The sequence below is a fragment of the Carassius gibelio genome, chromosome A5, assembly GCF_023724105.1.
Source record: "Carassius gibelio isolate Cgi1373 ecotype wild population from Czech Republic chromosome A5, carGib1.2-hapl.c, whole genome shotgun sequence".
NCBI classification, from domain to species: domain Eukaryota; kingdom Metazoa; phylum Chordata; class Actinopteri; order Cypriniformes; family Cyprinidae; genus Carassius; species Carassius gibelio.
The window spans coordinates 11,100,754-11,219,963 of record NC_068375.1 but is presented as its reverse complement, the minus strand read 5'-3'; the positions used below and the strand labels follow the sequence as shown (position 1 = coordinate 11,219,963).

The window sequence follows — 119,210 nt, the reverse complement described above, 5'->3', positions numbered from 1 at the left end:
TGTCCAGGGTTTTTTTTTTCTCTCATGTTTTTGTAATGTCTGGGAAGCCAGAATGTGCATGCATCAACAGAAACATTTATTAGCTGAGCCCTGTTTTTTACATGCCATTTATAGCAAGCCATATTACAGATGCTTTGTCAGATTTAAGTTGAAGCGTGTGCCGAACCGTGTGTGGTGAACCGAACGGTTCGTTTTTTTTTACAAACCGTGCCACCCCTTTTACCTCAATAATCAATCAATCAATTACAGGCCTAAAACAATCATGCCCGAGCAGACGGTTATAAGTACATCTCATCACACCGGCACCTGCGTCTAAATCAGTTGTATGGTCTGGTTTTCAGTCTAAAACAGTTGCGTCAAGTATAAAGAAAGCGGTTGTTTTATGGACATTACATGTAAACTATAGGCTATTTGATTGGATAAATAATAATGAATAAAAATATTGTTTTTTTTTCTCAGATTTTGAAAAATCTTTGCGATTGACTTAAAATGCTTCCAAGATCGACTTGTCGACTGCGGCCGCACTTATTCCACATATTTTCAATTCAGCAGGCTGAGTTGACCAGAGTGGAATATTCAGAAATGAGCTCTCCACTCACGAACTCTGATCGGAACAAATCCGAACCTCACTGTCTGCTGAACTTGCAGAAACATCATAATAGACATAGCCAGACTAGACTATTTTAGTACAAATTTTGAGCTTATTGGCACTTTTTCTTCTCTTATTTTTTCTTGACAAAATTATAATATTTTATTTATTTATTTATTTGCCTAGTTCCTATGTCTATGGCCCAATGACGCTACGATGAGCATTTACTGCTTTTGAAAAATGCGGGTCAGGAAGCGGGTTGGGTACAATACTTTATTTTTCTTTTTTTGCGGTCCAAGTTGCGGGCGGTTTAGTTGAAAACATCGGTCGGGTCCGGGTTGTTTATACATTGACCCGTGCATCACTGACATAGACCGTTTGTCCCCTTGGAATTATAAGAGCCTAGCCTGGTAATACCAGACTCTGCTACTTCACTTTGCTTCGTAGACAGAGTCTGGAATGGCATAATAGAGAAGTGTTTTCTCTCTCGCTAGGGGGCGCTTGTCTGAAGTTTAAAATCATTGCTTATCCGTAAGCCAATTAGATACGTTTAGTTATGACATATGTTATGCGCCTGTACAGCCGCATCGAAGCACAGACATCATGCATCAAACTCAATTCTATGATTGAACTTCCACTGTAAACCTGTTGTAAACATATGATGATGCGAGCGAAATACCGGAGTGAACATGGTTATAAACGACTTTTGCAGATTATGTGAAGTTAATCCCCAGTTTCTCGCTAACTAACGGTAACAATTGATAAATTAAACTTTTCCCAAAACCAGTCGGGAGTAGGGCCACAACATCACCTCCATTTAAAATGTTTATCAAACACTCTTCTTGTTCTGGCTTCAGTTTGAAAAAGAGTTGAATGTTCTCCATAACAGAGCGAATTGCATCCCGTGTCTCGTTTCCCATTTCCCGGTCGTTTCGGTTACGTCACGGCTCTCATCCCGCCCTCTGTTCGTTGATTGGCCCAGCTGTTTCCAGACCGGTGGCAAACAGAAAGCTCTGACGCTGTATCAGACTGAGTACAGAAGCGAAATAAAATTGAGCGGAAGTAGGAAGTCTGACGTAGTCAGGCTAATAAGAGCCTGTCCTCCAAGAAAAAAACGACCATATAGGTTGTTTGTGCAAGCACCTTATTACGACCTATATTTAGTATACAATTGTAGTATAAACACATCCAAAATGGAGAATAGGCTCACAGACACAAGTCACATACACACTGAAATTATATGATTAAACTAGTATATTAATACTCTCTAAGCCATTGGTCTCAAACTCAATTCCTGGAGGGTCACAGCTCTGCACAGTTTTGCCCCAACCCTAATCAAATATACCTGATCCAGCTAATCAAGGTCTTCAGGATTACTAGAAACTTCCAAGCAGGTGTGATTTTGGAGTGGCCCTCCAGGAATTGAGTTTGAGACCACTGCTCTAAGCATATTCACACAGAGACACACATGCACACATATTTTGTTACAGATAAAAATAAATATTTGAAATAAGACAAGTCAAGTCACCTTTATTTATATAGCGCTTTAAACAAAATACATTGCGTCAAAGCAACTGAACAACATTCATTAGGAAAACAGTGTGTCAATAATGCAAATGACAGTTAAAGACAGTTCATCATTGAATTCAGTGATGTCATCTCTGTTCAGTTTAAATAGTGTCTGTGCATTTATTTGCAATCAAATCAACGATATCGCTGTAGATGAAGTGACCCCAACTAAGCAAGCCAGAGGCGACAGCGGCAGGGAACCGAAACTCCATCGGTGACAGAATGGAGAAAAAAAACCTTGGGAGAAACCAGGCTCAGTTGGGGGGTCAGTTCTCCTCTGACCAGGTGAAAACCAGCAGTTCAATTCCAGGCTGCAGCAAAGTCAGAGTGTGCAGAAGAATCATCTGTTTCCTGTGGTCTTGTCCTGGTGGTCATCTGAGACAAGGTCTTTACAGGGGATCTGGGTCTCTAGTTGTCCGGGTCTCAGCTGTCTTTCAGGAATGTAGAGATCCTTTCTAGGTGCCAATCCACCATCTGGTCTGGATACGTACTGGATCCGGGTGACTGCAGTGACCCTCTGATCTGGATACAGACTGGATCTGGTGGCTACGGTGACCTTGGAATAAGAGAGAAACAGACTAATATTAGCGTAGATACCATTCTTCTAAAGATGTAGCAAGTACATTGGGTGTTATGGGAAGTGTTCTCGGTTCCGGTTTACCTAATTACTGCAGCCTAAAAATCTAAAAACCTAAAAACGGATTTGGATATTAAAAGCATATTAGTATGTTATGTATAAGCAAGGTTAAAGAGATGGGTCTTTAATCTAGATTTAAACTGCAAGTGTGTGTCTGCCTCCCGACAATGTTAGGTAGGTTATTCCAGAGTTTAGGGGCCAAATAGGAAAAGGATCTGCCGCCCGCAGTTGATTTTGATATTCTAGGTATTATCAAATTACGTTTTGAGAACGTAGTGTCATAGAAGATTATAATGTAAAAGGAGCTCACTCAAATACTTTATAAGTAATAAGCAATATTTTAAAATCTATATGATGTTTGATAGGGAGCCAGTGCAGTGTTGACAGGACCGGGCTAATATGGTCATACTTCCTGGTTCTAGTAAGAACTCTTGCTGCTGCATTTTGGACTAGCTGTAGTTTGTTTACCAAGCATGCAGAACAACCACCCAATAAAGCATTACATTAATCTAACCTTGAGGTCATAAATGCATGGATTAACATTTCTGCATTTCACATTGAGAGCATAGGCCGTAATTTAGATATATTTTTGAGATGGAAAAATGCAGTTTTACATATGCTCGAAATGTGGCTTTCTAAGGAAAGATTGCGACCAAATAGCACACCTAGGTTCCAAACTGATGACGAAGAATTGACAGAGCAGCCATCAAGTCTTAGACAGTGTTCTAGGTTATTACAAGCAGAGTTTTTAGGTCCTATAATTAACACCTCTGTTTTTTTCAGAATTTAGCAGTAAGAAATTACTCCTCATCCAGTTTTTTTATATCAACTATGCATTCCATTCATTTTTCAAATTGGTGTGTTTCACCGGACCGCGAAGAAATAAAGAGCTGAGTATCATCAGCAAAACAGTGAAAGCTATCCTGATGATATTTCCCAAGGGTAACATATAGAGCGTGAAGAGTAGCAGCCCTAGTACTGAGCCTTGAGGTACTCCATACTGCATTTGTGATGGATATGATACCTCTTCATTCACTATTATGAATTGATGGCGGTCATATAAGTATTATTTAAACCATGGTAATGCACTTCCATTAATGCCAACAACGTGTTCAAGTCTATGCAAAAGAATGTTGTGGTCAATTGTGTCAAATGCAGCACTAAGATCCAATAGAACTAATAGAGAAATACAACCACGTTTAGATGATAAGAGCAGGTCATTTGTAACTCAAGGAGAGCAGTCTCAGTACTATGATATGGTCTAAAACCTGACTGGAAATCCTCACATATAGCATTTTTCTCTAAGAGGGAATATAATTGTGAGGATACTGCCTTTTCTAGTATCTTGGACAGAAAAGGGAGAATTGAGATTGGAATATAATTAACTAGTTCTTTGGGGTCAAGTTGTGGTTTTTTGATGAGAGGCTTAATAACAGCCAGTGTGAAGGTTATGGGGACATAAACCCTAATGACAATGAGTAATTAATAATAGTCAGAAGAGGATCTATGACTTCTGGAAGCACCTCTTTTAGGAGCTTAGATGGTATAGGGTCTAACATACATGTTATTGGTTTAGATGATTTAACAAGTTTATACAATTCTTCCTCTCCTATAGTAGAAAATGAGTGGAACTGTTCCTCAGGGGGTCTATAGTGCACTGTATGATGTGAAAATGTAGCTGATGGCTGAATGGTTACAATTTTATCTCTAATAGTATCGATTTTAGAAGTAAAGCAGTTCATAAAGTCATTACTGCTGTGATGTTGGGACATGTCAACACTTAATTTAGTTAATTTAGCCACTGTGTTATGAGGAAAGAGGACCAGAGAGAGCAATTTGTGGAGCAGATATAGTCTTTAATGAAGGAAACACAGGAGCTTGAAAATACTTGTAAAAAAACAAAAAGAGTCCCAAAGGGAAAAAAACTGGAACCAAAAACTTGTCTCGATCAAAAAGGAGAAAGCAAAAACCACCGGCCGCCCAGGCGGAATCAGTACGGTGAACAGCTCCGCAACAGCACAGTAGGGAGAGATCGGCAGGTCAGGAGATGAGCAGCAGCAATAGTTCTAGGCTCACACTCTCGGCAACCCCAAACAGACAGGGCTAGAACTAAGACAACGACAGGGGACAAGACATACAGCGTTAGCAAGTTTTAGAGGAATAATCTGGCGAGGCAGGTAGAGAGGAGAGGAGAAGAAGTAAGAGTGTTAATCAAAGGAGAAGGGGAAACAGGTGCGGGAAGCCAAGCGCAAAGAGTAGCACAATGAGGAGCAGCTGAAGGAAATTAACAGCAGAGGAAAGGTGAGTGCAAAATAGGAGAGGAGGAGGGAAAGAGTCTAAGTGAAAAAGGGAGGGGGAAAGAAAAAGTGAGCCAGGATCATGACAGTGCCCCCGCCTCAACGAGCGCCTCCTGGCACTCCCGAGGGCGAAGCCTGGCGGGAGTGGAGGAAATCATCAATAAGCGAACGGTCCAGAATGTCCCGGGAGGGGATCCAACTTCTCTCCTCGGGACCATAACCCTCCCAGTCCACTAAGTACTGCTGACCCCGACCCCGGCGGCGGACGTCCAATAACCTATGAACCCTATAGACAGGGGATCCCTCAATCTGCACGGGGGGAGGAAGACCGGGGTGGGGCGCGGATAACCGGCTTAATGCAAGACACATGAAAAACAGGATGGACACAGAGATTGGGAGGGAGTTGGAGGCGGACCCCGACAGGACTGATAATTTTAGAAATTCAAAACGGACCAACGAAACGGGGGGCCAACTTGCGTGAGACCGACTGGAGGGGCAGGTTAAGAGTAGAAAGCCAAACCCTCTGACCGCAAATATATCTAGGGCTCTTGACTCGGCGGCGATTAGCGACTCGTAGGGTCCGGTCTCTAGAACGTCAAACAAGGATCTGACTCTCCTCCAGGTACGCTTACAGCGCTGAACGAACGCCTGAGCCGACGGAACGTTGGACTCAGAGTCCTTGCACGAGAACAAGGGTGACTGATAACCGAGACTCGCTTGAAAAGGAGATAGCCCGGTGGCAGAGGACGGGAGCGAATTATGAGCATATTCAGCCCAGGGCAGTTGTTCAGACCACAATGCCGGGTGGCGAAACGCAAGGCTACGTAACATGCGGCCGATGGTTTGATTGGCTCGTTCGGCCTGACCATTAGTCTGAGGATGGAAACCGGACGAGAGACTAGCGAACGCTCCGACTAAATGGCAGAATTCCTTCCAAAACTGCAACGCGAATTGGGGACCTCTATCAGAGACAACATCAGAAGGAAGACCATGTAGCTTAAAAACATTTTCAACGACAATCTGGGCGGTCTCTTTGGCGGAGGGGAGTTTGGATAATGGAATAAAATGGGCTGCCTTAGAGAAACGGTCGATGACAGTGAGGATAACGGTGTTACCGGCCGACGGGGGGAGACCCGAAATGAAATCTAGAGCGATATGGGACCAAGGGCATGAGGGAATGGGGAGGGGTCTGAGGAGGCCGGCCGGAGGGGAGTCCCCAGACTTAGTCTGTGGGCACACGGTGCAGGTGGCCACAAAACGACGAGTATCCCGTTCGTGGGAGGGCCACCAGAACCGTTGGCCTATGGAAGCCAGGGTGCCCCTAACGCCGGGATGGGCAGCTAATTTAGACGAGTGAGCCCACTGGAGGACTGCCGGGGGGGCGGATGTGGGGACGAAAAAAAGAAGATCGGTGGGACATCGGGGAGTGGCGGAGTGAGAAAGAGCCCGTTTGACTAATCTCTCGATTCCCCAGATGGCCGCACCAATCACGCGCCCCTTAGGGATAATGGGAACGTGTGACTCAGAGCCCTCTGAGGAATCAAAGAGGCGGGACAAAGCATCAGGCTTGACGTTCTTCGAGCTGGGTCGGTAGGAATTGGAAAAGATGAAATGGGTAAAAAACAACGCCCTACGAGCCTGGCGGGCACTCATCCTCCTGGCGGAACGAATATATTTGAGGTTCCTGTGATCCGTCCATACTATGAAAGGAACACAGGAACCCTCCAGCCACTGACACCATTCACCTAGCGCCAGGCGGATGGCGAGTAATTTACGATTGCCCACGTCATAATTACACTCAGAGGGAGATAACCGATGTGAGAAATAAGCACAGGGGAAGCAGCATTTCTCAGCCTTGACGAACAGTCTATTCTCGAGAAGCCTTTGAAGAACGCGGCGAACCTGCTGGACGTGCACCTGGAGGAAGGGCGAGAAAATAAGAATATCATCGAGATAAACTAAAACAAAAATATTGAGCATGTCTCTAAGGACGTCATTGACCAACGCCTGAAAGACAGCGGGGGCATTTACAAGACCGAACGGGAGAACGCGATATTCAAAGTGCCCAAGGGGCGTGTTAAACGCGGTCTTCCATTCATCCCCCTCCCTTATGCGAATCAAATGATAGGCGTTGCGAAGGTCCAACTTCGTGAAGAATTTGGTGCCCTGCAAGACCTCAAAGGCCGATGACATGAGGGGTAATGGATAACGGTTTTTAATAGTTATTTCATTAATGCCCCGATAGTCTATGCAGGGGCGCAAATAACCATCCTTCTTCTTCACGAAGAACAACCCAGCGCCCGCAGGAGAGGATGAGGGAACTATGGTACCTGCGTCCAGGGACTCCGACAGATATTTCTCAAGAGCTTCGCGTTCGGGGCTCGACAGGGAATACAATCTACCATGAGGTGGCGTAGTGCCCGGGAGAAGGTCGATGCTACAGTCATAGGGACGGTGAGGGGGGAGAGAAGCGGCCCAAGAACAGCTGAAAACCATCCGCAGATCGTGATACTCCTCCAGCACCCCAGACAAATCACCTGGGTCCTCCTGAAAAACAGAGACAAGAAACATTCCAAGAGAGAATGGTACACTTTATCCAGTTAATCTGGGGATTGTGCTGTATAAGCCGGGGATGTCCTAAAACTACCGTGAAATATGGGGAATGAAAAGTTAAAAAGGAAATGGTCTCACAGTGGTTACCGGATATAGTGAGTGTTAAGGGTGGAGTTTCATGGTTAACCCTCGGGAGAGATCTTCCGTCTAGAGCAAATAGGGGAGAGGGTGCATCTAACTCCTTCAGGGGAATACCTTGTGCGCGAGCCCATGACTCATCCATGAAATTGCCCTCGGAGTCAATCAGGGCCCTGCAGGAGGTAGAGGAACCAGGCCAATGAAGATGGATCGTGAAGGTTGTGCAGGAGTTAGGAGGAGAGACCAGAGTGGTTGCGCTCGCCAGTAGCCCTCCCCTTACTGATGAGCTCTGGCTTTTAACAGACACACGGTGACAAAATGCGCAGGTGAAGCACAATACATGCAGAGGCGATTGATAACTCTTCGCTCTCGCTCCGTAGAGGATATGCGGATGCCGCCCAGTTGCATGGCCTCAGGTTCGGAGGAGGAGAGTGGAAGGGGATCGGCGGGTAGCAAAGCCAGTAGAGCAGACTCCAGATCTCGAGCGCGGTGGTGCTGGTTGAAACGATTCTTGATACGTAATGATAAGTCAATCAGTGAATCCAGACGAGTAGGAACCTCCCTGGACAAAATCTCATCCTTTACATCGCCGTTGAGGCCCTCCAGAAAGCGAGCGAGCAGCGCCGGCTCATTCCAGCCACGGGAGGGAGAGAGTTTAAGTGAAAAAGGGAGGGGGAAAGAAAAAGAGAGCCAGGATCATGAGACACTGTATTGAATAAATACCTGGGGTTATGTTTGTTTTATTCTAAAGAGAAGAAAAGTAATCAGATCTAGCCGTTTTTAATGCTTTTCTGTAGGATCGGTTAATGCAATATGAAATACCTCTAGTTTTGTTTTCCTCCAGCTGCACTCCATTTTTCGGGCTGCTCTCTTTAGGGTGCGAGTATGCTCATTATATCATGGTGTCATACTGGTTTCCTTAACCTTCCTTAAGCGTAAAGGAGCAACTGTATTTAAAATGCTAGAAAAGAGAGAGTCCGTAGTTTCTGTTACATCATCAAGTTGTTCTGAGGTTTTGGGTATGCTAAGGAATTTCAGAATGTCTATTAATGCTGATCCGAATGCATCTTTTTCATTATCAACATGGATATTAAAATCACCAACTAAACTTGATCTGCAGCCAGAACTAACTCTGATGTAAAATCACCAAACTCTTTAATAAAGTCTGTATGATGCCCTGGTGGCCTGTATACATTAGCCAGTACAAACATCACAGGGGATTTATTATTAACATTTGTTTCTCTGGATAATGTTATATGAAGCACCATTACTTTAAATGAGTTATACTTGAAGACTGCCCTCTGAGAAATCCTGAAAACGTTTTCATAAATTGAAGCAACACCTCCCCCTTTGCCTTTTAGATGTGGCTCATTGTTTATAACAGTAATCTTGGGGGTTGAACTCATTTAAAAGAATATATTCATCAGGTTTTAGCCAGGTTTCTGTCAAATAGAGCACATCTAGATTATGATCAGTGATCATATTATTTACAAAAAGTGTTTTCATAGAAAGGGATCTGATATTCAATAAGCCAAGCTTTATCATTTGTTTATCCGTATTGCATCTGTTTTTTTATTTATTGAACCTCAATTAAATTGTTAATCTTAACTTGGTTTGGACGTTTTTTTTTTTTTTTGTATTTTCTAGTTCGGGGAACAGACACAGTCTCTTTAGTCTGCGTCCGAAATAGAATATTTCTCTACTATATAGTATGGAAAAAGCAGTATGCGACAAATTAGTATGTTTGAATCTTTTGCGTTCATAAAAGAGTAGGCGAGAATTGCAATAACTCTCGCGAGATCCAGTTGTACGTATACTTAATTTGCTTTCTAATATGCCTACTCACCTACTATATAGTAGGGAAAAAGAGTATGTGAAGAAAGAAGTACGTTCGAAACCTTGAACCATAAAACAGTAGGCGAGAAATCCCCGGATGTCCTACTGCTTCAGCCAAGATTCTGAAGGGTTCATCGATGGATGCTTTTCAATCCCAGAATGCCACGAGAAAGGGATAAATCATCATCGAACGTGAAGGAGAGCAGCATAGAGGGTTTTTATAAAAAGGTGAAAACAAAACACAGTTCTCATGTGGTAAAATCATATTTGTTGAGCTACTGAGTAAACTGTTGATTTGTTAAGGTGTAAAGACGCTAGCCAGTAACATTGTAGTATATTTGTAATAAAAAAACAACATCAAAGCATGTTTTATTATGTAAAGCGAACAGCGGATCTCCAGTAAGCACCTGTACATCTCCAAAGTGGATTTGCATGAACCATATACATCTTAAAGACGATTAATTGTCGGTTTAATATGAGACAGAGAAATGTTCTGTGTTTTTATTTAGAATCAACTGTCTACATTGCTTTAGATGAATGTAAGTAATGTAAATAAATAAATCTACATTAAGTAAACATAAGTTATCTATTTCATTTGACCATTAGTATTGTTGACAAATTGTGGAGCTCTTGTGTTGGATAAAGTGAGTGAACACATCAGCATCTATCTCAACATGCAAATGCAGTATATCACAGATAAATCACAGAGACGGACTCTTGTCTGGATGTTACAGGGACAGATGAGACGTGTGTTTATCTGCTGAAGAGAGACTGATGAAGAAATCCTGCCCTCAAAGACTCTCAGAGCGAGGACACTACAGTCTTCAATAAAACATCTTATACATTTTAAGTTGTAGTTTATTAATAAACAGTTATTACAGCACTTTTCTGATTCTGGTTTGCTGTACATTTGATGCAGATCTTTTGTGGTGGAGCAGGTGACAGCAGCATCTGTGGAAAAAACCTGAAAGAAAAATATAAAGTTAGATCATTCTGTTACTTCTAATACAGAAATGAAATGACACTGTGCTGTTAAAATGACTGCTTTTGTTTTGTGTTTGTGCATCTTTGCAGGATCTGAAATGTCTGCTGACGGCTGTGTGCTCTGAGGATGGAGAAGATGGAGTGCAGTGGGTGAAATGCTCCATCACTGCATCTCCCCTTGTTTTCTCATCAGGACCAGGTGTTCCTGTGGACTCTTCATCTTCAGTGACCCCAGAGCCACCGAGAGCATCTAGAGAAAGACCAAAAGACACTGAGGATGTGATTTTGGTCAAGTATGTTCTGCTGGTTTCTGTTCATACAACATCAGTCAATAAAACCTGAGTTTCAGAAGTTTCTAAAGTATCATCAAATAATTTAATGAAGAATCTGAAAGTCAGACTCCATTGACTGATACTGTATGAACACAAACCAGCATGAGAAACTTGACAAAAATCACCTTTTGTGTTTGGACAAAGGATTGAACAGAATGAAGACAAGTCATTAATGACTGAATTTATATGTTTAGATGACCTGACCCTTTAAAACCCCAAATAGAAACTGTATTAAATGTATGCATGCATTAATATTATAGTAGAACGTTAAAGAAAAAAGCTTTAAGAAATAAGCAGCTTTATTAAGCATTTTTCTGCCCAAGACACAATAAAACATTCACAAAATTCAAATTTACATGTATTAATTTGCCAGACACTTTTATCTGAAGTGACTTACAGTGCTCTTATTACAGGCTCTCAATCCCTCTGGAGTCACCGGGAGTAAAGACACACCGCTGGAGATTGATCCAGCAACCTTCTGCTGACCAGTCCAGTTCACTACACCACAGAAATAATGAAGCTATATCAAATTAACATGCAATTGTAAAAATATAAAATTAAATTCAGCAATAAATAGAATGCTGACAACATCATATAAAGTGTTTTACTCTGTGTAAATGTTTTCCAGGTAGTGGTGCTCATGGTGAGCAGACACAGCAGCAGTCAGATCGTCCCGCACATGTTCTCCTGCTCTTGTTCAGGGTTGTGTTGTTCAGGGTCTTCATCATGGTCTTTCTCATCCTCTCTGTGCACTCAGACAAGGACAGCCTCGATGTCCCTATCTCATCATGATCAGATTCAGTCTGACTGCAGCAGTGAGGGATGTGATGGACGGATGTGAGTTCACCGTCTGTAAACCAGTGGTGGACGAAGTACACAAATCAATTACTTGAGTAAAAGTACAGATACATATAATAAAATATTACTCCAATAAGAGTAAAAGTACTCCTTTTTCAATTTTACTCAAGTGAAAGTACAAAAGTACTCGATTTTTTTATGTAGTTAAGTAAAAAAGTACTGAAAGATAGATGTTTGCAATTTTATATAGGCTACTTAATTTAATTTTATATTAGCACATATTTTTTTTATAATCCTACTGCTCAAAATACCTGGGATTTTTTCCAAAATAACCACTATATGGAGTCAAGATATATTTTTGTTGTTGATATGGACTACGTTGATGAGAGTAATGTTCACTGTGAAGCTTACACTATGATGTTCCTGAGAGAAAACAGAGATGACCATCTGATTTTCACCAGTAAGAACAAAGTATTTTAAAATTTGTTGTTTTACAGAACATCACAGTTATATATGACATGATAATAAGGCCTGAAGTTAGGAAGGACATTTTAAAGAAAATATAATTAGATTTTCATAATGATTTCTTCCTTCTCAAACCTTGTCTGTGGTTTAAAAACACCCCTGGCCAAACGGGGTGCATCTCTTCCTACTTTGATAATTACTGTTACCATGTTCTGAACATCACATCCTTACTTTTGTCCCTAGATAGGTGGTTGAATAAAAATATTTGGACATTATTTATACAAATTACCTCAAGTTAGCACCAGCAAGCTTGTTAGCTAGACAGTTAGCATCAGCTAACAATATTTACTTATTTTCAGTACGGTTATGAATAAACATTCATGTCTACTCGTCTAGTTAATCCAAACAATATACATGTATAACGTTACTGTTGATAAACAATATAAAAACAGACGTCACATAGGACATGGATGGTAGCATTTTAGTAAAAACTGTTAACATTACGGCAGCGGGGAATTTGAACATGCATGAGTTACTGTATTTAATCTGTGTTTTTTTATGTTTTTTTTTTTTTTTTTAACCTAAAATTGATGTGTCTGCATCATCTGCACTCGAACATTTGAACAGTGGGTTTAAATAGATCACTCTTTACAACGGATTTAGTTCCTAAACAACTGACAATTTTGACCTAAATATGATTTTCACTTACAATAATTAATCCAAAATTTCGACATTAATATCTTACTTTTAGCAACATCAGACGCACGCGCGCTGATAGGGAGTAACGATATGTTTTATGAAATGTAGTGAAGTTAAAAGTAAGATTTTATGCTTTGGAATGTACTAGTGAAGTAAAAGTAAAAGTTACTCAAAATAAAACTACTCCAGTAAAGTACAGATAGTTGAAAAATGTACTTAAGTACAGTAACGAAGTAAAGCTACTCCGTTACTGTCCACCACTGCTGTAAACATTCAAGAACAGAACAATATCTGAATAAAGTTTTGTCTCATGTGTTGTTGACTTGTATTTTATTTATTGTGACGGTTACTTTTATTTATTTTTTGACTTGTTTATTCATGTCTCCTGTTGTTGTCAGTAAAAAAAATATAGCCTAATTGTTTCATTAACACATACATTATTAATTCATTACTTGACTGAATATTTAGATGTATTCATCTTGGCTGCATTTGTCTAATGTGAAGTTATGCAGAGATATGAAAAAAAAAAAACTAATTACAATTTGTTTTACAAAAAATATATATAATTATTATTCACCATTTATCATTATTATTGTTGATAAGTGTTGGGGTGGGCTAGAAATGCTTTCTGAGGTAATCTTAATTTTTAAGTAGTAATACTTACAGTTTTCAAGTGTAAAATCAACATTCTTCTCCAAAGGCAAGATCTTCAAGCTCAACGTCTTATTTGTGCAGATATTACAAATACTGCAAAAGCTGAGGAAAACCGTACGAGGTAGGGTTCTGAAGTTACTGATGCTATGTAGGGTTTAATCTTCAAGGATTAAACTGTGGGCCATTTCAATAGAGTTAAAACATAAAAACAACACAAATATATTGGTTAAACTACAATAACAATAAAAGGGCATTTGTGTATTCAACAAGACCACAAAAAGGTAAAATATTAGTAAATATTAAACCTGTAGCAGTAAGTCATATATTTGAAGTTGTTGCACTTGTTATAACATCATAGGTCACATGATAATGTAAACATGGCGGAATTCATTCATACTCAACGAGATTTGGCTGTAGAGTACGTACTCTTTTAGCGCTCGTTAAGTAAGTACTTATTGAAATGTAGTACCTACTCGTTAAGTATGCGATTTGGACGCAGCCAGTAGTGTGATATCTAGGTGAAAGAGTCTCTATGTGCTAAGAATCTGCTATGCATCTCGTCACCATGGTAAGCCCGGAGGGGACCAGAGCCTATTACAGTGTCTGACATCATGCTTGCAAGTTCACACACCTTTTTAATGTTATTTTTAGTGATCTCCAACTGGCGAATTCGAACATCATTGGCGCCGGCATGAATAACTATCTTACTGTATTTACTTTTAGCATTAGCCAGCACTTTTAAATTTGCCAAAATGTCAGGTGTTCTGGCTCCCATTTAACATTTGACTATGGTGGCTGGTGTCTATATATTCATGTTCCGTACATTAGAATCGCCAATAACTAGAGCACTGTCATCATGTTTCTCAGTGGGTGCATCACTGAGTGGGGAGAACCTGTTTAATGTTTTAATCAGAACAGAAGAGCTGTGTTTTGACCCACGAGTATGATGCCTCACTGTCACCCAGTTGCCCTGCTGCAGGGGCTCTGTTGCCGGAACCGAACAATGTACTGGAATCCCTGAGCTAGACGCATCCAAAGCCGTATCTAGAGCCCTAACATTCTTACTGTCCTCAATTAATGTTTGGATGTGTGTCTCTAATTCTGAAATCTTCTCTGTCAGCCTAACTATTTCCCTACATTTATCACATGTGAATCCCTCATCAGCGACAGAGATAGATAAACTGTACATGTGGCAAGAGGTGATAAAAAGAAATAGGTGCCACAAAACTTATTGCAAGTCTTCTCTTTTTAAGAGTTTAGATGTCATTTACAGGTTTCACAGTAATCATAATCTGCCCAAATTGTAAAAACTGATATGTTTGTATGAACAAAATGGAACACTTTGACTCATTGATATTTAAAATGCTGTAACAGTTTGGCATGAATCCATAAAACCTTTGAACAGCTGTATTAGCCCATTAGTGGTCTTCCGCTGCCATCTAGTGGTTATAAATTTAATTTTCTAATGCAACACTGTGTTTTAACCTTTATAACTATTAGATGGTTATTTTTTGCCCAATCTCTCTTAAATTTTGCATGCTTGTTTTGAATGAAATTATGCAATATTTTACACAGTCTTGAGAAATTGTCGGCTTTCTGTTTGTATTAATAGGTCTTTGGGTACACTACTTAAATAACACATCATAAAATGTGTATATAAGTTTATAGTTGTCCAAAAGCAAATGTTTAACAACTTTATGATAATGATTGACCTAGACAGGCTAGAGAATTGTACTGCAGTGGTTTTATTGATCTTCAGCTTAAACCCTTGAACTAGTTCGTTACTGTATCAGGTGGTGGAACAAGATTGCGCCTGTGTCTATGGCCTGCCGTCTGTCTCTGCGCACTTTGTTTGTATTTACGTTATTTTTGTCAATTATTATTGCAAATGTCAGCTCTCTACTGGTCTATGACTGCCAAATACTTTTAGACCTTTGACCCTTGATTAAAAACTTGGTGCCATTTGAGCATGATGGCCAAAAAACTTTCTGTCCTCCGTTTCTTACGGGAATACCAGCTCACCTTCACCGTGTGTCAGCTCCACTTTTGCGCTGTAGACACCGAGGAAAACGCAGTGGTTGGCTGGTGAAATTAAGGACTAGGCTGGCGTCTTCCTCTATGACTTTGCCTGGAATCCGTTCGGATTTTCATCGCCTCGGGCTGTGGCGTTCTGCGGATCCGATTGACTCCTATTTGATTCCAGTGGCTGGCTTGGACGTGGGGCTCCCTGTTTGCCATGTTCAGGCTCCTCGCATGAATCAGCAGAATCTCCGGCCACTTGCTCGGACTACACTGGCTGCAAAAGCCCCGGATCCAGCTAGGTTTGCCCTGGTGAATGCTAGATCGCTAGCAAACAAAACTTTCATCTTGAAGGACTTCGAGTCACGCGATCTGGATTTTCTCTGTGTAACTGAAAAGTGGATTCCAGTGGGTGAGTCAAGTGCTTTTTGTGAACTTTTACCACTTGACTGTTTGTACTTTAACTCCCCGAGAACGTCAGGTCGTGGAGGAGGACTGGCAACAGTCTATAAAACAAATTTTAAGTGTAAACAGCTTGCACTCGCTATATATTTGTTTGAACTGAGCGGTGCATCTCCAGTGCTGTGCGCACTCGTATATAGGCCACCCAAATACAACAAGGATTTCATCACTGACTTTTCTCAATTTTTGGCTGAGTTTGTACCAATGTATGACTGCCTCCTTATTGTAGGGGACTTTAACATTCACGTGTGCTGTCCTGAAAAGCCAACGGCAAGAGCCTTTTTAAATGTCATTGACTGTTTTAATCTTGTACAGTGTGTATCTGGCCCCACGCAGGAATGTGGGCACACTCTTGACTTGGTTTTAACTCATGGTTTAACTGTTTCTAGTCTTGAAGTCTGTGATGCTTTCTTCTCTGATCATATGCCTGTTGTATTTGAAATTTCCCTCTCCTGTGTCATAGTTAAACCGTGTGCCCCTGTGCGCCGTGGTCGAATAGTTAACCCTTCCACTGCTGCTCAGTTTTCCTCTGTTTTTAATCTAAATTGTGTCTCTCTTTGTCCTAATACAACTGTTGAAGATCTGTGCGCTGCTTTTAATACTGCTTGCCTAGCAGCATTAGACATGGTTGCCCCTGTAAAAATCAGGGTGTCTAAACCGAGATCTGACCCTTTGCTGAACGATGTCACCCGCGCTGCCAGGCGTGAGTGCAGAAGGGCGGAAAGAAAGCGGAAGAGGGATAAACTCCAAGTTTCATTTTAGATACTCAGAGAGAGTTGGTGTTCTTATCCAAAAATTGTAAAAGCTGAAAAGACCAAGCATGTTTCTAACATTATTTATTCTAATGGTCACAATCCTCGAGTTCTTTTTAATACCATCAATGTCCCACAACGCCAGTGCTTTATGAACCCATTAAAAGTGTGTGAGGAGTTTCTTCACTTTCTTATCCACAGGGTGGAGAGCATTAGGGCCATTATTGGTCCACCTTTGTATGACCCTGGCATTTCTGTAACCTGTTCTGCTGTTTTGAACCAGTTTGAGCCTGTTAGTTTGCCTCTTTTAGAAAAGATTATTGGTCAAATGAAGTTCACTGGCTCCCCCAATGACGTGATTCCCCCTCGTCTTTTTAAAGAGGTTTTTTCTACAGTGGCGCCCTGCACACTTGATATTGTTAATGTCAGTTTAATTACTGGAGTCGTACCTATGAGTTTTAAAGATGCAGTTGTTCAACGCTTGTTAAAGAAACCTGGTCTAGACAGACTTGAGCTCTATTTCTAAGCTCCCTCTGCTTTCCAAAATTATGGAGAAAGTTGTTTATCTGCAGCTGAGCACATTTTTGAATGACAATTGTATAACTGAAATTTTTCAGTCTGGGTTTAAGTCAGCCCACAGCACTGAGACAGCTCTGCTGAGGGTTTTCAATGACATTCTTCTGGCTTCAGACTCTGGTGATACTGTTGCTCTGCTGCTATTGGACCTTACGACTGCGTTTGATACAGTCGACCACCAAATTTTATTGTCGCGACTGGAGAACTGTGTTGGCATTAAGGGGTTAGCCTGGATTATGTCCTATTTGGAAGGCAGAAGTTTTTCAGTTCAGGTCAGTGATGCTGTGTCCTCTTCGGCTCCTCTATCGTGCGGTGTTCCTCAAGGGTCTGTCCTTGGGCCGCTACTTTTTCAATGTACCTGCTGCCTCTTGGGTCAGTTCTTAGAAGTCACAATGTTTCGTTCCATTTTTATGCTGACGACTGCCAAATATATGTGCCGCTAAGTCAGTCAAAAATCCTTTTAGAGTGTCTGAATGAAGTGAAAGCATGGATGGCTATGAATTTTTTTGTATTTAAATGAGAGCAAAACTGAGTTTGTGTTATTTGCTCCTAGCAACTCAGCTGCTGTGGTTCCTGTTGACTTGGGTTGTCTAAACCGAGAAATTAGCCCTGTGTTTACAAACCTGGGAGTCAAGTTAGATGGTCGGTTAAAACTTGATGCCCAGATTATTGCAGTGGTGAAGACCAGCTTTTTCCAGCTGAGGCAAATAGTCAAAGTAAAACCGGTTTTATCTCGACATGATTTTGAAATTTTAATCCATGCTTTTATCACCACTCGTTTAGATTACTGTAATGCACTTTACACTGGTATTAGCAGATCACTTATGTCATGATTACAACTAGTCCAAAATGCAGCTGCTCTTCTTTTAACTGGAACTTGAAAATTAGACCATATCTCACCCATCCTCCAATCCCTCCACTGGCTCCTTGTGCACTTTCGCACTGATTTTAAAATTATTTTATTTGTTTTTAAATGTCTGCATGGCCTGGCCCCCAGTACCTGTCAGATCTGCTCATGCCTTACACCCCCCTTCGTTCGCTCCGGTCAGCTGGCCAGGCACTGCTGGTCGTCCCCAAGACTAAAAGAAAATCCAGAGGTGACCGTGCGTTTGCTGTGGCAGCTCCGAGACTCTGGAATGAGCTGCCTTTGCACATCAGATTGATTGAGTCTCTTCCTGTTTTTAAATCCCATTTTAAGACTCATTTATTTTCTTTAGCTTTTACCTCAGTTTGAGGGTTGACTTCTAGTTTTGTATTACTGTTGCATTTATTGTTATGTTTATTTATTGTTTTATTATTTTTGTTGTGCTTCTGTTGTATGTTATTGTTTATTTTTAGACAGTTTTCAGCACTTTGGTCAACACTGTTGTTTTTAAGGTGCTTTATAAATAAAGGTGGATTGGATTGGATTGTACAGTGGGGATCGAAAGTTTGGGCACCCCTTGCAGAATCTGTGAAAATATGAGTAATTTTAAAAAAAATAAGAGAGATCATACTAAATGCATGTTATTTTTTATTTATTACTGTCCTGAGTAAGATATTGTACATAAAATATATTAACATTTAGTCCACAAGACAAAAGAATTGCTGAAATTATTAAAATAACCCCACTCAAAAGTTTGGGAACCCTTGGTTCTTAGCACTGTGTGTGGTCAACTGATGATCCTCGACTGTCTTTCTGTTTTGTGATGGTTGTGCATGAGTCCCTTGTTTGTTCTGAACAGTTAAACTGAGCAGTGCTCTTCAGAACAATTTTTAAGGTCCTGCAGATTCTTCAGTTTTCCAGCATCTTTGCATATTTGAACCCTTTCCAGCAGTGACTGTATGATTTTGAGATACATCTTTTCAGACTGAGGACATTTGAGGGACTCAAACACAACTATTTAAAAAGATTCAAACATTCACTGATGCTCCAGAAGGAAACAAGATGCATTAAGAGCTGGGGGGTGAAAACTTTTGGAAATTGAAGATCAATTGTACTTAATTTGTATACCGGGAAACATACAAGTATCTTCTGTTGCTTACGAAGGGCAGAACTAAATGGAAAACAATTATATTTCAACAAAATAAGAAAAATTTGGCCATCTTCATCGTGCTCTTAATGCATCTTGTTTCCTTCTGGAGCATTGTTTCCTTGGTTTTATTTTTATTTTTTTAGCTAACAAAGTTTTGGTCTCTGATACTTATAAGCAGATACCTTCTATACTGTGCTTCAAAAGATAAAGAAACATTGAAGTACTCAGCTTATGATATGGTGACCACCTTATTATTGTTCTTTTGAAGGACAATGCAGGACTTGTGAAAGAAATTAATTTTACAACTATTATAATATGGAAATATTTCGTTACATTAGTTGGAAAACCTATTTGCCATTACTTTACATAATAACATGTTTTAAATCGCATGTAAGCTTTATTAATTGTGAGTGGTTCTGTGACCAACATTCAATTCCAGGTTCAACTGATGTAATGTAATTTACTCTATACAGTCTTCTAAATATAATGAACGGAGTAACAGGCTAGTAGGTAAAAATATAATTTTATACCAAAATAAATTTATTTAAATAGTGACTAGTTTATTTTCCTTTATAAAACTATACAAACATTAAATGCATTTTACTGGATTCAACTTTAACGTGTATTTATTTATTTATTTTTGGATCTGGTAAGTTTGATCAGGATATTTTTATCCAATCTAGATGAAGTCCTGGCTGGTGTAGCTCTATTTAACAACTTTTGATGAGGTCCACATTGATTCCTTCAATACGTTTATGCAGTTGTCATCAGCAGAAAAAAATCCTCTCTATGAATGTGCTGTTTGTCTATTTTCATGCTATAGCTAGAATATGATAGCTCCTGCAAATAAAATTTATTTATTTTTCAACTATATTTCTTATTGTGGTAAAACAAATAATACAGACAAAACTGAAATGCAGGACACTGTTTACTTCTTGCAGGGCATGGGACAAAGCTCCTAAATTAAGGATTGTGCCACAAAATGCAGGACAGGTGGTAACCCTAGTTCGGTTACCATGATGTGCTTAGAGCTAAGTGAAGAAACAAAATGTTCAACAGAAAAGAAAAAACAAAACCACCACAAAGACATCTATTAGCATTATTGCAGTCAAAATAGGAGAGGAAGAGAATCTCATTTTAATAGTAAAGAGAGAAGTTTAATAGACAGAATGACGTCACCAAAACAAGTCACAATTATACAGCAGGAAGTACATTGACAGTCAGAGAGGAAGTCTGAATGTTTTTTTTATGTCCCCGAGCCCAACAATATCCATTCACAATCAATTGTGTTTACAGTACTACAGGAGAGAGCATCTGTACCATGTCTAAATAATTACCCTGATAAACTACTAGCGAAACAGGTTACAGTGTGTAGCTATAGTTAATGTTTGAGCCCCACTTCATATCAAACAATGCAAAAAGATACATGTAACAAGTGACATGAGTTTTTTCTTCTTTTTTTTTAAGTTTTTTTGTGTTTTTTACTTTTTTCATAAAGGATGGTTTTAAAAAGGCACAATGGAAGGTTACAAATTAACTGGAGACACAAATAGTTCTAGAATATTCAGTGGAAATTAGAACAATGGAAATATATATATAGTCAAAGGGTTTGTCTGGGCCATTTCATTAGGCCAGGTTTTTGTCTGTCGTAGAGATAATCAACAAATATCACAATACTTGCAGAGATCACTTGTGATGTAATTAAGAAATTATGCATTTTGCTATCATCCATTGAATTACATTAACATATCGTTGGTTTTCAAATATGGAAATGTTCAGGTGTGGTATTCTGTTTATCTTCAAATGAAAGCTTTGAATGATAAACTCCAATATGTACATCACCACTGGGGGAGAGAAAATATTGTTTTTCAGCTTCCCTCTTTTCAACATAACTTTGGCTTTCTGAAAAATTACATTGTACCTAACAAGACATTTTTTAACTCAAAGAAATAATCAGCCAAAAATTTTAATTGTCATCATCATCATGTCTCTCTAAATCTGTATGCCATTTTATCTTGGACAAAAGTACAAATTCTAAACAATGTTCATGCTACTCTTAAAAAAAGAAAAAGAAAAAAAAAAAGAAAAACCTTTTTTTGGAGCTTCAAATCAGCATCATAAAAGTAGTTCATATGACTTAAAATAGCTTTGATTAGTGTAAAATAGTGAATAATTATTTACTAATAATGTTTTTTACCAAAATTTTATGTGATTGTGGTCACACTTTATTTTAATTCTCACTATAAACTAACTATTTAAGGGCTAATACACTAAAAAATAAATTCTGTCTTATTACTTAATTAATTACACACTCTGTTGTCATTCCACACCCGTATGACCTTTGATCATCTTCAAACACAAATTAAGACATTTTTGATGAAATCATAGAGCTTTCTGACCCTCCATAGACAGCAATGCAAGTACCAAGTTCAAGGCCCAGAAAGGTAGTGAGGACACTGTTAAAATAGTTTATGTGAGATCAGTGGTTCAACCTTAATTTTATGAAGCTATGAGAATACATTGTCTCATAGGTTCATACACAAAAAACAAAAACAAAAAACATAATTACTTTATTAAACGTTTTCTTGTGAAAACCTGGCAACCCTGATGGAGACGTAACACGAACCATCTACCAGACCGCAACATCAACAGACGGCAGATACAGCGTTGACAAGCAGATGTGTAAGAGAGTTATGGTAGTTAACTCTAGTTTAAACTAATATAAAAATATCGGTCATAACGTATTTCGAGAAATAACACAGACTGGATGAAGGTGATTATCAAATGCAGTAACGTTATACCGGTAGTTTAAATGTCTGTGCGTTCGGCTGAATGCATATGCCTGCTATCCGCTTAGGACAAATGCACCAGTAGCACTTCAAACGACAAAAACACATGCAATTATGTAAAAATGCATGGTTTTGGTGACTGATTTTGTAAACACGACGTTAAATGAGTAATCGTAAAGAGTTGAGAGAAAACCGGATATAATTTTCAGATATGCCCATCAGATTTTAAAGAGGCAGCACTGCTTTTAAAGTGAAACTTGCTGAAGTCTGTGAAATCACGGAAATGAAAAAGAGAAATCTCTCGACTGTTCTAGTCGCTGATTAACTTTTGTAGCTTGAATAATGATTAATATATATGGTGTATGTATATACAATTTAAAGTTTATGTGAAGATTGTTTTACATTTACTTAAATTAAGTTATATTTTTCAGAGCCTAGATAAAAGTTTAAAAAATAACTTTTTTTTAATTATACTGTAATGGCTAAAATTGAGAGGAAGATGCATTTAATAGAGACATCATCAGCAGTATTATCAAAAATGTGTTAGTAATAAAGAGACTTGTTTAAGAGATGTAATTAAATGCATATTTAAAAAAATCTTAATGTTGTTTCAACATTCATTTGAAGGTGCAGTGTAAAATTATGAAAATATATGAATAATAATTTAGTAATGATTAATAACAGAAAATGCGTGAATAATTAGTTAATAATTAGTATAGATCCCCCCTCCCCCCATAAAGAGATTGGGATGGCCCCTAACCCCTTTGCCCCCCAAATTCTATAATCCGGCCCTCAGATTAAATTAATTGAATAGCCCTGCTCTATGCCTTGTTTACAAGCAAAGACACGTACATAAAACAGTCTTTGTAAACATTTCTGAAGATTTTGACAGAGAGGATGACAGGCAATTTTTTTGCCAAGACTAACTTATTCCAAGCAGAATGTACAGATGATGAAAAAAGATGAATGTTCTATGTCAGCAGCACCACACGAATGTGGCATGGTACTCTCATGAACGCTCGTCGAAGACTGACAAAGAAAAGAAGAAATGTTGAATAAAGTTGTTCTTTTTGCTTTCTTTGCGCACAAAAAAGTATTCACGTCGCTCCATAAAATTAAAGTTAAACCCCTGATGTCACATTGACTATTTTAATGATGTCCTTAATACCTTTCTGGGCCTTGAACGTGGTAGTTGCATTCCTGCCAATTAAGCTCTCAGATTCTCAGATTACATCTGACAATATCTGAATTTGTGTTCTGAAGATGAACAAATGTCTTATGGGTTTGGAATGACATGATGCTGAGTAATTAATGACAGAATGTCATTTTTTGGTTGAACTAACCCTTTAACTATGATTTTTGGCTCAATAAACTGATTTGTTGCCTTATTAATAGTTAGGAAGGTAGTTGTTAAATTTAAGTATAGTGTATGATTAAGGGATCTAAAATATGGCTATGCAAAACAATGCTTTAATATTTGCTTTTTAAGTACTAATAAACAGCCAATGTGCTAGTAAAATGCATGCTAGTCAGAATTGTTCCTTAAATTAAAGTCTTACCATTACCTTCGGAGCCATGGACATTTAACATTATGTCTATGTTTTAAAGACATTGCAACAATGTAAAAACATAGATGTTGGTGTCTTAGAGTAGGATGTGTACACATTATTTTCAGTTTCTGTGGGTGCAATTTCAACCTTAATGGCTTTAAAACACACTAAACCATTGCACATAGAGAGAGAGAGAAAGTGTGAAAGAGAGCAATAAAGATAGACAGAGATAGAGTTACAAAAGGAGAATAATAAAAATTATTAATGTTGTAGTATTTTTTTGTTTTTTTTTTGTCATTTTTGTAGAAGTCAAACTATCACACTGTTGTAAAAATGACTATTTGCTGCTTGGAATTCTTAAGACCAAGCTATAAAAAGGCAATATGAAAAAGTCAAAATTATTGGTTGGATGTTTAAAGAGTTAAACCGACCTGGTGTGTATTAACATTAAAGTTTCTCAAATCTATCACACATATATATATATATATATATATATATATATATATATATATATATATATATATATATATATATATATATATATATATATATATATATATATATATATATATATATATATATATATATATATATATATATAAACTGAGATCATGTTTACAAATTTAGGTGTTTGTTGTTATAATACAAACTGCAGCATATGCCCCGCATATGCTATTTTTCACCAGTCACTACAAATCTATTATCAAAAAAACGAAAATGGATATAACAAATTCTCAAGCAGCAAATAGTACAATGACCATCACTGCAAACCCTTGAGGTCTAAAGCCTGATGGCCAAGGAGCAGAAGAGGTGATGCGTGCATTCACCCTGGTCATTGGGGCGGTGATGTTGATGTTTTCAAGACAGATCGCACCAGAGATACCTCTGTGATTGGCATGTTGATTGACATATGGAAAGTGGAAAGAGTCTACATGGACTCCCCCTGTGAATCATCATCTTCCAGAGACAGAGGCAAGAATAAATCCTAAGAGGTGAAGACAGGTTAGGGTTAAGACAAGGTGAAATAAAGCCAAATTAGAGTTATGTTTATACAATAATTTAGAGTATGGCTGTGTCTAAAATGGAACACTAGAATGCTGTTTATACAAGGTACTTTTTGTTGGATCGGATATCAGTTAGACAGGATCAATTTAAATCTGGCATTGTATGTTATGGCTGTTGCTGTTCAAAACAGCTCAAAAAAGTGTTATAAAAGGACAACAAACATTCCCAGGCTATATGATACTGGATTGGAAATGAAGGTTAAGTTGAATGCACCGCATTATGGAACAGAGTATAGCATACAGTGTGCTGTGGTCACACTGCATTTTTGTGCAAGTAAACATACAGCAAAAAATAAATAAAATGTTAACATGCCATTCCAAACATATTCAGGAAAGGAAAAAGGGACTATTGGTGGTTTAGGTGGTTAACCTACATAGAAACAAGAACTGACAGAACATTACCTTCTGTTTGCGAGTGTTGCCGGGGCTAGTCGGAGTAGAGATGGGAGATTGCTTAGAGATGGGAGTAGAGAGCTGACTACTGGAGCCTGTCCCATTAGCTAGAAAGAGAAAGAAAGTGAAGTGTCAGAGGGATAGATGGAGAGCCACAAACAGAAATATTAATGTAAAAGAAAAGACAAATTGTGGGGTTAGACAGCGTCTCCCCTCCTACTGTGTGTAATCATGTTGTCAACTGTTGTCTAGCCAGCAGCTAGTGTTTGTATCTGTATGCTGGAACTCATTAACACATTTCTTTATGAATAGTGCAGGTTGCTAAGATACACCAGAGCTGTGTTTATATGTGAGGGTAGTGTGATCGTGTGTACTCAAGTACTAAAGGCTGTTTCAAAAACAGAGCTTTCATTTTAAGCAATACGAAAAAAAACAAAAAAAAAAACACTAAGGACCAGGTGCTAAACCTTGAAAACATTTCAGCTAATGAATAAAGTGAAGGGAAGAAGAGCCAGTAAATGTTGGAAAACCTGGATAAGGGGATATATAAAACTTTTCTAAAAGTGCTGATCTTAGCCTTTCATGTGCTAATTAAATGCCCAACTGGTCCAGATTTTTTTTCTAGATTAGCCTTGCTATGTGCTCACGATCTATTACACTTAAAAAAAGCAAAAGGATTTCAAGTAGATCCATAAAAGGTTTTACTGCCAGATGCCACACAAAAACCCTTTAAAAGGAATGATCCCAGTTCAAAACAAGACTTAACTGTTATCTGCTGCATCCGTGAAAGTCAAAATATAACATTTATTATTTTGTACAAAAATTTGTGATAAATTGGTCTTTCAGTGGTGGGTTATATATATATATAATACCTGGTGATTTAAAGAGCAAATAATGTGAAGAACCTACTGTATATTTCAAGAAATCAACAATCATATATTGCTAAAAATGGTTTTTGATAAGAAGAGAGGGTTTCCTGACTAAAATTATAATACTGTTATAGGAAAAAAATAATCTACCAGCTACATAGAGCACACATGTACCATTGAAGAGCACACATGTACCACTCAAAAAAACTTGCATGACAAAACATCAATAAGTCTAAATTTTGCTGCTGTTTTTCATATTAAATGTGAAGAATGACAGCTTGGATGTCAAAATCTTATTAAATTAACAATCCTGACTTGCTATCTACTCACTTGATGTGTCTTTAGAGAGAAAATCCTCTTTACGGATTGCATAGGCTAATGAAAGAGTTTAAAATGTTTTAGTAGTAGTAGTAGTAGTAGTAACTTAAAGCATTCTATAAATATTAATTTCAGTGATGCAAGTATTTGATCAGTTTCGGTACAGTTTTTGTGAAGTGTTCCTGCTCAAGCTCGAGACTGCAAAAAGCCACCCTGTTTGTTTTCTTAATTTTACAAAAGCACATTTTGTTGATACTGTGAGTACACACAAATAAATGTATACACTTTGCAGTTCCGAATGATGTATACTCTTACCTTCATGAGTAAAATTAAAAGGTGCATTTTATGTTTCTTTTTAAGAGAAAGAAAAATGTAAGCGATCACGCTGGCACCTCCAAGTCCTTCAAAGCACACTTCAGTTTCCACTCTTCACACAAACAATTGGGTATTTTTCAACACATTTATCTTACATTTTTTTTATTTATATTGTGAAACTCATTAAGTTTTTTATGTCTCAAATTGTGTTTATTTAAGAAGGGGATGTCGTGGCCTAGTGGTTAGAGAGTTTGACTCCTAACCTTGAGCAAGGCACTGAACCCCCAACTGCTCCCTGGGCACCGCAGTATTAATGGCTGCCCACTGGTGTGTGTGTGTGTGTGTGTGTATGGGTGTGTGTGTGTGTGTCTGTCTGTCTGTCTGTCTGTCCATCTTTGGATGTGTTAAATGCAGAGCACGAATTCTGAGTATGGGTCAACATACTTGGCTGAAAGTCATGTCAGTATCACTAATATGCTCACTGTCTGGTGCTGGTTGCTTGGTGTTTAAAAAAAAAAAAAAGATCTGCCCAGGCCTATATGCACCTGCATACCCTGACACTATGCCCATGAGCTACATACAGTGCACATGTCATGTTATAGCCTAATAAAAATAACTTTAAACTCTGTTTAAAAATAAATAATGATGTGAAATATAGAATAGAAAGTTAATAACTAGCAGAAAAGGGGATGTTGTAAAGACAGGAATAAAAGTAAAAATAATTCTCAAAATGTCTGTTCATTTATTTGTAAAGAGAGAGAGCAGTGAAATACAAAACATACAAGATGGATTTTAAAACAAGGGGGTGAGACAAAGAAACATGAAAATAAATTAAAAGAGATTAAAAAAAGCGTTAGTCCACCAATAAGTGTGCAGTGATACAGTGATACATATATTCTAATTAAAAGCACACAGGCCATGCAAAAAAAAAAAAAAAAAAAATAGCATGCACAAATGAGCTATTCTTACAAACAAATATCGTTGAAACTAATATTTTCTTCATGTCTTTTAATTAAAAACCTAATGAAATCATTATTTGTTCTGTTCTGCTTTTGTCAATGTTTTGTCAATGTTTGGCTTTTAGTTTTGAAGTAATCTACACTGTAAATATAATAATTTACAATTTGATAAAATATTTGCAAATATACACATTTGAAATGTACAATTTATTAATCCAGGAAGCAACAAAAATGTTGATGACAAATGGAGATTCTGCCACCACAAGATGGCAGACAAGTATTGTCACTGCTGTCCGTGGCTTGAGAAGGTCAAAGATGACATATTAAAAGACAGTTTTTGGTGAGCTAGAACTTTACTTAGTTTCAAAGCTTTAAAATTTAATTAGGCTATGGTGAATTAGACCCAAAACTGCAATATAAGTTGCTTTTGTATGTAATTGTAACCCACATTTAGTGAAGAAAAAAATAAATAAATAAAACCTTAGTCACCTGCTTTAACAAACTGTTACAGTTTTGAAGCCCTGGGTATATTTCTGCTTATTTACCGGAAGTAGCAATGCGTGTATGAAATAAATTTCATTATATTATGCATTAAATTCATTCTGAAAGTAACAGCCATTTATGCATACAGAACATTAATTGCACAGGCAGGTGCAAAGAATACACAAACATTAATTATGAGATTATTACAGAATAACAAAAATCAAGCTGTGACAATGAGCTAAAAATCTAATAAAAACATGAACATATAATTCTTTAACTGTGTAAACAGCAATTAAGTGTGCTAATATAATATAATATCATGGAGAAGCTGTTTAGAATAAAACAAAGTGTATTATTGTAAAAAGCCTGTCAGTCATCAATGCAAGAAATTGTGGTGCTTTAGCTGTGATGTGGAATTAACTACTAAACTTCAGTGTTAAGCTTCATTATGGAGTTAAACATGTTGAGCTGACATGAATCACATAATTATTGGCTCACTGGAATCAGCCGGAGACTTGCTGCGTCGCACGGGACCGGGACTCTTAGTAGAGCCTCTCTGTCCTTTGGGAGTCTTCATCACCCGACACTCTACAGCAAAAGTAAAGGAGACAAATAAAAAGTAAAGGTATGCCTTTAAAGGTATGATGAAAAAGGCATACTTGAAGAAAACAACAAGGCAGAGAAATCACAAACTTTTGCTGACAGATTCCATGACATGAGAAAAAAACCTTGAAAAACATTCTGCCCTCACCCCACATTTCCCTCATAAAAATACAAACAACACTATCAACTTTATGAATATATGAATGTATGCATGTATGTATGTATTTATTTATTTATGTGCCAATAAAACAGTCTGAAAAGTGAAAAGAGACATTAAGAAATCCAGTCAAAACAACATGCGAACAGCCATTAAAGAAAATAGCCATTAATAGAAAAATTAATAGAATAGAAAAAAGCTAAAATCTTGTAAAATTACTGAGCACACTACCATTTTTTTAAGTTGAGGCAAAATGGAAATAAAAAAAAATATACACTGTTTTGTTGGTTAGCTCTTGTATTGTTAGTATAGTAACAATACAAATTCTAATATAGCTACTTTCAAGCCTATGTATTTTGTAGATTTGAAATCTAGAGTTTTAAAGAAACATCTTCAACTTTGGTGATGCTGCTCCTATTGCAGGCAAAAAGCAGTATACAGGTATCTCAGTAAATTACAACGTCATCGAAAAGTTCAATTATTTCAGTAAATCAATTCAAATTGTGAAACTTATTATATAATATTAAATAAATTCAGTGCACACATAGAGAAGTAGTTTAAGCCTTTGTTTCTATTAATTTAGATAATTTTGGCTCACATTTAACAAAAACCCACCCTATGAATTCACCCTATTTACACATTTTTACAAATAGTTTATTAATTGTTTGCTCATGTTGTTGCTGTACATGATTTAGTTGAAACCATTCATCATCTGTAAGTGTTTATAAATGTTTACTAATAATTTAGTACCTAGGGCATTGGACTTTTAGCTACTATAATGTACTCCAAGCCTAATGTTTGGGTAAAAGGTGATTAGTTGAGTGTGGCAAAATGCTTGCTAAAGACATAACACACATTGTAATTTGGATGCAAAACATATTTTGCCTCAACACTAAGAATTCTGCTGTATATCATTAAACAGGATATTTCTTGAATCATACATCTACAGATACACAGCTGACCCCTCAACCCTATCCATTCTACCAAACCTCTATCTAACCTTATCCATATCACACCTCAATAGCAGCAAAAGTAATGTGCATTAACAAAAGCTTTTAATCATTGTATAACATCTGTTAAAATAATTTTTAGATTTTCAAGAAGTACATTATCATATGAATTGAAAGTTTAATGAAATTTGTAAGCATTTTAATTAATATGAAATAATATACAGTTAACCGGAAGTTGATTGTTAAAATAAGTTTATTAGTTTTACGATCACCAGCTGGAGTGTCCATGAGCTTCTCCAGAGGTCACTCACTAGTCTCCTGAAGCCAGAACTTTAGACTGAAGGTCTCGAATTCATGGCACCTTTCATTGGCCAAGGCATCGCCCATGAGGCCGTTTCAAACAACCAGTCACAGTTCGTTTGTTTATCGTCACGTTTCGAGGCATGGAAATGTCACCACAATAACAATAACTCTGACATATTTTAAAGATTCTATGCTGTGAACTTTAAATATTTCACATACTTTTGAAAATCCAGCGTTTACTTGATAAGTGCTCATCGTCACATTTGTTAACACAACGGTTTGCTTTTTCATGAGAGGATAAAGCGCCATGGTATCTTTGTTTCCAGGTGGAACGTTAAACAATGCGACACACGTATCTCGTGGAAATCCTGTAGAAGTCAACCAATCCAGTGACGACTTTGACACTCTTGAAGTTTTTACACTTTTTTGTCCCATATGCATCAGATGTTTAGCCAGCAGACAGTGGGCCCGACGTCTGAGGCTGAGACTAATCCCTCATTAACTACATTCCGCATTATCCTTTGCCTGGATTCTTGCTCACTGATTGCATTCACCTGTGTCTTGTTACCTCCATCAGTCTCACATTATATAAGATTCATTCACACACACACACACACACACACACACACTTGACTCAGTATTCTGTAGCGTGGACTTGTGACAATGGGTCATGAAGGGTGTTATCGATTGTCTTCTGGACAACTGTCAGATCAGCAGTCTTCCCCATGATTGTGTAGCCTAGTGAACCAAACTTAGAGACCATTTTGAAGACTCAGGGAACCTCAGGAATGCTGATCTGACAGTTGTCCAGAAGACAATCATTGACATCCTTCACAAGGAGGGTAAGCCACAAACATTCATTGCCAAAGAAGCTGGCTGTTCACAGAGTGCTGTATCCAAGCATGTTAACAGAAAGTTGAGTGTAAGGAAAAAGTTTGAAAGAAAAAGATGCAAAACCAACCGAGAGAACCGCAGCCTTATGAGGATTATCAAGCAAAATTGATTTAAGAATTTGAGTGAACTTCATAAAGAATGGACTGTGGCTGGGGTCAAGGCATCAAGAGCCACCACACACAGACGTGTCAAGAAATTTGGCTACAGTTGTCGTATTCCTCTTGTTAAGCCACTCCTAAACCACAAACAACATCAGAGGCGTCTGTAATAACCTGATTATTCAGTAAATCGGGATATTGTGTTTTTTATTTTGTTCACAAGAATGTATTTTATTTCATTATAATGATGCATTAAGGCATTTTACTGTATTTTATTAGGTGATAAGTAATTGCATAATTTCATAGTTTTAATATAAAAGTTAAATTATGCATTTGCATATATTGTTAAAATTTTTTTTTTAAATAATAATAAAGAGAAATTTATAGGTAGTTTACAAAGAGCAGATATATTTCAATTGTTACTATTCCATGATGCTTTGAGTGTACTATGGGAAAAAAGAGTTCGCGGACATCTTGCGTTGTGAGGGAGTAAGTTGAACTGTTCCCAAAGACGGAGCTGAGAGAGCTGAGCTAGGCTAAAGCTAAAGCTAACTCCGTCGTGTCTGTACGGATTACCTCACCGAGAGCCGCAAGGAAGCAGACAGTGTTGCTGCCGGAGATTCAGCATTCACCTGCAGTGAGGACAACAGGAAAGGGGGATTCCTTGTGCATACATTCTGGGTTCCTTGAATCGTGAGGACGGGGATTTTCTTCGGACTGGTAGGATTATTGTTGAGGTGTTTTCAAATGTGTGTTTATTATGTGTGTGTGTTTGTCCTTTCAGCACTGTAAAATATATTCACCAGTTACGTGGTAACCAAAGGTACATATTTTTAATTATTTATTTAATTATTTATGAGTTATTTAATTAATATTATATCTGGGAAACATCTCATTAGTGTTTTAAAGGTGAGGATCATATTTATTCATAAGACATTCATAAGAATGTCTCTTTTGCCAGTTTGTTATTTAGAGTTTAAAGGGGGGGGGGGGGGGGAGACACTTATCAACAGTATATTATTTCATATTAATTAAAATGCTTACAAATGTCATTAAACTTTCAATTCATATGATAATGTACTTCTTGAAAATCTAAAAATGTTTTTAACAGATGTTATACAATGATTAAAAGCTTTTGTTAATGCACATTACTTTTGCTGCTATTGAGGTGTGATATGGATAAGGTCAGATAGAGGTTTGGTAGAATGGATAGGGTTGAGGGGTCAGCTGTGTATCTGTAGATGTATGATTCAAGAAATATCCTGTTTAATGATATACAGCAGTATTCTTAGTGTTGAGGCAAAATATGTTTCTCATCCAAATTACAATGTGTGTTATAGCAAGCATTTAGCCACACTTAACTAATCACCTTTTACCCAAACATTACGCTTGGAGTACATTATAGTAGCTAAAAGTCCAATGCCCTAGGTACTAAATTATTAGTAAACATTTATAAACACTTACAGATGATGAATGATTTCAACTAGATCATGTACAGCAACAACATGAACAAATAATTAATAAATTATTTGTAAAAATGTGTAAATAGGGTGAATTCAGGTAATTCGGGACACTTTTTGCCATTGAGATTACTTTTCATAAACCTACTAATGATTTGTAAATGTTTATAAACAATGAATAGTTTCCACTTTAAATGACTAATTAAGCTTTTTTCACATTTAGGTAACTAGGTAATACGTGAACTGAAGTTTCATGACATTTGTTAGCGTTCAAACATACATAATGAAAAGCTTAATTGTTAAATCAATCAATAATCATTATAATTCCTTTTAAAATAATTAGCCTGAGCATATGAATTGAAAGTGTAATGACATTACCCAAAGATCCATTAAGCATTATATAATGTTTCATAATGATTTATTGAAGCTTTTGATCATTGTAAACCATTTGTCAAAATCATCTGAAGATTTTCGAAAAGTGAAATGGAATGTTTAATGACAATTTAGATTAAATAATGATCTGTTAATCATTAGGTAATGTTAAATAAGTATATTAGAAAATATCAATAAGCACATTAGCTCATATTTCTAGATATTTAAATATTAAATAACTAACAATCTGTTAAGCATTATATACTATATGTTAATGATATATTAATTAACAAAAAAAAGTATCAAAGTGTTACAGGCTGTTTATTAGTACTTATAACACATATTCTGCATGACCATATTCTACAACCTTAATCCTATCAATCCTTAAATTTAACATCAACCTTACTAACCATTAACAAGCAGCAAATTACGAGTTTATTGAGGCAAATGTAATAGTTAATGGTTTGTTAATAGTGAGAATCGCACCTTAAAATACATTGTGACTGTCAATATTAATTTCTCATTTAATAATTAAATGATATGACCAACCGTTTTCATCCAGGGAGAAGTCATCCTGTGCATAGCGAAATTTTTCTGGTCCACAGGCAATGAAAACATCGTCATCACCAAAGAAATCTTGCAAGCAAGTGACCTAAAATAAATAAACATGAAAGAAAGATATATGAAAAACTGTATTTCTGTAATTAAGTAATTAAGATATGGCAGTTTTTTTTTAAGATACATTACTATAAATGGAATTTAAAGGAATGTAACTCTATGGTCCTGGTTTGGAATGCAGTCATGAAAGAGAGCATGCCCATCATTCAAGTACCATGCATTATATGAATGCAAATACCAGAGAAATTAGAGAACTTTGAAACTGCCTGCAACAAGGAATGTGTTCTTTTAAAAGTGAAAATTTCTCTCACAGAAACCATTCAAACATGGCATTTGATAAACAGCAGCAATTTAATCCTTTTGATTCACTATTACAAAGTGTCCTGGCAGGAGTAAAAATCTAAAGCTTTGACCAAAGAGTGACTATTTTCACTGGTAAAAAAAAGACAAACAAACAAATAAACAAACAACAACAACAACAACAACAATTTTTTTTGGCTTTTAAATGAATTTATTTAATATTTATTCAGAATTGTCCACTGAACTTAAAAAAAGCAATTTAATGTAACAATATAACATGTATAACTGTTGATTTGTCATTAATTTCTGCAGTTTTTCTCACTCACATACACTTTTGCCTTTTTCTAGATGTTTTTGCTCATTAGTAAACTGCATATTTTGATTATTACGGTTTCCTGTGTTGTTACTGTAGTCATTCTGTATGTGTTGATTTTAATCTACAACAAAATGTGCACACATTCACATTTTGTCCCCATCGGTATATTACTTTAAAACATAGTAAAACACACACACACAGCCCAGCATTTTGTGGTAAACGTGACCAAGCCTGCTTGGTCAATATCACCTAGTGCTGAGCTTGTCCCTTTTTGACTTTGGCTTTTTGTAAGGCAACATTTTTGCATGCATCTCTACCATGCATTGGCAGTTTGTTTGATGTTCACACACAGACACATTTACGTCTATGACTTTACTACGGTCTTTCAGTTGTTCATAAGCAAGGAAATAAATGTTTTAAAATAAAATAAATCTTGCTGGAGACTGAAATTTGACATTCTGCTAAAATTAGGTCACCACCAGTAAAGAGGCCAAACCCAGTCTATCACTCCAATCTAACACACATACACACACACACTGATATATGACTAAGCTAATCTATGCTGACCTTGCTGTGAACAGCTGGCCAGCAGGGTGCGTGTCTGCATACTTGGATGTGTTTGTGTGTGTGTGTGTGTGTGCTCTAGTTTTTTGTGACATATAAGGACACAACTCTGTATAATGACATGGGTATGACACAGGTATTACAAGGAGAGGGTGACTTATGAGGACATAACCCATGTCCCCATTTTTCAAAACGCTTATAAATCATACAGAATTCGTTTTTTTTTTTTGAGAAAGTAAAAATGCACAAAGTTTCCTGTGAGGGTTAGGGTTAGGTGTAGGGTTGATGAAGACTGATAGAATATAAAGTTTGTACAGTATAAAAACCATTACGCCTATGGGATGTCCCCACTTTTCACAAAAACAAATGTGTGTGTGTGTGTGTGTGTTTGTGTGTGTGTGCGCGTGAATGTGTTTAAATGTGTCAATACTTGTACCTACCAAACTGTATTTTGGGGACAAATTTGTACCCAGAAGTTAAGTACATATGACAAAATCTTAATTCAAGGAAAGTTGTAAAAATGCCCAATTTTGATCCTAGCAAGTCATTTTTTTAATTATTTGAATTGCTCCCATCTGATAGTAGCTACATTCTGTCAATACTGTATGTAGGATAAATACATGTAAGAGACTCTTTTGTCCCAGGGTCTTATGTTATTATTATTATTATTTATTTTGTAATTATTATTATTTTTATTATTATTATTATTATTAAGTTGTAGTAGTAGTAGTAGTATATTGTCATTTTTTTATTATTATATTACTAACTAATATTACCAAACCAATTGTATATATTTAAAGTATTTATACAAACTGTATATAAAAACAATAAAATTACTACAATACTATGACAATCACATAATGCATCAGCTAATACAATTATCATAATTAAACAGGTAAATAACAACAGATTTTTATCTTTTTTATATATATACATTTTCTGAAGAGTAACTGATGCTTGCTTGTACAATAGTGTTAGGATGTTTTGTCTGGTTGCCATGGCATATACAGATGCTGTGTAGATGTTAGGATGTTCTGAAGGTTTTGCTAAGGATGTTGCTATGAGGATGTTGTCTTGGGTGTTCAAAATTAAAATAAGTCTGCTAATTATCACTAATAAGCAAATACTAAAATAAAAACATATCATAACCTGTTCATCTTTCCTGCACTGAAAAACAAAAGGTGGGAGTCTGTGTGACAAAGCAAAACAAAAACTACTATATCTTCTTAAACCTCTTTACTGTCTTATCAGTGTGATATTTACTTGCGGATTCTAATAATTATCCAAGCTGATATTTAAATGCAGACAATACTCCTGTCAATCATGTGGCAGTCAAGCCTCCTGTGCCTGCTGCCCCAGACCCTTTCCTGGGTTGTACTGATTAAATGAGAAACTGGGAAACCCCAAGAGGCAAGTGTGTGTGTGTGTGTGTATGTGTCAAAAATGCTCATAAAAATGGGCCATTAACCCTTTAGAACCTAAGGCTAAAATTGGCCGTTTTCACTCATTTTGGTTTATTGAGTATAAAATTATAACATAATGTGGTATCTTCAAGTGTAAGGTGTCATTTTTTTCAGAAAAAAATAGGCTTTCAGGAAATTACAGTTATTGTACATTATTTAGTGTAATGAGTTAGTAAATAGAATTAAAATAGACAAAAAAATTAAAAACAGGAAGAAATTGTACTGGTTTTTATTTAGAAAAAATCTGAAAACTCATGATCGAAAGAATCTAATGCCTCAATCTTGAAAAAGGAACTATAATACATATATACAAGTATTTTTGAGACACTGGATTGCACGGTTTTCACTCAGGAGCCATTTGTGGTACTCCAGTTCTCCAGGCGTTTTTGGATCCTTCAATCCAGTCATTTAAATGTGGGGCTCTCTGAAGCAGTTCCTGTCTACAGGACTGCAAGCATAGTCCCACATCACATTCCTGGCATGTCCATGGGGTGCTCCTTTTGCATCGTATGCAACTTTGTGAAAGGTCTTGAGTATCACTCACAGGAACAGGCAGATGATCGCATCTCTCTCTCAGCCGGCCATCCAGGGGAACATCTGTGAGCGGAGCAGCTAGCAGCTCCTGAAAGTTTTGCCGTGTCATGAGCTTATCATGGTGGATGGCACACAGCTCTTTGTGTAAAATGAAGCTGTTGGTCACTGCAATATCTAGGAAATGCTGGAAAATGGTCACATATGACTTGTTTTATGGGGCACCGACTTTGTTCTGAGCATCTTGTTGGAGGTGTCAAGTCCCCCCATGTACTTATTATACAGCTACAGCTGCGACCACGGCCCCGGCCCCTCTGAGATGGTGTTGTGTTCGATGTAGATGGCCCATTTGCTTCTTCGTAGATAACTGGAGAAGCCACACTAAAAAAAGAAGCAACATGTGTTACAAACTCACTATATATGTACATAAAAATACTTTTTTATTATGAAGCAATTTATTAGTAAGAAAATTTAAAAAAAAAAATATATAAATATATAATAAATAACTATAATAATAATAATACAATAAAATAATAAAAATAAACCCTGCAGTTACTTACACACATTTGCATACACACAATCACACATACATACATGCACCTACTCACACACACATATACAGATATAGACATAAATGTATGCATGCACAGTCACGCATGCACGTACGTACACACACATCATAGACTGTATAAGACACACACATGCACACATACACAAACAGATACATGTGCACACAGATACACACAAACAGATATACACATAAACAAACACACAGATATACAAATGCACACATTAGCAGTAGCACACACAAACGTATGCACACATGCATGCACACAAACATACATATACACATGCATGCACACATTCGCATACACACACACGCACCTTTACTTACACACACACACACACACGCACGCACACATACTTGCACACACACACACAGATATGTCCATGCACTTACATACACACAGAAAATTATGTATGCATGCACACGCACCCATAGACATAACGCTAACGTTACATGAGCAAATATGAACGCATGCATGCACATGCGCGCTTACAAATGTTTGCAACGCACATATAAGTGTGTGAAACCGTGTTTTTTCGTACAGAAACACGGAGTCTGACTATTTTATTCATTTCTCATCGATTAATCAGCAAGAAACAAATAAATAAGCTTCACTTACCAATCCACGACTGGATCAAAGCCAGCAGCATACGCCTCAGCATCTGAATACAGACTCCGGGTCCGATGAATCATGTTCAGCCTCTTCCCAGGTGTCATCAGAGATCAAATCAATCGCCTCCTCTCATGTAAAACCTTTTTTCGCCATGTTTTTTGTTCGTTTTTGTTTATATTTCACACTCTCAAACTTTCAAACCTGCTGGGCTCTGTATCTCCCGCTTCAACTCCGCCCTTCCCCCTCTCCCCGAAAGCTGCTGTGATTTGCTGCTGGAAAGCATGCAGTTACCGTATTAAGCTGTATATTGTCTTAAAGCGCAAGATGTCTTCTATCAGACGCAATTTGATTTTTTTTCATAGTGCAAACGGTTGCTGAGTTATGAAAACATTAATACCGCATGGTAAATTGTGTCGGCGCCGACACGTTCGGTTTTAAAGGGTTAAAGAAGGCCTCATGGGACACATAATCTTCAAATTGTTCTCAGACACATCCAGTCCAGTACGAAATATAAATCCAAGTTTATGCAAACCTTTTGCTTATTACCATACCCCCACAGGGCACTAAATGACGTCAGGGTTAAAGAGGTCAAAGGTCAAGGGCAGGGGTAGACTGAGGTATGAGATGAATCCATGGAAACAGTGATGTTCCAAAGAAAAATGCTGGGGCATAATGCACATATAAAGATACAGAATAAAACTGCCCATTGCATTACAAACACATTTACAAGCATTCTGTTTGTACTTTCTAAAATCTTGGTTGATTTGCAGTGTGCTGACTTCCATTGAATTTCATAAATGATTAAAGCAGTTTCCAACAGATAGTAGTTTAATTGAAGTTAGTGAACTTGAAACACTAGTTTGCCATTTCAATAGCAAAAAAAAACTTAGCTTAAGTTCAATTATTTTGATAACCTTTAAGAGAAAGAAAATAATTAAAATACATAATAGAAGAGTTTGACATCCTATGTATTAACAGGTGTACACATATGCACCATGTGCATTACAGTGCAACATTATACACAGTATAAGGTAGCAAAATGTCTCTTACAGTCCGCCTGATGCTCTCTGTGATTTCAGCGTCTGTCGTCTCACTGAGGATGGAAACACATGAACAACCTCTCCAGAATTGCTCTGTGAGTCACTTTATGAACATCTGACCATTTGATTTGAGTAAAACTAGCGTCATGTCCAAGCGGCAACGCTCTTCTGAAACCTATGGGTGAAGTCACGGACACTATATCCATGATTTCAGTCTATGGTCAAGTCACATACACAGAACTGTAAAGGTATAAGCGGCATCCCGTCAAAATAAAAGTCTGGCACAATTTTCCGTAGAATGTACACAGTCTACTACTAGTATTACTACTAAAAATTTTTAAGGATTAATCACACAAGATTTCTTCCATGTATTAATTTTAATAGTAAATACCCTTTTTTTGCCAAAAGATTAAGTTTGCTTAATTTTCAATAATTAAAATATAACTGATAAATTAAATGTATGTTTTATGCCTTAATTTGATAACCAGAAAGTACACAACACAGAAATTAAAAAGGGTAAAAAATTAATAAGGCCACTTTAAGAAAACCAAGGTCCTAGAGTTTGGACGAAAGATGGAGAAGCTCATAGTCCAAGTTGCTTGAAGTACAGGTGCCCATTTCACTAAGGAGGTTCAACCAACTCTGAGTTTAAACTTGAACTCTGGGTTGACTTACCCTGAGAAGGGAAACTCTGAGTTTTCGGTTACAGAACAGCTGAAATGAGTTGGTTTAATCAACTCTAAATTGACTCACTCGAGTTAAGCATGTGCACCACAACTATAAAAAGCCATTATCAATGGAGCGCTGATATTACGATTCACCATGGCAACAGCTCCTGCCAAAAAGCCATCTGAATACTTCAGACTCAATACAAATTTAATTCTTATCACTGTTATGATATCCCAGGTGAAAACTGGTTAGTATGAAATGTTAGATTAACTATTAGTTAAACAAGTTATGGTATCTCATGGGCAAAAAAATAAAAAATAAAATAATAATATTAATAATAATATTTTAAGTGCATTTTTCTTATTTTACAAATGATCTGCCAATAAAGTAGAAAAAATACAGTAATGGCTAAGTGGAATTAAGATACTTTGCAACTGCAAGTAGCTCTTGATGCTATTTACAGAAAAACATGTACAATGAAAATCGTGATATATTCTATTTACCTTGTAAAAGTAGCAGTTCTTTGCAATAGGCAGTGTAAATAATAATTAGATGCTAGTTATACTTTATACTGACAAATACATTTGCACCTCAGTATTGTTATACATTAACAGGATTGAATAATAACAGATTGTAAATGATTATATTTATTACAATCATTATTAAACACTTTTTAGGCACTTTACTTCCACTTTTAGAACATGTTGTTCATTTTTATTGAAAATAAATTATAATGTGACATGTGATGGGAAAAGTGAGAAGAACGAGGTCAGCAAAAGCCGGACTGTAACCCAATCAATCGCTTTACAAGCTAGTTTTCCATGACCAAAAAACAGAAACACGTTATTCACATGTGTCGTATTTGTCCTTATGTGTCGATGGAGGGGGGAGCTACAGTAGATTGCTCTAAGTAATGGACACTCAGAATAATCTTGTTTTATATTTGCATTATTCAAAAAATATCAAAGATTATTTTTATTACCTCACTGGCACCCCCCCCCCCCCCCCCAGGAAACAAGACTTAGCATCTTATATAATTTTCTTATATAGATATCAATCTTTATTTATTTTTTTATAATTGTACCGTGGGGGTGGGGGGTTCCCGGTTAGCTGAGAGCATCGGGCTTGACTGGAATCCTGGGGGCTGCTCATGCTGATCGCTGGTGCCTTTCTTTCCGGAAGTGTACCAGGAGGTGACCAGTTCATGGAAGGCACCTGTTACTGCTCGAAACTGTTCTGGTGCTTCCTCTGCCTTCAATGCCCTCGATGGCGGAGCGGCCAAGGGGTATGCTGGGATTCCCCCTGTGGAGTGTTCTGTTGTGATGCCGCATGGAGTGGTGGTCCCAAGCTTCCCTCCGAGGCTTGCAAGTTCTCATCCACGCTTGTGGCCAAGGCTTACAGAGCTGCGAGTCAGGCCGCTTCTGCCCTGCAGGCCATGGCCACCCTTCAGGTCTACCAGGCCAAGCTGCTCAAAGAGCTGCACGCGGACAGTGCTGACCCAGGGGTTTTCCAGGAGGCGTGCACAGCTACCGAACTTGTTCTCTGGGCGCCGAAGGTTACTGCCCGCACCTTGGGTCAGGTGATGAGTCCAGAAGCGCCACCTATGGCTGAACCTGGCAGACATTAGGAAGTCTGATCGGACTCAGCTCCTCAACTCCACGGTCTCCCAGGTTGGCCTCTTCGGCGACACGGTATAGAATTTTGCCCAGCAGTTCTCTACCGCCCAGAAGCGGTCTGAGCCATCAGACATATTCTGCCCTGGCGGCCCTCTGCTAACTCCACTCTGCCGCCGGCGCAGCCGCCTCAACCTGCTTGTCGCCAAGGGCACCCCCCTGCAGTCTTCTCCACTCCCGCTTGGCCACAGCAGCAGTTATCCCGGCCGCAGTGAGGAGACGGCCACAGAAGGGCAGCACAGCCCGTCTCTGCCCCTAAACCTGCCAAGCATCAGGCCAAGCGTCATTCCTGAGACGGCGACCCGGAGTTGGCGACGTCAGCTCGTCAGGAGATGGTAACAGGACCACTCCTTCCCCTGGAGGAGGGCCGGGGGAGAATCCATTGATCTCCTTCACTAAAGAACTGTTTCCTCTATATATTATTATTATTATTATTATTATTATATATATATATATATATATATATATATATATATATATATATATATATATATATATATATTAGGGATATATAACAGGATGCAACAGGACTGTAACAGGACGCAACAGGAATGTAACAGGACGCAAAAATCACGGTTCGGTACGTACCTCGGTTTTAAAATCACGGTTCGGTTCATTTTCGGTACAGTAAGGGAAAGAAATGCAAACATTAAAATGCAGGTTGTTTATTACTATAAACTTTTTTTTTTACAATTTGTTTACACTTTTATTAAATACTTTTTAATAAAATATATATAAAATAAAAAAAGAATAGGAAATAAAATACTGCTGCAAAGTTCTCCACTAAATAAAATACTCTCAGTCTCAAACCAATATCATATAATAAAATATAATGAAATTATATATTAATTATAATATATTAATGCATTACCAATCAGCTTGTAGGCCTGCTCATATTTAAAAAATATATACAATTTTTCCAAAGTGACCTGCTCAGATTTCGTTATTGCGTTGGACCGATCGAATTAAGAGCAAAAGTCTGTTTAAATTCCGTCAGGAGCTGCGTATGAATTACAATTGCTTTTCTCCTAGTTGTAGTGATGTTCACACTCGCGTGATGCCTTTTGAAAACCTTAGGCCGGTGACACACTGGCATATTGCACCTGTCAAACATAGTCTATTTTGCCGTCAATACTGTTGACGGTGTCCTTTATCAGTAGGCTTTATATTTATGCTCAACATGAAGTACAAAAGGAGCAGTGTGCCAGCACCGCGTCAGGTATGATTCTGGTGTGTAAAGACACAGAAAACGCGAAGCAGCCATCACATAACTGACATGCAGCCGAAACGCCACGCTCACGCCCCCCCCCCCCCAGGAAACAAGACTTAGCATCTTATATAATTTTCTTATATAGATATCAATCTTTATTTATTTTTTTATAATTGTACCGTGGGGGTGGGGGGTTCCCGGTTAGCTGAGAGCATCGGGCTTGACTGGAATCCTGGGGGCTGCTCATGCTGATCGCTGGTGCCTTTCTTTCCGGAAGTGTACCAGGAGGTGACCAGTTCATGGAAGGCACCTGTTACTGCTCGAAACTGTTCTGGTGCTTCCTCTGCCTTCAATGCCCTCGATGGCGGAGCGGCCAAGGGGTATGCTGGGATTCCCCCTGTGGAGTGTTCTGTTGTGATGCCGCATGGAGTGGTGGTCCCAAGCTTCCCTCCGAGGCTTGCAAGTTCTCATCCACGCTTGTGGCCAAGGCTTACAGAGCTGCGAGTCAGGCCGCTTCTGCCCTGCAGGCCATGGCCACCCTTCAGGTCTACCAGGCCAAGCTGCTCAAAGAGCTGCACGCGGACAGTGCTGACCCAGGGGTTTTCCAGGAGGCGTGCACAGCTACCGAACTTGTTCTCTGGGCGCCGAAGGTTACTGCCCGCACCTTGGGTCAGGTGATGAGTCCAGAAGCGCCACCTATGGCTGAACCTGGCAGACATTAGGAAGTCTGATCGGACTCAGCTCCTCAACTCCACGGTCTCCCAGGTTGGCCTCTTCGGCGACACGGTATAGAATTTTGCCCAGCAGTTCTCTACCGCCCAGAAGCGGTCTGAGCCATCAGACATATTCTGCCCTGGCGGCCCTCTGCTAACTCCACTCTGCCGCCGGCGCAGCCGCCTCAACCTGCTTGTCGCCAAGGGCACCCCCCTGCAGTCTTCTCCACTCCCGCTTGGCCACAGCAGCAGTTATCCCGGCCGCAGTGAGGAGACGGCCACAGAAGGGCAGCACAGCCCGTCTCTGCCCCTAAACCTGCCAAGCATCAGGCCAAGCGTCATTCCTGAGACGGCGACCCGGAGTTGGCGACGTCAGCTCGTCAGGAGATGGTAACAGGACCACTCCTTCCCCTGGAGGAGGGCCGGGGGAGAATCCATTGATCTCCTTCACTAAAGAACTGTTTCCTCTATATATTATTATTATTATTATTATTATTATATATATATATATATATATATATATATATATATATATATATATATATATATATATATATTAGGGATATATAACAGGATGCAACAGGACTGTAACAGGACGCAACAGGAATGTAACAGGACGCAAAAATCACGGTTCGGTACGTACCTCGGTTTTAAAATCACGGTTCGGTTCATTTTCGGTACAGTAAGGGAAAGAAATGCAAACATTAAAATGCAGGTTGTTTATTACTATAAACTTTTTTTTTTACAATTTGTTTACACTTTTATTAAATACTTTTTAATAAAATATATATAAAATAAAAAAAGAATAGGAAATAAAATACTGCTGCAAAGTTCTCCACTAAATAAAATACTCTCAGTCTCAAACCAATATCATATAATAAAATATAATGAAATTATATATTAATTATAATATATTAATGCATTACCAATCAGCTTGTAGGCCTGCTCATATTTAAAAAATATATACAATTTTTCCAAAGTGACCTGCTCAGATTTCGTTATTGCGTTGGACCGATCGAATTAAGAGCAAAAGTCTGTTTAAATTCCGTCAGGAGCTGCGTATGAATTACAATTGCTTTTCTCCTAGTTGTAGTGATGTTCACACTCGCGTGATGCCTTTTGAAAACCTTAGGCCGGTGACACACTGGCATATTGCACCTGTCAAACATAGTCTATTTTGCCGTCAATACTGTTGACGGTGTCCTTTATCAGTAGGCTTTATATTTATGCTCAACATGAAGTACAAAAGGAGCAGTGTGCCAGCACCGCGTCAGGTATGATTCTGGTGTGTAAAGACACAGAAAACGCGAAGCAGCCATCACATAACTGACATGCAGCCGAAACGCCACGCTCACGCCACGCAGTGTGTCACCGGCCTTAAAATCAGTTGCAGGGCGGTATTTGCGTTGAACGCAGAGACTTCCGCCACTTAATATGTTCGTTTGGAAACACGAAAATGTATATGTTCCACACACAAAATATTGCATTTGGTCATTCGGTACACACGTGCACCGTACCGAAAGCCCTGTACCGAAACGGTCCAGTACGAATACACGTACCATTACACCCCTAATATATATATAGATTTTTATTGTTATTAAAATCTTTTTTGATTGTCCACTGGTTCCCGCCTCCTTCTTCCCACGAAAGAACTGCTTTACACTTACCCTATAGCAAACATTACAACTACTACAACAACTAACTTACTATCAATAAGCAGCAAATTAAGCAAAGTTAAAAGGGTAGTTCACCCACAAATTAAAATTCTGTCATCATTTACTCACCGTCACGTTGAAGATATTTTGAAGATTGTTGGTAATCAAACAGTTGGTGGTTCCCATTGACTTCCATAGAATTTATTTTCCTACTATGGAAGTCAATGGTAACAACTTACTATTTGATTACCAGCAATCTTCAAAATATCTTCTTTTATGTTCAACATAAGAAAGCAGAACTATCCTTTTAATAGACTCTCTTGCCATTTATTTATGTTCTCCATTTTAGTTAATTTATTTGAGTTCTCCATTTCCATTCTGGCGGGCTGTCACCATAGGCTTGTTCAGCTCTAACTTTATCCAGTGGTGACATAACTTCCAATTATTATGAAATTGGCCTACTATTTAAGTTATTTAAGGGGGCAATTACTCTAGTTTGGTCAACTTACAAACTAGTTGAAACAGCAAAAATGTAAAATGCTAAGTTGAATGAACAAGTTCAGAAACTGCAAAATGTAAACTTGATGACAACTAATCTGAGATTTTTATTTATTTATTTTGTATTTATTTATTTATTTTTACAATGCAGCTATAATAATCACTACATCTTATGGCTCTCGCAGACAAAAATATGATAACCACTGTAGCCCATAATCCTTTGCCTTAACAACTGCCATGCCCATATGATTCTTATTCACCAATAACTCCTCCTAAACACACACCCTCAAATTTAACATATGCAGGAGTCCCCATATATTATAACCCCCCCCCCCCCACACACACACACACACACATACACACACACTGCCAGTCTGCAGCCTGTCCATATTATTATTTTTATTAATATTATTATTTTTGTTCAGCACTCTATGTTGGACAGATAGAAGTGCACACATACATGACCAAAATCATGACTGTGTTTGTGCAAGTTGTATAAGGAAAATACTATTTTAAAGAGGAGTTTCTCAAATGCCTTTTAAAATATCAAAAGCATGTTCAGTATAGTACAGACAAAAGAATGAAAAATTAAGACACGGCCCTCATTCCTCTGGGAAATCTATTTGTTTTGGGGAAGGGGCGGTGACTGTCTGTGTGTTAGCATTTACGCTGCTATTCATTTTGCAAAATACATGATTGCTAAAAGATTTTTCAACACTCTTACATGTGGTATCGCCCCCAGGAATCACACTAATTAATATCTTCCCTCTCTTAAAAGAGAACAATTAAAGAGAACTCAACCCATTTAAAGAGAAGTGGCTAACCCAAAAACCCAGTTAGCTGTGTGTGTGTGTGTGTGTGTGTGTGCCTGTGCAGGTGTTTGAGTATGTGTGCATTACAGCAGCACAATAAATGTGTATGCCAAAAAACAGTACACAAGGGCAAAGAAAGTGAAAGACACACATAAATACAAAGGAGAAAGAGGAGAACAAAGAAAACGACTAGGTAAAAAAAAAAAAAAATACAAAAAGAGTGAAATAACTAGTAGTTGTTGTTTTTCTCCAAAACATAGTGGTGATTGCCTATGTAAAAGGCTCAATGAGTTAAGTAAAATAAAAAGTAATATATATATATATATATATATATATATATATATATATATTTCAATTTAATATCTTTATATCATAATGTCATCAGTTTATTTTTAATATTAAATATTAGATATCAACAACTTTTGTCCTGACCTATGACCAAGAAAGAAAGAAAGAAGCAAGTACTTAGAGATGGAGGATGCACTCTAGAACATAGAGAAATTGAATTCTTGATTTTTTTTTCAGCATGCCTATTCAGAGTAATTGAAAAAAAAAATGTAACAAGCTGACAGTGACATACTGAATAACCTTTCAGAGTGCCTGAAATGAACTAAAATAAAATAAAATAAAACGTTGTAACAGAAATGACTCGAACCAGACGAATTCAAACTTAAGAAAAAAAGAGTCTATCAGGGCTGTGTTTGAAACACGGAGCCGAATTCCTCAGAAAGTCATAAAACATTCTGTGCCACAAGTCCCAAGCAAGATGAGCAACCAACTTGTTAACACAACAGCTTTCAACATTAACACCACTAGAACAATTATATACAATTTCAATTCGAAGAAGAGAAATTTGGTATCAAATGTGTTGTCCGTAATAGAAATGCAACACTAGACATCACAAGTAAACCCATGAGATCGTGTTAAACACTTCCATTGACTTCCCCACACCTAGCAGACTGAAATTCCTAAGGGGGGTGGGTGGGGGGTGGGGGGGGGTTCTTGTAATCTCTGTTCTTCACCGAACATCCCTATGTCAGAGAATGACAAGAAAACTGTCTTTTGTACATATATATGAACCAAAATGAACTCCAAAATGACTTCTAAATGAATATCATTCCATCGCTTAACTCCATATTCATTTATATGTAACCCACACATTCAACTATCATGTATAATCACTTATTGTGTATGTCTTTTGATAACTATAGGATCAATATAGAAGTCATGTCTAGTATTGATATAATCGAATCTGCTTGCTTGAATTAGTTCAGACAATCATTTATTTGTCAAATATATCATAACCTGGTTATAGGAATCATGTCCAAAATTAGACCCTGCAAGAGTGGGACAATTCGGACCACATGCTTGGTAAGAAAAAAAACATGATTTATGATAACCCCGAGCCAAGACAATATCTGATTGGTCAAGACAACATTTGAGGTGTGGCCAACAGGCCAGTTTAAATACTTAGGACACCATAAAATCTGGCTTTTAGTCTCTAGCTATGCTGCTGCTATTAGTCATGTGGCTTTCAGTTGTTAGCTTTGCTTCTGCTATTTGTCATGTCTGCTTTTAGTTTGCTTTTAGCTTTTAGCTTGTAGCTTTGCTACCTAGCTTTAGCTTTCAGCCATGCTGTGTAGTCATCACTGTTCTTTGAGTGCAGTTCCAGCGTGCTTCGGCCTGCCTGCTGCATAGGCGGAGTTTCACTTTTGTGCGTGGGGGGGCACCTACCAGCGGACGCGGTGTAGCAGTCGATTCTGTTCCCCTCGGAGTGTCTGTTTCCCTTTACGCAAACATACTACAATTCTTGCGTAGTTGCCGAGTTACTATACGTATGATCAGGACTGGCGTGCGCAATAAGTGTGACTGGATGTACGGCAAGTCAAATAGTTCAAAATACCGTCCTAAATCTTAAACTTGAAAATAAATTTAAGACGAGAGGTTTTTCAACTTGAAATGTAAAAACATAAGACAAAAATAACGGAACAACTGCAAGATGAATAATAAAAAAAAAAAGAACATAAACGGGAGTGTGAGAATCATTTTACTATGCTGCAGTGTAGCAAGAAATTTGTCCCTTTTTGCTTTCCTTACATCCAGGTGTGTTTGGTGCATTTGCATGTGGGTATGTTGCCAAGTCCGTGGAATTTAGGCTGCTTTGGGAATATGTTTAATTAACTATTTGGTTGGGTTTATTACACAGACCTGGCAACCCGAGGGGAAACAGACATTCAGAGGGGAACAGAACCGACTGCTACACCGGCCTCGGTTGCTGTGTCAGTAGCAGCAGTGGAATTGATGGTTGAAGAGACGGTTGAAGAGGAGTTAGAAAACTCCACACTTTTACTAGTGGGTTTATTAAAAAAACGACGAATGTCCATTTTGTTTATTTAGCATGTAGACTAAAGCGGGAACAGAACGAGAAGAGAGTCCACTCACGTAACGTACCGCGATACTTTGAAGTCCACCAAAATAAGCTTCTTTTTCAATATAGTTATTAAAAATAATTAATTCTAAACTTACTCATTATATCCACAAAAATTATAAGATAGGACAAATAAAATTAGAAAATATGAATTCTGTATTTATTTTTATTTTTCAAAGCACAAGACTTTGGCATTAATTGGCTCTGGTCTGGGGGGGCAGTGCCCCCCTTAGCCCCCCCCAAACTCCGCCCATGGCCTGCTGCTACTTAGCCACGATGAGAAGGAACACAACCTAGTCTCGTCAAACTTTACTTCTTTTCTTTTCCGTTTGAGAGCTTTGTGTTCTGAGTTAAGTTTGTAACGTCAAGTTCAACTTCAACCAACCACACACAACACTCCATCTTCAGCCAACGTCCAACCACGGGCTCTCCAAGACGTCACTTCAGCGACTGAACTTCCAGACAAACAGCGACAACAAAGGGACACCTTCAGGCAATGTACCTTCAGACATTTGTGATGGTGTATCTAATATAATTTTAACCCCATTGAGGAACTCAATGCGAGGGCTAATTACGTGATTGATGGTTGTTCATGTCTATGCAATTTAACATATTGCTGTAAACTTGGGATTCCATATTTCCATTCTCTTAAACTCAACTTTCCCCTCGATCTTCCTGCAACTTGTGTGAATGTATAAATGTGTGCGTTTATGTGTTAGATTAGTTTATATGTCTTAGATTTATCCAATAAAGCCTTATTCATATTGAAACGAGGAGTATCTTGTGTTTTGTGCTTACAAGTTAATGTCTTAAACTGCCGATCTTGTTACTGTGCTAATTGATAGTGTTTCACTATAGTTTGTATATTAGTATCCAGCGCAGATTTGATGTTAAACGGCTCGTTCAGTGAATCACAGGGCGTCTCAGTGATCAGCCGTGAAACAGTGATTCTGTTCAAATTCCCTTTAAATTATTAAATGATTCCCTTTGAGCTAAATTGACCCGTTTCCGTTACAACGTCACTTTGCTGCAGCTCCAGAGTAATCAAAAACATGGTGATTTCAACTCAAGTAATTTGTTAAAAGAGGATCAGTACATTCGGAGTTGCTGATTTTATGTGTAGCCCCAACAGGACTACTGTGGGTTAAACTGTTAAAAAGAGAGAAAATCATAAAAAGGTGTGTATAGGGCTCTATTCTTCTACTGGCTTGACTTGATTTTACTTGCCCAGCCGAATCTTTCACTGACCCCATGACAAAAAGTTGTTGTTTCTTTGGTTTTGATCCAAGTAATCTATATTATAGTTACTTGGTATTATAACTGAGATTGATTGAAGATTTTTTTCTAACCAACACAGATGCAAGATTATTTGTATATTCATCTGTCTGACAACTGATATAAGGAACTGATATTTATTTCATATTTTACTTCTGTTTTTGTTTAATTTAATCTTCCTATCACAATAATAAAAACATGCAGCAGAAACAATAATGTTAACAACAAGTTAAATAAACTGACAAAGTTAAATATTTTCTATAGGATATAATAAATAAATGACAAGCGAGTCTATTGACTTTGCATAAATGTAATTAATTCATTTAAAACTACAGTTTAAAGTGTTGGATGTAAACCTAGAAATAAGAGATTAACTCTTGAGTTAAAGGATGTATGATTATTCTTGAAAAGTCCATTTTATTAAAAGAACCCAACACCGCATTCCACAGTTCAGAACGATTCCCCATCAAACCATTAGTGCACCATAAAACACAGTCATGGTGCCAAGATAGCTAAAGGAGATGTCACCCTTTTCATTTTTGTGCCTGTCTAATCTCATACCAGCGATGCCAGGACAGCAGGAAAAGATTTCTCTTTGTTCCCCAAACTTAAGACCAAATGGCCAAGAAACCCTGTGGTGACCCCAATGCACAAATCCCCAGCCTATCAGGAAAGGAAGGCATTCCTTTGGCCCAGGATCACCAAAAACCTTAAAACAGGGAACACCTCAGCTGTATTTTGCAGTTGTAAATTCCAGATACTTTTTGTCTCCGAAACCTATAGACTGAAATTTAACCCACTTGTGGTTTAATACAAACAATGGTCTCAAAATGGCTTCCAATAAGCTGAATTGATTACTTTTTTTTTTTTTTTTACCTCACATATATCTTAAGTATCATGTATGTTTAATATAACCTGTGGAATTATTTCTGTGTGTTTAACTTTCATTACAGCCTATTTGTAGGGTTTTCTACCTAAGTTATAGGAACTAATCACCAGAAGTTGCCTCATACATGTGTATTCTCTGTATTATGCATGCTTTATATTACTCAAGTTAATTTTGTGTGTTAAACACTTATCACGGCTAAATCCTTATTTACTTCCTACTCAACTATGGGAAGTATATGTATTTTGGTACCTACTTGATGGGTAAATGATTTCTAGAATTTTGATATAAAGTAGATGTGTGTAGGAGGCACCATATTTAAACTATTAAGTTTGCTTATTAAAGCGTTTAAACTAAACTCTCAGGAGTGTGGACACACGCGATCATGTGGACATTACGCTAATTACATGCAAGAACTGGAGAAAGGGGCGTAGGCCCCGCCCAAGACAATGTCTGATTGGCTGATCCAAACGCAAGTACACAATATCTCCTAATTCTGTCTCAAACTGGTGCAAATCTTAAAACAAACTAAGATTAAAGTGCAAGTAGATTGATTCTCTCAGGTTGTGGTCAAGAAATAGTGTTTAACGCTAGAAACTTGGGACTCCATTCACCCTCCAATCTTACAAGGATGACACTTTAAATTAGGGAACACATATTCACTATAAACTATAAGTCTTTTGCTAAACATACTCTTAATATGCTGACAGTAAGTAAGATAGTTGTTGTAGTAGTTATGTTTTGCTATAGAGTAGGGTTAAGGGATCCATAATACAGTTATGCAAAATTCATTAGTATGTACTTTATAAATACTAATAAACAGCCAGTGTTCTAGTATACTGTAGATATATACATAGTATTCCAATGTTCTAATATACTGTCATGAATCCGGTCCATGCACTTCAATTCACTCACCACCAGATATCACCCGCTCACTACTATGGACTCCTGCACGCACTCCTGGCACTTCACCTGGACTACAATTCCCATAATACATTGCACTGATTACTCACACACAGCTGAATGCACTATGAGGCTTAGATCTTTATAATGATACATAGATTGTCAAGATTAAATTTGTCCTGTTTCATTTAATCTATTCATAAACACTGACATGTGCAAGTTGAAAGGTGTTGAGGACAAGGACGTCTTTGTGCTGGCTAAGAGGTTAAATAAAAGCTTTGCACATGGATCCACACGTCTCAATCGCCCCGTAACAGAATACTCAGCCAAACAAGGATCCAGCGGCTTCACCAAGGAACACTGGCAAGGTATGACTGCCGGAATTCTGCTGCTAGTGCTCAAGCAGGGCACACAATCTCAATGCTTACATTGCTGAATATTTGGCTTTGGCAAATGGCTCAGAATTACCTGACTGTATGTTCACTGTGGGTGTCGCGGAGGAATGTGACATAGCTCGTGTAATGGCAGCTGTGCTAGAACACACTCACAAAATGGCAGCAACAGCAGAGCCTGATCGCAAAATGGTGGACACAACAACACCCCGTTATGTAACAGGTGCCAATCATGAGTAAAGTCACAGCTGATTTTCATGAGTGTAGTCAAGTCACATTGGATCTTCATGAGTCAAGTCACGGTTGATCTTCATGAATCAACTCAAGCCACAGCTGCTCGTCATGAGTCCAGTCACATAACCGCTGTTTGTCCAGAGTCACGCCAGATCACAGCTGTTTGTCCAGAGACGTCACATCACAGCTGTTCGTCCAAAGTCATGTCAGATAATATCTAATCATCCAGAGTCACATCGCAACCTGTCTGTTGCATCCAGATTATCAAGGTCAGTCGTTCAGTATCACAGTCTGGTATCCAGTGTGATGGATGCATCGCTGGTATCCCCAAACCCACTCACTCTAGCCCTCCTGTTCCTGAACTGATTCCCCTGTCTGAAGCAAGGATGACGACGAGGAAGAATGTATTGGACTGGCGTCAGACGAGTTGGACCGTAAGATATCAGAGGCTATATCGATAGTAACATTTGATGGGGATAAAGACAGAGAAATGGGGAAAATCCGTAACATTTAGAGGCAAACAGACGCACAGTGCATACTTCGGAGATCGTTACATCCACAAAGAAGACCCCGACAAAGAGAAAGTGTGCCCGAACGGGGGGAGCTTTACAGGGGGTATGGCTTATCTAAATGAGTTGTAAATGAGCCCCATTGTCACTCACAACAGTGAGAACAGGTGAGAACTCCACAATCTTTAGAGGCTATTTTCTACTTTTTGAGCTTTTTTGAGTGCCTACCTTCAAATGGCCACAACTTCTCCAAATATTATCAGATTTCCATGTTTTACACATCGTTGGAAAGCTTGGAGACTACACTTTCAGAATCTGTGAATAATTCAAAATGCCTCAGAACCGACTTGTGTCCCTACTTTCTGTGATTGGTCACATTTAAGTAATTATATTAATATAAAGGGGCGACGCATTTACCACTTTTAAAAAATGCGTGTCAGTAAGCGGGTCGGGTACAATATTTTATTTTCATTTTTTTTTTTTTTTTTGAGTTACGCGCGGGTTAGTTGAAAACATCAGTCGGTTGCGGGTTGTTTATACATTGACCCACGCATCACTGTCTTACACCGCATTAACTGTGACACTTCACCCCGGACTACAGTTGCCATAGTCCATTGCATCTGATCACACACACACAGCTGAATGCACTGATTATACACACGCAGCTGAATCCCATCAGACATGCTACATAACCACTACATTACTCTTTCTCACTGCCGAGTATTGTTTGCATATATCGCTCTTCTAGTGGTAGCACATTACAGAGCCAGTTTTCTGCCCATATTGTGCAGTCCTTAGTTCATAGACATAGCCTTGTCTTGCCTACTGAGTTAGAGTTTTGGTTGGCCCTCAATGTTTCTGTATTGCAATTCCATATAAAGAAGGACAGAAGAAGTGCTCATCCCTTTATGTCCTCTTTAAAAAAAAGTATTATTTATATGTCTGTAATTGCAAACATGATCATTCTTTTGATTTGGTCACAGACAAATAATGATGTAATAGTGAATTGAACTGAAGTTATATTACAAACAAACAAGCAATCAAATAAATAAATAAATACATTTGTATGAATTTGTCTTTTCAAGCCCAGTAAAATGCAAAAGAGAGCTCAATTTGGTACAAAAGTGGGTTACACTTTATTTTAAATTTCAGTTATCACTATTAAATATAGTTCCTTATTGCCATACATATTACTAGCATATTGGCTGTTTATTAGTACTTATTAGGCACATATTAATGCCTTGTTCTACATACATATTGACCATTGACCATATTCTAGATCCCTAACCTTGACCCTAAAACCTAAACTTAACAACCACCTTACTAACTATTAATGAGCAGCAAATTAAAAGTTCATTGAGGGAAAACTCTTAGTAAATAGTGATTATGTGTTCACTATTATCCAAAAGGTAAATAGCAAACCTAACCCAAAATGAGCTAATGATTCTTTTTTTTTTAACACAGCGATAATAGATAGTGGTAAGTCTCTTTTCAGTTTTTGGTAGTTATTATTATTATTATTTTCAAATTGACTGGGTTCCTAAAACCAATGGTGTGAATTAATTGTTATGGTTTCGCCGACTTTAAGTGCAAGCTCGTCAAAACATAAAACAATATTTCCCCCGTTTATATCTGCAAGGTGTTCATTACATATTTTCCCTGTGTGTTAACATCAGTATTTATGTTAGTCGAATGTCTGACTTTACTCTTGTTAATGTATTTTGCCCCGCCCCCAAATATATGATTAGACTATCAGTCGAATATCGGCAAGATTCGAAAATTACGATTCGACTATATATATATTTGGTAGTTTTTATTGATTATCGTTACTGCTGTGTACATTCCACCACAGGCAGACACAAGCTTGGCTTTGTCTAGGCTTCATGATGTGCTCAGCGGTTACATTAACCACTGAGGTAGGGCTGTGCAAAAAATCGAATGCGATTTTCATGCACATCTCATCAGTAAAGACGCTCCTTTAATTAGAAGTATTATCTCCAGCACGTGTGTTCAGATCAGGGTTGCCAGGTTTTCAGAACAAATCCTGCCCTGTTGCTTCTCAAAACTAGTCCAAAACTAATCGCGATTCCAGGAGGTTCCCAGATTTAAAAAAAATGCTTTCCGGGGTTAAAATTAAGTTTTTTTTTTGGCATGGTTGTCTTGGTAAAATTCGCATTTTTAGGGGCTAAATATCACGTTATTGGTATTGGGGTTACTTCGAACTGCGTACATGAAAAACAATCGCAGACTTGGCAACACTGGTTCAGGTGGAGTGGCAGTTACTACACAGAGCCGTAGTCTACCGACAACTAACACAAAATTGCTTTCAAAATCGACAAAGAATCGCCTGCGATTTTAAAATCGATTTTGTCTAGATTACGGCTCTGTGTAGTAAATGCCAACCAATGTTGCCAAGCCTGTGGTTGTTTTTCATGTCCGCGGGTTGAAGCGACAATACCAATAAAGTGATATTTAGCCCCTAAAATGCGAATTTTACCAAGGCAACCATGCCATAAAACTTACATTTTAACCCCGGAAAGCAAGTTTTTATCGGGGAACCTCCTGGGAATGCGATTGGGCTAGTTTTGAGAAGCAACTTGGCAGGATTTGTTGTGAAAACCTGGCAACCAAGATCTGAACACACGTGCTGGAGATATACTTCTAATTAAAGGAGCGTCTTTACTGATGAGATGTGCATGAAAATCGCATTTGATTTTTTGCACAGCCCTACACTGAGGTCTAGTGGGTTTTGGGGGCCTGGAGAAGTTTTGACATGCCCTGACTTTTGTGCTTTTTTCAATTGGTTCTAAACATATAAGTGGCTAAAGTCTGAAAACATGTTATTCAGTACAATCTGGGCTACAACAATATGTAAATAGCATGTATGTACATGATTTTTATTTTGAGAAAACAATGCTTATGCGTGGCTAGTGAAAAACAAACATTTTGAAGTCACTGAAATAAGGTCATAAAACACATACAGAATATTTTTCACAAGACAAAGGCCCCATAATGAGCTGCATAATGAGCCTTGCAGTCAGGTGTGTGACTGAAAGGGAAGAGTTACAAGAAAGAATGTGAGGACAAAATAAATGTGTATATATATCTTTTCTAGTTTATTTAGAATATATTTAATCATCCCACAAAATAATTTGAGATTCACTTGTAAGTGCAGATAAACAGTTTATTACGAACAATCAAAGCTGATTTTCAAAGCTGAAATTTTAGCTTTATTACTCCAGTCACACGATCTTTCAGAAATCCTTCTAATATTCTGTTTTTCTAGTACAGACCAAAAGTTTGGACACACCTTCTCATTCAAAGAGTTTTCTTGATTTTTAGAGTCACACTGAAGGCATCAAGGGCTATTTGACCAAGGAGAGTGATGGGGTGCTACGCCAGATGACCTGGCCTCCACAATCACCGGACCTGAACCCAGTCGAGATGGTTTAGGGGTGAGCTGGACCGCAGACACAAGGCTAAAGGGCCAACAAGTGCTAAGCATCTCTCTGGGAACTCCTTCAAGAGTGTTGGAAGACCATTTCAGGTGACTACCTCTTGAAGCTCATCAAGAGAAAGCCAAGAGTGTGCAAAGCAGTAATCAAAGCAAAAGGTGGCTACCTTGAAGAACCTAGAATATGACATATTTTAAGTTGTTTCACACTTTTTTGTTATGTATATAACTCCATATATAATTCCACATGTGTTAATTCATAGTTTTGATGCCTTCAGTGTGAATCTACAATTTTCATAGTCATGAAAATAAAGAAAACTCTTTGAATGAGAAGGTGTGTCCAAACTTTTGGTCTGTACTGTATATATATATAAACATCACATAACTAGCATTTCCTTTTATTTTGTTTATGAGCTCTTAAATTAACTAAATGATAAACTACATTATTAACATTATTGTGATGGTCACTTATACTAGTAGTACAGTAGAACATTTAGATGATGTAAATGAAACCTGATATGTTTCACTTGATTATACATTTAATCAGGAATTATAGTTTGGAAAAAGTCTAAATAGTAAAATGTGTACAAATTATGTGAAACCTAATACAAGTATATAAATTACACCAAAAATGTCTTACTCATGTTTATGATCTCTGCTGGATTAAGCAATTTATTCTTTTTTCTGAGGAAATCCAAAACTCAAAGCCTGAGGTAATCCTCAGCACATCTTATTGGGGTTAATTATGTGTTATTCTTCTCATCTTGAAGCAAACAGTAAAAAAACTACAACAACTGAGCAGTATCGCTGCTTTGTTTTCTGTGGTATGGGCGTATACATACAGCACACTTCAAGTGAAGAATTATAATCACAATAGTGCATTCAGCGTGTGGCCGTGGTCTCATTAGATATAAGGATGGGAAATGTGAAAGATGGACATGGCGTTGTTTTCATATGGATTACTTTATCACAGAATATTAGTTTTTGGTAGCAGTTGCTTAGTTTAAAAGTAGACATGTCAAGCTCTCTATAGATATATCGCTCATGTCTCTTCATTGAGTACTCACTGAGTTACAGTTCATTTTAAATGATGCGTTTCTTAATGAAGATCACCTCAGACCAAGGCTGCATACAGCGCACCTTGTTTGTTTGTTTTTTATTATATACATGCACAAAGCTTTGTTGTTACTATGTGTGGATACAAATAAAAGTAGACCCTTTACAGATTTGATTGATGCATTGCTCTTATCTGTACGAACAAAACTGAAAGTGCAATTTAAATTATTTTCGGGGATATCAGGAGAAGATGCCTCATAACGCGTATACGTGGGGATCGACTCCAGATGGTTAACAAAACATCCTGGTGCTGCTTCTATCATCATGGGGGATTTGCCAATCTCAGGCAGATTATGCCTAATTTTTATCAAAATGTATCCTGTCCAACCAGAGGAGTGAATACACTGGATTATTGATACTCTCAATCTCAATTGCTAATCCCAAGGATGGTGACGCACTGGTCCGCCTACTCTGAAGCCATGCTACAGGCAGCTTTTGATGACGTAGACTGGGACATGTTCCGAGGGAGTTCCTCTGATGTCAGCAAGTTCATGGATGTACAGTAGCATTTAGCTTTGTAAACACGCTAACCACACTGCTGCGTACAACGCCAGTCTCTCGTCGGGGACCTTGAGTGAGTACAAAACATTGTGCTACAATCTCGGACAGTCAGTAAAAGCCATCAAACACAGATACAGGGAACGCATAGGGTCACATTTCCACATTTCGTAAGTTTTCTTGTGTTTGTATTTTTTAATAATTGCACTGTCCATGGAGCAGATCTGACTTACATTTCACTGCTGGTCATATGCTCTCCATATAACCATGTATGTAACAAATATAAATGCTTGTATATATTTTCTCTACTCTTTTCAGTTTGAAAAAGAGGTCTTGTTTTTAAAGAGTGTACTATAGTGTGAATAGAATTAAAAATTAACTTCTGTCAAAAATTGTGGTTCAGCTACACATTTTTACCTCAAACAAACACACAAAAGTGATGATCATTAAAAGGCTGTTTAAGTAAGCTAACTGATGTACGTACCTAGATTCATACAGAATGTGTTTGCAGTCACACAGTGTACAGTACGTTGGGTGTAGCTGACCATGCGGTAAATACTGTACAGAAATGCATTACGGTATGTAAACCGAGGGGCTACTATGAGTTCTATTTCGATGGGTTCTTGTCCCACCACATATCTGACCTTGTCAAGCTAAACATAAAGCATCCACTCAGCATATTACTGCAGTACTATTGTCACAGCAACTGCTGCACCATCAATTGCCCTGCAGATTTGTTGTCGCCATAGCAACATCCTCTGTGATTACTTGCTGACTATAGCCCGCTCACTCAGTGAAACAGAGAGAAAGAATGAAAGACAGAAAAAAAAAAAAACCTTCTCCTGAATGGTTAGACGGATAAGGGCATGTGTGGTTAAATGAAAGAGTCTGATTGGCTGTGAGTGAGATCATCCGCATAGTAAGGAGGTTTTATTATAGTTTTGTTTCTGGAAGCACAAAGGCTGTGCTGAATTTTAATAATGGACGTCCATCTTCTTCTGAAGGTAGCTGCATCCACCCCTCCTTTAACTGCGCTTACAGCATTGATGTTGAAGGAGAGATATCTTAGCTTTGTACTGCACAAACTAGTCACTGAATAGAATACAAATAACCTGATTGAAATAAAAAATTAACCACATTGAACTTTTTTTTTTTTTATCATAATAAGTATATTTACACCATAAATATGAGACACAATCTCATTAATTAGAATGGTTGATTTAAGGAATTGCTGCTAGCCCCTCAAGCATCAAAAATATTTATAAGTTTAATGTTAGTCTAAAAACAGCTTTTATTAAAAACCAAGCTGCCAAAATTACTACTTCTGCCTCTTTATTTATTTCTTTATTTAGTGTTCTTGTAGCTCAATTGGTAGAGCACTGCACTATTAAGCGCAACGTTGGTGGTTCGATTCCCCGGGAACACATGATAGGTAAAAATTGATAGCCTGAATGCACTGTAAGTCGCTTAAAGCGTCTGCTAAATGCATAAATTAAATTTTAATTTAATTTAATTTAATACATTTAAAATTGTATTATGTAATAGAAATTAATACATCAGCACAATAATGCCTGCACAGACACAGATCAATGTCTACTTCTTCATCATCATCTCTTTTACCTGCCCATTGGCGTGTTAGTGAAGAAAGAGAAAATGGGATAACTTAACAAAGTAACATTAACTTTCAAAGGGTCCTTTTGTTAGGAAAGTGTTTGTTTCAACTATGTGAATGTCTCAGCAGAGCATTATTTGTTTGTTTCGTATATTTTATGGTGGGCTTTTTATTAAATCAGTCATAATTCAACACAGGCTTTGTAAACAAACATTTACAGAAAGATATGGACCTGACAGAAATGCGACAACATGTAAGCATGTTTATACAGTCAGATGTTCTTTGTTTGTTTGTTTATGCATTAGTAAGTCAAGTCAGTGTCTAAATAGTCAACTTTACATTATTCCTTCTAGTAGCATGAAAATCATCTGTTATTTAAATTGTTCTTAAATTATATACAGAAAGAAGGAAAAGAACACTCAATGAATCTGCTCTTCATTTTCACTAAAAAACCTGTTATAATCAATGACTATTAGGCGTGTAACCGTACACAAAAATCACGGTTCTGTACGTACCTCAGTTTTAAAGTCACGGTTTGGTTCATTTTCGGTACAGTAAGGGAAAGAAATGCAAATTAAATTAAACTGCAGGTTGTTTATTACTTTAAACTTTTTTTTAACAATTTGTTTACACTTTTTTAACACTTTATATATATATATTTATATATATATATATATACTGCTGTTAAGTTTTCCACCAAATAAAATACTCTCAGTCTCAAACCAATATCACATAATAAAATATAATGAAAAATATAAATAAATAACTATGATTACAGTGCAGCATTACCAATCCCAGCTTGTAGGTCTGCTCATAATTAAAAAAATATATATATATAACTTTTCCAAAGTGTAAAGTGCAGCAACAACAGTTTCAGTTTTTAAGCCTGCTCAGATTTTGTTATAGCGTTGGCCCGATCGGAATTAAGATCAAAGGTCTGTTTAAATGCCGACGGGAGCTGCATTTGAATTATTTCCTAGTTGTAGTGATGTTCACACTCGCGTGATGCCTTTTGAAAACTTTAAAATCAGCTGCAGGGCGGGATTTGCGCTGAACACGGAGACTTCCACCACTTAATATGTTCGTGTGGAAACACGAAAATGTACCTATGTTCTGCACACAAAATATTGCATTCGGTCATTCGCTGCACACTAGCACCATACCGAAAGCCCTGTACCGAAACGGTCTGGTACGAATACACGTACCGTTACACCCCTAATGACTATATAAGCACTGCACAATGATTCTCATATTTTCTGTGTACTCATAAGACATGACTGCAATAAGCTATGTTATAGAAGTAGATCTAAATATAATGCTACAATTATAACTGTTCACGATTATTTAATCTCGGCAACTGTAATAGTAAAAACTTGTCAGTATAGTTCCATATGCAATATGCTTCATATGCAAAGATGTTAACCAGTCATAGGAATAACTTTAACATAATAACTTTAACACCCCTATTCTAATTCTATTCTTTAAAAAAATCTAACTACGTTTCTAATCTTTTTGTATTCTGTTTTCTTTTCATTTGTTATGCAATTGTATGTGTGTGTGTGTCTAAAGATCTCTAACACTAGCTTGCTGTATTCTTTTTTTTATTCTATCTGTTTTCTTTTTTTATTTAATATATTATTTAAAATCCCATGCTATGTGTACTGTGTTAACCTAACTGAGACTTGTTATAGCACTTATATATCATTGCTCTTTTTGTTGTTTTTGATTGCTTCCACTGTCCTCATCTGTAAGTCACTTTGGATAAAGGCGTCTGCTAAATGAATAAATGTAAATGTAATGTAAATGAATAAGCATTTAAATCAAAGTCTTAAATGGGATGTTTTTGATAAAAAAAAAGAAAAAATCTCACTAATCTAAATCTTACTACTTTATTATGTGCACCTCAAGGAACCTAAAATATAATAATAATAATAATAATAATAATAATAATAATAATAATTATCCAGTTCATGACCCATCGCATGAAGAAATTAAGAGATTAAAAATATGTCTCAGCTGTGTGGTTTGATACTGTTGAGTCTAGTACTAGACAGGCACAAGGTTTATAGAGTAGTGTACAACCACTAGATTGTATGCGAGTACAGAAAAACAAAATGGCCCCGTCTCTTTGTCCCTTCCTCTTTCTGCCTGTGTTATCCTGGAGAGATACCAGAATTAAGGGGTGCAGTTTTCAGAGAATAAATATTCCTCTTTCAAAACGTTAAACCAAATTGCACTCCATTATAATCAAGGATTAACCTCTGTTTCCCACACAATAAAAGTAAACTGAAAAAGTCAAACTGTGCTTTAATAAATTCCACACAGTTCTCCATGATCAAAATTATTATTATTCCACTCAATAATTATCAGGGGTGTTGCAAGCAAAACCATTATTTAAATGTTTGTGCTACAGACGTGTATTATACCTAAAATAATGTAGCTTCTTGGTGTACTACATTTTTTTACCTGGCAGATAATAAAAGGTGACAAGCTTTGTACATGCAAGCATCTTTTTTTTTTCAAAAAAAAAAAAAAAAAAAAAAGTAAAAACCTAGTTGCGTTGCAGATTAAAGCTTTTTGAGAGAGACTGTTTTCTTGATGGTTATATGAATCAACAAGGATCTGTAAGCCTTTATCTTTTACATACAGTAAACTCAATAACCCCTCCACACATGCTCACACATTCACAATCACACCTCCAGTAGGATGTGTTGACTGGCAGACTAGTCCACCCCAGCTGGGCTCCGTCTTTGCGCAGAGATGTTGTTGCCTAGCAACCAGCCATAGCAGCTGCCGATATTGAGAGAGAAGAGAGGAGACGCACCTCTCAAAACAAGCATCATGCAGCACTTTGACCTCCACATAAAAATTGCTGCAGACAGCATTGCAGAACACTGATTTTACAAGCTTAGCAGGAAAACAATGATGTATGATACGCTACAAACAATGTTTCGAGCATCTTTTTTCAATTGTTTTGATATCAGCTCCACCTACATGATGATATGCAAATTGTCTGGTAAATAACTGGCTACTCCATAGACCTTAATGCATATAGCGAAAATGGACCAAAAAGTGTCAGCTTCAGATGCCACACCCAAATTTTGATGCAGCTTAAGCACAAAAATATGGAAGCATATGGGTAGCAATATTCAATTTGCAATGTAATATGCAAAATGACAATGCAATATGTAAAATGGCAATGCATTTCTGTATTTACATTTACATTTTCCAATACATTTGTGCAACGTATGGTGCAAAATTAAAATTACACTTAAATTACATCATTTTAATTTGCCATTTCACACACTAGTTTTAATATGTAAAAGTAATACTCATTTTAACGCTTTATAAGTTGCAAAATGAAAATGAAAATGTATTACAGAAATGATTAGATATGTATAACATTTTCAAGCAAAAACTGTGGCAAAATTATCATTCAAATGCTATTTTTCTTAATTGCATTAACACTCACAATCAAGACACTTATATTTGAATCAGATGTAGCTGGGCACATAATTCGTGCTGCTGTGAATTGCAAGAGACCCCGTTAAATTATTTCTAGGTTATAGTATTGTATACATATTGCCCCACTGATAAAAACAGTGCAAATAGTTCTGTCTCCTTGGACAACAGTGAAGTGGAAATAAATGTAGTTACTTTTATGAAATTAAATAGGATTTTTTAGGGAAGCTAAGTCTGTCCATTTATACATCAACGTGAGTCAGCTCTGCCCACAAATGCAAATGAAATATTGAGGCCATAAATCGAAATGATCAAAACGTACACGGACCATCTGTCTTGTCCATGGTCTCTCACTTGAATCCTCTTCTTGAGTATTGAGTCTCTTGACCTTCTACAAGCCCCGCCTTGTTCACAGTGATTGCCATGGCGGGAGGAGGCGGAGATCGTGATCGGCTCGGAATGCATTTTCAATGTGCACATTGAATTTTGCTACATTTATTGTGGAACATTGAATGAAAATGCAATCGTAAGTGTCTTGACTGTGAGTGTTAATGTAATTAAGAAAAATAGCATTTGAATGATAATTTTGCCACAGTTTTTGCTTGAACATTTTATACATATCTAATCATTTCTGTAATACATTTTCATTTTAATTTTGCAACTTATTAAGCGTTAAAATTAGTATTCATTTTACATATTAAAACTAGTGTGTGAAATGGCAAATTAAAATTATGTAATTTAATTTTCATTTTGCACCAAACGTTGCACAAATGTATTGGACAATGTAAATGTAAATACAGAAATGCATTGCCATTTTACATATTGCATTGTAATTTTGCATATTACATTCCAAATTGAATATTGCTACCCATATGCTTCCATACAAAAATGACAAGAGCTTCCTCAAAATTACAAGTTAAGAAACAAGCTACAGGAAGCTAGTCATTCTAATTAATTCAAATAACACTAATTTATCAACACTAACACTAAATATGACCCCTAGCCCTATAGGTAGTCTCTTCCTGCCTAAGTGGGCAGTTCAAAGCCAGAATAGTAAAAGAAGTGTTCCACATGTACTCTAATACGGTATTAAAGAAACCCATCATAAACACACTGTTTGGTATAATAGTCTTACATTTACCACACTTAGTTATTCTTCTAGTTGTATGCCTATAGCAACTTATTAAATGGACGTCTATTCACAGAAAATAGCTTACTTTCACATTTTAAAAGACGGTATACAAATAATGCAAGCAACATTAGCCCATTTTGTTCACACAGGAATCCAGAGGTGTCGTCCATTACATTTACATGGTCCATTAACATTTGACAACGTCAAACATGTCTTCATTTTCAGAATATCTGTTGTAATATATTTATTTTATAATGAAAAGACATTACACACACACACACACACATATCCATAAACATCCATATATATATAATTTAATTTTGTGTTTTTTTAAGTACGTCTTAATTGTCAAAAACATCCCTGGCTGTGAAGGGTGACATTCTAACAAATCTTGATTCTAAATACCTCAGCCGGAAGCTAAGAAATCACTGTTGTCAGCGTTTAAGTGTGTGAAATGTAAGTAACTCCAGTGGGACCACACCAAATGCTGCAATTACCCATATCAAAGAAGAGTGGGTGGGATAGAAACAGCTTGGCTTCAACTTTATAGAATACTTTAATCCTACAACCTCCATCTGTTAGTGTGCATGTGTGTGTGTGTGTGTGTGTGTGTGTGAGTGTGTGTGTGTGTGTGTGTGTGTTGTACATTACATTAATACAAAGGAAACACACTCACACAGCACAGAGGCTGGCAAACCTTTCAGAGACACAAGCCTTAGAGGAAAAGAGAGAGTTTGAAGTAAATTTGTATGCCTTACGGCAACTGAAGAACCTTGAACAATAGCTGTGTGACTTTCTCTTTCCCTCCCTCCATTTTGTGCTTTTTCATTTGGAGCCTTAGCTGTCTTGGGTCTGAACAAGTAAATGTAAAACTGATTCTTGGAAGTGGTAGTGACATGAGACATGACTGAGACAGAGACATAAACTGGTGGGGTTTTATCTATTCCATTCTACTATATTTGTATAACATTTTCACAATACCAAACAGCTACTAAAATAAGTAGCTGTTTAGAATGCAACTCATTATTATACTGCATTACCAGTAAAAGTAATTAGATTACAGAAACACGTTACATATGTTAGAGGTAAGAACGATGGTAGACCAGGGAGGGGTGCAATTGACAGTCTTTAATAAAGAAAATAGTCTCTCTCAGAATAAGGAGAACAAAAATCACGGACTTCTTTCAGCCCAAAACAGAAATGGCCAGACGACAGGGTCTAAGAAAAAAAAACACAAATCTTCACGAGGGCAGAGGCAGGGACCCCGGGATGTCAACACCCAGTCAATAAACAGAGGAGGTCGCCGGCGGTGTGAAAGGCCAGGGGCAGGTGCTGCACAGGTACTCTGCAAACAGGCACAGCCGGATAATACACAGTCCTATGACAAAATTACTCACAGCAGAAACAACGACAAAAACCATCCACGGACAAGACAGGACAGGACTTGGGAACAGGTGTATCTCACGAAAGGTCATCGAATAATCCGACAATGAGACAGGGCTAGAAAGAGAATAAGAAGCAGAGACAATCAAGGGCAAAAAGGGACAGGTGAGGGAATGAAAGGGGAGACAGCTGAAAGTGATAATGAGCGGAGGAGTGGGTAAGTGTGCGTGAAAGAGTGAGTAAGTGATCACAAGAGGGAGACAGAGAGAGGGGAAAAGACCAGGATCATGACAGTACCCCCTCTCTCAACGAGCGCCTCCTGGCGCTCCTGGGGACAACTGGCGGGTCCGGAGGAAATCATCGATGAGTGAAGGATCCAGGACGTCCCGGGAGGGAACCCAACTTCTCTCCTCAGGACCATACCCCTCCCAGTCGACCAGATATTGACGACCGCGTCCCCGACGGCGCATGTCGAGGATGCGGCGAACCCTGTAGACGGGGGTATCATCGACAAGACAAGGGACGCGCACCGGGCGAGAAGGGGGACGGATGACTGGTTTAATGCAAGAGATGTGAAACACGGGGTGGACTCGACGTAGATTAGGCGGGAGGTGAAGTTTAACTGCGACAGGGTTAATGATTCTTACAATGCGAAATGGTCCAATAAAGCGGGGAGACAATTTGCGTGATTCGGACCGGAGAGGTAAATTTGAAGTGGACAACCACACTCTCTGGCCGCAAACGTAGCGAGGGCTCTTAACTCTGCGCCTATTGGCCGTAACAGTCATGCGTCTTCTAGCTCGACAGAGAGCAGATCGCACTCTCCTCCAGGTGCGTTTGCATCGGCAAATAAAAGCTTGCACGGACGGAACATTAGACTCAGAGTCTTGGGACGCAAATATCGGAGGTTGATAACCGAGACAGCAATGAAAGGGCGAAAGAACCGTAGCAGAGGAGGGGAGCGAATTATGGGCGTATTCGGCCCAAGAGAGTTGCTGTGACCATGACGCGGGATTCTGATGGGTGAGACTGCGGAGCATACGGGCGACAATTTGATTAGTCCGTTCAGCTTGGCCGTTCGTCTGGGGATGAAACCCGGACGAGAGGCTAACGGATGCCCCAATCAGACGACAAAACTCCTTCCAAAATTGAGAAGAAAATTGGGGGCCTCTATCAGACACAATATCAGTGGGTAACCCATGTAGCTTAAAAACATGGTCAACCACGATCTGGGCGGTCTCCTTGGCAGAAGGGAGTTTAGCGAGGGGAATAAAATGGGCCGACTTAGAAAAACGATCTACCACGGTAAGAATAACGGTGTTCCCCCCGGAAAGAGGAAGACCGGTGATAAAGTCGAGTGCTAAGTGAGACCACGGTCGAGTCGGAACCGGTAACGGACGAAGTAGACCGGCCGGAGGGGAACTGTCTGTCTTAGTCTGGGCGCACGTATCGCAGGAGGCAATAAATCGTCGCACGTCCCGTTCTAAAGAAGACCACCAAAAGCGCTGACGGATAAAAGCGATGGTGCCCCGGACGCCGGGATGGGCTGTCAATTTAGAGGTGTGTCCCCATTGAAGGACTGCCCGACGCGCTGACACAGGGACGAAAAGCAGCCCCCTAGGGCAGTTGCGCGGAACTATGACACGAGAAAGGGAACGCTTAACCAGCTTCTCTATTCCCCAGACGGCCGTGCCAACAACATGACCCGGGGGAATAATCTCCTCAGGCTCAGAAGATGCAGAGGAGTCAAAAAGACGGGATAGTGCATCAGGTTTGACGTTCTTGGTACCCGGACGGTACGAGATAGTGAAATCGAAATGGGTAAAGAATAACGCCCAGCGGGCCTGACGAGCATTTAGTCTCTTGGCCTTGCGGATATATTCTAGGTTTCGGTGATCTGTCCAGACGATAAAAGGGACGGGAGCTCCTTCTAGCCACTGTCGCCATTCGCCTAATGCAAGACGGATGGCGAGCAGTTCGCGGTTGCCTAAGTCGTAATTGCGCTCAGCAGGAGAAAGACGGTGGGAGAAAAAGGCGCAGGGGTGTATCTTGTCGTCAGCGGAGGAGCGCTGGGATAGCACCGCCCCGATCCCTACTTCAGAGGCATCGACCTCGACTATGAATTGTTTAGAGAAGTCAGGGGTGAGAAGGATAGGTGCGGTAGTAAAAAGCGATCTAAGCGTGTCGAACGCAGCCTGCGCAGAAGCGGACCATCTAAACTGGGACTTGACTGAGGTCAGAGCTGTAAGGGGTGCGGCTACTTGACTAAAATTACGTATAAAACGACGATAAAAATTAGCAAACCCGAGAAAACGTTGTAGTGCGAGACGGGAATCGGGCACGGGCCAGTCGGTAACAGCCTGGACCTTAGCAGGGTCCATACTAATCCCTTCTGCCGAGATGATCGAGCCCAGAAACGTAAATGAGGGGGCGTGGAAAGAACACTTCTCGGCCTTAACGTAAAGTCGATTCTCTAATAGGCGCTGAAGAACACGACGAACATGTTGGACGTGCACCTGGGGAGACGGCGAAAAAATCAGAATGTCATCAAGGTAGACGAATACAAAAACATTGAGCATGTCTCGTAGGACATCATTGACTAAGGCTTGAAAGACCGCGGGAGCGTTAACCAATCCGAAGGGAAGAACCCGGTATTCAAAGTGTCCGAGGGGCGTATTAAACGCGGTCTTCCATTCATCCCCCTCCTTAATATGCACTAAGTGATAGGCGTTACGTAAGTCGAGCTTAGTGAATATTTTAGCTCCCTGCAAGATCTCGAAGGCGGAGGACATCAGGGGTAATGTATAACGGTTCTTGACAGTGATATCATTTAAACCCCGATAGTCTATGCAGGGGCGCAGGGAGCCATCTTTCTTCTTAACAAAGAAGAAACCGGCTCCCGCTGGAGACGAGGAAGGAACGATGGTACCCGCATTCAGTGATTCAGAAAGGTATTTCTCGAGCGCCTCCCTCTCGGGGGCGGATAATGAGTATAGTCTACCACGGGGGGGCGTTGTACCTGGGAGAAGATCTATACTGCAGTCATACGGGCGATGAGGGGGGAGAGAAGCGGCCCGGGAACGACTGAAGACCTCCCGCAAATCGTGATACTCCTCCGGAACCCCAGACAAATCACCTGGCTCCTCCTGATAAACAGTTACGGGCAAGACAGGGGGCACAGCAGAAGACAGACAATCGACATGACAGGACAATTTCCAAGAAAGAATAGTGCCTTCTGCCCAGTTAATCTGGGGGTTATGAAGAACTAACCACGGGTGGCCTAAAACCACGGGAGAGAAAGGGGAATGAAAAATAAAAAAAGAAATAGTTTCTCTATGATTTCCTGAAACAGTAAGAGTCAATGGTGAAGTCCTTCTCTGTACCCTAGGAAGGGGACTACCATCTAGGGCAAACAGGGGGGTGGAGTCTTGCAAATCTAAGAGGGGAATACTTTGTCTTAAAGCTCAAGTCTCGTCAATGAAGTTCCCCTCCGCCCCCGAATCCAGTAATGCTGAGCAGGAAACAGATGATCCCAGCCAGCGGAGGTGAACGGGAAGGGAAGTGCAGGACTTAGATGGAGAGACCCATGATGTAGCGCTCGCCAGCAACCCTCCGCCTACTGACGAGCGCTGGCTTTTACTGGGCACCTGGAGACAAAATGATCAGCGGCAGCGCAGTACATACATAGATGATCCATAATCCTGCGCTGGCGTTCCCGTGTAGATATGCGAAGCCCCCCTAGCTGCATCGGCTCAGGATCAGCAGCAGAGGGCAGTGGCGGACGAGTAGCTGTGGAAGAGGGGAGTAACGAAGCCTCCAATCTGCGAGCCCTCCGTCGCCTCTCGAAGCGTCTTTCAATGCGAAGAGCCAGCTCGACTAGGGAGTCGAAATTGTCAGGAACCTCTTGGACAACGACCTCATCCTTAATCTCAGAGTTGAGGCCCTCGAGAAAGCGGGAGATTAGTGCCGGGCAGTTCCATCCACTAGTAGTGGCCAGAGTACGAAACTCAATTGAAAAGTCTGTGACTGACCTCCTCCCCTGGCGCAAGGTGGATAGGAGACGGGACGCTTCACCACCATGTGCAGACCGGTCGAATACTCGGATCATCTCCTCCTTGAACAGAGAAAACTTAAAGACGCAGTCTACCTCTGTCTCCCAGTTCGCCGCTGCCCACTCTCGAGCCCGTCCATTGAGAAGAGAAATCACATAAGCCACCTTAGATCGATCCCTGGCGTAGGTGGATGGCTGGAGAGAAAAAACAACTTCGCATTGGGTGAGAAAGGCTCGGCATTGTAAAGGCTCACCAGAATAGCACGGAGGGTTGTTTATGCCTGGCTCAGAAGGGTCGCACTGTCCGGCTGCTGCAGTGGTCTCATGACGGTAGTGGTGGAACTGCTGAGTTAGCCCCGAGAGCTGGGCGGTCAGGGATTCTACGGATCGTCTTGTGGTGGATAACTCTTCATCATGTTTCCCCAGCAGAGCACCCTGGAGCTCCACCGCACTCTGGAGGGGATTACCACTCGCCTGGTCCATCTTCTGGTCGGATTATTCTGTTAGAGGTAAGAACGATGGTAGACCAGGGAGGGGTGCAATTGACAGTCTTTAATAAAGAAAATAGTCTCTCTCAGAATAAGGAGAACAAAAATCACGGACTTCTTTCAGCCCAAAACAGAAATGGCCAGACGACAGGGTCTAAGAAAAAAAACACAAATCTTCACGAGGGCAGAGGCAGGGACCCCGGGATGTCAACACCCAGTCAATAAACAGAGGAGGTCGCCGGCGGTGTGAAAGGCCAGGGGCAGGTGCTGCACAGGTACTCTGCAAACAGGCACAGCCGGATAATACACAGTCCTATGACAAAATTACTCACAGCAGAAACAACGACAAAAACCATCCACGGACAAGACAGGACAGGACTTGGGAACAGGTGTATCTCATGAAAGGTCATCGAATAATCCGACAATGAGACAGGGCTAGAAAGAGAATAAGAAGCAGAGACAATCAAGGGCAAAAAGGGACAGGTGAGGGAATGAAAGGGGAGACAGCTGAAAGTGATAATGAGCGGAGGAGTGGGTAAGTGTGCGTGAAAGAGTGAGTAAGTGATCACAAGAGGGAGACAGAGAGAGGGGAAAAGACCAGGATCATGACAACATAACTGTGTAACGCATTATCCCCAACTCTGTTTGATCTTGTACGGTAAATTGCTTGTGAAGTCACTTTGGATAAAATAGTCTTACAATGATTGAATATGTCTCATAATCTAAAGCAAAGTGGGGCAAATAATGACCATAAATGACCTGCCATGAATTGGATTATCCAACAAGTTCTCCAAACCTGATTTAAATTTCAAATAGCCTTCAGCACAATAACAATATGCAAAGCTTTATTGCAAGAAGAACACACTTGATGTTTGGAGATGATCTGACATGTTGATGTTGTCTAGACCAGTATACCTGATTTTGGTTCCCTTTCAGTCGCTCACTTGTGATGTCACGTCAGTGACTGATGAATTGGGATACCGCCTCAAGAGACCAATCTACTTCGAGTGAAAACAAATGATCCAATGCACAATGGCATGCAATTATTGCATCCAGCTGCCGCTGATCATAGCATGAATATAATAAGGGAGCAGGTGCAATGCATACCAGCTTTTTGCTTCGGAGCTGAGCCACGGTATCGTTCTGCTCAATTGTGTGTCCAGTCATGAGCTACGAGTTTAGCACACTCTTATTAGCTTCATGTGTTGGCGAGATGCCGCTGCAGCGGTTGTCGTTCCAGAGTCAAGTGGGTTGCACACTTCAGGCTGCACTACCCACTGCTGTGTTGCAAGCGGCCATCTCCCCTGGGTGCCTCAGCACTAAAAAAGCATTTGCCTGAAGGACGGGAATATCAGTACAAGATCCTGCCCTTTGGGCTGTCCCTGGCTCCCCGTGTATTCACGAAAGACACGGAGGCAGCTCTTGTTTGGTGGGCCCACAGCTGCATTGCTGTTTTAATCCCTGACCAAGGGAACACTTGGCACACAGCTGGCCACGGGGCCTACGTAAATATCTGTAAAGTCCAGGAGGATGAGGAGCAAGTCTTGATAGTGGCGTTGTATTGGCCCACTCCGACCTGGCTCCCTGAACTGGTGCTCTTCGCGACAGCCCCTTGTTGGCCGATTCCTTTGAGGAAGGATCTATTGACTCAGAGACGGGGCACCATTTGCCAAAGGTTCTAGTGACCTAACCCTGGTGTTAGCGAACACCATCACTTCGGGGAGAGCACCGTCTACAAGACACACTTATGCCTTGAAGTGGAACCTGTTCGTCGAGTGGTGTTCTTCTCGCCGAGAAGACCACCGCAGATGCCTGATTGTGATTATGCTTTCCTTTCTCATTTAATTTATTTATCTTTTTTTTATTAAGAACTTTTACACAACTTTTCATTGAACAAAGTGCTGTAAAAACACATAAACAATCATAATAACATACATCATTAACACCACATAAATAACAATGAAATAAACCCCTCAGTTTGATAACCTATACATGCAACAGCTATACCCCATTAAATGCTAGAGCTAGGAGGTATTATTTAACCTTATGTTTAAAAACAGTAAATGTATGTTCCAATCTGATAGAAAGGGGTAGATGATTCCAAAGTTTAGGAGCTATCGCTGCAAAAGCTCGAGTCGTTAAAACCAGCTGGTCAGCTGACCTCAAGGACCGTTTTGGTTTGTATTTCTTAATAAGATTTGCCAGGTACAACGGAGCCATACCATTCAGTGATTTATGAACAAAAATTTAAATTTTAAGATTTATTCTGTAGTCAATCGGTAGCCAATTTAAAGAGCTCAGTACTGGGGTAATGTGGTCTCGCTTACGAGTACCCGTCAAAAGTGTCACGGCGGGGTTTTAAACTAGTTTTAAGCGTTTAATCAATGTCTCATTTATAACGACATATAGCGCATTGCAGTAATCTAGTCTTGTAAATATGAGTGCATGAATGAACTTTTCTAGATCACGAGTGGACAGAAATGGTTTTACTTTCGCTATTAATCTCAAATGATAGAAACAAGACTTAACGACAGTATAAATTTGTCTCTCAAACCTGAGATCACTGTCTGGAAGGGGCAGCACCTATGGCGCTTTGGATCCCAATTAGTCGGTCACCAGCGTGACGTTGTGAGTGAGCAACTGAAAGGGAACGTCTCTGTTATGTATTGTAATTCTTGTTCCCTGAATGAGGGAATGGATACGTCACGTCCTGTCCCATGAGCTGCCGGGTCACTGGCTTGGCTCCTCAGCGAAAACCTGGTATGCACTGCACCTGCTGCATTTTTATACTCACGCTGTGATCAGCAGGAGCAGGATGGAATAACTGAATGCCAATGTGCATTGGCTCGTTTAGTTTTCACTCGAAGTAGATTGGTCTATCGAAGCTGTCAGCTGTCATCAACGATTATATCAAAGTAAGGCAGACTTGAAGGATTAAATGTCCAATGATCCATATCAAAAAGCAAGCACATATACCGCTACACATTAACAAACACAGCACAGTCAGCTGATGTTTAATATGCAGCTCAATATGTGATATACTGTATATACATATGGCTTGCATAGACTAGTGGAGTAGTTGAGTGATCAACTACTTCAACCACTAGTCAGCACTTTCGGAAACAATCGACTACTCAAGCATGCATTAACCATAATTTTAGTTTGAAAGTACGTGAATTTTAGGATTACAATATTGTGTAGCTGTTACTTTCTATGACTTTATCAATGTTGCATGTACAATTTAAATATGTAATGTAATAATTAGGGGTGTGCATGAAGCCAAATACCTTAATTGGAATGGCATGGATAATGGCTTCAAAAATAAATAACAGACAAGAAATTCTGTCTGAATATTCAGCTAAGACTGGCTCAGTTTGGTGTTTGGGGATCACCGCAATATTATACACATCCCTCTAAAGTCATGCAATAGAGTGTGAAGTGAATGAATGTAAACTTTATGAATGAAAAGAGCGCAAATCAAACACTGAATTGCTGTTGCCTCTCTGTGCATCTGAGATTCTATATATTTAACGTTCGATATATTTAAAAGTCAATGCTTTAAACCTTAGGCTACAATATGATATGAAGGAATGTAATAAGAAATGTTTGCGTGCCACATGCACATTTGTTTAGTGAAGTAAAAAAAAAGACCCACTTAAAGAGTTCTGCAAAATGAAAATGTGCTTTAGTTCAAATGATCACTAAACATTTCTCATGACATCTCTCTGCTTGCATGATAAATATATTTTTAGAAATGAATAATTATTTTAGTTTAACATGGCATACTTGTTCAGTGATAACTAAGAAATAAAATAATAATAATGGTTTAATCAAGTAACTGTACAACATTAAGGAAAAAAAAATATTAATAACGGTTTAATCAACATTCCACAATGTTTTATCCGAATACAGATACAAATAATTTTGTGATTGTTAATGAAAATCTGTAATGATGTAAACATAAAGTTTTGAATATGTTGCATTAGGCTATGAATTAATAAGCGTTTATTGATCTATTTCATGTATTTTCATATACAGTAGCATGAACCACGAGTAGTTGAGTAACTGGAGTATGTTTTAAATAAGAAATCGACTAGCAGTAGATATATGTGTGTGTGTGTGTGTGTGTGTGTGTGTGTGTGTGTGTGTGTGTGTGTGTTTGTGTGCATGTCATGAACTGAAGGCATAATCTACAAAGGCAAGCAAACGTCATAATGACAAAACAATGATAGAGTCAGAGGCTGAGGCAAATAGAGTAATCCAGAAAACAGGCATAATAACAAGACCAGGAACCAAGATTCAGGAGGAACAGTATACAAGGCTTAGAAATGCAATAAATATACATACAAGACTTGGCAAAGAGTGACAGTGAACTAACCATGCTAATGAGACACAGGTGCAAACAATGAGACCGGGCAGAGAACTATGGGGAATGAAGTCCTTCACAGAATCGCAGTAGTCTGGGATCAAGTCCCAGAACTTTAAATCCATGAGGGAGGTGGAGCGGCTCAGGGGGAGGGATGGTGGGTCAGGCCCATGTGTTAAAAGAGAGGCTGGAGACTGAGGTAGACCAGGGAGCCAGGGTGGAGCCAGTAGAGCAGGAGGCCACTAGGGTGGAGCAGGTAGAGCTGGAGACCACAAGGGCAGAGCAAGCAGCGCTGCAGACCACCAGGGCAGAGCAAGTGAGTGGAACAGTATTAATTTTGTCAATGAAGACAAGGTCGAAAAATATTCTTTGACAAAATGTATACTGCCTCTTTGTTAACAGGACGAGAAGGGACTATAATATTATTTGAGGACAGCTTGGCTTTGTCTGATGGCTTGTGACCATCCATCTTCCTCTTGATCACATTCCAGAGGTTTTCAATGGGGTTCAGGAGATTGGAATGGCCATGACATGACCTTGATCTGGTGGTCCTCCATCCACAACTGATTAACCTGGCAGTGTGGCATGAAGCATTGTCCTGCTGAAAGGAACTAATCCTCAGAATTGGGGAATATTGTCAGAGCAGAAGCAAGCAAGGTTTCTTTCAGGACAACCTTGTACATGGCTTGATTCTTGCTCCCTTCACAGAGATGAATGTGCCTGATTCCAGCCTTGCTAAAGCTCCCCCAGATCTTCACAATCCTCCACCAAATTTCAGAGTGTGTGAGACACAATGTGGCTTGTACACCTCTCCAGGTCTCCGTTTAATCATTAGACAACCAGGTTTTGGGCAAAGCTGAAAATTGCACTCATCATAGACGTTTGCAAACTTTGGCCTGGCTCTCTTTTGCTTCCTATAGATCAAGGGCCTTTTTCGAGCTTTGCACGATTGTACTCCTGTCCCTAGGGGCCTCTTTCGAACTGTCCTTGCCGTGCACTTCACCCCAGATGCTGTTTGCCACTTTTTTTGTTGGTCATTTGATGTCATCCTATGGTTGTTGAGTGACATTCAAATGAGTTGGCGGCCATCCCGATCAGTGGAGAAATATTTCTCCCGATCTGTAGCTTCCCCAATGTAAGCAGACTGACCTTGTTCTCATAAACCATTGTCTTTAAAACTGAGGATGGAAGCAACATGACTATCACTTTATCCCTCACCTGTATCCCACTGTATCCTAAAATCCAGAATTTTGCCCTTCTTTTCCTCAATAAAACTTTTTCTTTTAAACTCGTTTGGCAAGTTCAGTAGTTATCATTTGATTCTAATAACTTTTGAGGTAATTACTAGTTCTGTTTTTGCCATCCAGCTGGTCCTATTGCAGGAGGATAGTGATTAACACAGCAGATACTTTTTCAAAAAGTAATATTTCAAAAAATGGAAATATGCAATAGAGGTTGGCTTTTGTTACATATAAACTGAGTTTGCTTTTTATTATAATTATAATATTTTTTTCAAACTGTTAGATTGATTTATAAGAACACTAATATAAAAAAATAAAACTAGGTAAACTTTGGCATATTAAATAAAACATTATTAATATATAATGTAAATAAGTTACCAAAACGTGTGAAATTGGCTAGTATAATTCATGTCACACAGTTTTGCTTCTCTGTTTGCAATCAGATCATTCTAAGCCATTAAACTCTGGGAAATTTTCAGTCGTGTTCTAGTAATCTAAACAATTAGTCCAAAACAGTGCTGATGTAAAGAAAATCAGGCAGATTACATCAGAGCAGGCAGAGAGAATATAGTCTCACATTGTGTTTTCAGTGAATTACTCAGTGTGAGTTTCGGGTTCAAAACAAGAGCTCTGTCATATTCTGTGACTGTTCATCAGCAATGGTCATTTGATGGAAAATGATGGATGATGGGAAAGCCTTTTGCCTTGCATAACATAAACTGATTTTATTTTTTATAATACTGACAAATTTAGGCAGGTAATGGAGTCAGTCGTACATCATACAATGGATATAGCCTGGTTCTTTGGTACGTTGGATCGAATTGCTTTCTCACTACAAACAAAACCACCCCAGAGTTAATTTTCAATCGAGCCCAGACCACCTCGTTCAGGCTACGTCAGAACAATTGTTTTGGCACAGATCCTGTATTCATCCAAATTAATTCAATTTGTCTTATATTTTTGTCCATGGATGTTCTTGCTTATTAATAAATGTTCACCATTTGATTATTACTGTGTCCACTAGTGATTCTATGTGTGATTTCTAAATTCCAAACCATTTTAAGCCAGCAATATAGTAATTTTAAACAAAAGTTCAGTTAATTAAATACAACAACCCAGCAACCAAGTTGGTTCAAACTTTCAAGCCAACCAGCTGGGTCATAATAACATTTTTTAGAGTATGTACTCCTCCCATACCTGTTTGCCATCCAGTGTGTAGATCCTTTTCACTGCTCCACTCTCAAGTTTAATGGCCTCTGTGATGTCAGTGAGCACCTGCTCAAAAGAGTGTGCTGTCTTCTTATTGAGTAGCACACGGACGGCCTTCCGCGGCTTCACCCCACTCCTCATCACTGTCACCAGCTTTGGTCGAACAAAGTCCTTGTTCTCCTTTGGATCACTGCCTGTGCGGTTTGCCAGCATGTTCTTCTGGCTAGCTGATGCTTTCACATTGACTGACCAGTTGGGGTTCACATTTTTGGTGTAGTCCACTTTCTTGTAGAAGTTCTCAGAGGCACAAACATAGCTCTCACCTGGAGGGGGGGATAAACACAAAAAGAGAGAAAAAAGATATCTGTTAAGGACTGTTTGAACACCTCAGCACATTTTTGGTACAGAGTAGTGTTGTCACGGTACCAAAATTTCAGCATTCGGTGCCGATACCAGTGAAAATCCATGGTTCTCGGTACCAATTTCGGTACCAAAACAAAACACAAAACTATGCTAATTAAAAAAAATAATAACTTTTTAGCACTAAAAATAAAACCAATGCCATTATTTATACTTATTTACAATTGTGTTTAAAGTTTTTCTACAAGTTATATAATTATGAAAAAAATTAAAAAAGTTTTACTCAAATTTAATTTGTCTTTTAATTTATGAAATTTAAACACATTTTATTTTTGGTAAATGAAGGTAATTTGCTATTAAAATTAAAACATGGAAGAAATATTGTGAATTATTTCTTTAAAAAATAAAGTTTTATAAAAAAATTCAACAGTAATAGCAGTATCACATACATTTTACTAAATAATATTAATATTTCTAGCACAATGCCTTTATATAAAAATTTACTTTTTAACTTTTTAAGCGTGGTAAGACTCTCGCTCTCTCTCTCTTTGCATGTGTGACAAACAGTGCTATCAGTAAAGCGACGGTGAGTCGTGCGCCTTCACACATAGTTTACAGTGCATCAAATACAAGTGCGCTGTGTGTCCATTGAGATGAACTGAAAAGTTCAGATCGCTTGATGAAGCTCAGATGCCGAAATTAATGCAAGCGTCATGCGCTTAACATTTACAGAGACTGGTCCATATGGAGATTTGATTTGATTAATTTATGGTAACTTTGACAAATTCCATGACTGTCCATATTAAAATATAAGTTTTATTTTCATGACTGTATTTTGAGATTCCGTCCTCGTTTTCTGCTTCGCGGAAATCATAGCACTGAACCGGGTTTGAACGGGACCTCGGTACTACCGGTACTTAAAGAAACCTGGTACCGTCACATTTACATTTTTTTAGTACCGACTTGGTACCGAAGTACCAGGTCTTTTGACAACACTAGTACAGAGTATTTCCAGGTGTATCTCAATAAATTAGAATGTTGTGGAAATTTTTATTTCAGTAATTCAACTCAAATTGTGAAACTTGTGTAGTAAATAAATTAAATGCACACAGACTGAAGTAGTATATGTTTTTTTAATTGTGATGATTTTGGCTCACATTTAACAAAAAACAACCAATTCATCTCAACAAATTAGAATATGGTGACATGCCCATCAGCTAACCAAGTCAAAATGCCTGAAAATGTTTCCTGAGCCTTCAAAATGGTCTATCAGTTTGGTTCACTAGGCTACACAATCATGGGAAAGACTGCTGATCTGACAGTTGTCCAGAAGACAATCATTGACACCCTTCACAAGGTGGGTAAGCCACAAGCATTCATTGCCAAAGAAGCTGGCTGTTCACAGAGTGCTGTATCCAAGCATGTTAACAGAATGTTGAGAGGAAGGAAAAAGTGTGGAAGAAAAAGATGCACAACCAAACAAGAGAACCGCAGCCTTATGAGGATTGTCAAGCAAAATCGATTCACGAATTTGAGTTAACTTCACAAGGAATGGATTAAGGCTGGGGTCAAGATGTGCATACAGATGTGTCAAGGAATTTGGCTACAGTTGTTTGATTCCTCTTGTTAAGCCACTCCTGAACCACATACAATGTCAGAGGCATCTTACCTGGGCTAAGGGGAAGAAGAACTGGACTGTTGCTCTTTTCAGTCCTCTTTTCAGTCCTCTTTTCAGATGAGTGCAAGTTTTGTATTTCATTTCGAAACCAAGGTTCTAGAGTCTCTAGGAAGGGTGAAGAAGCTCATAGTCCAAGTTGCTTGACGTCCAGTGTTAAGTTACCACAGTCTGTGATGATTTGGGGTGCAATGACATCTGCTGCTGTCGGTCCATTTTGATTTTTGAAAACCAAAGTCACTGCACCCATTTACCAAGAAATATTGGAGCACTTCATGCTTCCTTTAGCTGACCAGCTTTTTGAAGATGCTGATTTCATTTTCCAGCAGGATTTGGCACCTGCCCACACTGCCAAAAGCACCAAAGGTTGGTTCAATGACCATGGTGTTGGTGTGCTTGACTGGCCAGCAAACTCACGAGACTTGAACCCCATAGGGAATCTATGGGCTATTGTCAAGAGGAAAATGAGAAACAAGACACCAAAATATGCAGATGAGCTGAAGGCAACAGTCAAAGATACCTGGGCTTCCATACCACCTCAGCAGTACCACAGACTGATCACCTCCATGGCACGCCGAATTGAGGCAGTAATTAAAGCGAAAGGAGCCCCTACCAAGTATTGAGTACATGTACAGTAAATTAACATACTCTCCAGAAGGCCAACATTTTTTTTTTTATTGGTCTTATGAAGTATTCTAATTTGTTGAGATAGTGAATAGGTGAGTTTTTGTAGATGCACCTGTAGTATGACGGCTTTACTTTCAAATAGCAACTGGTTTTCCATGTCTTGCTACTATTGCATTCAGAAGTTCTAAGCGGTGATCTGTCATGATCTCGACATAATGGGTTGTTTTATCATTATCACGACTTAATTTTCTTGTGATCTCGACAAAACAAGAGTGTTTTTTTCATTATAACGACTTCATTTTCTTGTGATCTCGACATAACCAGAGTTGTTTTGTTTTTTTGTGGTAGTAATCACCTAGTAATAACGTCTACAATACTTAAATAAAGGCTGATCAATCACTGTTGATATTTCCAGAGACAGTATGCTAAACATTTTGTTTGTTTAATTAACATGTTTAAATGGCCAAAGCAACACCACAGACAAAGGCGGAGCCTTGGTTTTAATAAGCAGTTATTTTATGACACAGAACAAGTTGGTGAAACTCATGAATCTAGCAATAACATAAAGGGCCCTGTAATACACCTGGCACAATGCGATGCAAGGCTAGTTGTGTTTGCTAGTTTCAGTCCGGTGCCGTTCGCATTTTCCCGTCCAGCACCATGTTGTTTAATTAGCAAATGCATTTGCATTTTATAGACCTTGACACTGTTATTTACTTGGCATCTATGGGTCTCAAGCCTCCAGGTTTTTATCCAAAATATATTGTGAAGACGAACGGAGCTTTTAAGGATTTGAAACTAAATGGGGTAATTGATTAATTACAAAATTTTCTTTTTGGGGTGGAGTAACTCTTTAATGCACAAAAAAATTATATTAATTAAAGCATTTAACATTTATGAATTAAATGTCAGTAATAAACAATACTGCACATATTATAGCGATCAAGAGGAAGGTCCTATTTTATCCCAAACACATACAGTATAGTGGATATACAGTTTACAACACACCATCAGCTATATTCAGGTCTATAGTGCCACCTGTTGGCATAGGTTTGTAACTTAGAGAACAACTTTTGTTATGTTGAGATCACAAGAAAATTAAATCATGATGATGAAAAACAACTTTTGTTATATTGAGATAATTAAGTTGTTATAACGAGAAAACAAAGAGGTAATAATAATAATTAGAATTTCTGTAAAAGCAGGGCCTGAATTTCAGGGTAGGATTGAGGATATTTTTATAAATTTCCTGCAAGTCTGGCATCCTCTCGTGCAAAAAAAAAAAAAAACTCATGCACACATTTATGCACTAAAGTTGAATGAGCAAATTAATGGACTGATGAAAAAAAAATCTTTCTGTAATTTTAAAAACAGCATAAATGACTAGGCACTAATGTGTCTCTTCCGTTTCTCTTTCTCAACATGCAAATGGCTTCAAATCAGAACAACTTTGCATATTGACAACAACTTTAGCTTAAATTTAGAATAAAAGAAGCTGACTAAACTGCTAGTGCACTATTTGTGCAATATACTGTAATTCTTTGACTGCCAGTAGCACAGAACAACCAGTTTGACAAGACAGACATCGGCATTAAAATTAAAAAATACAAGTGGGTGAAAACAGTCAGCTTAAAATGGTCTCCATTACTTAATATCACATGTGTTACCAGGGATGGTCTGGGAGTGAAAAACAGCCCTGGACTTTCTCCTAAATAGGCCCTCCACATCTACAAACAGGAACCATTATAGTTTTCCATTAAAACCCAATTTTTTTTTTTTTATTATAACCAGTAAAACCATTATACATTATATAGTGATGGTTTCTATTATAAAAAAAAAAAAATCAGCAAGGGATTAAAATAAATGTATTATTGTATGAACAAAAATACTTGAAATCTACACAAAAACAGCAGAACACGCAAAATGTATAATATGACAATGATAAGCATAAACCTAAAATCTAGAAACCTGAAACAACAGAATTCTTAAAATTGGGTACTGTATTTTTCGGACTATAAGTCGCACCTGAGTATAAGTCGCATCAGTCCAAAAATACGTCATGAGGAGGAAAAAACATATACAAGTCGCACTGGACTATAAGTTGCATCTATTTAGAACCAAGAACCAAGAGAAAACATTACCGTCTACAGCCCCGAGAGGGCGCTCTATGCTGCTCAGTGTAGACTACAGGAGCACTGAGCAGAATAGAGTGCCCTCTCGCGGATGTAGACGGTAATGTTTTCTCTTGGTTCATTTCTCTTAGTTCATTTCTCTTGGTTCATGTCAAATTAATTTTGATGAATAAGTCGCAGGACCAACCAAACTATGAAAAAAAGTATGACTTACGGTATACGGTATTCATCTCTCTCTCACTCTCACTCTCTCTCTCTCTGCATGCTGTGAGTAAGTCAGCAGAGTGTGGAGAGTGTGGGTGAGAGTGGTAGTTGTCAGTGGCTGGTAAGAGTGTTTTTTTTTTTTCTTATAAGTGTTTGTTGGTTGTTTTTTTCTGTTGTAGTTTTTGGGAGGATTGTCTGCTTCCAGCACTTTGCTGGAAAGCATGAAGACTCCAAACACAAAGGTTTATGAAAGTTTAACTCGGCATCATGAAGTTAAAATAAATTTTAATGTTAGCATGGAAGAAATATGTTTGGCGGTAGGAGACGTTTTGAGTCATGAAAAAATTGTGTCAACTTCGCAAATGAATAATGCGATTGTCCTTTTTCTTAGCACGATTGAGAAGGCTAACAAAATGGTGTTGTAATTAACCCTGGTGCATTGTTCAAATTCACTACCCTTTCGTTTATGTTTGGGATAAAAATATCCACTAAATTAAACTGCTGTAAACATGTATCAGATAAAAAAAAAGCACTTTTTTTCATAAATCTATTAATCAACCTTTGCCCTTTTCAAAACTACCAAATTCTTAAATAAAATCCAAGATTTTAACTCATTAATTGCCAAGTTCATAAATTACGTCACTGATTTGGGGGGAAAAAACAAACAAAACGACTTATTCTCAATATAAAAGTAATTGTGGATTGGATTTTTTTTTACCTTTTATCAAAGTCTTGGGCATGTCAAAGATTAGTAATAACACTGGCTTTGATGCATTTTTAGTACTTGTGCAGCATTAGATTTACATTTTTTCTCCCTCATTTGTGACATGCCAAGCTCAGGGACATGCTGCTTGTTCTTGCGGTTCTACTGCTGGAGAGAATACCCTTCACTGATATAACTAGCTACTTAAATTAAAGAGAGGCCTGCTATTCTCTGCCTCATTAAAGGGGAGAATACCCCTCTGCTAGCCAGTAGGCTATATTAAGAATATCTCAATAACATTGTCTTTTCTCTTTTGCAGGAATGGAACAAGGTTGGTTTTGGGGGGTTCTTCTTCAGACAGTAATACCTCTCATTATGTTTGGGGGGTAAATATTTAAGCTTCTGTATGTTCAATTAATTTGGGAGCAAGAACCCCCATAAGGAACCATACTGCCAAAGATAAATTGTGTTCAATAAACTCAAGTAACTTGCCAAAGTGGTCCTGTCTGAAATCGAGTGCAGCGTTAGTTCAGTCAGTCCACGGATGCATAGGCTGCAACCAGTTGATGAGGTCACCTGTCAAATGACTCCAATCACTACCATTCTCCAATTAGATACAGGACATATATAAATGGCACTACTGCTCGGTAGGTATGCTCAAATGGCTCGCAACCCTCACTCCCTCCCCATTATAAGCATAAGCATATTACTGTGAACCTTCTGGTTGTCGTCTCTTTGTTTCAGATCACTAAGGCTATCAATTCCTGAATGGTATGGACCTCACTGAGGTCCACTGAAAACAATCATCCGTATAACCAAGCTAGATAACAGGATAGATGTCCCACTGCTACATCTACACGATTACCACTGTTTGCTTTAAAATACATTTATTAAGTGTCTTAATTGTCATGTATTTCCAAGCTGATGGTTCCAGGAGGTTAATGTTTAATCTATTGTATGTTCAGTTAATTTGGGAGCAAGAACCCCCATAAGGAACCATACAGCCAAAGATAAATAGTGTTCAATAAACCAAAGTAACTTGCCAAAGTGGCCCCGTCTGAAATATACAAATACATAAAATCAGTCCTTGAGCAATCCAGAAAATGGTGTCTCCTGAGTTTATATTTCAAATTTAAAGAAGATACCATGAAAATGTACATTCCTGCAGCAATTTTTCTGAGACTATGTCTAGTCTCACCACCCCTTAAAAATGTAATGGTCCTACATATTTTAGTCATTATACATACCACTGCATACTTTTTCAATTATAAAACAATAGACTGAAACTTAGACATTGTATAAGTGAATTATTTGAGCACTAGAAAAATGCAATAAGAATAATTTTTCAGTAATAAAAAGAAAAAAAGAAGAGAGAAAAAAAAGAAAAGAATTAGCTTTGTATGTCAAGTACATACTCTGATTGCCAGACATACAGCATTCACACTGTGTCAGACTCTGTTCCATGCTGTATGTGAGTTTTCTCCCTGTGACCCAGTTTTCATCCTCATTTTGATTGTTAATTTGATTAACAATGTTACATGACTAGGTGCGCCTAGTCATTAGTCCCCTAATTGTCTGTGTATTTATGGTCTTGTCCATTCATTTAGTTTTGTCTGTTCTTGATGTGCTATTCATCACCATAGCTCAGGCTAGCCCCGACCCAGTCAGTTACACTAAGGCATTTGTGCCTCTCATCCTCGCCCGCTCCCTCGAGGGGAAAACCCTTGCAGCACTGTTCCAGATTGGGATTATGTTCCATCCTCCAATGTAGCTCCCAGCCACCATCAACCTCGATTGGACCTCTGATCCCGATCTGGAGCCCCTCGGCTGGCAGTTCCCGAGTCAAATCAGCCGGCAGTTCTTGTGTTGCAAGCTTGCAAGCAGTGTCAGGTCCAGCCCCAAAACTCACTCCAGTGCTAGCTCCTCGAAAGTGCGGCAGTGCCTACATGCCTTAGACATGTCAGTGCCCGGGTGAGTACCTGTTTGCTGCATATGCTAACAACGGATGCATCTCTCACCAGTTGGAAGAGGTCATGAGTTGCCACTCGGCCCACAGCCTGACTAGAGATGCTGTCCTTGTGTCTAGCTTTGAAACACTTCCTCCCAGGCCAAAGAGATCACTATGTGTTGGTGCGCACAAAAAACGACAACACGCCAGTGGTCTCTTATATGTGTGTGTGGGGGGGGGCATCCGGTTGAGGTAGGGGCCGAGGCCTGGGGAATAGATGCCTCACCCCGAGGGATAAAGCAGACTTGGAGAGTCTTTTGCCTGGCTGAAGCTTCATCTGTTCACCTTTTCCCTGATTGTTCTGCACCCAGTACTTCAGGAAAGAGTGCGAAGGGACGGGGTCCGTCTGCTACTAATAGCCCCATTCTGGCCGGGCCGAGTATGGTTCTCGGACCTGATTTCCTTTCTCAATAGCTCTCCATGGGAGATTCCCATCAGAAAGGATCTTCTCTCACAGTCGGAGAGTATGATTCTCCACCCCCGCCCGGAGCTGTGGAAGTTATGGGTGTGGCCTCTGAGAGGGCACAACCTATAGCTTCCGGTCTCTCAACCGAGGTTATTAAGACCATCCTCTAATCCAATGCTCCCTACATGAGGAAACTGTATGCCTTGAAGTTAAAGCTTTTCACTTCTTGGTGCAGAGACTGCCAGCTCAACCAGTCTACTGCCTTGTTGGGACAGTTCTGTAGTTCCTGTAGGCCTATTTATCTGCACCCTAGAGGTCTTTGTGGCGGCCATTGTGGCCTACCACACCCCTCTTGGTGGCAATTCAGTGGGAAGACACCCTCGTCTTACATATTTCCTCCGCAGTGCCCTGGGGCCAAGGCCTCCAGTCAGAGAAGCTTATGCTAAGTGGTGGATCAGGATGCTATTCCATAGCCTCAAGTCCTCTGATCTCCCTTCTCCTTGGGGGTCAAGGCTCACTCAACCTGAGATATGGTGGGCTCCAAGGCCTTCTTAGTATGTGTATCTATCCAGGACATCTGCAATGCAACAGGATGGTCCACGCCCCTCACATTCGTGACATTCTATGGCCTAGATATGCAAGCTACTTCTGGCTCTTCTGTACTTTGTCCTAGCTGTGATCTTCCACACTAGACAGGGATTTGCAAGTCTGGTGGCATGGACATTCTCGTTCCCATAGCATTTTTGACGCAGCTCGAGTTCCTGAAGGGGAATGTCTCCAGGTTACGTATGTATTCCGTATTCCGAAAGGAAAGAGACGCTGCGTCTCAGGGCCATACTTTCAGCATCTCTGCAAGCCCTTGCTTCATCCTTTGAAGCTAAAGCTGATTCAAACTCACATGATTTTATGACGTCTCGCCCTTCTATTGGACTGATTACACATATAATTTAGAGCTTGGTCATGCTGGGGGCATGCCCATAGCATTTTTGAAGCAGCATCTTATTCCCTTTGGGGAACCATGGTTACATACGTAACCTGGAGACGTTTTTTAGCAAGATTGAGTTGTTTTGAGTGGTGAGCTTCAGTTTGACCTGAATGTAGGAAGTTTGGGGAATTTAGTTAAATGTTATGGATTTGTGTTTAGCGTTTCACCAAAAAAAGACGCATAATTTAAATTTAAGAAATTGAAAACAACTGTAATATCATTATAATAACTGTAAATATTAATAAATTATACGCGTGTGACTGCATCATATAATAATTGCTGTCATATGCACATAAACTGACAGTCACCAATGATAAGCTACTACTAAATATTGTAGAAACTTAATTTTCTGTAAAGCTGCATTGCAATGATTTGTACCATAAAAAGCGCTATACAAATAATTTTGTGGTTTTGAATCAGCATCATTAGCGTTTCAGTTTTTTCGTGAATGTGAGCTATGCTCTGATTTTAAGTCGTAGTTTTGTCTGCTCCTGAAATGGGTCATACCATTGATATTACACAGCAGTATAAGTAAATAGAAATGCAGTTATTGCATGGATGGAGTGAGAACAATATAAGTGTCTAAATTACATGCAAATAGTTCAGATGAATGGTAAAAATCACACTCTTTTTTTTCAGTGCGGTTAAACTAAATGTAGGAAGCTCAAATAACCCAAACATTAACAACAACATTGAAATAAGAGTGCATGTATTTTACGTGCATTTGGCTGGAAGATCAACCATTATTTATCTGTCAGTCAGATGCATTTATAATCACTTCTTTTCTATGCGCATGCTTTGGATGTGTGAGCACATGGGCGAAGAAACAAGATGTATGTATAAACAGACTATTTATTACTAAACACTGTTGTGCAGTGCATGTATCATTTATACTCAAAGCCGGAGGGCACTCTCTTGCAGAAAGTCCAAAACGGCCCAGAAGAAGTAATAGGAAAATACCCAATATGGACAAAGGTATCCCGCTATTGTTGAAGCTAAAAAGGTAATATCATGTCATTTCGAAGTAATAAATACAGTATATAAATAATCAAGTGCTAATTAGCATGTAATTTAATGAAGTATAGAAATTATTCTGCCTTAAGTGTTTGTATAAGCCAATTCTAGAATTGTCATCAGGAAAATACTGAAAAAAATATTATAGAATACAAATTATTGGTTATCGTCCAGCAATGTCTTTTTTTTTATCCAATTAAAATGCATAAGAAAAAAATACGTTTGTCAATTAGACAAAAGTCAAAAGTTGTTTTTTATTATTATTATTATTATTTTTTACATTTCTGCCTCCCTAATTTTTTTAATGATGGCTACACCCCTATGTGTACAGAAAACAAACCATGAGTATTCTTGTACTTGAATGGTTTGAAGTGGTCATATGATGTGTCATATGATAAACACAATGCATCAAGTGGGGACATAATTATGGATTGATAATATACTGTATATATATATATATATACAGTATACATTATAAAATATATACAGTATATACAGTATAATATACTTATACTGTCTTTTTACATGTTGCTTTGCATCATAACAGTCAGAACAGCCGGCATTGTAGTTTAAATTATTTATTTGTGCCCAATGGGGCAATTCGTTGTGCAACAGATAGTATAACAAATCACACACAATACCAATACAAAAATTGACTTATGCGTTATGCAAATCTTCCCACATTGTGATATAGACATGGGGTCATGTTTAAACAAGGCATTTAAGGAGGATGTGGATGAGTCTTAACTTTAATAAAGAATGTCTCTTTGGGTTTGAGACTTTAGTCTTTGCAACTTTAGGGATCTTCCAATAAGATTTGAGCAAGGATCACGTGACGAGAGCAGCTGCTGTTACACAAAAAAGAGTGGAGGCACTGTTTTGAAAACCATTGTAAACAAACACAGAAAAAGAGCATCCCGGATAAGATGTTTTCCTTTGTATCTAAGAACAGATTTATTCTCAAATGTTCTTTTTAAAGAATAACATTTCTCTTAATTGTCCACTGAAGTATGTGATCTGTAGAACACTGTCGGTTTTCTTCCACATTTGTGAGTCAACACGCGCTCACTTTTTTCTACACATAAAACATGAAAGTAAATAGACATATAAACAGAGTTGGGTATAACGCGTTACAAAGTATTCTAATTACTTTTCGTGATAACGCAGTAATGTAACTTACTTTAATGAATTACTGGAGAACTCGTGCAGTTAAAATGGAAGGAGATTTTTGTTCAAGATCGGGAGGGAAGGTAACATCTGGACAGGTGAAGAGCTGTAGCAGCGTGTGTGGTGGAGGAAATGCTGCCCTTGTCGACTGTGGAATCGCAGTCATTTAGAGACTTGCTTACGATTATACTAGTGACGGACAGCTCTGTACCCTTGCAGGACCGAAAGACATTTGCAAGGTATCTAGATAAATGCTATGCGGATAGAGGGCTGTCACTTTTGTGTAAAAAGCATTTTCGATTTTTTAGACATAAGTGTTCATTGAATCGATTGTAAAATCGATTTTCCATGTCTAAAAAAAAAGATGTTTCCTTTTTCAACGCCACATAGCCAATTGGACGAACGAGAGCGCTTGGAAACGCACAAATCAGCAATATTTCTTATTAATTGGCATTAGAGCTGTAATCTGGCCTTAAACGTTAGGCCCGACAGGACCCGAGCTCGACAGGCTTCGGCCCGAGCCCAAGAAGTACATTTTGATTGACAGCTTTTTAAAAGCCCGAACCCGTGTGCAGCGCAGCCCGACATTCAGATGTGCGCATACACAAACAGCTCTTTTGCCTTTTGTCAACAATGAGTAATTTATACATGTTTTAACATAATTTATTCATAACTAACGTAGACTAGGCCACTTGGAAGTTGGAATAAAGAAATAAAATAAGTCCTCTGGAACATCGTAACATCTCAGCACTCTAAATAGACATAGACTCATCTAGCCTATAAATAAACCAACGCACCAATATAAACGAGTCTTTTTTTAACAGATTAAATTAAGATACATTTTTAATTAAGATGGGTATTTGGCAATAACGAAATTAAGATAAAAGCTCCCCCGGATTTGCTTCTCCACATATCAGCTGACATTTAATAAAAGAATAATGCCAATATTAGCGTAAATACTCAGTCCACATTATGCATTTAAGCCTTAATGAATATATAGTTTTCATTTGAAAAATCCATTAGCCTACTCACAGAGATTAGGCTAGGTCTACATGTTTTTGTGGAGGAAAATGAATGAATCCACTGTAGATGTCTTCAATGTGTTCCTGTGCTCACTGATGGTGATTATTCACTCATTATTCTCATTATAAACATGGTAAAAACTTTTCCACACCTCAGAACTTTGCTTTTGTTGCTGGTGCAACAAAGATGATATAAATTAAGCCCCAACAAGAGTTTTTTTACATCTATATTTTTTTAATTGTTTAATTATTTTTAAATTAATAGTTTGGTCAAAATCTATTCCCTATTTTCATTTTTGAAACTTTTTGTGGTTGGTCCGATCGATTGTGCAACCGATTTTCGAACGAAAAGTGACAGCCTTATGCGGATATGGACTTAAAAAAAAAAACATTCGAGCGTTTGGAATATGTCTCCACAACCGCAGACATCTGGACTTGTAATAATAGAAGCTTCCTTGGAATGACAGCCCATATGTAGTTAAGACATACTGTAGATACATTTAAAAAGACTACAGTTTTCATTGTAAGGCAAGTTTATGTTAAGAATGTTAAGTTATAGAAATGAATTGGATCTTTAATTCAAGTTGGTGTTTTCATATTTCTGTAATATTTTTCAGTCAATATTAAATTACGGAAAGAACTGAGTTTCACTTTGTTTGTAGTTTTTTTCCTTATAGGTTTAATAGGTTTTCTAAGTAACTTGAAAGTAATTAGTAATCTGATTACTTTTACATGCAGTAATCAGTAATGTAATCAAATTACAATTTTAGAGCAGTAATTAGTAATTTGTAGTGGATTACTTTTTTTGAGTAACTTACCCAACACTGCATATAAACTATATTAAACTAAACATTATGACTATATGTGTTTTATATGCAGTTAATGGTATTTTAAAAGCAATAAAGGGTGTTTATGACAAATCTTTGCAGTGTAGCTTTATTAAACATACAAAAAGTGCATATGTCTGCTTATTATTCTCAATCAACTATAGACCACAATTGGAAGTTATCACAAGCACTCAATGATGGTTTAAAGTGGGTAAGCAAATACAGTAATAATTAAATATATTTTCAAGTGTAGCATGATGCTAATTGTACTTATATTATAGGATGTACCCTATTCTTGTAAGCATTATCGATAGTTTGTTTATGGGGTATAACCTTGTTATCTCAATTTAATGCTGTATATTGAGCAGTGGATGATATTAAATCCATTTACGAGATAACATATCTTAGGAAAAATACATTGTCCATCAGCACTACCTAGCATGCAGGCCTTTACACATGTGTATCTCATGAACCAAGGCAAATACATTTTTTATAATATGCATATTTTATAATGTAGCTAGTAATAGTATGCAAATTACAGAGACACAATATCATTATTCACACATATTACAAGCTTTTCAGAAATCTGTCCTCAAATCTCAATGCCAAACAGAGGGGGTGGGATGCACCACAAGTGGCGTGAGAGGAAGCAAAAGAGGGCTAAGCGCAGAGATATCTGGGCTAGACTAACGGCTAACCTACACAAGCCTGTTATCCCCACCATCATACTGGCTAATGTAGCTCTTTGGACAATAAACTGGACTACCACGGTCAACTCAGAGGACTGTAAGAGACTGTTGTTATTTTGTGTTCACGGAAACATGGCTCAGCAACAGCGTTCCAGACTGCGCTATTCATCTCAATCAGCAGAAATCAGACATGCTATCGAGCGGACATGCTGTGGTACTGCAATGCTGTTGTGGTCTGCAAACACGGCTCACCCCTGGTGGAGTTTATGATTATTAAGTGTCAGCCATTCATCTACCAAGGGAATGTACAGCCATACTACTCGTTGCTGTATACATCTCTCCCAGCTCCAACAACAGCACCAGGAGAAGGGCACTAAATGAACTGTACAAGCACATCAGTGAGCAGCAGACAGTCCACCCTGATGCTTTTCTCATCTTAGATGGTGATATCAACCCAAAAATACACTACACTAAATACACCAACACGTAGACTTTCCAACACTGGGAAACAACACTCTGGACTTTGTTCACACCACCCAGAGAGGAGCTTACAAGGCCCTACTCCTCCTCTGCCTTGGTGCCTGAGACCACATCACTGTCATGCTAATGCCTGCATACAGACCTCTCGTTAAAGTTGCCAAACCAGTTAAGAAACAAATAGGCCATTAGGATCGTCAGAGGCTCTTCAAGAAGAATTTAAGCAGACTGCCACATACAATAACACCACAGACCTCCCAGAGCCCCCTTCCTCAAATCTTCCCATGAAGGTCCAATGTACTGCAGAGTTTGGCTCCAACCCTGATCAAAGCCACCTGCCTGTGATTTTCTAATGATCCCAAAGACATTGATTAGCATGCTCAGGTGTGTTTGATTAAGGTTAGAGCCAAACTCGGCAGGAAAGTGGATCTCGAGGTCCAGTTTTGAGGATCCCTTAGTACCTGAGTACTCAAACCACTCAAATGTGGTTTACAAAATAAAAACTATGCTAAAATGTCTCTTCATTTTTGTTGACCAAAATAACATTACATTATATGTACATTATACATTATATTACATGTTATAACATTATTTTGTCTTGTTTAGTCACATTATTATTATTATTATGCAGTATATCTGTTTCCTGTGTCTTACTTCAGCAGCTGAATCAGGTCGCACTGCGCAGACGCGGGTGACGTAACTTCTCCAAGCCCCACTCACGGCATTATTTAGAAGACGACAATAAAAAAATTTAAGTCTGACACAGAGAAAGGGACCGATTTGTGTACTTCTAACAAGTTTGGTTGGTAAAATGAATGTTGTAAATTTAAATCAGAGCTTGTATTGATGTATTCTATAGATGTATTCTTGAGTCAACAATAATAACAATAATATAATAAGATAACCTTGTTTGAAATAGGTTTGGCTAAAATAACATTTTGGTTTCGTCTATACTACTAGGTACTTATACTATTCTGACTGGGTTAAATAGAATTGCATTACTAAAAAGAGACAAAATGAAATTTTCATTGACTAAATGTCATCAGTTTTCGTAGACTAAATTCTGACTAAAATAAGACTTTTAGTTGACTGAAACTTGACTAGACTAAAAAGAGTATGAAGTGACTAAAGCTAATAAAACAAAGATGACAGCTTCACACAAAGACTAGACTGAAACTAAAAATAAAACAGTCCGCCAAAAACAACAATAGTCGTCCTCCTCTTCTGCTGACCCATGCATGCACTCACTTACACGTTACACAACTACAACCTTTTCATTAAGTTTGCGGATGACACAGCTGTAGTGAGTCTCATTAGCAACAGAGATGAGACAATCTACAGGAGCGAAGTGAGCCACCTGGTGGAGAGTGCAAACTCAACATGGTCCTCTGAACATTAATTTCTCGAATGTCAAGAGAGCGAGCAGCGCCAAGTTCCTGGTTGTGCACATCACAGAGGACCACTTCTGGACCTGGACTGACAACATAGCTGCACTGGACAAGAAAGCACAGCAGCGTCTCTACTTCCTCCGCAAACTGAGAAGAGCCAGAGCCCCGGCCCCCATTATGTGCACCTTCTACAGAGGCACCATCGAGAGCATCCGGACTAGTTGAATCACTTTGTGTTATGGACCCTTTAATGCATAGTGAGAGCAGCTGAGAAGTTCATTGGTGTCTCTCTCCCCTCCCTCCAGGACATAACGGCACCCGTCTCAACCACAAAGCCCTCTGCATTATCCCACCAACCCGACACACAGGTTCTTTAGTCTGATGCCATCAGGGAGGAGACTGCAGTCTCCAGGCCAGGATCAGCACACTGAAGGACAGCTTCATTCATCGGGCTATCAGGAAGCTGAACTCCCTCCCGACCTTGCTCCAGGCAGCACTGAACTCTGAACCCCCTCCCCTCTTTTGCATCACCAGGTCCTTCCACTCCTCCTTCCCACTAACAAACTGTGACATGCACCATTCACTTTGTGCAGTGTTGGTCTGTTGGTCTGCTCACTACCTCATTCAGCATTGAACTGACCTCATTCGACTACCTCAGTTTAAATAAAGAACTGCTCTCTGAGCTTTTTGTATTTTAATCAGACTGAATATGCTCTTTTGCACTACAATCATTTTTATCTGCTGTCTGTTTACTTCACTGGTTTGCACTCTATCTGCCATGTGCCTTGTACTGCTTTATTTAACTTTTTTTATTTGTATTATTTTTTTTTACATTTTCTTATTTGTATATTTGTATAGTTGTATTTTATATTTAATCTTAATCTGTCTGTATTGTTATGCTCTACGGTTAGTGTTATCTTTAAGCACCAAGGGTCTAGGAGTAATGCAGTTTAAATTATCAGTATGTATCTGCTGTACATGTGGAAGAACTGACAAAAAAGCAGACTTTTACTTTGAAACCCAAACACTCACCTTCCTCTAGCTCTTCCAGACTGCTAATCTTCTGTGATCCGTCAATTGTAAAGATGAATCTGACCCCTTGTGGCAGATTGATATGGTCAGAGAGAGATCGGGTTAAGTCAGCCAGTAGAGCGTCAAATGTGCGGAAACGGTCATTGGCCACTGCATACACAATGCCCTTGAAGTAGCGGTCGCCATTGCGGTAGAATCGCACCTTCTTAGCCTTTTTCTCACTGGTCAGAGCCTGGAGGGTACGTGTACGGTAAAAACTGCAGTGTGCGCTGTGGGTGGGGCTGGGGAGACCGTTGGCCCGTCCACCTCGCGGAGTACGAGATGCCTTATCCCGCTCATCAAAATGGCCGAAGTCCAGCTCCATGGCAGCATGTTCAGACGGGGCATCCATTGTGGTGGTGAAGGAAGTCTTGTATTGAGGATTTATGGGTCTGACAAAAATGAGAAACCACATAAAATAATTTAGTTTAAAGTTAACTACATCAGTTAAATATTATTTGAGGACAATCAAAAAATGCTGCGTAAATGGGTATGTGACAATAATGTCTCTGTTTGTTACCATGTTTCAGTCCTTTCATTATAAAAAAGTATTTGTTGCTGACTCATTCAAGATATTTTTGACATCTAATGGCCTAACAATGTAACCAATGTAAATATACTACTATATATTTTTTTATTAAATACTATTTATTAAACAAAAATAAGTCAAAAGTAATACATTATTTAGACCAAAGACAGCCTGTCAAATATACACACAAAATTAATTGTTGGCCAAATGGCCAGACACTGATTCATCTTTTATAAATCTGAAAAATATTTGTGTCTTAGATGAAATTAACACAGAGACTGTAGTGTACACCATAAGTTTTAAAAGGGGTCATATTATGCAATTCAAAATTTTCCTTTCTCTTTGGAGTGTTACAAGCTCTTGGTGCATAAAGAAGATCTGTAAAGTTGCAAACTAAATTTGCATAACATTTCCATCACAAGCTTGATGCATTCAGCCAATCACAACACACAGGAAAGCTGGCCAATCAGCGTATACCTCACGTTTTTAGAATGATGGGCTTTGTAAAAATTGTTGTGTTTCAGAAAAGTGGGGCACTGAAAAGCAACAATAATGTACATTTTATGGATAATAATGTTTTTTTTTTTAACCTTAAACACATTTTATTTCACCAAATACACAAAATAATGTTCTTTTTAGCAACAACATATGACCCCTTTAAATGTTTATCTTAAATGTGTATGATGAATAAACAGTGCTCATAAATTGCAGGTAAAAGTATTCTCAAGTGAAATGAATGGAGGCTTGAACCCGGAAACATCATTCCTTATGTCGCATATGTAAAAAGTTAATAAAGACATCAGAGCCAGTGGTAAAAGAAGTGGCCAAGGTGAGGTTCTCGGCGTGCTCATGAGTGCTGAATGGCAACTGTGGACCTGGAGCTCACATCTCCAAAAATGTAAATAAAAAAATCTCTGAAAATGATTAATTCATAAATACCATTATGTTTTTGTATTAACTTGAACCCTCCACACACACACACCATCCAAATATAGATGAGCAAGAAACAAAACTCCAAAAAAAAAAATAAAAAAAAAATGGAGAAATAGGTCTGCCAGCCAAAAAACACCAATATTTCACCTGAAATACAGAAGTAAAAATCATTTTTTCAGTCTAAGCTTACCATCATCTAAGTACTACACATCTACACATGATCTCTGAGTATAACGTTCGACCATGGATTGGCCTACATACAGCAGACCCACACACATTTCAATGTCACTCATGAGCTATTATTAACAATTCCCTGTGGAGACACTCATTGCACACATGCACACACTCAAACCCCAAACAAAAGGAAACTTCTGGTATGGACATCACTAGCCTATTTATCAGGCAGTATTTAGCTACACTGAGACTGATAAAATAGAAATACACAAGTTTACTGTATATACAAATTTATATAGTACATGCCAGCATTGATCACATCATGTTTCACATCTAAATGTATCAATTGCTCTTCACTATCCAGTATCCATGGCAACGTCTACACAAGCTTTCAGTGTTCTCTAAAAGGATACACAGATGAAGCATGGAAACTACAAATCAGCATCAAATCATTCTTGATCATTAACTGTGAGAGCCTAACTTACCTGAGCCAAAGATTAAGTATACAAAGATACCAAGACGGTTCACTCCTATTACTTACCTGTATGAATGAAAGAAACTACAACGTGCAATAATGCAGAATAGTCCCACCTTCTGAATAAAAAAGCTAATCGCTGATTGGTAAAGTCACTCTGGCACTGCAGCTGCCATTAGAAGCTCCAGTTCCCATAGAAACCTGAGACTTAAGCCTATGAGTGCACATGAACATTCACTGATTTAGACTGAATTTTTTTTAACACTATTTATAAGGAAAAACATTCGTGGGGAAGTTAATTTCAGATGTTTTGCTGATTTGAAACGTGATTCAATTGTGAGTTTAGCAGGTAGTTTTTTTAACCACTAAAAAAAAGTGGTTAAATAATAATAATAATAACAATAATAATAAAAATTGTCAGGGATCCCCAGTCCAATGCAATTAGTATTCCTCCTCTATTTTAAAACCCACGAGCCGCCGTTTTGTAGCTAAGCTAAAAAACATTAATAATAAGCATAAATATGCAATACAAATATTGGAGCAAAATTGTAAAGTACCTGCCAGAGCTCAAGAATGAGGTCTGTGCTATGGCTCAAGGCCGGTGTGAAAGAAGCTCCATAGTTGATGGAATTGTCACTATCATGGTTGCTCAGTGGTATGTAAGCTGCTGTTTGGAGATATGTGATATATGATGACGTACATGCTACAAATTTTACATTTACATTTATTTAAGATTTAGCTCTATCTGTTCAAACTGGTTTATAAAGGGTTTAAAAACTAAAAAACAGAATATTTTTGTTTAACAGAACTGTTGTTATTATCAGGGGTGCACATAGGTTTTTCAGCTTGTTTCTCTAAGTGAACACCCAAGAGGGTCTAGCTGCAGACTTGCACTTGCACTCTCAGACACTTGCACTTCCGCTAGTGACATCATTTGCGGTCTTTATTTTTTATTTATTTGAATTTTTTATTACTTTTTGTTTGAATTTCCCAACATTTTATAACAGTAGCCAGGTGGCGAAGACAAGAAAAAATAAAGTAAATTACAATGTCACTTGCAATCGCTACTTGCACGCTCTGCTACCTGCGACACTTGCAATCGACACAAATCGTGCTTGTTGCCAATGTAGACAAGAAGCTGTGGTGCTGATTAAATGATTAAACCGAATGTAGTACTATAATGTACAGTGTCCTGCAAGGAAAAAACAGGACCGGCAATTCCTCCCATAGAAAAACATAAACACTTAAGATGACTTAATGTATTAAGATGCCATTAAAGTATACTTTATTATATACAGTTCATTATTTTAATGAATATGCATATAGTATTTTCCTCACATACCGCAAAATGTGGCATAATGGACTAAGATGATAAAGGCCAAACTCATATGCTTCTCTACATTAATACAATACATAAATAATATGTACAGGCAAGCAGATGAGCCCAGAATAAACCCAACACGCAAAGTTTCGTGTTAAGCATTTTTCCATATAGAATAAACTGTCTACAACTCGTCTTTGTCCATTACGATACATTATGTGTTTTATTCATAATGATTTTCTATAGGAGGAAAACGTTTAATGTACAATTTAACGCACTGTGTTCTTTACTCGTCTGCTTGACTGTACGGAGTTGATCCTTTTAAAATCACTTAATGCATTTCATAATGCACGTTCATATTTGCTGGTCTGTATATATGTTAAGTCAACAACAAGACATATAGTCTAGGTCTACTGAATTGTCTTTATCATAGTCTGTTATTAGGCCACATTAAGCGTTTTGCTGTATGGGAGGACAACGTTGGCGCATTGTGTTCATAGCCATCTGCTTGCCTTGTAGTACATTAAATAATAACTATATATCGAATTTGATCTTTTAATTGAACTTAATGTATCTTAATACATTATGCCATATTAAGTGTTTGTTTTTTCTACAGAAGGAAAATGCTAAACGAACGACTTTGTGCATTGCGTTCATATTCTGGTTTTCTGGCCCACGGATTTGCCAGTCTTGTCTTTTTCTTGAAAGACCTTGTAAATTATAATAGTAGGCCTACTAATTTAGTTTTAATCGTTTAATCACCAGCACAACGTCTTGTCTCCATTGGCAACATGCACGATTTGTGTTGATTGCAAGTGACGTCACAGGTAGCGGAGAGTGCAAGTGGCGATTGCAAGTGACATTGTAATTTAGTTTCTTTTTGCTTGTCTTCACCACCTGACTACTGTTGTAAACTATTGAGAGATTCAAACAAAAACCTTCAATTCAGCAGGCTTTTATTTTGGCGGGTTACCGGCAAGTGAGTATATGTGCTTCCAGGTTTAGCACTGAAGAATTTAGGGATGGGCGATACCACTTATTTTGTTTTCGATTATGATACTGATATTTTTCAAGGAAGTATCATATATATCCATACTGATACGATACTTCTGAACTAAACTTTTTTAATTATAAAATGTATTAAATGACTGTGAGTTAAATGGGTAATGATAATCACTTAACTTTGTTTAAAACACATTTTAACATTCAATACCCCTTAATTGTAACTTATAAGGTTATATTTTTGTTTAAAAAGTTTAAATATGTTTTTGTTTACACGATTCAAATCAACAAATATTACAGCTGAACTATAGTCACTTTAGTAAACCCATAGTTCATTTGCATAAGAGACTGACACTGAATGGCTGTTGCACGCATAAAATGCAACCTTTTTTTAATTCTGACAGTGTATGATTTCTATTAACATTACAGAATGATCATGATCATGATTATCTTTCAACGTTCAATTTAAATAAATGTAATTGCGCAAACTACATAGGCTACAATTTAAATTTGTTCATAGTGAAATAACATGGTACTTTCGGGAAGCGCAGCCCTGTTTGAATGCACTGTCAGAAGTGAGTGAACGCTCTCTGTGACAGATTGGTTCTGTCTTGCAACATTTCCGTGTGTTCAGATAAGCAGGAAAATAGTTCTATCCTACACAATTATTCACTAAAATTAAATTGCATGTAGTTTTAATTATTTGATTTTTTGTTTAATAAAATCACTGGCAAATAAAACACACCTTAGTATCGATATTTTTTGTTTGAGTATCGATACTTTCCATACTCACGTCAGTATAGATATTTCAGAACGATACACCCTTCCCTACTGCAGATTGAAGAGCATCAGTGAATTAAATGTCACAGTACGGGTAGCCTAGATTTGTGCTTTCAATTGGAATAGAATTCTTAGACAGTACACTTTGTCGAACTAAAATGTAATTGTGCATTAACAGCTGTCAAACATGTCACATGCACGTGCGCTGTCAGAATTGATTTCTACAGAGCAATTTTTATCTTTTTTTGGTCACACATTCGGACCTGTGGACCACTTATTGTGCACCCCTGGTTATCATGCATAATTTACAATGTCTAAATTAAATTAGTTTTCCTTTATATGCTTTAAATGTATATATTTTTATTATTTAGACAGAAATGCAAATTTTTAATTCTCTTTTTATGTTTCACCTACAATATCATTCCACAAAAATCAACCCACAATCTATCACTCTACCCTTTACTTGGAGCTGTGAGAAACAAACAAAAAAGGAGAGGCACACATATATTTAGCCTCCCTTTCCATAGAAAAATTATTGAGTGGGTTTTTATCTCCAGAAAAAAAATGGTAGGTGTGAGCCAGGGAGAGATCATTGTAGTGGTTTCCAGGTTTGTAAAATAATCCAGTGGCTGCTTTGAATGTAGTGCAACATTTACATACAGTACACATGAAAATTAGGTTTCTTAAAATAATAAACAAATGAGCTAAACAACAACTTTCTGACAAAGTATGGAAAGCTAAAACACATAGCCTACATGTCAAATTATCATACAATTTAATAAGCCTACAAAAATTATTATTATACAAAAAAAGAAAGAAAGAGAGAGAGAGAGCGGGAGAGAGAGAGAGAGAGAGAGAGAGAGATAGAGAGAGACAGAGAGAGAGAGAGAGAGAGAGAGCAAACCAGGTCAAACCATGTAACCAACCTATTTTTTGGAACATGGTATGGTTTCTTGCTGGACCAATTTGCTCTATTATAAATTGACGAAGATAATCTTCTTACTAGTGCGTTTGATTAACACACCCAGCATCTATTACAACACCTAATATAATAAAAGGTCACTTTATGTTGATTTTAAATATTTAAACAATGATACACTTGGTGTCCCACTAGCATTAAACGCTAGTTTGACATTATTTTACAATCAAACTGCAAGATTAAAAGTAAATTTACTTATAGCTCTACTGCCTCTAAGTACAAAATGCAGTATCTTTCAATAAAAGATATTTTGATGAAATGGCAGCATGTTTAGAATAATTCACAAAACAGTTTATGAAATATGAAGAACAATAAAAAATGTTATATATCAGTCGCTCATCCATATCGTTAAAAATAAACTTCAGACATGCATTTTTAATGTTCAAATCTTTATGAAGGCAACACAAAGTTTTGGAGGTACAGTTTCTTTACATCCACTGATTAGAACAATGTCTGAGTTTGACAGTCTTAATTGACATCTTTATCTGACATTATTGTCACTATTGTGATTGGCGGACAGAGATGAGTTGTTCAGGGGGGAAAATCCTTCTTGATTACATACAGCAACAATGCATGTTAAAGTCCCGTTCTCTGTGATCCCATGTTTTAAACTTTAGTTAGTGTGTAATGTTGTTGTTAGAGTATAAATAATATCTGTAAAATTCTAAAGCTCAAAGTTCAATGCCAAGCAAGATATTTTATTTAACGAATTTGCCTACAAAAAACGACCTGTTTGGACTACATCCCTCTAGTTCCTGCAGTAATGACGTCACTAAAACAGTATTTTGACTAACCTCCACCCACAAAAAGGGGGGCGTTGTCTTGTTGCGCTCCGATGTATTTGTCGACATGTCGTCGAAACGCTGTTATTTTAATCTCTGAGTCCAATCACCTTTGTTTGGCCTTCCCAGGGATGCTCTACTTGGAGATTAATGGTTACAATTTATGTTTAACTCCGTTCCCGAAAATTATAATCCACATGTAAAACTATGTGCAGCACATTTTGCTGAGGACAGCGAGCTGGGGACAGCTTCCTCAATCTCAATCAGTTTAATGCCGGATTCGCACAAAGATTATTCCTGAAAGAAGGAGCAGTTCCCTTCTTGTCTGGAGAAGGCATTGTTTATTGACCACAACCGGTAAGTGTATTTTATTAAGTTGGTGCATTTAACAGTTTCTGTAACTTATTACACAAAGGGCAACGCTGTGTAGCTTTGTTAACTAGATATTAGGGCTGTGCAAAAAAATTGAATGCGATTTTCATGCGCATATCGTCAGTAAATACGCTCCTGTGATTATAAGTACATCTCTAGCACATTCTCCCGCCCACATGCTTCTCAAAATTACTCCAAATCTAGCCCAATCACGTTTCCAGGAAGGCTGCGTGCGCTAAGCTGCTGTCGAATCACAACACAGTAACCACTGGCACAATCAGAGCTGGTTACGTATTTCTGAAGGAGGGACTTTATAGAACAAGTAAGTCATCAGCCTGTTTTTATGACAGTGAAAACAGAGGTATACAGATTGGTGAATTGTGTGAAAAATGCTGTTTTTTTACACGCCAAACATGAACACATGTTATTGCACACTGTAAACACAATCAAATCTTCAAAAAAGCAAGAAAAACGGGGGCCTTTGAGGGGTATGTGACATCATGATTCTACCAATTAAAAAAAAAAAAACATGGTGCTTCAGTAGTAGAAAAGAATAACTTATATTTTAAACTGGGTATGTTTTTTCTTCTTCTTTTATTTTTTTATATGTAAGTATATAATAATATCAAGAACATTTTGATTCTCCATTTTATGACTTCAATTTTCATTTGCCCACCATCTTGTTTGGATTTTCACATTGAACATATCACAGTCTGAGATAACCTTTATTTGAAACCTTAAATCTGACCCAAAACAATATATATTATAAGACATCAAGTTGCTGCCTATCTTTTGAAACAGATATTGTGTTGAGTGAGCTTCTGTGATGCCTAAAATGCAGAATAGGTAGGCAGCGCACAGTTTATGTTTCTGTCTGATTAAAGTCCAGACTCTGAGGGAGGCAGATCCTGGCCACAGTGCTCTAGTGGAACAGGTCCAGAACTTCTAAAACACAGCTGCGCTTTTTTTCACAAAACTCTTTCTACCCCTCCAGAAAAGAAAAGAGAAATAAAAGAAAGTAAAAGAAGCACAGTGTTAGAAAAGGACAGTTGTGTCTCTGTCCTCTTTTCACATCACCCTTTTCTGAAGAATGAAGTGATTAAAGTGCAAGAATTTAAAAGTAACTCACATAAACACACTAACGGAATACATGCTTGCTAATAGACTTTTACTACTAGACATAAAGTATGCACCAGAGACCTAGTTCACTGGTTAAAATATTATTAAAATCACTCTTATTACTCTTTATGAATCAAAACATAGAGACAATACTTAAAAAAATGCTGTGTGTTCTATTTATTATTAAATTATCATGTTTGCAAAACTTTATACTGTTAACTGTGTGTGGGGGGGGGGGGGCATGTTTTTGTGACATATCAGGTCACAACTCTGTATAATGACATGGGTATGACACAGGTATTACAAGGAGAGGGTGACTTATGAGGACATAACCCATGTCCCCATTTTTCAAAACGCTTATAAACCATACAGAATGAGTTTTTTTTTTTTTTTTTTGAGAAAGTAAAAATGCACAAGGTTTCCTGTGAGGGTTAGGATTAGGTGTAGGGTTGGTGTATGGCGATAGAATATACAGTTTGTACAGTATAAAAGCCATTACACCTATGAGATGTCCCCACTTTTCACAAAAACAAACACGTTCACTAGGTTCCAAGAACATTCAACTGCTGGACAGCTCTGCCCTCTCCAGAGTAAATCAACATACAGATAAGTATACATATATTTTTAAGTAATCCAGCCTACCATACAATAATATGCATAAAATAATATGCTTTCGGGATCAGAAGAGATTGGGTGGTTCAGGGTGGTATGGCCATCTGTGTGGGCTGCCAAAAAGAGGGGGCTATTTAAAGAACAACAACAGAAAGCAGCCTGAGCAATGTATTAGCTAACCAAGTGTGTTAATGAAGAAAACCCAAAAGCTTAAAGTACCTGGTACGGCCAAGTGGTCTCCCATACAAACTAACCAGGCCTGACCCTGCATGCCATACAAGTATTTGAGGTATTCCTCTTTTGTAGAAATCATACAAACATAAAGTGTTTTTTTTTTTTTTTTTTTTAGGGTTAGGTTACAGTTGTCACGTTGGTTTCTGTTCGTTCTCGTCTGTCCTCTGTTGTGGTTAATTTCCTGCTCATTTAGTTAATTATCATTCATTAGTTTCCACCTGTGTTATATTAATAATCTCATTTGCTCCTTAGTTTAACTTCCCTTATAAGCTCTCAATTTATGTTTCTTCTTTGTCTTGAATTAATGTTCACTTAAATGGTTAAAAGTGATTTATGCCTATTAAAAGATTCTATTACTCCGACTCCTTCATCTTGTGCCTCACTGAAACCACTTCCACCTGACAACAGATATATATATATATATATATATATATATATATAAACAATAGATAGAATGTATGCAATCTCCCTGTTTAGATACCTAAATAAACTTGATCAACTTGATAAAACATGGAAACCCCGCGTGTCATTGGTGTATATGTGTGTGTGTGAGAGAGAGAGAGAGAGAGAGAGAGAGAGACATATGTCTTATCTAATTTCAGTAAACAGTGGTCATCTGTCCATCTCTTTGTCATTGAGGTCTCCTGCCCCCAACTAGGCTTTTACAATTTACACTTGCTCCTCCCACCCACCTTCTGCTCTTCCAGGCTTTGTCAATATTCTCATTCTGTTACCTTACTGTTCCATCTGAAAAAACATTCCCTTAAAAAACTCCCCCATAATCCCCTAAACCAATACTGGATCAATAAATCTACACTGCCTCACACACACACACACGTTTGATTTTGTGAAAAGTGGGGACATCCCATAGGTGTAATGGTTTTTATACTGTACAAACTGAATATTCTATGGCCCTACACCAACCTTACACCTAACCCTAACCCTCACAGGAAACTTAGTGCATTTTACTTTCTCAGAAAAACTCATTCTGTATGGTTTTTAAGCGTTTTGAAAAATGGGGACATGGGTTATGTCCTCATAAGTCACCCTCTCCTTGTAATACCCGTGTCATACCCATGTCATTATACAGAGTTGTGTCCTGATATGTCACAAAAACAAGAGCACTCACACACACACACACGTTTACTTATCTTAGTTTACATCTAAATGTGAAAAAAAAGAAAATTATATATATATATATATATATATATATATATATATATATATATATATATATATATATATATATATATTTATACCAGTTTTACAAATGAGGATGTCCCCAATGGGAGGTTTTTGGAGAATTTGATAGGTTTGGCTCACTTTTGGGTACAAATTTGTTAAATAGGTACACACACACACACACACACACTTACTTCTATTCAAAGCTAAATCAATATTTGCTTATCAATGTCCTAACATGTTTTTAACCCTTTGTTTTCTCCAGAAATGCCTGATGTCCGTAGCCCTTGCTCCCTATACCCTGTCTGGCAAATATCATGCTGTGTCCTGGATTTGGTCGATTAGCAGTTTTGTTTAACATTTTGCCTGCAGAGGGACATTCACTTAAATAACAATACACTTCCTCTGATAAAGTATTATTGCTATAATGTAAGTTTATCACTATCCAAGTTAGATTTTATCTGTCCCTTTAGTTTTAATACTTTCTAAAACAAGTTTTTCATTATGCATTCTCATATTTACACAAGTGTAAAATGATACAGTTTATTGAAGTATTTAACTTAATATGAGAGACTTTAAGTAAACCTGCAGACACATACATACTATCCCTGTTAAACACAAAATATTTCTTATTTTATTATATTTTATTTATTTATATGTTTCCTGTAAATTATATTTAACTGAGAGCAAAGATGTAGGGATAAATGATTCAAACTGAACCACTGTTACAAGTCATAACAACAAATAACTAGTGTATTTTGCTTGCACTTCACTACCCATAATTTACTGAAAACTGAGAGGAACTCTTATTTAACATTGTCACCTGATATTCAAGATGTCAGAAAGGCAAAACACTATAATTGTCCTTGTTTAGGATCTGATCTAGCTCCTTGGCGCAAGAAAAACCATAAGAGAGAGAAAGAGAGAGCAAGTAATGAGATGACTCTTGTGGTATTAGATTGTTTAGTGATTAACCTACTTTATTTTCCAGAGCAAAAAATAAATAAATAAAATAAAAATAAAAGTTATAATAGCAAGAAAGAGGATGTAAACAATTGTAAAGTTACATGCACATATTACAACTCATTATAAAAAATATAGTTAAAATTTGTGCTCAAACAACATCTTAAATATTACCAGTTTTACTTCCATAATGTGCTGCATCAGATTAAAAAAAATAAGTAAATAAATAATGTTTAATGAATCTGATTTTGTTCATCAGGAATATAATGGATTGGGTATTTCCTGAATAAAGGCAGTCATGAATGTGTTATTGCTGTAACCTATATTACATTAATAACAGCCAGAATTAAATTACTGTAAACCTTTGACAAGATTTTAGAAAGGCTGTGTTACTACAATATTAGCCTATATTAGTGCCTAAATAGCTAATGTAATCATCATTAACCAGTATCTTTCATGCCCTAGGTGACTTTAGCCAAGAAGCTGTTTACTGAGTAAGTAATTTTTTTTTTTTTTTTTTTTTTTTTATAAGGTGCATTTTGATGAAAGATTAGAAAGACTAATGTTCACAGAACGTTTCAAGAAAATCAATAAGGTTTAATTGAATTTGATATTGTCTCCAAAAAGGAAAGCACCACGACATTAAAATTGAACAGAAACTGAGTTGAGGCTTAAAAATCAAAACTCATCCAGCATGGCGTTGACACAACAAACATACAACATGGTTTATTAATCCAAAGCTTGATATGGCATGTCAAATCCATATCAGCATTTGAGAAGAAACATTAACTGTTGATGAAGAAGACATACATTTCTTTTCTTTAAATCTTTTTAAGGCACTTTTGAAATTTTAAAGGAGATGGTCAATATTGGGGGTCTCTATTGAGAAAAACTAAGAAGAGACTAAAGCAAACATCTCCATTTAATCTTTGGTCTGCTCACTACCTCATTCAGCAATTAAGTGACCTGATTCAACCTCTTCTGTCGGTTTAAATAAAGAACTGCTCTCTGAGATTTTTTACACTTTAATCAGGCTAAATAAGCTTCAATCATTATATCTGTTTGTTACTTCACTGGTTTGCACTTTTTCTGCCATGTGCTTTACTTATCTTTCTTTTTATATTACCTATTTGTATATTTGTATAGTTGTACTCATATTTTATCTGTACTTAATGTTCTGCTGTTAGTGTTATCTATATGCACCAAGGGTCTGAGAGTAACGGAATTTCAATTCTCTCTATGTATGTACTGTACATACGGAAGAATTGAAAATAAAGCAAACTTGACTTGACTTGAATTGACTTTAATCTCATTGCTATTTAGGAAAAAACAACTGAGATAATAAAGGAATCTATGGAAAGTAAAAGGTTCCAGAGCATTATTATTATTAGGGGCCAAGCACCGAAGGTGCGAGACACCTATTGTATCCTTTAGCATAATTTTTCTTCCGCCGTAAGTCTATGGCAGCCCATAGAACCGCTTGTGGGAAAGTTGTATAATTTGGCACACTGATAGAGGACAGTCCCAACATTAACTATAGCAAATTTGAAGTCTATAACTCCAACTCTCTAGCACCACCACTTCCAAAGTTTCAATATTTTTATGGTAATAACTTTTGAACTGTAAGAACTGTAAGCCAGAAAATGAAAATATTTTTTCCTCTGAATCCTTGGCTCATGCCAAGTCAAATTAACCCCAAAATTAAAAAATCGCAAGGTTTATTTTTTTTTGCTATTTTCAATTTTTCAAAAAAACTACTTTTTCGAACTCGTCCTAGACGGTTAGTCCGATTTTTCATGAAAGATTGGCTCAGATCATCTTCAGAGAAAGCTAGCACAAAGTTATGGAATTCAAATTGACTCGTCCAACCGTTCTCGAATGACACATGATCAAAAGTGCATGAGAGGCTATATCTCGGCAACGGTTTGGCATATTGAGACCAAACTTGGTGTGTGTTATAATAACCATGACCTGAGACTACCTGTAGTGTTTCGACACAGCGCCTCCTAGTGGTCAGGAGATATGAAAAAAAAATCATATTTTTGCTTATAAATTCTGAATGATTTGGCCAAAAATCACACAACTGGTCTCTTTGAATTCAGTGAGTCATGATATCCAGAATGATATCCAGATTTCCCGTGTTAGGCATTTAAGGCGTCGGCCATTTTGAATTATGTTTTAAAATGCTGTATTTTTTGAACGCTTTATTGTATCGTATAAAAATGCTAATAACTTTTTATTGCATTAGCCTATTGTAATGAAACTGGTCTAAAAATATTCCATGGTTTATTGCGACAACATAGATACCAAATATGCCAGCCTGACTTCCTGTCCGCCATTTTGATTTATGTTGAAAACCTACTTTTACGAACTCAATCATTCATTGGTCTGATTTTCTGAGATAATCTACAGACTGTGATGACAAAAGTTTATGGATTTTGTGTCAATAGACAAATCCATTTTTCGCATACTACAGCAACGAATTTGAGGCATGATGTTAAAATTGTAGCTGCACTTGTAGCTGTAGCTCTGCAATGCTTTGGCATATTGACACCAAACTTAGTGTGTCAATGTCAGTCACACAGAACACACCATATCAATTTGATAACAGCGCCACCTATTGGTCACAATTGATAAGCCAATAAATCATGCTACGAGAGGGTGTATTTATGATTTTTTCGCCATTTCGATTACACTCATCCTAAAATTACTGTAATTGCTCATTGTTGAATTTGGTGTGATGCCTAAATTAAATGCCAAGCTTATCTCCTCAATTTGCTGGTGGAGTGCTTGGCCCCATAATTGCTGCTTGCAGCTATATTTATTATTATTATTGTTGTTGTTGTATCCCGTGTTTTTAGACCTTTAGGAGATGACAAACACAAATCCTTTAGGACTTTTGAAACAGCTAAGGTGCTTCCATCTCTATTGATTTATTTAGAGGAATCCTATTAACGCTTGTCAGTGCTACCTAGCTTGATGACACTTCAATTAGCTCCTTAATCAGTGCTCACAGCCTGACCTCCACTATATTTAGTCTGTAATGATGGGATTTCTGAGAGTTAGATTCTACAAGTCAGCTTACCTGACTTCCTGACACCAATCCAAAATCAACACACAATGCACTAGAGGGCAAGGGAAAGAGTTCATCCTGAAGAATTTTATCATCAAAGTGCCATTACATGGATTTATACTCCAAAAATTCAAGGTTATGATGCAAAACTACATTTTAACATCTTTTGAGGCTGTAATGTCAAGGTGGATGCGTTCCCCCGATATCTAAATCAGTAGTCAATATGGGGTTTTCAGTGTTTTGATTGCTATGGTGTGGCTGATAGGTTGTCGCTAGTATGCTTATAGGTTGTTCTGGGTGGTCACAAAGTATTGCTAGGTGGTTACTTTTAGGTAGCACTCATGTCCATATGATATTCTAGTCTCTCAAAATGGCTTGGGTCTCTCCATCATGGCTTGGGTCTCTGTAAGCATATGGGATTTTTCCTGTTAGAATTTATGTTATAAGATTAATTTTTAACATTAGTATTTTCTAGTAGCTGTTATTATGTGTTTGTTGTACACAAATTATATAGTGGGGCCGTCTGTGGCATTTGGACATGGGCTTGTGTCCAATGTGACTGCCAGAAGGGATTGCAGCAGCTTTTCCAATTAAAGCCTGTCTACTACAACTCATCGCCACACCTTGGAATAGACACAATAATACTAAGAAGTTTGATTACAAAAGTCTGTGTAAAATGTTAAAGTGACAAATGCCTGAGTTGGCCACAGATTTCTGCTGATTTATGGGTTTGTTATTGTCTAATCATGTGCCCTGTGTTCCTCTGTGCCATTAACAAAAAAGGGATTACATCCTTGTTGTGGTCACACAAACACACTACTACACACCTTGACTGTTTTTTTACTGCCATCAGTGGTGCAGAGGGGAATAGGGTCTGGTCTCCTACACTCAAATGCACTTTTATACACCATCAAATTAATTGCTGTTTATTACATGAAATATCGTATCTTTAAATAACTGTCATCAAAATAACACAAACCTTGAAGCTTGATTTTTATTTATTTATTTTTTCTTCAGAAAAAGACATTACCAAGTTGTAGTAATACTCCCTATTTCACCCATGCAACTTATTTTTTTAAGAGAAAGACTTCCAGTGGTCTTTTGAAGGTAATCACAAGCCAATAGTGTTTGCTGTTTGTAAAATACTGTTGTTTCAAGGTGACGGGTTCAAACTTTGCCAACTGTACTGTTGAGTCTTTGTTGCTTAATAAACACTATGATGCAGTGTACAGAGTCCAGAAACACATCACACTGAATCACATGATAAAACTGGTCATAGTGAAAGCAAATGTTCTCCAGGGGCAGGTCTGTATGCACCCCAATCCCCACCCCCCACCCCCTATCCACCCACATAGAGTGCTCTACTAGCCTGTTTCATTGTGTCTCTTTGGCACATGCTGCACTACAGCAAATTCAGGATGGGGCTTGTATCTCACACCCACTGCAACCTCCTGAGTATTACAGAAAAGTGCCTTACAATTTGAGACCCCCAGAGACAATAAAGTTTAGCTCACATTTGCAACCAATCCTCATTTTGAATTACACTGTTTTGAACTAACACAAAAGCATCCTTATAAGAATTGCCTTGTAAGATTATAGCAAAAAAAAAAAAAATCTCTAAATCACATCTTTTAGATATGTGCTCCCGATAAGATTATTCTCAATTGGATAAAATATCCCTCTTGGATATCAAAATAAATATAAAGATATTCTTTCAAGATTTTAAACCTACAGCTTTCTTTGTCATTTCCTTTTACTGTTCCATAACAATATACTGTTCCATTAGTTATAATAAATCTTGTTGTAATTTTAATTGTATCCATAAGATCTCAATTGATTCTTAGAGGATTCTTATTTGATCCCATTATGTATGGGATTCAGATAGATAGATAGATAGATTGATAGATAGATAGATAGATAGATAGATAGATAGATAGATAGATAGATAGATAGATAGATAGATAGATAGATAGATAGATGTCTCGAACCTGAAACCATCTGACTGTTCACCCACTAACATTAACTCAAATCTGCCTCTATTTCTAACATTAAAGTTACTCACTAAACGTTTGCATAACATGACATACGTTTCGATTTATACGCCACATTTTCTTTTAAAGTAAAAGTATACCGGTGTTTGACTTACCAGTAGTACAGTGAGCTGCTGCTGCTGTGTGAGTGTGTGTGGGTGGGCGTGGATGCTGCAGGATCGCGCTGTGCTCCTTGTCTTTGTTTGCCGCTTCAGCTGCTGCTCCGACTGAGATGCCTCCCTACCGGCATACCGCGCGGTCCTAACGCCGCCCCACACACGCCCAATGGATACAGCAAACGCCTACTGCAGGCCCCACAAACATCTGCATTCATGTGTTAATAAACTGTCATGACCTTACCTTGGAGCCGAACTTACTGCAGTCAAATGTTATTTGTTGTGGACTACACAATTAATGACCATATACAAAAACTGCCCACTATTTTTATTCAATAGTTTGAGAAAGAGTATGTGATAATCAAGCACCAAAAATACTTTAAAGGGGGGTATACAGAAATGTGGGCCCCCTTCTTCCAGATGAATGTGTTTTTTATTTATTTATTTATTTATTTATTTATTTATTTATTTATTTATTTATTTACTATTTATTTATTTATTATTATTATTACACACACACACACACACAAAAGGTGCATTTGTCCGTTAAAGCGTAAGACAATACTTATGTATTATTATTACTATTATTATTATTATTATTATTATTATTATTATTATTATTATTATTATTATTAAATAAAACCCAAAGTCAATTGTTTAGGGCCCCCTAGCTTCCTGGGCCCATATGCCTAGCATACCCTGCACCTCCCATAACGGTGGCCCTGAGATAATAAACACTTACTGTAACTGTAGTGCCACATTGCATGTTTAATTTAGAACGTCCAGTTATCATCTTAATTGTAATTTCTACTATAAAATAATAATTCACCTAAAATTAAATAAAATGAGGATGAGTAAATAATGGCAGAGTCTGTCTCTTCAATAAAACTGCTAATGAGTCAACAAAACCTAACCTTGTTGTGAAATACACCGCAGTCAGAATTTTCATGTCTGAAAGACTGCTGCAGCATACTATAAACATTCACATGGTACTAATTTACTGTCTGAAACAATAAAAGAAACAAAGGAAAGTTGTGGGGAAAACTGGCTATTTTTATTTCTTGATGGTTAAACCTCACATTTGCATATTGGTGGCCATTTACCTCTGTTTACAAACTTTACATGAATAATTCTGTGCTGACAAAATTTGAATTTTGTGATCTAGTTTACCCTATGTTTGCATATTGTCCACGATTCACCTTAGTGAACATGGGCAATACTGTGCTGTATGTTTCCTAACATCTTTTCACATAATTTTCTCATTATTTAACATTATTTTCAACACAGGTAAGTGCTTAAATTCCATGCCATTGCTATTAGTGTTTTGTGTGCTTTAGTACAGGTAATACATTGTATTCATCACAATCCAGGACCAGGATTTCAATGACCTGTAGTCATCAACATTTGATGTTTGTCAGTGACACTAATGCTCGCTTGAGTTTTCACATATACATTAATTTGAACTGATATACTTACAAATATCAATATAAAGTAAAATATAAAACCAAGCTAACCCCTGGGCTAAAACATGTTTTTAACCACAATAAACACAGCACAAGTAATGTGGAATTTGGCACTGGATGACATGGAACAAATAATGAGAGATAACAGAAGGTGAACTTTTAATGTTACTAACTGTATAGCAATTATTTTTTATCTTTATTAAAGTACTGAAAGGATCATGTGTGTGTATCACTTCTGATAATGGTTGGATTTTACAATTCCTAAATGAGTCCATCAAGTGATTAGTAATTAAACCACACTAAAATCTAGTAAACATAATTAGTAATTATTTATCAGATACATTTATGGAGCAGTTTCAGCAGAATGCTCTTAATGTTTTCAGAGTTTCAACTATTTTTTTCTTATGAAATTTAGAAAGAAAAAATTTTTAAAGTACACTTAACTGTAGGACTGTAACTTTGGCTTCAGCATGTTATTATTTGAAAATGTATTTGTTTACATTTTTATTTAATTTAGACCAGGTATGTGTGTGTGTGTGTGTGACAGCGTAAATGTACACACATGCACTTGCAAAGACATATTTTTATGCTTTGAAGAGTTTGTTTAACTGTAAAACGAGGAATACAGTCATGCATGACTCATTATACAGATATATATGACCTCTTCACTTCAAAGATTCAAAGATTGCAAAGCATTGAGCAAACACAAGTCCTTTGATGTGTCAAAGCAATAATGAGAGAAGATTAATAGCAATGTTCTCTCCTTTCTACGTCATGTACACATTTAACCCTTTTAGTAGCAACAGCATTTGGAATAATAACAAGGTCAGCACAGTTACCAGTAGAAATCAGTACAGTTTATACATGTTTGGATCACACACTCATTTCTACTCATTATTTATGTATGCAGACAACACGTAAACTGTATGTGACAGTTGTTATGTGACGTAGTGTATGATGGGCAGGTTTGTGTTTCTATCAGTTTTTACAGAGTAGTATTTATTGGTGAGTTTTTGATGAGAAAGTGTGATCATTCACATCACTTCAGGAAACTTGACCTACTTGTGATTTGGAAATTTGTCATATAGATGCACACCTTGGTGAAAATAAGAGCCAATAGAAAAGTCTTTGTCTATTCCAGCAATTTCATTCTGACACATACATGTCTGTCATCTTCATCCCTTCTAATGAAGTTTAATTGTGTCTTCTCCTCTTCATTCATCTGTAATAGCACAATGGAAATAATAAGAAGAATTTTTTTTTTTTTTCACACACTTACTGGACATAATAAAACATTTAAGTCTGCTAATTATTTCGTGGATAGTGGTACATTAAATGCTCTTAAAACACAATAGTTTGACACTGGCTGTTTGAATTTTATATATTTTTCTATCTTATAATGTAACAATGGGAGGATTATTATTATTATTTTTTTATTATTAATCTTTGAATTTATTTATTTATTTATTGGCTTGAAACACATGCTCTTGTTTTCTCTTTTTCACTTTCTGAAAAACACAGTAGGCATTTTACTACTACTTGAATGTGATAAAAATTTATTAGTATCTGCCATGTCAATGAATTGACAACTACAAAAAAAAAAAAAAAAAAAAAAAAAAATATATATATATATATATATATATATATATATATATATATATATATATATATATATATATATATATATAAAATACAGGGGAAGTCATGGCCTATAGGGGATGTCGTGGCCTAATGGTTATAGGGTTGGACTCCCAATCGAAGGGTTGTGAGTTCTAGTCTTGGGCTGGACGCTGCTCCGGGTGTGTGTTCACTGCTCTGTGTGTGTGAATTTCGGATGGGTTAAATGCAGAGCACAAATTCTGAGTATGGGTCACCATACTTGGCTGAATGTCACTTCACTAACTCATATATATATATATATATATATATATATATATATATAACATTTGAATTCTGAAGTTTGTCAGAATACAATTATTAACAAAATATGCATTTCAGTCTCAGTATTACAGCAAGAGGCATTGGAGTAAATTAACTTCTTCTAAGGTCAGTCTTATCTTTTGGGTCAACAACTATCATGGCAGAGCAGCAGTCTGAAGACAGTTCTTGCTGAGCAAGTTAGCAAATTAGCTGCCATCATTTACTCCACCCTCTTGACATTCCAAACTGTATGATTTTTTTTTCTTCATGGCACGAAAGAGTTTTGAATACAAATGTTTTTTCTCCATTCAATGCATCAGTCTGTGGGGTCCAAAAACTGGGTAAGTTAGAAAAAATTACAAACTTATAACAAAGAGGTGTGGTGAGGAAAACTGGTGGATTTAGCTTTTAACATGACTGATATTCTGATCACATTTTCTCCCTTTTCCTATCACATATCAGCTCCAAGAGGCATTTATTTGAAAGTAAAAAAAAAAAAAAAAAAAAATTAAGAAAATATAAAAGTGGAAATAAATGGTGTCAAAAGGGTATTTAATAGGCCTATAATTGAAACTTGATGTTTTGTGCTTAAGTTGATCTGAAGGGCTGACACATCGATGCACGTCATATTTTTACCACATCAAAATTATGAAAACCACTATTTCACTCAGTGAATAGCATCTAATGCTATTTGAAAGGTGTATATGCAATTAAATAAACACAGACAAACACAGGCAAAATGTGATGATAAGCTGTGAAAAGCCTTCAAAATGGGTTACAAAACACGTTTAAAGTAGAGTTTATAACCTCACAAGAACTATATGTGAATTATGCAATGTTTTGTGTAACATCAAGTCTATCCACTATAATATAAATACATCAATATTTTTAAATACTCTGCTTTTCATTTTACTTTTCACCTAACATCATCAGGTTATAAATGTTGTTATGGACGAACTTTAATACTCTGCTTAGTAATGTCTCTTTACACCAATAATAATAATAAAAATAACTACAACAATATTACCATATTAATATAATAATATTAATTTCATATTACCAACACACAATAATTTTGTATTTATTATAAAAGCATTGTATTATATATTTCCAACAATATAATTACTCTGTGTACATAATTATGTTGATATTCTCATAGAATTAACAAACATTATTAAAACTGTATAGCAATCTTAATAGTTATTGTCCTTGGTGTGAACAAGCCTTAAATCTAAACACAACATAAGTGACCCCAAAAGAGTTTAAACATGATATTTATATATTCTCTTTTCATAAACTATCCCATCGACAGGCTGGGTTTCTTTTCTACTGGCTCCAAATGGCCTCTGCCATTTCTTCTGGGTGGGGCAATCTGTTTTTGGGTGCCTCTCTCTGCCTCTTTAGTCTTCAGCTGTCTCTAAATTCTCAGCCTCTTGTACCCATCTCATATCACACATTACTCTGATTCAAGCTGACCACAATCTCTGTCATACTTCCACACAGCTGCTGCCCTAAAGAAATAGAATAGAATGTTGAAATGTCTTGAAATAGCTACAAAATAAGGAATAAACATTCAGTTTTTGCATGCTCTGAAGACATGTCAGTGGTGCTAGTTTTTATTTATTTATTTATTATGGCACATTGCCATGGTGTTGCAGATTTTAAGGTGTTCTAAAGGCGAAATGTACATGTTGATCTCTGGTTGCTACGGTGTTGTAAGCTGGATCCCAAATGACGAGCTAAACACTATGCACTTATACACTACTGTACTTATGCTCTTATTCACTCAACTGTGTAATGTATGACTTATAAAAGGTTATTTTGACATTCAGCATCGGAGTCTGAAAGCTGCTTCCTCTCCACTACTTAATTAGAGCTGAGACAAATGCATGAAGTGTCCAACAATCCACACTTTTTGTTGTTATTGTTTATTTAAGTGCATCATCTGGTTATTAAAAGTGTAATTTTTATTTTTACGAATTTTCAGTGTGAACGTTAGCTTCACTTCCTGTCTCCTGAGATGCCTTCATCTGGCCGCTTTTTGAAGGCAGCATATCAAAGCTCACATCTCCTGTGGCGCGGGAATCCCTCGACGCACCCTTCCTGGACCCACAAGGACACCAGCGTGCATGCACGGGGAAGAGACCGGTCTCCTGAGGAGAGGCGCGTTGGGCTTTTAAACAGCGCCGGTGATGAGGCTTCATTTCTTTCAGGTGTGCCCCATCACACGCCGCCAGCCCTGACTCGTCCAGCGCCCCTCCTCTCACACACCCACTCCAGTCGGGAGCCTGGTGAAGGGCGGCGATTTAGGACGGGGTGCCAGTGACAATCAGGGAGGATGCAGCTGACTCGTCACATTCCCCCTCCCAAGCGACATCCCCGTCATCAGGACGCCGCCCACACGGGAGTGCTACCATCCTCAACCAGGATCCAAACAGTCGGAGTGGGGGGGGATTCCTCTCCAGGCGGTCCTCCCTCTCGCACACACCGGAACAGGGACAGAGAAACCGGGTTTTAGTGACAGCCTCAACCAACCACAGGGTAAAATGACAAAAACAGAAAAGTCACTTACCCCTTTTGTGGCTGGGAGGCTGTCCCAAGTTTTCCTCCGTCCCAGTCCGGGTTCTCCTGAATGTTTGCAAGCGAGAGGGAGTGACATCACCAGATGTTTCCCAACTGCACTGTCTAGGCTCTGCCTTGCCCACATTCTCCACCACTGTGACGGGAGGAGCACAAGACAGACACAGTGGGTATGGCATCAGGCCTCGGAAAGGCTTTTATTAACAGAAAATCAAATAAAGCAGGTGATAAAAGTGGCCAAAGGGGAAGAGTGTCCAAAACAACAGGGAATCTGGTGTCCTCGTCGTGCTTCAGGGTTCGTGTGGGTTGGGCAGTGTTCATGGAGGAAGGGTCCAGGTAAGGGGCGGAGTCCGGTGGCCGCACGCACTCCCCTCTTCCGTCCGGGGTGCGAGGGGCGGCGGCTTCCTCTAGCGGCCGCATCACTCTCGTTGGCCGCGGCGCTGGCATGGGATGGACGGCCTGGCATTCTGGCCTGATGGCCGTGTAAACGGGTGCAGTTCCCATCCAGATTGCGGGTATGGCAGCTCATGTCTCTTGTGGCGCGGGAATCCCTCAATGCACCTGGACCCACGAGGACACCAGCGTGCATGCACAGGGAAGAGACCGGTCTCCCGAGGAGAGGCACGTTGGGCTTTTAAACAGGGGCAGTGATGAGGCTCTATTTCCTTCAGGTGTGCCCCATCACACGTCGCCAGCCCTGACTCGTCCAGCGCCCCTCCTCTCACACACCCACTCCAGTCGGGAGCCTGGTGAAGGGCGGCGATTTAGGATGGGGTGCCGGTGACAATCAGGGAGGAGGCAGCTGACTCGACACAATACATAGCACTTACAACACAATCATAGTGCAGTGTTCATGGGACACACACACACATGCACACATGCATAATGTGTGTACCATTATGGTGTGAGAGTTGTTACCTCTAGCAGAACCACTTCTCAATATTATTAACTCGTAGTTTTCTTTAGGTCACATCCCAAAACCATTCAAGCTAGAGGTTACTGAGCCTCTTATTAAGAAACCACTAGATCAGAGAATCTAATTTTCAAATCTTTCATTTAATAAATGTAATTTTTAAATTTAGCATTTAATTTTAGAAAAAGTTGTGGCTGCTCAATTGAGCTCCTTCCTGCAAAAAATATCTCTATGAAGAATTTCAGTTAGGTTTCAGGCCCCACCATAGCACAGAAACTGCACCTTTTAAAATTACAAATGACTTTATTTTTGCCTCAGATAAAGGCTCCATCTCTTTGCTAGTTTTACTTGATCTTAATGCTGCGTTTGACACCATAGATCATGACATCCTCATAGATAGATTACAAAACTATACAGGTATTCAAGGACAGGCTTTAAGATGGTTTACATCCTACCTGTCCGATAGCTACAACTTTGTTTATTTAAATGGGGAGTCATCTCATTTGTCAACAGTAAAATATGGAGTGCCACAAGGATCTGTCCTAGATCCTCTGCCATTTGGAATAAACATGTTGCCCCTTGGCAATATTATTAGAAAATTTGGAATTAGTCTCCCTGTTATGCTGATGATACTCAACTATATATCTCAACGAGACCAGATGAAACTTCAAAATTATCTAAGCTAAAAATTTAAAAGATTGGATGACCAATAATTTTCTATTATTAAACAGCCTGCATTACAGGTAGTCCAAAATGCAGTGTCTAGAATCCTTACCAGGTCAAGAAAATATGATCATATTAGCCCAATTCTACAGTCTCTGCATTGGCTACCTATTAAGTTCTGTAATAGTTCCAAAATATTATTACTTACCTATAAGGCCCTTAATGGTTTAGCTCATGTGTACCTAACTAGCCTTCTACCATGCTATAATCCATCATGCTCCCTAAGATCACAAAACGCGGGACTTTTGCTGGTACCTTAGTTTAGCAAAGTCCACTAAAAGAGGTAGAGCTTTTTCGCATTTGGCTCCCAAACTCTGGAATAGCCTTCCTGATAATGTCCGGGATTCAGAGACAATCTCTCTCTGTTTAAATCTCTTTCACCAAACATTCAAATAATGCATTGCATAATTTTGGACTGCATTTATATCTGATCAAATGCTCATTATCATTCTTTAGCGTGGGTTAAACTAATTAATTTTAATTGGTTGGAACAGCAGCTATGCTAATAATATCTCTATTTGTTTTTCTGTTTTGCCACGGGATTTACATGCCGTGGTAACTAGGATTTACACAACCTCCAGTCTGGATCCAGAACACCTGAGAAGAGATGATGCCAACCCCTCAGAGGATCTCAGATGAAGCTAACCCTGAGATAACATACATAACTACCATATTTAGCTAAAAGTGTGATTGCATCATATAATAATTGCTGTTAATAGTGTTCATCATATGTTTGATACCATCTTTAATAGATTTTTCTGTACATTTCTGCCATATGCAAGTTAACTGACAGTCACCACTGATAAGCTACTACTAAATATTGTAGAAACGTAATTTTCTATAAAGTTTCTTTGCAATGATTTGTAAACCTATACAACTAATCTAAAATGCAGCTTCAAGATTAGTCTTTGAAGAGCCAAAAAGAACATGTCACACCTCTGTTTATCAATTTGCTACCAATAACTGCTCACATAAAATTTTGCCTAAAAAACCACCACTGCATCTGCACCACTTTACCTAAATCCACTGCTTCAGAATTGTGTGCCCTCTTGAAGTTTGCATTCTGCAAGTGAACAGTGCATTATAGTGCCATCCCAAAGAGGCATAAAATCAAAAAGAAAAAAAGAAAGAAAAAAAAGAGTCCTTAACTTCAAGAAATGGCTAAAACACATATTTTCCATTTTCATTTGACCCTTTAACTCTTGCACTCTATGTTTTTATTCTTACTACTTGTCTTCTTTAAATAAAATAAAAAATGCATTCACTATTCATTTTCTATTCTATCTACATATTTTCTTATTTATTATAAAAAATGACCCTCTACACACTAGCATTCTCTATTTTTT

General features: G+C 38.0%; 1 protein-coding gene and 2 long non-coding RNA genes across 3 annotated transcripts; all 3 read right to left on the bottom strand.

Annotated features, from left to right (window-relative positions):
- Positions 1-10,505: 10,505 nt before the first annotated feature.
- LOC127987733 (uncharacterized) lies at positions 10,506-11,669 on the bottom strand. Its single transcript, XR_008161356.1, has 3 exons — positions 11,544-11,669; positions 11,333-11,433; positions 10,506-10,853 (listed from the first exon to the last, which is right to left on the bottom strand). It is a non-coding gene; the product is annotated as an uncharacterized LOC127987733 (long non-coding RNA).
- Positions 11,670-24,329: 12,660 nt separating this feature from the next.
- Positions 24,330-110,410, bottom strand: LOC127993308 (neuronal migration protein doublecortin-like). The gene is made up of 7 exons (XM_052591711.1): positions 110,266-110,410; positions 93,551-93,981; positions 76,823-77,157; positions 33,502-33,604; positions 28,614-28,703; positions 25,181-25,278; positions 24,330-24,699 (listed from the first exon to the last, which is right to left on the bottom strand). Exons 2-7 carry the CDS (start codon positions 93,939-93,941, stop codon positions 24,643-24,645), a joined length of 1,074 nt encoding a protein of 357 aa, XP_052447671.1. The 5' UTR covers positions 93,942-93,981; positions 110,266-110,410; the 3' UTR covers positions 24,330-24,642.
- LOC127993324 (uncharacterized) lies at positions 36,427-38,366 on the bottom strand. Its single transcript, XR_008166348.1, has 2 exons — positions 37,932-38,366; positions 36,427-37,125 (listed from the first exon to the last, which is right to left on the bottom strand). It is a non-coding gene; the product is annotated as an uncharacterized LOC127993324 (long non-coding RNA).
- Positions 110,411-119,210: the final 8,800 nt, after the last annotated feature.

What these genes read in the sequence shown, in the direction of transcription:
- LOC127993308 (XM_052591711.1), bottom strand. Translation starts at nt 93,941, where the DNA reads ATGGATGCCCCGTCTGAACATGCTGCCATGGAGCTGGACTTCGGCCAT. An exon ending in TCTGGAAGAGCTAGAGGAAG is followed by an intron (nt 77,158 to 93,550) that starts GTGAGTGTTTGG and finishes CCCCCCCTCCAG; the next exon opens with GTGAGAGCTATGTTTGTGCC. An exon ending in ACACACTGGATGGCAAACAG is followed by an intron (nt 33,605 to 76,822) that starts GTATGGGAGGAG and finishes TATTTATTTTAG; the next exon opens with GTCACTTGCTTGCAAGATTT.